Source organism: Aplidium turbinatum, chromosome 9 (assembly GCF_918807975.1).
Source record: "Aplidium turbinatum chromosome 9, kaAplTurb1.1, whole genome shotgun sequence".
In the NCBI taxonomy this organism is placed as follows: domain Eukaryota; kingdom Metazoa; phylum Chordata; class Ascidiacea; order Aplousobranchia; family Polyclinidae; genus Aplidium; species Aplidium turbinatum.
In genome coordinates, this window is record NC_137480.1 from 11,534,288 (window position 1) to 11,667,620 (window position 133,333).

Sequence of the window (133,333 nt, forward strand, 5' to 3'; positions counted from 1 at the left end):
TGTTAATTGACATAATAAGTTAACAAGCGTTAATTGAAGCTGTAGGCCCAAATTGTAGGCCTACCGTCGGCTTTCCTTTTCTAGTTTTGCTCGATATGACTGATACAATCTTTCGATGCTTTCTGTCTGTTGTGAAATGGTCGGTTGGTTTTGAATTTTCATCCTCGGACTGACAAAGCCTTGATTGGTTTGTTTTGAATCTTTATCCTCGGACTGACAAAGCCTTGATAGGTTATTCCTGGTAAATTTGCATACTTGTAGAGGCTCTTGACCCAAGGTCGGTTACCGAGATTGACAAAGTGAAGTTTTGTGATTGTTGAAGTCTTTGTTACCGGGTAATTATTCCATTCACTAGATGCCACTGAATGGAGAGCAGTCCTGAAATGCGTTGCTCAAGCGCACACCCCGAGAATTATTGGTTAGCCTACTCCTGGTAGTTTCGCATACTTGTAGCGGCTCTTGGCACAGGGCCGATTACCGAGATTGGCAGAGTGAAGTTTTCCGATTGTTGAAGTGTTGTTGATGGGGACAAAGCTGAGCGTATAAGATCTTTTTGCGAAATGACTCTAAATATTGACGGTAGGTGAGCGACATGTCCAAGGCTACCCCAGGAATTTGAGGTTAGGTAGGCTACGACAGAAACACAAGTTTTTTTCCTTTGGTAGTGACCTTGAGCTCACGTTTCGTTTCCAAGTTGTTTAAATGAAAGGCTATGATTACTTAGGCCAGGGGTCCACAGGCTAATCCTTTCTTGTCAAAAGGGTAACAGAGTCAGACATTGCTTTATCCGGTATCCGAACTCAAAAATGAATGCAGTTTACTTTTAAGATATTGAAGTAGATTTGCACAAGCTATTGTTTGTCATGGTGTTGGCCTACCTGTTTTTTCTGTCCACATGGATCCCAACAGGAAAATAATCATGGGTGACGTCAGGAAGCCTTTATAAACATCTCTTTGAAAAACACGACAAAAATTTAAGAAATTTTTTTCGGTCTGTACGTGATTGTTTCCACGTTTGTCGTTTGTCCACTTCAAATACAACCTCGCATGCGTTATGACGTCATGATTTGTGAAACCACTGATGCAGTAACTTTGCCATTTTTCCGACCTCCGTGATGTAAAATAAGCAAGATTGGAGTAAAGCTTCATTTGACTTCTACTGCAGTCGTTATCTCCAAGCGTGGTGGATATCCACTGATTTCTAAACCAAGTTGATGCTACCGTGGTAGAAATCACATTATTGCATCATTTGCTTTAGATTTAAAGGCAAGGAGCATTTATGCCATCATGTTTAAACATTTTTATCATTTATATATATATTATATATAGTAATGGATGAGCAATTGAGCGATTGCGTGGCCAATGGCCATTTAGGCAAATGCTCTGAAACAGCCATGCGTTAGAATCCAGAATCTGCAATTGGTAAATAGCCTCCTGCATTACTTGATTTTTGTGTACTGTACAATATTCACAGCGTTTTCAGTTTATTCTTGGAAATTTACTTCACAATCACATCCTTAAGCCCTAATTTAAAGTTTGTTTTAAGTGCCTTTTGTAGTGTTTTTGTTCATTTTTTTAATTTTCTAATAAAAACTGGACAAATATGATGCTCTGGGTTTTTTATGTTTTTTTTGGGTCTTTTTAAGTGGGTTTTTTTGGGTCGGGTAAAATACCGACAACACTGTTCGAGGCCCACTTTGTCTAGTCTAGGGTAAAACGCGTGATGTTTCTTTGGCGTATTCGGGGGGCGTATTGCACACCATACAGCACTTTAGTGCAGAATTGGACTTCGAAAACGTTGGATTTAGTGTTTTTTTCCATTTGTTTAATAAAAAATGTTAATTCTGTTAACGTTAGCCTACTAAGTGTTATATGTATTTGGTACAACAAGTCAAGCTCTGTACTAAGGCTCAAACATAGCCTAACATCTTGTTAAAAGATAATCAAATTAATTAGGGGTCACCAACCTTTTTTGCATGCGGGCCACTTTGGCACAAAAGAGAGCTGTGGCGGGCGCACTAATAAAATTTTAGGTAGGTTGACTCTTATGCTAGAAAAGAACGCATTTCGTATCCAGTATCCTGGGCGGACCATAAATAAAGTTCTGAATGGAAGTCAACTGCCACCAGACTCTATTCGTTCATCCCCGACGCCGACACACGCCCCATCGGTCTAACACAGGGGGTGGCCAACCAGTGAAAGACTAGGAGCCTCATTTCTTACTGTGTTAACCGCAAAGAGCCACATCATACACATTGGCAGTAGCGTAACCAGGAATTTAGAAAGGGGGGGGGGGTTGACGGCCGGCGGGCGAAGCCCGACGGCGTCTTTGTCAAAGGCGACATCCAGCGGCGGGGGGTCTGGGGGGCCTCTCCCAGAAATTTTTGAAAAATTACTTTGCATTTGGTGCATTCTGAGAAAATTTTCAACAAAAATGTAGGTAGGCTATAAATATTCCTGTAAAATGGTGCTGTCTGGTGGCATAGCAAAAGAATAAGATCATGCTTTCTTGGGCATTTTTCGGTAATAAAGCTAAGTCTCTATGTTTTCTTGTTGCTAATTCCTAAAAAACACAAATACAATATGAACGAAAGAGCCGCATGCGGCTCGCGAGCCGCAGGTTGGCCAGGCCTGGTCTAACACTACCAAGACAGGCATGGGTGCGCCTCAACCGTCTCCGTACGGGCGTCGGGCTTTTCCGCTCAACCATGCACCAATGAGGAATGGCCTCTTCCTCCTCCTGTGAATGTGGTGCCGAGGAACAGACTGCAGACCACATCATCAATGACTGCTCCATCTTCAAGCCACCTAACGGAGTGGAACGTCTGCGTGTCATGGATGATGAAACCAAAGACTGGCTGCTCTTCAGTAGCCTTCCAGTGTAGTCCGGGAACATCGTGAATCTGGGGTGGTAAAAGGACAGACCTTCGGCCCCAGACGCTCACACGACGACGACCTAGTATCCTGCAGCGTTACATGTTGTTAATATTTATCTTAGAATACCGCAGCAACAAAATTAGTCGAACAACACTACTGCCAGGCCAAGCTCCTTTAACAACACTTTTGACTTCTTCAATGCCTAATAAACGAGGCCAGTTGTATTGCGCACTTGTAGCGAGGCGAACGGTTTCATCAGAATATTCATGGCCAAGCAAGGTGATGTTGTCACTTCGCTTCACAAAATATATCTTGCAATTAACAGTTTCAGTAACCAAAGAAATGTTTGACACATCGCAATAGCCTACAGGCAACAACAGTGACCTGCTATGCTGCTAACATATCAGCGAAAAATAGGCTCCAATAAAAGGGAGAAAGAAACTAGGCACCATGAAACAAACGCTTGTAGAAATCACCGAAAAAAAAAACCGTTTGTATCGTAACTCATGAACAGTGTTCCCTCTAAAAATGCAATGAGTTGGTTTTTCATCCTTTTTGTGAGAGTTTATAAAACCGCCTGTCTTTGATTATATCAGACAACTGTCACTTGCGGTGCTTATCAGTATGGCAAGAATTATTGATTTACAACATTTTGCAGTACCAAACTAAGCATTTTCATAATACAACCAGAAGTTGTCTTATGAAAATACAACCAGAAGTAATACAACCACCACCTGTCAGAAGATATTTCATTTTCTTGATACAACCAGAAAATGTCTTTGAATTTATATAAGTTATAATATTTTGCCAATTTATTATAAATTGAGTTGGCACACCGACCTATTTTGCTAACAAAATCTTGCATAAAGGAACACTGCTCGTGAAACACAATAACGGTGAAACGCACACTAGTGTTTACATGACATTTATAAACTTAAAATAAGCAACCCTATGCTCACAGACAATTTCGAAATTCGAAAATAGACGTTTTAATCAACCACTGGAACAGTGTGGCTGGACATCGCATTGAAATAACTTTAGGCGACCCCCACCTAAAACTACAATCTGATTGGTCGGTCGGTGGAATCGTATGCAAAGCAAAAATATGCTTCCTGGAAAGTATTTTTTACCTTCATGCTCATTAACTCCTCAAGAAAAGTATTTTTGGTTATACTTGTACGCTGATACATTCCGCGGGCCGCACATAACAGCTTGGCGGGCCGCACGCGGCCGCGATTTGGTGACCCCTGAAATTAATCATCTGACCAATAACCTTTCTTTACTAACTTTTGCATTCACCACATGCCTAACAAAGGTGAACGAAGTCACTTTTTTTTGACTCCGGATTCGCTCCTCCTCCGAAAGTATTGACTCCGGCTCATGCTCCAACTCTAAAATTTATTTTGAAGTGGAATAAGCTTGAAACCACCTTTTTCAAATAGTTTTTAAAAAACAAAAAAGCCTAAAAACCCAAGGACTTTTTGAAAAAAGCCCGGGTTTTTCTCAACCCTGCTTTTGCTACACTATGCCCCCCCCCCCCCCCCCCCGGACAGGAGAATAACCAACATTTATGATTTAATTTAAGGTGCTTTTAACAGAACATTTTTGCACATAAAGCATTAAATCACCACTTTGGGCTTTTTTGCTAAATTACGGACCCCACATAGACTAACGAATAACAACTTTTATGCTGGAATTTAGTTCTTTAAGATGGTTTTAACCAAACATTTTTGCGCGCAAACTATAAAATCACAGTTTCGGGCCCCCCAAAATCCCAGGCCTGGGCCCTCAAGGGTACGCCGTACCCCTCTCTCATAGGCCTTGTTAATAGGTCCACCGGTTTATTAAGCCCAATTTGGTCCACTCCCGAATTACTGAAGGTAGCCTATAGGAGAGGCAGTGAATTGTTCCCCACTTAACAAGCCCAAAATTGTCCGGTCCCGATGTGGACTTAATAAGCGGGACGACCGTATTGAAATTGACATTAAATTGTAAAGTATTTTGCAAAGAATTATGTTTCTGAAACACGCCAACATGCATTTGCGGACTCCTGATTCGGGCTACTTGGTTTGGCTGAACTCCAATTTCCATTTCTGGAAGTATGCCGAGAGTGTTGACATCACCTGGTTTACGATCCCATCTAATATCTCGACGGGTCAAGAATGACCAAATCATCGGCATGGGCTTGCATCGCAGATACTGTGTTTGGCAGGTCGAAGGTGTAGACTGTAGAATCTAGATGTTCAAACAAAAGAGGAGACAGGACAAATCCCTAAAGAACGTCATTTGAATTGGCATATCTTGTGATTACAATGGTGGGGTAACTGCTTGCGATTACATACAGGCTGCATTGAACTTCAACATGAGTTAATCGACAATAACTAGCTACCTCTGAGACACCTTTCAAAATGATCGATGTCAACTGATCAACTTGGCTAGTGACCACAATTTCACAGTCATCATCTGTGGACAGTTTGGCTACTCATTCTGCAAGTAGGCAACAAGTTGGTACCATTAGTCTAAATTTCAAACACTCGATCATGATTATCTACAAACTATGAAATGAATATTGTAGGGTTTACTCAGGGATATCAAAAGAAGGGGATACGAAGGCTTTTATTACGTCTGACAATAGAAGGGCTTTTGTTTATCGTAAATAATCTGTGTTTATCGTAAAATGACAATTGGCACCAATAGTAGTTTAATAAATCTTGTTATGATAACTTGCACTGCGCTATTAGCATCAGGCCTGGATATTCACAGCATGATCATGGTTGCTTGTTAATTCAACTACCCATATACTTGCTTTGCATCTAGCCTACTGCAAAGACTTTGTTAAAAAAAACAACAACTTACTGGTAACTTTTCAACTGTCTTTGTAAACAAGTATTCTTTAAATACGCTCTACGTAACATTTGCTAACTGTCTTCTGTAGCTCATTGTACCAGCTGCACTACAAAGCTTTCTACGATTTAAAAAAGAACCACATGTTTAAAGCACTACAAACTACAGCCCTGGTAGTGTCATAAGAATAAGGCAATCGCTGCGAGCCTTCATACCCCCTTCTCTAGATATCCCTGGGTTTACTGTACAATTGTACATGCTGCAGCAATGAGCTTAAATACAGCACAGGAAGCGACTATTTTGTGTTGCATATTGATCATGGTAGCTTCTAATGTTACAATAGTAATTAAAAGACTTAAATGAAAGCCATACACTGCGGTCGGCAAGTAATGCGGACATGGTAGATTTGTTGGTTTGTATATTGCACGACATATCAACAAAGTACGAGTTATGAATGTTAGATTGCTTAAGCATATCAAAATATTTTCAAGTCATCGAAAGTTTAGGCGATTCTAGACCAAAACAAGTTGTAGCCCAGTAACGCGAAGATAATTCAAAATTTTGGATCATGACAGCGATACAGCCACAAAACATGTCACTTGGTCATGAAATAATAGCACATAATGGAATACTTGAAATGGGAATCGCTTTGCTACGATGCTCAAAATCAAAAGCCCTTAAAATACAGCAGTGGCGATAAAATTATTAGTCATTGTTACATTGATTCAACGTTTGCAGAAGTTAGTTCAACAACAAAAAAGATATTTCCCGTATTGTCAAAAGTCTAGGTACGCCGTACGTTTAATTGATTTTCTTAAACGCTGAATGATATCCTGTATTTGCACAGCGACATATCAAATATTGTTCGGCTCAACTCGAATTGTTGTGGCTCATCTTAAACCAGTAATTAGACGTTGCAAAACGATGCTGGTCGATCAAAAAAACATGATAGAGCAACTAGAGCAAGACCAGTCCAGCAAGACCAGAAGCAAGATAGAGTCAATAGAGCAACTTAGTAGGCTATATAAGAAACAAAGCACATTAAAAAAGTCCGTTTCAAAAATTAAATTAACGAACCCTGAAACTGTGATGCTATTGCTATAGAGTTAAAAAAAAAACTAACACAGGGATACGTTTTGTTTGGAAATGATGATCCAATGCCTTGATATAGTCTGGGTTGAAATCATTAAATTGGAAGCTTGCTTAAGAAATCCAGTGAAAAAAAACACCCTGATAATAAGCACCAAACCGAATGTGTTACTTAGTCTATTCTAAGTACGGTAGCATGGATATTGAACAAATTACTACTGATAACGTCAGTAATGATTAACCTTACTAATACTTTATCTTGTTGCACTGAAGTTCGCGATTTTATCGTTACGACTTGTTCGAAACCAAAAGCTTCTAAAACGGTCTGCATCATATTTGATACAGGAATAAATGAAGCACGATAACGTGAAAAGTGTTGTTTTTATCAATTCTCACGATTATGTCAAAGATCAACTTTCGGGACCAATAATATGAAGAATGGAAACTGCTCCATGTCATTATAATATCCGTAACATCCATATTGAACCTAACGAAGATCATTATTGTTGGGTTTGGATGAAGGATATGCTGGTACCTGTACCAAAATTATTACCGTTTCGCTGCAGCATGCATCTGCTTTTCAATAAGATAAAGGGTGGACAATTTAGCCGTCACACTTTGCGCAGAAGTAGATAAGAGGAAATGGTTAGTCTTTATTAAGCGGCTCGTAATGATAAATTGTGGACTGTGGTCTATTGACGATCGACGATAAACATTTGGGTGAAGCCTGGTGTTTAGAGACGGTAGAGCTCGGAAAAATAGACGATGCGATCTTACAAACACAAAGCAATGATACCAATAACTGCAGACTACTTGACGTTAGAAAAGTTGAAATGAAACAGTCACCCTGCACAAGGCACAACCAAAAGTAAATCTCCCTCGTCGATCTTGCAACATGCAAAACTTATTCTAACTAAGAAATCACTTGTATGCCCATCACCTGCTGTAGCAAGGTACCACAATCTGATTTATAGACAACAAAATAATTAGGTTGAATGAGACGTTTCATACCGATTACTTTATTGTCCATGATATGTTTAAAATGTTAAGTCAATTGCTTCTTCCCAAAACTTATACTAATGGCGATGACTAAACTAAAACTAAGCTCCACCTATCAAGCAGTAAAATAATGAAAATAATTGGAAAGTACTTTCACGGGAGAACGTGCAGTTAACCCTCAGCTAAACAACACACGAAAAATGCATACTTGCATATAGAAAGTACACTTTACGCAAATGTGAAATTATTGGAAGCATGCATGGCATAGCATTATCCTGAAATCATAAAGTTTCCAAGCACTTTTGTTGAGGAATTTATAATGTAAAGAAAGTTGCAGTAAATTCAATTCAAATGAGATCACTGTAAATGTTGCGTAAAATTAACCATGGATTTAAACGACATACTTTTTGTATTGACAAAAATATCATATAATTGCGTATGATCATAAACATCACTGAGTTGTGAATATCTTATCCAAGTGTTCAATACACAGTGAAATGTAGCTGTAAAGAAAAAGTATTAGCATGCCCTTTTGAAGTCAATTGCTAGTGTCAAACAAGCAACAGTGAAAAAATGAAATGAAATAAAATACAATTAACTTGTGAAAAAAAAAGTCACAAATCGAAACGGTTACTCACCAAATGGTATGCATTTGAAGCTTCGAGTATAGTTTTTAACAATAAATTATGTATTATAAGTATATCTTTGTATGAAATTTTCATTTCATCCTTTGAAAGAAAATCTTACTAGTGAAAGACATCACTCAGAAGGTTGATGGTCTAATACAGCATCAAAAACAGATTTGAATTTTGACCAAAGAGCAGATCCTTCTTTATGCAATTTCATTTGCAAGACAGCATAACTGATCAAGATCTCTTTAAGATCTGAGGTTTTCCTTTTCTTAAAAGCCTCAATTTCAATCAAAGCTTCCTCCAAAAATTCATTAGCAACAGAGTGATGAGATTCATATTTTTCCTTCAAGTTAGCGATGGTTTTATCGCACTGTTCAATCTTTTGTTCCACTTGTTCAGGCGTGTCTGCCCCCAAAAGACGGGCTTTCATTCCACTAAAGGAAAAACTTTTGACAGTGCCAGATTGTAATCGCTTCTTCTCAGCTCTTGCAAGCATCAATTGATTTTCAGAGAATTCCACATCATATTGCATAGCTTCATGCTTTTTGCAAAGAACCTTGTAAAAAGATACATATGTATGATTTTTAATTTGCAACGTAAGTTTAATGATGAAAATAGAATAGCTAACATCAATAAACTGTAGATATACAGCAAAATCTGTCATTTTTACATTGATTCAAGGTCTGCAGACTTTGACTTTTAAGTGGCTTTGTTGGTGTCTGGTGAAACGCCTGAGCCAAAATACTCTAGTCACTGGTCTCAAGGAAGAAAACCAAACGCTAGTGTCCTGGGTTTTTTTTTATCACTGAGACTTTTCGGTCATTTGTTCGAAATGGCTTGAAAAAATTCGGTCATTTTTTATTTATTTCGGTCATTTTTAGTCATTTTTGGTCATATTTTTTTTTTCACATTTTTTGGTTATTTTCACATTTTCTGGTCACATTTTTTCGGACATTTTGCTAAAAAATCGGTCAATGACTGATAAATGACCGAAAAAAAACCCCCAGCTAGTGTCTATTACTGTCCATTGGAGCTACACTTGGCTTTTAAACACATTGTGCCTAGGTTGTAAAAATTAGTAATATGACATATGGCGGAATGGCCCGTTTCGGCGAGGCCGATTCGGCGAGTCCGATTCGACTAGTCCGATTCGGCGAGTTCCCTATTCGGCGAGAGCCTTTTTCGGCGAGTTTTTGAAATTTTTAAAAGGAAATTATCGGGTACCGTAGCCTAATTACAATTGCCGTTTTTACATCGTTTTAACGTCGCTAAACGTTGCAATCGTGCAGAAAGGAATAAAAATAAAATGTTTGAACTATTAAATTAAAATTCGTCATGTCAGTTCAGTTATTTTTATTTTTGACCATCATATCAAAAACAATACACGTCAACATAGCAAAGGTAGAAGCGACAAAACGCGAACGTTAAAACGTGCTTGAATTCGTCATGTCAGTTCAGTTATTTTTATTTTTGACCATTATATCAAAAACAATTCACGTCAACATAGCAAAGGTAGAAGCGACAAAACGCGAACGTTAAAACGTGCTTGAATTCGTCATGTCAGTTCAGTTGTTTTTATTTCTGATCATGATATCAAAAACAATTCACGTCAACATAGCAAAGGTGTAGAAAAAGGTAGAAGCGACAAAACGCGAACGTTAAAACGTGCTTGTGACCGAAGTAAGTTATTGAGTTGAAAGAAATTTGGCAAGGTTGCATCACCTTCAGAAAAATTTAAGATATGAAGGAAAAATAAAACAAAGAAAATGTTAGAAAAAAAATAATGTTTATGTCTATAAGTTAGTACTTTTGAATAGTTAAAATCATAGGCGCCTAACTATTTTTTTGGCCGTGGGGGCGAAAGCGTGTTTCATCAGCAGCAACGTAAATTCAGCGAAATGTCACGCAGATGGATGACGTAATTATGTCGTCACACTAGGATTGCTTTTATTGCCACACTCGGAGTTATCGCTACGTTCGACCTGCCGTTAATTATTATAAACAAAGCTCGACCAAAACACATGCTATGCGTCTGCGTTGGCTAGCGGTTGATGGACTGCGACTCTTTAAGCTAAGCACAAGATAAAGTTTAGCAACGAACTAGATTTATTAGCATGAAACAAGAGACGAAAAGGTTTACTAAAAGGTATACTGTAAATGGAATGAAAATACTAACTTGATCATATGCTTGAAAATATACCTGTTGAAAGCAAAATCATTCATGTTTACATCAATTCAACAGCACGTCACCTTTAATAAATTTAAAAGTTGCTGACATCAGTAAACAGTCCTTGAAAAACAGTTACAGAGAGACGTTTGATTAAGTTTTCGACTTGACATTGCTCCCTTTTCACTACAATATCGCAACTTATGGCTGATCAGCTTTCAAGTTTCAATTCGCTGTAATACGCCCGTTTTCCCGTTTTCGTGTTGCAGATGAAACAAAAGATGCGCATATTCCCCGCCTTTGATCGGGTTTCCATGGCAACGGACGTGTGTGCGCCATGCAGTTTGCGCGAGTCCGTTGTTGTGTTGATTATGCGGCGTGTGCGCAATGCGGTTTGTACCAGCCCTTGTTGCGTTGGTTGGTGGTAACCTCGGGCCGAGACTTCAAGTTCATTTTCACAGCAACCGATTCACTGCCGCGACAATTCTCTGCAGAGGTTTCGACTTTCGAAAGCGACAGCGAGGCTGTTTGCAAGCGCAAGTTAAACGCACGCTGCGTCAACGTAGCAAATTATGTTGTTTTTGGGTGCATTCAACATCTGATGACATTGAATCGACGCAAAATGGTAAATTTTGCTATGTCACAGGCAGCAAAATCAGTCATTTTTTTGTCTGGGGTGGGATTGTAGCATCGCTACTGGTTCTAGTGATTATTTACTGCGAAGCTGTTGCGGTTTGCATTTAAAAATGTTTTCCTGCTGCCGATCGCTAGTTCATCTATTGTTTTACGTATCAATGCCGCATAAAAAGTTGCTCCCACGCGGAAATATGCGTGGGGGCCTGGTCCCCACGGCTTAGGCGCCTATGGTTAAAATGATTAGTTTGGATCAACAAATGTGTGACCTACACTCCTACAGCTTAGATTGAAAGGAAATTATCGGTTAGGCTACCGTAGCCTAGTTATCCCTACAGGTACCAGCAAAAATTTGTTCCAAGAACCCAGTTAGCCTAACAGTTCATTTTTACATTGTAGTAACAGAATGAAAAGGTTAACCAAGTGTGTGGCCTATCGTTTTAACGTCGCTAAACGTTGAAATCGTGTAGAAAAGGGTGCTTAGGATACGTTGAAACTGAGAAACATTCACAGAAGCCCTACGATACGTTGCATTTTTAAGATAATGTATTCAGACGTTGAATCAATGTACAAATGAAATGTTATGCTAAATGGGTTCTTGGAACAAATCGTAGGGCTTCTGTGAATGTTTCTCAGTTTCAAAGTATCCTAGTCAGCAAAAGCTCCCTTTTCTACACGATTTCAACGTTTAGCGACGTTAACACGATAGGCCACACATTTGATTAGCCTTTTCATTCTGTTACTACAATGTAAAAATGAACTGTGTTCTTGGAACAAATTTTTGCTGGTCGGGATAACTAGGCTACGGTACCCGATAACTTCCTTTCAATCCAAGCTGTAGGCCACACATTTGTTGGTCCAAACTAATCATTTTAACTATTCAAAAGTACTAACTTATAGACATAAACATGATCTTTTTTTTTTGTAACAATTTCTTTGTTTCATTTTCCCTTCATATCTTAAATTTTTCTGAAAGTGTTGCGACCGTGCCAAATTTCTTTCAACTCAATAACTTACTTCGGTCACAAGCACGTTTTAACGTTCGCGTTTTGTCGCTTCTACCTTTTTCTACACCTTTGCTATGTTGACGTGTATTGTTTTTGATATCATGATCAGAAATAAAAACAACTGAACTGACATGACGAATTCAAGCACGTTTAAACGATCGCGTTTTGTCGCTTCTACCTTTGCTATGTTGACGTGTATTGTTTTTCATATGATGGTCAGAAATAAAAACAACTAAACTGACATGAAGAATTTTAATTTAATAGTTCAAACATTTTCTTTTTATTCCTTTCTGCACGATTTCAACGTTTAGCGACGTTAAAACGATGTAAAAACGGCAATTATAATTAGGCTACGGTACCCGATAATTTCCTTTCAAAAACTCGCCGAATAGGGCACTCGCCGAAAAGGGCTCTCGCCGAATAGGGAACTCGCCGAATCGGACTAGTCGAATCGGACTCGCCGAATCGGACTCGCCGAATAGTAGCAGACCCGACATATGGAGCATAGGTTGCATAGGACATATGGAGCATGTCTGTCTGATTTATGAAAACAGAGGTTCGTCATATTTTTGTAGTTTTTGTACTGCCCACCACAACCACCAGAGAAATACTAGAAAACTGTAATTTTGTTTCAAAATCGAGTAGCAACATAGTTATGCTGCTAATTTTTTGGTAATCAGTAGTAATCATTTTTAGTAATGTTGTATACAGTTTTACATGTCCGTGTGATTCGGCATTGACGTGTATGTCCACCAGACATTTCACCACGAGAGTACGGGAGCATCGGAACTTTAGATATTTAAAGGAAAGTGCCATAAAAGACCATATCATGGGTTGTTCGTTTTGCACAGATCAAAAATTCTCCAGAGACTCATTTAAAATTTTATGCAAAGGCAAATCCCAATTTGACACAAAAATTCAGGAAGCGTTAACCAAACGTTACAACCCAAATTTAAATACACAATTACTCGCGGGAGACGCCTCCATTCTCCTCAACATTTACTAGATGCATGGATGCATCACATACCCTGTGGCGCAAATTCTTTCGTAGTTATGTACCGTAATTGCCTTTTTCTAATGTAATTTGTTTTCTGTCTATCTGTCTGTTTTCCACACTATTACTTTTAATCAATGCATATTTCTTGATGCTAGCTAGCTTGATATACTGTACATACATAGTCAGTTAGCTAGTTAGGCTACCTTCAAAAAGTTTAAATTTATTGCATTTTATAAATATTTTCAGATTCCTGATGAGGGCTTAAGTTAAGCCAAAAACGTTCGACTGTTAAAACTATTTGTAAATATATAAAATATATTGTTACAATGCTCAACCCTGTTGTATTGTTGTGTCTTGCCTGTCTTTGGTACAAGCAAGCAAACTCTCTCCCACAACTATTATATGTATCTGTTTCTCCAGATCACTGCTTATACTTTGCGTTGGTTGTTTGTTTCAGGATTATTAATTGTATATATTAATAAACAAGACTTACAGCGCTGGTGATCGCACCTGGATATATTCTATACAACAGTAGTGAGTAGTGACTATGATGCGCTGACCTAATTCTTCGTCACTCTTTGATACTACTGTACATATTTTCGACATTTAATCCACGATCATTCTATTGCGAAAGCAAATAATTGGCTAGAAGAAACCGGCGGCCAAACTTGGCCGACGGAGGAGGTAGCACAGGCGGTCATTCAAGCACTACTTAGCGGCCATGGCCGCCGGCTGCTTTAAGGCTTGCAACGTATACTAGTCATCAAAGTTCTCTTTTCTACATGATTTCAACGTTTAGCGACGTTAAAACGATAGGCCACACATTTGATTAGCCTTTTCATTCTGTTACTACAATGTAAAATGTAATAGTGTACAGTGTAAAAATGAACTGTTAGGCTAACTGGGTTCTTGGAACAAATTTTTGCTGGTAGGGATAACTAGGCTACGGTACCCGATAATTTCCTTTCAATCCAAGTTGTAGGCCACACATTTGTTGATCCAAACTAATTATTTTAACTATTCAAAAGTACTAACTTATAGATATAAACATAACTTTTTTTTGTAACATTTTCCTTTTTTGATTTTTCCTTCACATCTTAAATTTTTCTGAAGGTGTTGCAACCGTGCCAAATTTCTTTTAACTCAATAACTTACTTCGGTCACAAGCACGTTTTAACGTTCGCATTTTGTCGCTTCTACCTTAAAAACAACTGAACTGACATGACGAATTCAAGCACGTTTTAGCGTTTTGTCGCTTCTACCTTTGCTACTGTTGACGTGTATTGTTTTTGATATGATGGTCAGAAATAAAAACAACTGAACTGACATGACGAATTTTAATTTAATAGTTCAAACATTTTATTTTTATTCCTTTCTGCACGTTCAGCGACGTTAAAACGATGTGAAAACAGTTAGGCTACGGTACCCGATAATTCCCTTTCAAAAATAAAATTTCAAAGACTCGCTGAAAAAGGCTCTCGCCGAATCGGACTCGCCGAAACGGGCCATTCTGACATTTTATAGTAGAATGGAAATTGTGGATTACAATTAAAAAAATGGGCTCCAGACGTTTGCCATGCAAAAAGCATAGAAATTGGTTTTGAAATGCTATTTAGACCCATTTGGGTTTCTTGACCCTTAAAATAGGGGAACAAGTCTTTTAGGCGCAGACAGTTAGGCGTCGGTCAGATAGGCGCACACACTGTGGCGTCAGGATATTTAGGTGCGGAGCACTGTGGCGCCCGTTCGTTTAGATGTTATTCTTAGTTAAGTCTGCAGATTGTATCAGCTTGGCAGGTAGGGCAATGCTTTTCACACAAAATGTTATATTGAACAGAAAAATTTTTTTTTTGTTATGCGCGTGCACCATGCACTTATTTGTTGTTAGTCATGGCTTCAGTGAGTGAAGCTGCTGTATCCCGCAGTGCTTTTAAGGCAAAATTTTATATTGAACACAAAAATACATCATGGCTTCAGTGAGTCAAGCTGCACCGGCAATGGTTTTCACACAAAATGTTATATTAATGTGTCTAATATAACATTTTGTGTGAAAAACATTGTTCTACCTGCCAAGCTGATACAATCTGCAGTTTTCTAGGAATAGCACCCAAACGAACGAGCGCCACAGTGCTCTGCACCTAAATTTCCTGACGCCACAGTGTGCGCACCTATTTGACCGGCGCCTAACTGTCTGTGCCTGAAAGACGTGGGTCGTGGACCCTAAAATAGAGGATACATCACACTTAACAATGTATTATTTATAAAAAACAAGCCTGCTTGGCAACTTCGCTCAGGCATAAAATCGTCACCGAGTAGTGAATAGTTCAAACTGCTGTATCTTAAGAATCACATTACCAACTTTTTTTATTTTTTATTATTTATTTTTTCTCATACTGATTAACATATACAACAATAAAGATATTGGAGAACTCTGTGGAAAAAATCATCAATTCTAATAAAATCACAATGATATGACCCATAAACTACTCTGCACTAAATTTGCAAACCACATGTAACAAACAAATTGGTGTCCACTTTTGTACGAAACACACCCCTTACCTTTAGTGAGTCAGCAAAGTAAAGATACTCTTTCACTTGTTCAGCAATTAAATCTTCTTCATCTACCAATATGTCAATTGAGTTAGCCCAAGCATCAGTTTCATTGCTGGCTTTTTGTAAAGCTTCACGAAGAGGTGGGTCTTCAATCAGAGCCCATTCTTTGAAGACACGAGAGAAATTGCCATGAATTTTGTAAATTCCAAAGAGACGTTCGGCCAATTTAGCTCTGGCTTTGAGAAGAGATGACGAACCACTTTGCAAACTATTTGCATATGATTTAAGTTGGTCAAACCTGTCAACAAACATGAATCTTTGTCAGGAAAAAATACTTTGTCCTTCCCAATAACCAATGCTTAGTTTATTAAATAAAGTGTAACGACATAATCAAGCAACGATAGCTTAACTCTTGAAGTGTTGAACACTTAATTCAAGATAGCTTTTTACAAACTAGCAAATTGAGTGACCAACATGCAAAACCTGTCACAAATATGAGAACAGCTAACTCAACTTTAATCAACAAACTTTCAATAGCAATTAAGAGCCTTTAAAACATACAGCACAAAACTGTCAGGGCATATATAAAGGACAAAAAAATATTTTGAGTATTATAACTAATTATTATTCTAAAATCAAGCAATCAACAATAGAAAGAAACAGGCATCATAATTGGGGTTTCTAAAAATTAATAAAGGGTTTGCGTCCGCAAACTCTCCAGCCTTATTCAAATAGAACTATTTGAATAAGGCACTAATGATGCTCTACACTAGTAGAGCAAAATGCATATGCTATAAATAGGGCTCTGCTGATTCTCCATCCATTTTTAATAAAAAGAACTGAACTCTGAACTGATACTTGATGGAGAATCGCTGGCCTGCTGCTTCGTAGTCAGGAGATCCCCTATCCTTAATGGAACTCAATATATGCATCCCTAGTTAATAGTTATACATTTAAATAATTTTACAAAAGTTAGCATACAAAGTACAGCAAACACTGTATACCTGATATCAGGGTTTTTCACTCGCAAAGATGCATTTGTCTTTTTTAACCAAGAGTCTTGCTTTGCTTGGTAATCTGTAGCCAGTATTTCACTTCGCCAGTTCTCTTGCTTACAAATGAAATCTTTAACAAATTTATCTTTTGTCAACTTAGCATGGCCAGCAATCCGATGAAGAAATGACTCCAACCCTGCTCTTCGTCTTTCAAGAAACTCAACATCATAAGTATCAGCAGCAGAAACCTTGGTCCAGATAAAATTTGCTCGTTTTTCAGGAAGCGGAGGAATAACAACAGAAGGATAAGTCACCACGAGGAAGTTACGTAACAACTCAAATTCACTGTATCTCCGCCAAAGTGATGTTACATCTTCCTTATCTGAAGACTCTTCATGCTTTGGCGTACATTCAATCAAATACACAACAAAGGTTTCTTGCATTTTAAGGCCTGTATGTTTGGTCTTTTTTTCTGGATTACTGACTGTTATTTTAAGTCGATCAAGCAATGAGATAACATTTTCTTCAACAGGTTTCTTTTTTTCAACAACAGGCTCAGGTTGAATTGCTACACCTTCCTCTTCAAAAATATCACTGTCATCTCCTGATCCTTCCATCTTTTAATATGATAACGTTGCTTTTACAAATAAAGTGTCTGATGGCTATCACTATCTATAAATACCAGTACACAACAGCAGATGTTGTTAAAGCTTTAAAAAGAAGCCTACACACAAAATAAGTTTATTTAACTACTGGTAGACTATTTTTAAAACCTTCAGCCCAGACTCAGCGTAACAGTTCACCCTATTACTTTGTTTTGGATTGGAGTGTAGATCAGAGAATATGAATCCAAGATTTTTAGGATCCCAATCCGATCTTGTTTTTGTTTTTAGAGATCCGATCCAGAAGTTACTGGTACTGTGATCCAGAAGTTACAATAACTTTATGCATAATTTTTTAGTTAAGATTATTCAATGCTTCAAATTTTCACTATGGCTTCTTGAGGAGTTAGAAATTAAATTACGGTATATAATTTTCAAAAAAACATAATAATGAAATAAACATTTAGTAACCCTGGTCACTCCTAGACTGCAGTAACTTTTGGATGTTACACTGGATCTAGCAATTTTTAAATATCTTAGATCTAAAGTAATTTTATTATAAACGTCGGCTGCGTAGCCGAGTGGTGAGAACGTCTGCGCGACGTTCGAAAGGACGTGGGTTCGACACCGCTCTAGAGCACGCGGCTGTGTCTCGGCGAAAGACACTTAAAGGCAAGCCAAAATAAGGGGAGCAGCTGACTCGAAGACTATATGTCACTTCGCTGCTTCCTGTCGTCTGTTGTATTGCATCTGTGATCGCAGTGTAGGCTACTACAGACGAAATCGGTTAATCGAATCACCCATTTGCCAGACGTTTTGATACGATTATACGATTGATTCGTTTAACCAATTTACTAAAAAAAAAAGGTTTATTGTGAATGGGCGTAATTGTTGGGAAGATGTCTGTGCTGACTAGGCTGCAACGCACATTACAACTGATGCTTCCTACAACTGTTTACAATTCTGGTTAAACTTTAAAGAGTTCACTAGCTCTGTGTTACATAACACTATGCTGTATGTTCCAGCCAGCAAAACTGGTCCTTTTTACATTGATTTATCATCTGCAGACGTTGAAACAATGTAAAAAAGACCAGCTTTGCTGACTTGGCTGAGCAGGTATGATCAAAGCATTTTTCTGCAAACTGCTGCAATCGGACTTCTTTTAATCTCACCGATCTCTGTGACGTCACAACGTGAACTTTGACGTTGACGTTTTTGATTCAAGCGTGCTATTTTTAGCTCGTACCAGCTGTGTAGTTTTGAGTATGGAACGTGGCCTACGAAAATAGTGGTATGGTAGAAAAACAAGGCTCACACTCATTGTTTTGAAATCGCAAAGTTTTTTTTTCAAGTCTTTTGCGCTGCCTGGTAAAATAATTAATTTGCAATGTTCTTCAACTGAACGAAACTGCACAAATAAAATTATGCACTGCATTTCACAACAGTAGGCTACTTTTTTTCAGCAATTTAAAAAAAATTCTCCAAAGTTTTCTGGTAAAAACTTTTGGACATGCTTTCCAACACTTCCCTCTTAAGCCGAAATAATTTGTCCATGTCCATTCCTTGGAAGGCCAGTCGCCGACGGATGACATCAAAAGCATTTAAACTTCTTTAGTGTGATTATTCCTTTTGTGTGCTTTTCTGTTGTAATGAAGCCCAGCTGTGCGAAATTTGGTTCTTTGTAGTGCGATGTCTAGCACATAAGATTATGGCCTGGGATTACAGACACTTGTCTTTGTTTTGAGCGCATGCGTCTGTCTCACCTTTGCTTCATTTCGCCTTTGAACATTGCAGACAATAATGCGAAGCAAAAAAGAGACATTCTATTTTCGCTAAGGGGTATAATTATACGATTAAATGAATGAAGTATGCAAACTAGAAGCAAATCCTGATGCTTTTATCCGACTTATTCTTTTAAGCGGTATGCGCTTAACCGATGTTTTTACTTAACATCAGATTGGATTTGGTTTGGGATTTCAGGTTTTGATTCAAATAAACGATTGATACGTTTAAACAGTATACTTTTAACCGATTTCATCTGTATATGTTATCGCAATGGGCGCAAATAAAAGCATGATTATTATTATTATAAAAGTATTTCACTATACGACAGATTCACACTTTTATGAAATTCATCAACTTACTACTTAGTAGGTATACTATGATGCTTGTCCGCCCCATTAGCTCAGTGGTTACGCGCCCAGCTCAAGATCACGCGGTGCAAGTTGGACTCTCGGGGTGTGCGCTTGAGCAACATACACAGTGTTGTACGCGTCATTGAAATAAATTGACGACGTCAGCGCGAATTGCCTAAAAACTTTACGGCGTAAAGTACTGCGTAAGCTCTTAAAGAAATTGACGGCGTCAGCGCTAATTTCTAGCGCTATTTTTTGCCAGCGTCTCGTAAAAAGAAAATACTTCAACCAAGCTTAGGCTAACAATTTAGCTATAAATAGAGAGCAGGTATTATGTTTTGAGACTGTATTGTAATTAGCTGCTTAGCCTATTAGTTATTTCCTTGCAGAAAAACAAGCATTTCAAAACGTTTGTCTGACAATCTGCTGCGTTTGTAACGCATATTGTCTTTTCCAAGTGAAAACATGCGTTCCACAGCAGCGCTGGTTGGTATTGGTGTGTTGTATTTAAAAAACAAGTTGAAAACCTTTACTCGGAAAGGTATTACTGTTCCAAGCGTGCTGTGATAGTCTGGCATGTATAAATCTTTTTAACGAGGTCCACTGCATCAACATCGCTCTTTTCAGGGGCATAGAGCTCTTGAAATAAAGTATCTTCAACGTCCGCGATGCCATTGATGGATTTTTCGCTTTCAGTCTCTGATCCCTCGTTCTCAATACATGGGTGATCACCATTTGGCGAATTTCTTCCGCTTGTATTCCAGGAAACCATTCCAACCAACGCAAAAGCCGGTAATTCGAATGAGTCGCGCTGGCCAGAATAGATTGTGAAACTCTTATCGTGAAACGAGATTTTCCATGAAAATAAAAAATGACACATACTGGTAGCGCTTGACGCTTAAAATCGGCAAAATAGTTGACGGCGCTATCACTTCCGTCAACTGAAAAATAAATTGACGGCGCTAGCCTCAGCGTCAACGTACAACACTGAACATACGGTATGTCAGGACAGCTCTCCATTCAGCGGCACCTGGTGACTTCAATCACTCTGCCAATCTCGGTAACTGGCCCTGCGTCAAGTGCCTCTACAAGTATGCAAAACTACCAGAAATAACCTATCAAGGTTTTGTCAGTCCGAGGATAAAGATTCAAAACCAAACCAGCCTACGCCCTACTACAGACGAAATCGGTTTATTATATCACCTACCAGTAGGTACATTTTTAACACATACTGCAGTAAGCATGCAACGGTGAAGAACAGTAAGATCCGAGGTAACGGTCAAGACTCTCAAGAGGTTACTGCGGTCCAGGGACCAAAAGCTACCATAACTTATAGACCCTGCGTATGCTGGTGGAGAAGTTACTAAGTTACTTATGGTCAGTCTGTCAGTGTCAGACCAGAGTGCAGAGTCACCAGACCAGAGCCAGAGGTTACCAAACGGAAGTTGCCAGATTTTACAGTTGCTGCAGCTTCAACAAAAATGAGATGAAAGGGAAAACAAAAGTTTGCAGCAAAAATCATTGTTGTGTTTGAATAAAAAATATGTTGTAAACAAAGCAATAAGCATTGCTTAGACTACTTAAACCATGGCGAAGTTCAATACAGGCCTTTACAATACTTCGTGCAAGCTTTTGTTTAACTATATTTTACGTAATTTGTGCTCCCTTTTTGCTTCTGCCAACATCATCAACATACAAAAAACTAACTATAATTAGATCTTTTATAAATAGATCAAACACAGAATTTGGCAAAAAGTCCATGCAGGTATTAAGACCAATGGTCTGGTCAAAGGTTCCAAGTAGGCTAAAAAAACTTATTATTTCATCGTTTTGAAAAAGAGATCAAAATGTTAATTTTACAAAGCTACAGTGCATCGTAAGTGATATGTTATGGAAACTAACTTGTCAGTTTCATATGCAATTGTACGGTATATAATATACCGTACGGTAACATGTTCAGTCGGAAACTTAATTGATTAATCTCTGCTTGCTTCTTGGAATTTTGTGTTTAGGCCTACGTTATCTTAAATACGTTTTTTTTTGGTGCGTATGTTGAAGCGCGGGAACGTTTTATTTTATTTTTAAAGCTTATTTTAAATGGCAAAATCGTCATTTCCGTAAGGTGGCAATTGACTAGTAGACCGTATGGTCGTCTCGTTGTCTCCCTGTCGCTATGGTTTGTTTGTTTGTTTGTTTGTTTGTTTATTGGCCGCTGCGAAAAAATATGTACAATAAATCAAAACACAATGTACAGTAAAACTGTTGAAAAGTTTACAATAAAAAAAAAACGAGTAAAAAAATGATGGTAGCATCACAGCAGCGGGAGGCTGCGAAGTGACCGTTCAAGGTCTTCAAGTCAAGCAGCCACCCTTAACTCATCAATGATAATTATAATTGAATAATTGAGACAAAGAGATAATAGTACATAAATAACGGTGAAGCTGTCCAAGATGATAAGAAGTCAAAAAACTGATTAGTAGGTTAATTTAGCATTTGTTTAAAGGGGACCTGAAATGAAAAATTAAAATTTTTTTGGTGATTCTTTAGTGTTTAAGTATTATATTTTTCAAAAAAAAATTTTGACATGCCTTTTTGTTTGGGAGATATAACCAAATAAAAATCGGCCACCTGATGGCGCTATGTGTCTTGTGACGTCATCGGCTGGCAACCAAGTAAACAGCTTCATGCATTTGCCTTAGAAACGTCGCATAGGTCATTGTATATTGAGCATAACCAAGATGTCTGAAACAAGACAAGGATTTCTCTTTGAACCAAAAAGACGGCGACTTGACAGCGAAGAACATCATTCTGATTCGTGCTCTGACAACACCAGTTCAGACAGCAGTCGAATGGAAAATTTACATTGAAAAAAATGCAGGAAAATAATTTGCTTGAACCAAGTGGTTTATATCAACTAAAAGTAGCCTATGTATTCAGAGTTGCCTAATATGCCTTTGCCTACCCTGCCAATGTTTTACTGTTCTACTGACCTGTTTCAAAGTCTTGTTGTTTTCTTGCTTTGCTATTCGATCCAAACGCCCGATCGTACTCACAGACCTGTACCTAGGTCGATCGGGTTTTGTGGGTACTGTACTGTATTGACAGTGGCTTTCACATATCTTGAAAAATCAAAGACAGAAGAAACAGCTTCAGGGATGAGCAGGTGTTTCGACTTGGTGCCTTGTAGCTCTGCCTGTAGATCGCGTTGGTAATCGCTGGCCAGAAAATGATTGGTGCACACACGGCAGTGCTTGTTTATAGGTGGGTTTTTGAGTTTCATTGCTGAGATCCATTTCTTCAGCTTGTCGTCATTATTCAGAGGTAAACGATGAAAGATTTGACGATTTCCCGGTTAGTACAACCGGGAGCCATACAAGTAGCCACCATTTTAAGGGTGTAAAAACTTCCTTAGCACAAAATTGTTCGCTGTTTCGGTAGCCTACGCGATTTGTTCCTTGTGTTTGTACGCAAAACAATAGACCTTGGATGCCGCTTTGCCAGCCAATGACGTCATCAAAAATTTTGACCAATCAGAATCATTCAATTCAAAAAAGGTTTTTTTAGGTTTTTTAATTAATGGTAACACAAAAAATAAAAAAATTGTTGAAAAACGTTTTATTTCAGAAAGATCTACAAATACAAAAGCTATGTATTTTCGTTGCAGTGCACCTTTAATATGAGTCAATAATTTTCTTTTTGTACATTCTTTTAAAAGTTGTGAATGAGGATTTGCGAATTTCATCTGATATATTATTCCAAATTTTTGCGCCAGAGTATTTTATTGAGCGTTGTAGTTTTGTGGTTGTGTATCGATAATAATAGTAATCTAGGTTGGTCGAGTTTCGAGTAGAAATGGGAACTTGTATGGGAACTTGTATAACTTTTGCATTGTGTATAGCCTATTACTGTACTTGCATTTTTCAAACATGTAGGTACCTATGTTCTTGTTACTGACAAATAAAACATTGATTGATTGATTGAAACTATAGTTATTGGTAATCGTGCTGCTAAAGCCTAATTTTATGAAACTATCTGGCAACACTGATGCAAATACAAGCTTTTTTTTAATTTCATGAAAGGTAAAATAAAGTTATACGATAAACTCGCTTAACTTTGCCCATCAGCGTGTACATAGACAAGGTACTTATCGACAAAGTATGAAAACATAACTCAATTAACTTTTTTAAAGTTTTTTGAAAAAAAGGTCTCCATAAAATCTTTAAACTTTTCCTGCCATTCGGCCAGGCGCGGATTTATGGGGGGGGCCCGGGCCCCCCCCGAAATTTTGTGAAAAATTGTAGAAATTGTATGTTTCCGCATCAAATGGTTTGATATGCTTCTAAACAGCTGATATTAGTCCCTCGGCACCACAATTGATGAAAATGGTTGTTTTAATGTCTATTTTCTAGCATATTGTATATGTCGTAGTATCATTGTTCATATCTGTTTAGCTTTTTCTTTCTTTTTAATTGATTTTCAAATTTTCTGCCCCCCCCCCCCCCCCCCCCCGAAAAAAACTCTTAGATTCGCGCCTGCATTCGGCCATATCTTTACAGTTTTCACTGTAATCTAGTTCTAAAATATGCAAAAAAAGTTTCAGTCTGCACCTGAGGAAGTATTCTTTCATTCTCATATCTTTATCGACTAATCGGGTCTTAATTTAATGTAGCAGTTTCTATACTGACCAAAGCAAACTCTGCTTTCGGAAGGCTTCACAAACGTGTTTGGAACAGTCAATCACGACTTACAAAAGAGAACAAAAATCATGGTAGCCTATAGCCTAATGTAGAACTAGAAGTTGTTTTAACATCTCACCTCCATGGATCAAAATGCTGAGTGCTGTATTGCCAGCATGTACGACTCCTGAAACGTTTGCACCATTGTTGCCTCAGATTTATTTAGAGAAAACATGTCCCAGACATAGAAGTCCTTCAACAGGCATCTATCTCTACCATTGAGTATTGACTATTAAGACATTTTAGACTATTATTAAGACTATTTAGACATAAGACATATATTAGCATTGACTTTTTCGTCCCGGACGCGTTAATCACGAAAAATAAAAAGATGATGAATTGAAGCATCTTTATTGAAAGTCAACTACGTTGGGTCGGCCATGTTTCCAGGGTGGACAATCACAGACTCCTCAAGATCACCTTATTTGCATAGCTTTCCATAGCTAAGCCACCGCACTGTTGGTGTCCCCAGGAAGCGCTTCAAAGACACTCTGAAAAAATCACTGAAATTATGCAACACACTCGACATTGGATACACCTTGCTGAAGATAAAGATTGGTGAAGATACACAGTGCATGGAGCCGTCTCCAAGCATGAGGAAACGCGTATCACCAATCATGAACAAAAGCGTCGCAACTCGCAATAGACAAAACCGTCGGAACTGTCCACCATCACCGGTAGCAGGCTTTACATGTTCAGTTCAGTTCAGTTGTTTTTATTTCTGACCATCATATCAAAACAATACACGTCAGCATAGCAAAGGTCGAGAAAAGGGTAGAAGTGACAAAACGCGAACGTTAAAACGTGCTTGTGACCGAAGTAAGTTATTGAGTTGAAAAAAATTTGGCACGGTCACAACACCTTCAGAAAAATTTAAGATATAAAGGGAAAATCAAAAAAAGAAAATGTTACAAAACAAAAACAACATATATTTAGGCTATAGCTTTATTAGCCTGTAGGGTTTTTAGCTATTCTATGTCCCCTTTAGTGTAGGGTTCTGCCTAACTTAAGTCCCCAGCGTAGGGTTTGGCTCATATTGTCGTATTTTTTGTTTATAAAAAAGAAATAAAAGGATAATTTAGGCTTCTGGCTGTCTAGTCTAGGGGTATGACTTCCTACAAAAAAGCAAACGAATTAAACAGGATTAAACATTTTTTATTAATCATTGTTACAAATTTGCTATTCGGGAATTGAAAAATATCTCTAATCAATAGCCTATAATTTATTGCGACCGGTGTCAGAAGAGCGACATTCCCCAGTCGTGAATTTAACCTTCTTTTTCTAAAGTTCAGTCCGTTCGCTTGCAAGTCTATTTTCGAATGCCTGTCTTTTTCAATTCCCCGCTTACTTCATAATATAACGGTAGAGCCTTTTCATCAATAATAGCTATCGTAAGAATCAAGGGAAAAGCTATACCGGTTTCATAGTTATGTCGCATTAGAAATACAGATGTGTTAAGCTAGATTCTGTGTGAGTGGCGTTTGTTAACAGGAAGCGTGACTTATGTTCTGTGAGAACGTTAGGTTTTGAATTTGCAGCATTGAAATGCATTTTGCAATAATGATAAATTTCGGTTAAATGTTAAAATATAAATTTGTTAGTTAAAAACATGGTACATGTTACAAGCCCACATAGCTTTAGCTGATATATTTAAGTTTTGTATGGACAGTTGCTATGAAGATCGGCCATGGTGCGTTATCAAGAGTGCTGATGGTCGTAAGGGGAACACGTCTTGATGCGTTTAGCTCATAGCAAAGAAGAGCAAGGCAGGCAAAGAAAACCCCACAAAGAAATCTTACCACGGGCAAAGCCATTTCAAGCGCAACGCACCATAGGCCTTGCACGACTCACAAAATAGATAGGCTATAACTTGACGACATGAAAACAATGACAAAAACAAACAAAACAAACTAGCAAAAACAACATCATCATCTTGCGGAAATTCAATTATACCCAGGGAAGTTATGTCTTGAAGATATCAAGCGTGTTTTGATAAAAGTTGCGTTGATAAAGCGATAATTTTAGACACCAGTCAGCTAAACTCGTCACCTCCACACTGATCCAACGTTAGCAAACGTTGAATTAATGCAAAGACGACAGGCATCGCCAGCTGGGATGTAATAGTGGCATGTCCCAGTGATATGAGAAATTTGGGTTACCGTATGTTTTACACGTTACACCAAAAAAAAATCCAGTTTGGCATGTTAGAAAAATAGATAAACAATCAGACAATAGCATGACGATCCAGTCCAAGATATTGATATAAAACAACTGGTTGGAGCACATGGCCACCGCTTCACCGAAAGATGGCGATTGGTCGAAGAGGATGGAAAAACTTCTGCAGACTCTGTAGAACTTCTGTGGACAAAAAAACACAAGAACCAGAAGGCCAGTAGGAGTAGCCTACTTACAACCTTACTATTTTGCTAATAAATCTACACACATTGGCCTATCATTTCTGGCAGTAGCGTAGCCAGGAATTTTGAAAGGGGGGGGTTGACTTCAGACCGGCGGGGGGTCTGGGGGCCCTCCCCCTGAAAATTTTGAAAAATTACTTTGAATTTGGTGCATTCTGAGAGCATTTTCAACAAAAATGTGGGTACGAATATTCCTGTAAAATGGTGCTGTCCGGTAGCATAGCAAAAGGATAAGATCATGTTTTCTTCGGCATTTTTTCGGAAAAAAAAGCTAAGTCTCTGTGTTTTCTTGTTGCTAATTCCTGGCTGAGATGTTTGAATGTTTGGTATTGGCAAAACTCGCTCTTTTAATGCAATTTTGTTTAAAATTAGGCAATTTTTTTTTAGACTGAAAGCATCATTCTCAATATCGTGACGTCACACGCGTGCCAAAGGGGGGGTTGTAACCCCCAAAACCCCCCCTTGGCTACGCCACTGATTTCTGGGCAAAAAAAATATTAGTAAGTTTGGTGCATGTAATACTTAGATAGGATTATTTCAAGGAAGATTTAGCTTGTTCATTTTTGATTTAAAGTTAAAGTTATCGATTTAATGTTATCGTTGCGACCACGCTTGCCACTCACGCATTGGACTTTTTAGCTTTTTAGCCATAGGAGGGCTTGTAAATGACGTGATTTTTAAAGTATTATCTTCGTTCCAAAGTAGGCTACTGTCATATAAGTTATGTAGTAGGCTAGTAGCCCAAGTGAATTGCAAGCTATTAAATAAGATATCAAGAAACAACCAGAGGTGGGCAATAGAGCGCTACTTTTGTAGCGCCGCTACTTTTTTGGTAAAAGTAGCGGTAGCAGCGCTACTTTTTAGTTGGAGTAACGTCTGCAGTAGCGGCGCACTCAGTCAGAGAGTTGATCCGTGTTTTGAACTTTGTTTGGTAATTACAGAAAAAGAGTTATGACAGGAGTGATAATGGAACCCACGTCATCGAAATATATTCTCCAGCCCTCTGAGCCACGCTGGCTACAGACTACAGTAGAACGTTCACTTAATTTATTTTCTATTAGAACTCTTTGCGTTTTTTTCTCTTTTCTACCTCTAACTTCTGATTGCTATTTGAAACGCTGCTTTACCTGTAGGCTACAGTACATGCTGTAGACTACTTCTGATTGGTTGATGACTTCGAAGCTTTACTGGCTCTTACAAAATTTGTTATGTTAAAGTGACTACCTTCCATATTAGACTAAAAAGTTACCAGACCTTCAAACTTTTACAACAAACATAGGTTATAAATAAGCCCAAAAAGTATCAAATTTTTTCATTAGTACCGGTTCCCAAAAAGCGCCAAGAACAAACACAATTTTAAACATCAGCCTACGGTATTAAAATAAGCTATAACCTACTTGTGGTGCAGTAATTTAAGTGCATTTCTATAAATAAAGCACTATTAAATAACATGAAAATAACCTACGTTTTTCTGGTGTAAACTAAGTTAAACTATCACAAGCTGTGAAACTTGATAATTTGCTTTTATTTCGACTTTTCATCAATTAGACACAACTGACTTCTTCAAGGGACTAGTGTAGAATTTTGACGCGAATTCTAGGTTAAAGAATATCTTTCTCACTGGCGCCAAACAGTGGATTGGATTATTATATGCGTCGCTTAGTTAATACGGTTATGCGCCTACAACAGACAGAGAAACAAGCCAAGTAGATTGAACCTGAACACGGTCTTGAATTCTGTTAGTTTATTGTGGCAGAAAGGTTGCAAGATCACAAGGTCAGAAGGTCACAGGATCACAAGTTGCAGATGTCAAGTTCACGGGGTTGCAGGTCGCAAGTTCAGCCACAAGTTTTGCAGGTCGCAAGTTTGTTTAACAAATTTAGTCCGCAGATATGGGCTACTTCAATCCTATACAGAGCTGGTTGGGAACAGTTTAGTTGACTCACCGATGCAGCAGAAGCAGGGCTTGAAGTGATAATCCGTACAAACAATAATTCAAATAATAATAGTCGTAACAGTCATACAGCAATTGATTCTACTAGTGCATCTTATTCAAATAGAATAGAACACAAAATTTACAATTAGTAAATGGTCAAGAAATATTTAACATAAAGTTTCTCAATTTATGCTTAAGAATTAACATTAAACAGCTCGTTTACAGAATGCAGCTAGTACAAACTCAAAGAGAATTGCTCGTCTATGCTTTCACAAGTAAACAGACTTCGCTTTGCTAAGCTTTTATGCTGATTGCAGCAAAACACAGAGGAACTGTGTTATTTAAAGACAACGAAAGAATTCTATCAACACGAAGCCGCGATTGACGTTTCAAAGGTTTTCTTAAAACAACAAGACTTGCTTGTTCGGCTGGTACTTGAGATGATATTCAAGTCGATTATAAAATTAACAACTAGATCAGGTAATGACTACCTGTTAGCATGGCAAAGCACAGGACCAAAACACAAAGCACCGTTGTTTAAGAAATTGCATCTTCAAAACTCCGTTCAGTTTGTTTCTATTTCTGACCAACGCAACAAAACTAGACCAACTAATGGCAAAAGACGATCAAAGGAGCCCGATTTGACGGAAACTCTCCAATCTCACAATCTTGATTATCTGGTCTCCTCACTCTTTCTTCGCGTTTTGTCGTTTATACTTTTTTCTAGACCTATTGGCTGCATTTTCCACTTACTTATCCGTCAACCGGGGCTACTTTGATACCCGGGGTAACTTTGATCACCTGGGGCTACTTTGATCATTGCTCAAAATCGCCTGAATTTTTTTTTTTTACTTAGATAGATTCTTCATGGATATATAAATCATATTTTTGTGGTGGTGGATCCCATGAGGTTTGTGCGAGGGAGGTCGGAAAAGGAACTATATATTCAACTATAGTATACATGAATATACTAAAGTATAATGGACTTAATGGTGATCCTGACGGATTACATGCTTTGATTATTATGTAGTAATTAATTATTGTTTAAAAATTCCAATTGTTTTGTATTTCTTCAGGTAGTTACATACATAAATCTATAATCCACTGACTTAGAAAATGGTAAGACATTATAAGCGAAAAGCTGGAGCAAGAAAATATAGAGACTACAGTGATGATGTGCTCGAAGATGCGATAAAACAACTTTACACAGGTAAATCAGTACGAGAGGTTGCTCGAAACTCGGGAATCTGCTATGGAACGTTATGGAACAAGTGGAACAAACGGCACACTAGTACTCCAGGCCATCCAACTGAACTTACACGTACCGAGGAAGAAAACATATTTAAGGTCATAAACCAATTAACGAAATGGAGGTTTCCGTTAACGCCCGAAGAAATCAAAGGAATCGTTAAAGGATATCTCGATCGAGCAGATGTTCGTCGTTTTGACAAGAGGCAAGATGGAACGATAAATTATCCAGGAGACGACTGGATAAAACTCTTCATGTCCCGTTGGAACCTAACAAAGCGGCTTGCAGACAATGTGAAACCGGTGCGTGCTGAAGTTTGCGCAGACGACATAAACGATTTTTTCGATAACTTTGAGAAAGAAGCGGATGGTGTGCTGAACGAAAACATTTGTAACTTTGATGAAACGAACGTAACGAACGAACCCGGTCAAGATAAAGTGATTTGTCAGCGCGGCCTAAAACGTGTAGAAAAGAAACGCGACCATTCGAAACAAAGTTTTTCGATAATGTACAGTGGTTTTGCAAATGGAGAGTTGCTGCCAATAATGGTCGTATACAAGGCAAAGCATGTATATGAGGAGTGGAAGCGAGCCGGCCCCCCTGGGGCAATATACCACGCAACCGAATCCGGGTGGTTCGACAGCCGCATGTTCGAAGTCTGGTTTTTTGAGCTGTACCTGCCAATCGCACGAAGTAAAGAAGGAAAGAAAATTATCATTGGTGACAACCTCGGTTCGCATTTTTCTGCTGAAGTCATCACAGCTTGCAATGAATTCAATATCTCGTTTATTTGTTTACCACCAAATGCGACAGATAAGATGCAGCCTCTCGATGTGGCATTCTTTGGCCCAGCAAAGCGGATTTGGCGATCGGTGCTGAAGAATTGGCGCAAGGAAACACGCTGTCGCTCGACAATCCCCAAAACAATAGTGCCAGGCCTTCTGGCTCGTTTGAATAGCCAACTGGTGTCAAATGGCATCAGTAAGAACTTGCAAAGCGGCTTTGCAGCATGTGGACTTGCTCCAGTCGACAGGAGAAGGGTGCTGAAACACGTACCAATCGACAAGCCAGCACAGACATCCATTTTAAATGAAGCCGTTATGGAGTTCCTGCAAGGTGAAAATTCTCCAACGCCAGGAGCTTTGACCCGTAAACGTGGCAAGAAAATTACACCAGGTAAATAAAACGATTTTTTAAATACACTTCAAAGTTATATTTGTTTCGTCTATATTTGATTCCTTTGTTGAAATGTTGTGACTAGTTTCACATAATGGTAGTGTATGCTGTTTACTTATGAGCCTGTATATGTATTGTGTGTTACAGGTAAGAAAGTAACACTGGCACACTTCAAGAAGACAGAGAAAGCTGCCACTAGTGTAACTCCTGACGCTGACAGTGATCCAGATGACCCTTCTCCAGAGATTCAACCAGCTAAGAAACCCAAACTGAAGCCAACCGAAGCTGAACAGACTGAACCCGATCGCTCCAACATCGAGTTGACTGAATATACTTCACTTGCTGACGTAAAGAAGGATGACTGGGTTGCTGCCATGTACGGAGCCCATTGGTACTTGGGGGTGATCCAGTCCATCAATGAGGAGGAGGATGATGCCAGTGTATCGTTCATGGTACCACCAGGACCCATTACGAAGTTCAAATGGCCAGCAAAGCCAGACGTGTGTAATGTGACGTACGGAAATATACTGGGCAAACTGAAGAATGGTGCGACTCCTGAAGTCACACTCAGGTTTTGGAGTATCACAGCCGAAATGATGGACGATATTGAGGACTAGGCTGTTGCCATATTACTCAAACGAGCCTCATAGGTGTACTAGTCTTGTAATAGTCTATTTCGGACACTGTATCTTTGAAATTAAAATGTCTGCAGACTAATGTTCTAGAAATTGAAATTTTTTTAAAATTTGCCAGGCAATCAAAGAAACCCCACTGAGGGGTTACATTGTTATTTTACTTGATTTGGGCCTATGATCAAAGTAACCCCAACCCGGGGCTACTTTGATCACATTTTGATTTTTAAAAAAAACACAGGTAACATAGTGATTTCGAAAATCACTATGCATACATCCATAGCCAGGATATATAATGTTATGATAAAACACTGACCCATCAAATTCTCTTTGGTTATGGCCCTGATATGATCCGAAAACGCTCAAAATTGATCAAAGTAGCCCCAGTTGACGTTAGCTATGCCGAAAGCAATTCGTTGATATTGGCAAAAAAGAAAGTCGAAAACAAATATGTTTAAATTTGTTTACTGTCCAGTGGAGCCTGATGTGCTCTTGACAAATGTGAGATTTTCTGTTTCCACTGCCATTGAATTACAGTCATTATGCCAACTTTAAACAATTCCAAGATTGCGCTTGCTTGTCAGTCAGATTCACAAGTGATTTGCTGAGTCTGAAATTAAAATTGCAAAAACTGTTAATGTTTTGCAACAGAAAGATTTTCTTATTTATAACCTACTTCAATAATTACATAAATTTGTAAACTGTATGATACTTACTGTAACTCTTCCAAAACAGCATGCTGTTGGCAAGTCTCAAGAAAACGTATTAAATCCACATAAGATATTTCAAGATGCCTCAACATTACACGCTTGATGTTATTGTGGTCACGTATAGCTTTGATAAAAGTGTCAACGGACTGAGAACTGACCAGGACGCTAAGGTTGTCGTTGATACCTAAAATACAAAACCACATTTTACAAAATCCCATATGTGTCTTCCAAAAAACTTATTAGCGTGTAGAAGGAGCATGACCAGTTGCAGTTTACATGTTAGAGAATATCCAGCGTTACATGTTGCAAATAGTTATTTTAGAATACTGCAGCAACAAATGGGCATAAAAATTTCATCAGAATGTTTAGGCCTATTGCCAAGCAAAACTGTTGTTGTCTCTTCGCTTCACAAATTACATCTTGCAATTAAGAGTTTTAGTAAACAAGGTAATTTTTGACAGATTTATTCCCATAGTTGCAATGGACACAAGGTTTGTAGACCACTCTCTCCCAGGGTCTGAGATGTTTTTTTTTTAAAAGAACGATTATCACACAACAAGAAGTTTGCTTCCATGCTTTCTAACTGCCGGGAAGCATGTTTCCATTTTGCACAATGCACTTGCTCCATTGCTCCAACCCACTGGGATAATGTGGGATGGATATCGCATTTGAATGACTACAAGCGAGCTCACCTAGCAATAAAATCTGATGTGACAGTAGTCTATGCTTTCCATAAAGTATTTTTATACCTTCATGTCCTTTAACCTTAACTTATCAAGAGAAATAATTTTGTTATATTTATATGCTGAAGCCTTTAGCGAGCCGACTCCTGTACCATATTGGACGATGTTGGGCTACGGCAAATCTCCATATATACATAGTCTATAGCCTACAAACTTTTAGCTCATAACAATTACAGCACAGTAGGCTATTTGTATTGGGTATTATGGACTAACAAATCATTTACAGTACCAGATAAATCGAGTGTTTCAATTTTCGAAGGTTCTGTTTCCACTTGATGGCGCCCTTGTTGATAAGAAAAAGCAAAGAATTATTAATACTAAAAATAATAGATCTACGGTAAGTATGAAATTAACATTACGAGCCACATAAATCTAACAAAATCGACGAAACATTTCGATCATGAATCACGATTAGAACTTATGTTTTATAATTTGGGTTTTTACCAATATTTTCTGAGCGTTCTTGGGATCCAAAGACGTAAATGTTTAACCTTGTATGCTTTCTGTGATAAACACTGAGGGGACAATTTAGTGTATGAAGTTAAATTGAACAACCGTCGTTTTTCACATAAAGTCAAACAACAAGAAAATCTCAAAACTGAAATATTTTTTATTTGCATAAACTGTAGCCTGTAGACTACCTGAAGCTGTCCGAAGAATATCACAAAATTGCAAGACTTCTGAATCAAAAAAGTTTCCAGCAAGACTTAAGAATTTAAGCTTTGAGCATTTCCTCAAATAATGATTCAGTGAAGATAATGCCAGTGGGCCAATCTGCACAGAGTTCAGTCGAAGATTTTCAATGCTGCCATGTTTGCTGAGGGATTTGGAAAGAACGCATACCCCATTATCTCCAATGTAATTATTGCTCATATCTAAAAACTGAAGCTGCACCAACAATTCAACGGCTCTTGCAACACCCAACATAGCTTCTGGATCATGAACTTGGTTGTTGCTTAAATCTAAATGTTCTAGCGTTGCGTAGGTTGCAGGGTGGCGCAACGCGCTGGCAATTCCCAACACACTTCCATTGCAGAGACAGGCGGACGATACGTCAATTACCTGAAAAATATAAGGATGTTTCCCACAAGACTTCAGCGTAGTCTAGTTTTACAAGGATTATAAAGACGGCTGCGGAAACAATATGCTACAATAAGTTATGATGGTGGTTGGTTTGGTTTTGAATCTTTATCCTTAAGTCACGCGCTAACCAATTGAGCTGGGGCGGACATGTAAGAGCCCCACTAATAAAAAAAAATTACGATGTTTTGCGTAGACCATGTGATATTGACTAAATTTTTATAAGCGTAGCTACAAACGTTTAAGGACATACATTCAAATCACGAAAGCGATGAAGGTTGCTGCATATAGAAGCAAATCCATCTTCCAGTTTGTTGTTTGATAAAATTAATTTCCGGACAAAGATAAGACGTGGTAACAATGCCGTTAAGTGATGACATTGCTCTGTGTCAAACCCTGATTTTGACAAATCGATCGCAGTGAGCGGCACAACTGTTTGTGAGTTGAAGCTGAACAAGGAAAAAAATAGCTGCGATGAGAATATTGTTAATCTTAATGTATCCAAGTAAGGCAGGTATTCCAAAAGTTCTCCAATGTTTTTGTAAGTGGAAACAGTGCACATGTGATAAGGGGAAGCCGAACGAAGAGTGAATTCGAGTGTATGCAAGGCTGCTGGAGAACTCTCGGTACAACAACATTTCAAGCCATTGCATAAAGCCGTGATATCGTTGTCTTTTACATCGGAGACTTCCTCTAATATCGCTTCTTCTAAGAATGGAAGATTACGAAATAAACTTGCTACAAACGTCATTTGCTTCCCACGAAGATGCAGCAACTGCAGACTTCGTATCCAAAACGTCGAGATATCAAGAAATGGGAAAACTGTTCCAGATCTTGTCAAAGCAGGCTGGCACTGCGAAGTAATAAATAAAATAGCTTGTTTGCTTTGATTAGATAGCGAATTGCAATGTCTGAGTCGCAGTTCACTTCCACCATTCAAATGTTCATTGGTTGAGATAGATCTACCGTCTACACTCGATTTAGTCAGAAATGATGTCGATGTCACTCCTTTTATTTCATAGAAAGTTTGCAATGTCAAATGCTTAACAGCTTCTCGAAGGTGAACGGTGTGGGCGTCTGCAAAGTTGAACATAAAGTAAGTCACTTCACAGTGTAGATTCTAACGATTTGTTTTAGCCTGATGCTGCGAGTACGTTGTTGCAATATCGAATTACACTAGCTTTCGGAACACAGTTCCCTAGTCATGTGCTATATCGTCATAGCACATGACTAGGGAACAGCTAGGAAACTGTGTTCCGAAAGCCAGTGTAATTCGATATTGCCACAACGTACTCGCAGCATCAGGCTAAAACAGATCGTTAGAATCTACACTGTGAAGTAAGCAACAATCATGCTGCTAAAAGCGAAACTCAATCAATTGCATATGGTAAGTCAACTGACAATAGCAAAGTTAGTTTTAAAAACTAACACTTTTCAATTTTTCGCTCACATGTAGGCTACCAACCGCATTAGGCTATGAATCCGACTGTCACTGTCTAAGCCAGAAACAACAAAAGTAATAACAACAAAAGTAATATATTTTGTAATATTTTTGGCATGAATCGAACCAAGGCTTATGTGGAACAAAGGCGAAAGGAGACAAAGCATTGACCGCCACTGAGCAATTAGGCAATGCTAGTTCTAGAATAAGAGAAACAGGAATTATGAAAAAAGCAGTAGCCTACAAACAAGCCAAGACTAGCTATGTAAAGTAGCAACTCATTTTTCTGAATTGTAGGCATCTATCGCCTTCATGTGAACCATGGTCACTTGGTCAGGGCGGTTGAGACGAGAGGATGATTTGGGCCTGGTAAAAATGAGACTCTCAGATCCCAAATTTAAACACTTCTAAGAAAAATGCACTATGTCCAACAAATACTAGGCGGTTTATGCAAGATCCCGGACCCCTTAGAATGGTTACGGGCCCTTAAAATCATCCTAGGCCGGGTCCAAAAATATGTTCTGGACCCCTGTGTCAACCCTACTGGTTGGTTTGGTTTTTGCATCTTTATCCTCGGACTGACAAAGGTTAGGTTGGGCTATTCCTGGTAGTTTCGCATGCTTGTATAGAGGCTTTTGAGGAAGGGCCGGTTACCGAGATTGACAGAGTAAAGTTTCCGATTGTTGAAGTGTTGTTGCCGGGAATTATTCCATCCATTAGGTGCCGCTGAATGGAGAGCAGTCCTTCGAATGCGCTGCTCAAGCGCACACCCCGAGAGTCGAACCAGCGCCGCTAGATCTTGAAGCTTCTTCGTTCACGAAGTCACGCGCTAACCAACTGGGCTATCGGGGAGAACTAATCACAACCATATACTGACCATGATCCATGGTAAAACAACTCAACACAAGCATTTTAACAAAATAGTTACTAACCTGCGGCATTGCTTTGTTGTATTAACGTCGAAATGACGCATGTTATTTGTTCTGCCACTTCACTGTTCAGTGAACAACAAAACAAGAAAAAGTAGCGCAAGCGTACAGCGCTTTGCAATGACGATGCGTGTTCACTCACAGTGTCAATTAAATCCTTTTTATCCAAACATTTTAAGCAGAACCAACTGAAAAAGAAATTCTCATGAGTGGCGTGTCTGTTGTTGTCCTATCACCATTCATTTCAAAAAGTTTACTTTTCAGAAGGCAGTCAGTCGCAGTCGCAGATGCAATAAAGTTTTAATCGATTGATTGAATCGCAGGCCCGGTTAACGAGATTGGCAGAGTGGAGTTTCTGATTGTTGAAGTTTCGTTATCGGAGAATTATTCCATCCATTAGGTGCGCTGAATGGAAAGCAGTCCTTATAATGCGTTGCTCAAGCGCACACCCAGTGACCCAGAAGCTTCTTCGTTCACGAAGCCACGCGCTAACCAATTGAGCTATCTCGGGCGCATAGATAAGATAAACTATTAGATAAATAAGTCTTATTTTGTAAAAATACCGTGAGTCGTCATCATTTTTTTATGTGCGTAAACAATCTTAATCTAATACTTGTGATAGCTATCAGCTCGAACAATTTTCATAACCAGAAAGATTGGTCAAAAATGAAAAGTTTGCCGATAGGTTTCCATGGCACTCCTACTGAAAATGACACATTTCAAACTAAAGCTTTACATTAACTCGCACTTTAGATAAATTCTGGCAGTTTTGTAGTGGTTTCGAACCACTGATGTAGGCCCGGTCACCAAGACGAACAAAGTAAGGTTTCTGCTTGCTAAACTGTTGTTGTTTGTAAGTTATTATATTCATTAGGTGCTACTGAATGAGGAGCAGTCCTCAAAATGCGTTGTTTCGTTAATAAGTCCCTCAAAAAGCTAAATGGTCAAAAAGCGCCAATATGAGTAGCCTAGGGCCAATTTCACTTAAGTTAAGATGAAACAGCTGCGGACTGTTGCTATTGTATTCTTATTTTAGTTTCATTTTAAATGTGAAACGTTATTTTACACTTACAAAGCAGCAGCGTAATCTTCAAAGAGAACATGAGAAAATTTCGTCAATGAAGGTTCTCTTTGTAGTTGAAGCAGCACACCTCGTCGTATTAAGTCATTGGCTGTTGTTGGGGATGGCGGGTTATAAAAATTTCCGCTTTTTCCATTCATCGTTCGTTGAACAATTTCTTCCCAAAAGACTGAGTCATCGTCATTGAATCTAAATCCCTCAAAGAAGTGTTTAATCAAATCACCCAAAGTTTCCGCAGTTGCCGGCTGTCGCTGTTCTGCATGTAGAAAGTTATGATTTAAAAACCTGGGATAGCCTACCAGATTATAGGATGCAGTATGAAGAAGCCACAGTACTTTCCTTGCATATATTGCTTTTATCTTATAAATGTCCTGATTTAGGGCTCAAAGATCTCATTGGTACCGGGCAAAAAATATCCTCTCAGCGGCCTTGATGAGATATCTAACTCCATAGAACTTGACAAAAAATATGTATTAGAGCTTACCAATGTTTCATCAAAAAATGTTAGTACGAAAACTTAATGAGTAGCCAATAAATGGTTAATTTAATATAAATAATATTTTGCTTGATAGTAAGCCTAACGTTTCGTAAGATCTTTTTCTTTGAAATAGGCTAATCCTTTCTTGTCAAAAGGGTAACAGAGTCAGACATTGCTTTATCCGGTATCCGAACTAAGACGTTGCTTTATCCGGTATCCGAACTCAAATATGAATGCAGTTTACTTTTAAGATATTGAAGTAGATTTGCACAAGCTATTGTTTGTCATGGTGTTGGCCTACCTGTTTTTTCTGTCCACATGGATCCCAACAGGAAAATAATCATGGGTGACGTCAGGAAGCCTTTATAAACATCTCTTTGAAAAACACGACAAAAATTTAAGAAGTTTTTTTCGGTCTGTACGTGATTGTTTCCACGTTTGTCGTTTGTCCACTTCAAATACAACCTCGCATGCGTTATGACGTCATGAGTTGTGAAACCACTGATGCAGTAACTTTGCCATTTTTCCGACCTCCGTGATGTAAAATAAGCAAGATTGGAGTAAAGCTTCATTTGACTTCTACTGCAGTCGTTATCTCCAAGCGTGGTGGATATGATCACGGAACATGCAGACCATCTCAACCCACAAATAACATCACTCAGCTCTGACATCCCATCCGTTTTAGCATCCTGCATCCGCTCTACGCCGTCAAAGATGAGCAGAACGTTCCTCCCGTCTGATTGTTTGAATATAAATTCCACTTCATCGACAGTAAACTGCTCACCTAGATTACAGATAATACTTACAGTTAAAGTTTTTAGAAGTATTGGAAATATATTAGCTATTTGGTCAGTTCAGTTTAACAAATTATAGCCCTATAGGCCGTAGACATTTCTCTCTAGAGCAGCGTACTGTTCATAATCATGAGAGAACTCAAGAGCAATAGTCGAAGGGGCGTCACTCCGAAATCGACGGCATGCTTGTGTCTTGCCACAAACACAGTTGTAGCGATCCATTATTTCAACATATAAGTTTTCCTGCCTTTTACTAAAGTTTCTGTAATTTTCCATGTAAACTGCTCCCGAAGTAAATAGAAAAAAGGGAACAGAAAATAAAAGTGTTTGTTCGTCCTTTGACGAGAGCTCTAGCTCTATCAAATCGGACGAGCTCACACGAGACGAACTCTATCACATCAAACCAGCTCAATTAGACAAAAAGCTCTATCAAATCGGACCAGCTCACATCAAACCAGCCCAGTTAGACCAGTTCAGCTCTCAGAAAACATTAAATTGATTGTTTAGTTAAAAATGTAATGATTTGTAATAATGTTTCCCTGTTCCGTAATTTCAATAATGTTTCCCTGTTCTGTAATTTCACTATTCTGTAATGTATAAATTCAAATTGTGGTAGAGAACTACAATATTATATGAACACCTTCTGATAACTTAAAATTATAATTCGAATAACAATTGTGTTAACGTTTTAACTCCTTAAATTTGAGCTAAACTTGGTACCCATGGTTCCAATTTAGCCCAAATTTGGGGGGGGCCTCTGTAGCGATCCATTATTTCAACATATAAGTTTTCCTGCCTTTTACTAAAGTTTCTGTAATTTTCCATGTAAACTGCTCCCGAAGTAAATAGAAAAAAGGGAACAGAAAATAAAAGTGTTTGTTCGTCCTTTGACGAGAGCTCTAGCTCTATCAAATCGGACGAGCTCACACGAGACGAACTCTATCACATCAAACCAGCTCAATTAGACAAAAAGCTCTATCAAATCGACCAGCTCACATCAAACCAGCCCAGTTAGACCAGTTCAGCTCTCAGAAAACATTAAATTGATTGTTTAGTTAAAAATGTAATGATTTGTAATAATGTTTCCCTGTTCCGTAATTTCAATAATGTTTCCCTGTTCTGTAATTTCACTATTCTGTAATGTATAAATTCAAATTGTGGTAGAGAACTACAATATTATATGAACACCTTCTGATAACTTAAAATTATAATTCGAATAACAATTGTGTGGAAATTAGTTCATGGAGTCAGATAGCCAAACTAGATAAATTAGACAGATAGAAATTTCGTCAGGCAGTTAGACAGCCTTCATCTTAATTTAACTTATAAACAAACCATTCTCATACTTATATATAACCTAAATAAAATATAACCACACAGTCACATGGTCTTGAGCGGTATTGAGTCATAGCCCTATCGAGCGTTGAATCAGGACTCTCACCACCAGGCTATGTAATTGACAATTAGGTCACCAGTTAATTACTGTATTATGGCAGTAGATAATAGTCCTATACTTCCTGCTTGTAATTATTAGGCGCTTTGACAGCATTAATGTGGTGTGATAATGCTGCTTCATTCATAAATGTGATTGTTTAAAACAAGTTTTACTTTTTGACATGATTTTCCAAGCTTTTTATCGTCAAAATATCAAAAACTGGGATGACATAAACTATTAACATCAAAGTTCCAAGAGATGTCGGTCAAACAAAAATTAATTGGAAATGCTTTGACACTCACAGCACTGTTCAATAACACATTCACTTAGACTGGTATAGGGTGCTCTTGACTTGATCAAAGCCAAGTCGATGTAAAATACAAATCGGTGCGAAAGGACGTCTTGAATGGAATTTTGAGTTGCCCAATCGTAGCAAATCTTTTTTAACAAAGTCGTCTTTCCACAAGACCATTCCCCTTTAACTATCAAATGAAACGGTTTGTGGGCTTTGAACATGTCTCGCCACGAAGGAAGTGGAGTTTTCTGTGAAAAACCAAAGATAGAACTATGAAAAGTTAAACAATAACAAGAAATTCGATTTCTTGTGAAGTTTCGATAATGAAATAGACCTTGGCTACTTGAAGCAAACAAGTAGGCTATTAATTACGAATATTAGCTCAGACTACTCAACACACTGCCTAATTGAAAAAATCGTAAAACAAGCTATTGAAGTCTACGTTTCAACCCTTGCCATTGAATACGGCCAAGAAAGATTAATTTGTTTGTTTAAGAAGCATTTACTGCCGTTCATAGGCCTATTAGCGAAACTTACATACGGTACCACAAAAGCTTTCTTTTTGAGTGAAAACGCTTACGAAGTCTCGATCCCACATGTAAAATATCAGAATCATCTATGCGTAGAATAGGCTTTTTCATTCCGAAAAGGATTATTCCTCGTAAGTGAACGTGTTATAAATCATCCTAACTTTGGAAAGATTAGATGTAACACTGAGAGAAATATTGTAGCAGAGACCTCTTCCGACGAATCTAGCTTGTTTATGTTAAACATGACGTTGTCCATGTGAATCCGAAACTGGAAGTCAGCTTGAAGAGGAGTGATCTCAAAATACTTGGTGATGTATAGCTCTCTTAATCGTTCTTCAATCAGTGATGCAGATGTTTCCAAATCAGAATTCTGAAAATCTTTCAACAAAAAATGTATTTTTTTATCATAAATTTTGTTTATCTGGCAGTTGATGCAAGACAGCCAGGCTATACAGTACAGTAGGCTACATCTTTCGCTCTGTTAATATGCTGCAGAAAAATTACCTTTTATGAAAACATCATTGTTGATTCTTTGTAAAATTTGTGATTCTTCAAGAGTCAGATTGTGTTCCAATTTAGCGCCAGTGACTGCTTCATTCATGTCTCGTTTGTTTGAATCCACACCTTGTTCAAAATCATAAAATCAAAATTGATACAAGATAGGATCAGAAAAATCAACCGCACACCTGACACGCCATACCATTAACGATTGTACCACTTTCTGTCCATATCAAAATGTACCCTAGTCCCTATTGAACATTGAACGGAAGAACTAAAACTTGGCTACTTTATAACATCATCTACATGTAGTCAGAGAAAAACATGGTCAATCTGCAGTGGTAAAGGATCAAGGATGGGCTCTCAAACTCAGTCACAAAGGCTCAAACGACAATAATTTACTTTATAGGCTATGTTAGTGCAAAGGGAAAGAAACTTACGAACCTGATGTTTGCTGTTTTTTCAAGTGATGTTCGTTGAGCTCAATAGCAGGAGTCGTGGTCATTTGGTTGTATTTTGTTATCAATAGACTTTCAACCTTTCTACCGCTTTTAGCAGATTTTGGACAATCCATATGAAGCAATCCGATGATCCTTTTCTGACCAAAATTAGACATAAAATCTTCCCACGATTCAGTCTTCTTTTGGCTCTAAATTTGATAGATTAACACGCCAGCGCTTTATAAAATATACATGACACATCTTGTGCTGCATGTAGCCTAGGACAGCAGTTTAAATTAAGCCAAGTGATATGGGCTACTGATAAGTTTTCATTGTTATGGTAGAGGTAGAGAAAAGAAATGATCCCAACTTACAGTATGATCAACAAAAGGTGAACTTTAACAAATCAGGTTAACAACTACTCAAGGTTTTTATGTTTGAAGCAAATTGAAAAATATTTTTTTATCCAGGCAGTAACTTAGATAGAAATTGAATCTGAATGAAAAAATTTTTATCAGCAAAGCGAGCATTTAAAAAATTAACAACTAATTAAGCCTACAGTCTGTTGTTTAAGGCTTCTGCTTAGTTCCTTGTTTTATAATGTGAAAAGCAACACATTAATCCTTTTTAAGGCATTGTTGTACCTTTGCAAGTGCTCTGCTATCTTTCAGTAGTAAATACATTTCATCTCTTTCATCCAGGGTCAAAGTTTGCCATCTCATTGCATCAATTAGTTTGACGTAAGCAGTTTCGTCATAATCTTCAACGTGATTTTTGATGACGTCGTCTTGCCATTTTCGAGCTGACACTTTGTAGCACTGAAGGCGGTCGAGCACTGAGGCAATGTATTTATATATTTTCCCAAAAGATTCCTCAGTGATTTTGTAATCGTGAACGACATCTGTGATTACAAGATATAGGCTTTGTCATAAAAGTTCAAAGGCTTGTGTTTTAACATCTGATTTCGAACCAGTACGCCCGTCGCCCCTCCGCGTCGTACAAGATTGTTTCTTTAAGGCAGTGGTCGGGAACCTTTTTGAGTAAGAGAGCCATTGAAATTACATTTTTGGGAGTACATTTTCGTGATAACCATAGGTAATACTGTAATGCTTCAAAACTTAATACAATTAACAGGTGGTGGCACTGGTGAAGTTTTGAAAGTGGGAACGTGTCTTAGCAAGAGGAGAAAAACAGCGGGGTTTGGGGGTCTCCCCCACCAAAAAGAAAAATTACAATTAATTTGGTGCATTCTGAGCGAATTTTCAGCTCTTACATTGTAATGAAAAGTTAAGGTAAAACTTTTGCAGTTTTCACTTTAGAAGATTGTTTTTTTTTTCGCAAGCCAAATGCCGTCTTCAAAAGAGCCATATAGGCCTATGGCTCTCGAGCCATAGGTTCCCAACCCCTGCTTTAAGGTGTCATGCTTGGATCAGGCTTCAGTAGCCGGAAACAATGACTTGCTTTTTTGGGTGAGGCCAGGGATTCATAGCATATGAATATCCCTGTGGGTGAGGCTATAATTGCATCACGTAACTTAACAATAGACAGAGACTTATTTTCATTGCGAAACAGGACATTTCCCTTCAGCGTTTGATAATCACCTACAGTAGCCCACCTCAATCATTGTAATTAGTCAACGGTAACACTCAGAAACATGCACAGGGTAGGCTATCACATAAAAATTGCCTCCTGCAAATTTTTGTCACAAAATTAATCCCCGATGCTGAATTTAAATTGATATATGTGCTTGATTTTTATAGGTGTATAACTACTTCATTTGACAGATTTTACTAAACATATTTCATGAATAACGAAATAACCTTTACAACAAAAACTAGCTCACAGGAAACATATCGAAATAGCTATTTCACCTTTCATTTGCTGCTTAAATTTGTGCAGACGAATCACATCGAAAAGAGGAGTAGCTTGATGATTTAAAGGCTCTTCATTCCACCATTTCCAAGAAGGATGTTTGAGTTTGCATAAAAATCTGTAAAAAGATTTTAGGAGCGCTGTATTCAGAGATGCAGCTGATTTTAGGGTAAAATAGCAAATGCCTCTTTTTTTACAAAGAATTTAAGAAACTGGGCCATCTTTGTTTACATTTGACATCGAAATTAACGCCACGGGTCTCACAATTTCATTGTTGATGCGTCGTAAAGCCTTATAAAAATTTCTATACTAAGTGCGTCGCATTGAAAATCGTTTGAGAACCACGGGCCTATACGCTACGTTTTAAAACAACATTTATTTGGTCTTTTACATTTCTTAGGAACAAAACTACCTGAGATAAGTTTTTTAATACTGCACAAGAAAAAGTGCTTGATTTTAACACAGTACTATTTTCATGACAAGTTAAATCCTTTATTTTCATTGTGCATTATGTAATTCAACAATCTTTTTTTTGTAAATGTGGGACGAAAAAGAACTTTGTAAGTTGTTGGAGCTTGATTCTTCTTTTGTCTACTACAAACTCTAGAAATGACTTGGTAAATTATTAACAAAAGTAGGGTGTCCGTAAATGCTATTGCCATACATATCAAAAACGTGCTTATCCACAAATCCTATTAAATTTGACATGAGTTTTTAACTTCCCGATTCATATTGAAACTATCAAGTAGGGTAGCCTACAGCTTCATTTCCATGTCTGATATAATTATTGCTCAAAAAAAGTTGCTGAATCCATCATTGGTTTGCAAAACGCTGAAGACAATTCAACTTATTTGGCAACATGACAAGGAGACTGCAATATAGTTTGTGATATTATTTAAAGTACCATAAATGATATTTTTTAACTGATATCGAAAACATTTTAACTATATGGCAACATAAGCAATAAGCAATTAAGCATACCGTATCAGAATAAAAATTAAATCAATTTCAAGATCTGCCATGCCAACATCTTTTCCATCTTCCCTGAAGAGAATGTCAAACATTTCTTCATTTATGGATCTGGAAGGTCCTTGGCATAAGTTTTCAAAAAGTTTCTTGTTTCGATTCAAAATCTGCGAGTCAAGTCTTTTTAAATAGCGTGCACTGTAATCAATCTGGAGCATAACTGACATGGAGCGAACCCCTTCAAGTTGAATGTGAACACTGCGTCTCTTTTGGGCTTTGGCTATTGTTTGTAAAAGTACAAAACAAAACTTGTTATTTTTTTGCTTGTGGGTATTTTTATTCTCGGACCGAGAAAGCTTCAGTGAAATCTGGAAGTTTTCTATACTTGTAAAGATTTTGAATCAATGACGCAGATCCAGCCAATGAGGTTGATAAAGCTTTTGGATTAGCATTGAAGTCTTAGAGTCTGTAATTTAACGACTAATTGCCGTTAAATAGAGATACAGTATCGTTGCCAGCGAGGTTCATGGGATGCTTTTGAACCCTGAATGGTATTGGCGGCAGTAACCTTTTCCTAGGGGTCCATGAACTTGAAGAAACCATTTAGTATTCTTTAGATATAATGCATTTTTCTTAGAAGTATCTTGATTTAGGACCCAAAGATCTCATTGGTACCGGGCCCAAATTATTCTCTCAACGGCCCTGTGGAGAGCTGTTCTTGAAACACGTTTTTTAAGCTCACACTCCAACAGCTGAAGTTTTATTGCTTGCCTTGCATCTGGCCACGCACTAAACTGTGACCAATGAGACCTTTGGAGAGCTATGTTTACCCCTCTAGTACAAACTCCTAGTCATGCCACTGATGATTATTGTTATTAGCAAGTAGGCTGCGGCGGTTAGAATAGAAGCAATTTTTTTGGTAGAAACAAAATTCATAACAATAAATTCAATTCGAAACGAAATTAAAGGAAGACTTTTTGTTGAGTTGTAATATTTTGTTGTAATATCTTGTCAAGTCACAGGCACTGACCTTTTGCAGTTGTGGCTCGCACTGATGTTTTCTTGGTAAATTTTCAAGCAAAAACCAACGCATTACGTCTGTTCCATCATTTAGCAGCAGAGCGCAAAGCCTTCCTGACCACTCTAACTTCTGGTGGTCTGTTGCCAAAGTGTTAGCTGTCATGACTTCAGGAAAAACTCACAAACAAAAGTTTTCGTTTACGGATAATCTATTTGATTAAATGTTACTAGTTTGTACTATCTATTTGATAATCCAGTGCTTTCATTCTGCCCAAAGTTTCCAAACAAAACACCCTAACAGTTACAGTAGGTCTATGTCAAGTGGGTTTGTCTTGTAAAAATCCTTGACTGGTAATAGCTGTACTTCACCAAACAAAAGAATTTCGTGTTCTTACGCTTTAATCTTGTTCAAATGCTCAAAGACGTTTCTGATCGTAGTTGTATAATGAACAATGCCTGTCAAACACAATAGCGTACCAGTTTCCATGGATGCTCTGTTCTTTTGTAGCCGAGTGCGCACAAACTATGACGTTTCAACATTACGCTCAAGCCAGTTTGGATTTGTCTGGTGACGTAAAGCGGCGCAGTTGCTCTTCACTAAATCAGTTCTTTTCTACATTAATTTAACATCAGCACACGTTGAATCAATGTAAAAACTTACTGTCAAACTTCCCACCGGAGATTTCCGAATTTCTTGTGGGTTAATCTGCCCCTGCGCAGTATTGTACACCGTAGTGATAGACTTAGGCGTACACAGTGGCCTCATTACTCCTTTTTTTACCTTCCCTAGTTACTTTACTGATTTACTTTTTTTGATTTTACATTTATGTAGGTTATGCAATCGAAAAAAATCATTTGGATAGAAAATAACGTTTCTAACAGTAATACGTCATTGGGTTTCGAGATAAAGTGATCTGTTTAAATTAGTGATTCTTGAACTCTTTGCAGTCACAAACTCCTTGTTAGTTGGTTTTGAATCTTTATCCTTGGACTGACAAAGCCTTGATAGGTTATTTCTGGTAGTTTCGCATACTTGATTGATTGATTGATTGAATCTTTATCCTCGAACTGGGAAAGCTTCTTGCAGACCTTAATCCTGGCAGTTTCGCATACTTGTAGAGGCTTTGAATCACTGACGCAGGCCCGGTCACCGAGATTGACAGAGTGAAGTTTCCAATTGTTGAAGTCTTGTTGCCGGGGAATTATTCCATCCATTAGATGCCGCTGAATGGAGAGCAGTCCTTAACGTGCGTTGCTCAAGCGCACACCCTGAGAGCCATTTGATGCCATTTGAGCCATTTGATGCAGAGCCGTTACAGAGATTGGCAGAGTGAAGTTTCTGATTATTGAAATGTTGTTGCCGGGCAATTATACCATTCACTAAGTGCAGCTGTCTGGAAAGCAGTGCTAAAATGCGTTGCTAAAGCGCACACTTCGAAAGCCAAACCAACACCGCTTGATCTTGAGTCGAGCGACTGACCACTGAGCTAACGGGGCAGCCAACACTGACATATACACATGACTTGACGCTGACATGACGGCACTGACATCACACATTTATAAATAACTGACAAGCCGACGAACCACTAAACTTCTAAGAGTAACTTTTTGATAAGTTTTCAAAATTACTCTTAAAATATGTGATGTGTAGTGCCAGAATTTTAATGTGGTACTTTGTCTAAAAAAATGTCTTCTGTTTTTCTTGACTTCAAGTTCAAAATAGCTGATTTTAAATCGCTATGCTGCTCCATGACTCACATTATGTAATCAACATATGGTAGGATAAGCATCACACATATTTTCACAGATGCAAAGTGTATTTATAAAGTTAAAGCTTAGCCCAACTTGTGTTACAAATTATTCTTCCAGGTAGCTTTAACATGTTTATTATTTGTAGCAATGTGTAAGTTTCAGGACAATTTGAAAAAAAATGATCGCTTTGCTATACTGCACCAACTCAATTCAAGCTTTGATGAAAACGCAATGCAAAAGTGATGATATTTTAGTTTTAACACTCCCCAACGAATGCCGATTACAAGTTTAGATGGTTCCCACAAAACGCTCGCACAAAATTCCATTGTTGGATCCCTCGCAAGGAACGTCATCCCATCGGTAGTTCTTGTCACGTGATATGACGGCACAATCGGCGTTGTTGATATTGTCTGGTTGCCCGCTGTCCCAGGCGGTCGAAGCACCACGCAATCTCTCACCATCATTCCACACGAAGGTGCCTTCTCTTCGTACGTCTCTGTATCCAAACCAAAAAGCGTGGATATTTCCGCACCGTTTCAAGATTTCTTCAACAATGTAGCTGCAAAAATGAGTTTATTATAAATGGATAGCGTTTGACTTCTTAATCACAATTCATAAGTAGGCTACATCAAACATATTTTGTCTATCAGATCCACAATACTATCAGGAATATGACTAATTTAAATGGCCTTCTTGGTTGAAAACTTCCAAAACAATCGCACCATTTGTAACGACATCCGGATCCAAAACTTGCGATCATTTTATAATATCAGAAGTCCAGCTCCGGTGTGCTCCGGATAACATTACACCGTGGTCGTTTACACATATAACAATACTGGACCAGAATTTAAACTTAGACTGAGGATACATTTACAGCAGACGAATCAATTGTCTGGAGTCCTTTGAGCTTTTATAAAACTGAGTATAGAGTATAGACCCAACACAATAATATTAGTAATCTGGATGCCGGCTCAGCCGTTTTCGTACGGGCGTCGATCGAGCTTTTCTGCTTAACCATGCACCAATGGGGAATGACCTCTTCCTTTTATTGTAAATGTGGTGCTGAGGAACAAATCGTAGACCACATCATCAACGATTATACCATTTTCAAGCCACATAACGAAGTGAAAAGTCTGTGTGGTTTGGATGATGAAACCAAAGACTGGTTGCTCTACGGTAGCCTTCCAATGTAGTTCGGAAACATCGTAAATTTAGAGATAAACCCTCGAGCATAGAAGCTTATACGACGAACAATAATGTCAGCGTTAGCTTACGGTAATGACTTTTATGCAATTTGCAGTTAGTTAAAAAAATTAACATAAACAAAGATGATGGTTTTAACTTACTTTCTAGATGTGTCGTTCCTTATCCCTACAGTGGCTATGCGGGAACTCATGTCTCGACATGTGGTTCGAGCTTGGGAGTAGGGAACTGCTACGCCTGGTTTCGAGACAAAGTATTGGTAGCCATTGTTGCCAAGAAACCAACCGGGCTGACCGAGAACTGAAATAAAAACATTAATAAATTTTATCTGCATCTGGTTTTCTTTGTGTTTTGAAGATATGAAACAAAGCAATTTACAGGTTTTAAATCAAATATGTAACACATCTTAATTCATTCAAGTGTACATAATTTTAATATCTAGGCTTAATTATCCTACCAATCACATTAATCATTAATCTTTTTCTCTGTTGAATTAACGTAAAATAATTGTTGTAAATATAAACATATTGAAATAATACAATAGCAGTTAAACTGAAATAAATTAATGAAGTTGCTAGATTCAGTTTTCCATAGGCCATGGTCCCAAGAAGGGCCGTAGGAGTTTCTCTCTAGACCAGCGTTTTGTTCATAAATGAAAGAAATCAAGGGCTATAGTCGAAAAGGCACCACTCTGCAATCGATCTTTAAGTGTCTTGCCAAAGACACATGCTCTTGAGCGGTGTCGAACCGGCGGCCTTACTTAAATCAGGGTTCTCACCACTCGACTATGCAGCTATCTGCTAGATTCAGAAAACAGAAATAAAAGGGGGCATAGAGTTTCTTTTTATTGCATTCACAAAATTGACCCTACAGCAGTATAAATTTTATTTCGTAAGATTATAATTTTTGTCTATATCAATGAAAACTGTTTTTAATTCCACAACACTACAATTTACACAATATTATTTGGTGCAGTGCTCATGAGTTGGATCATTATCTTCCACTACGGACTACAAATAATCAAAAGTGGGAAAAACTAACTGGAAAAGGTGATCTGGTACTATGACACTTCCTCAAATGGGCGATCTACCTGACACAGAAAGCAATTACTAAGAAAACAAATCAATATCCTATTGGAAGAAAACCGGTTCCACAACATAAATTATATTAAAAAAAATTTTGAAATACTATTGTGAGTGTTAACCTGGTCAAATGGTTTAAGGTTTAGACTTGAGAAAAAGCTATTGATCTGTTTTCTATCGGACTACAAATATTATCTTGCAACTTACATTCCAATCTTGCTGTGAGCCGGCGAACTTTTTCTGAAATAGAAATTTTCAGTAAACAATTATGAATCTGAGAAAAATTGTTCGACCTTTTTATCAACTTGAATATATCGGACAGTAGCCTACAAAGCCCAAGATGTAAATGGCGCATCGAAAATTAAAGTTTTAATCTTGAGTGAGTGCAGACGTTATTTATAAAGTCAAAAAAAATTACTTATATAAGTAATGGCGTGTTCTTCATGAATCTAAGACATGCACTGCGTCTGCAGACGTTGAATCAAAGTAACAAGAAAGCAATTTGTCTGAATGTGTAGTTTCATGAATATATTTTTTATGTTTTTTGTGCAGCTGTTGCCGCTGTCAATATTTTAGAAATCGCAAGTTTTGTAAATTAGAAAAAAGACGTTTCTTTAAATCATCTTGATACATTTGGCCTTGCTTTTCAAAGATTAATTAACAACATTCGAAGAAATTGTAGGAAAACCTGTTTCATAGCTCTTGAGCTAGAAGCCAGGCTCATAGCGATCAAGTGCTAAATAATGGTTAAAAAACTCTCGCATCATGGAAAATGAAGTTTTATCTTACGAGCATCGGTTAAATCCTGGCCTTCAAATGGGTCGGGGAATTCTGTGCCTGGAGTTGTACGCGGTGGTCGAGTTGTACGAGGGCGGCTGGTTCTTGGTGTAGTCTGAAATATTTGTAAAGATCACGTTGCGTAGACAATGAAATGCCAATGTTTGCTAGGATGCAAATGTTGGCCAAACCTGACGTTTTCTATGCGAGTCACCATCCATCGATTTCACGCCGCTACCGTGATGGTTCACAGTGCGGTGTGCCCTATCTGTGGCTCTCTGCAGAAGCTGAGTTAACGTACTTTGGCAAGCGTACGTTTTGATGATATTTTACTTCATTAATCAATTATGTAGACGCATGCACAGTGCTTATTTTCAACATTTGCAGAGTTATTTTCATTGCTTGAAAGAAATCAAACGATTCGCGCCTGTAGCCTAATATTTCAAAATTTGGATATCCTTCAAACTAAAATAAAAGCTAAGTACCTAAGTACACAAGAAACTACTGTTGGGTTTAAACTAATCGGCCATTGAACCAGTTCGTACAACTGTTCGAAACAAAATTTCAACATTTTGAAATTTCAATGCAATACTTTTTGTAATACTTTTATGCGTTGTGTTTTGGATTAAAGTTTTGTGAAAAATTTGCTTTCGACCCAAAAATTCGTTTCGAACAACTCTACTAGTTCGCATCGGCAGTGGCGAAATTAAAACTTAAAAAAACTAATGACGTCATGAAAACAGTGATTACCCGTGGCCGAGAAGTAGTTGGCGGAAGAACCACATTGCCTCGCAAATCAGTCCAAATTTCCTCTGGTCTGCCATTGGGTGTGCGCCTACAGTAAGTGGGAACTCTACAGTCTTGAAACTGTGCGCCAATTTGAGAAACAGAAAATATTACAAAAACAAGTAAGCCGTATTTTTGCATGACGCAGCCGTCTGAAAGGTTTCTGCAAAGAGGTCAATTAGTAATATTTTTGCAAATAAGATTCTCTAATAGCTCACAAAGGCCCTTTTGAAACTGATTTGCAAGAGTTGTAGCTTTCTGAGCACATCACAACTAAATCATTTGTTGTTAGCTTAAAATTGCAAAACGTGTTGTTAATAGTGAGATTTTACCGCTGGTGTAACTGGATCTTTAGGATTGCGAATTCTTCTCCATACAGGCAAAAGTAGTGAATCTTTTGTTCTTGTACAGACTGCTGGAACTCTGCAAGCTCTGTACATTTGCCCGTAGCAGAAGGGGGCAATGATGGCAAGCACAATCAACACATTCATGATGCTCTTTATTGGGCTAATTTAAATGAAAACGCATGAACAAATTTAAGGCAGTGCAATGTCTCGATATATGTGTTAGTTCGATTGTTTTTGCAAGTTTTAATTTGAACTATTCATTTTTATTTTGTGATCAAAAACTACACCTTTCGTGGGGGCTGATTTTGCAAACACGTTTTTATTCTAGCATACAAAGAAAGGAGTTATAATATCGGAAGCTGCAGTATTGCAAATAAATAAATTGAGCCATAAAAGCAGCTTCAAACATCAAGAAGCAATAGCTTTGTCCGTGTAAAACATTGAGAATAAATTTTGTTTTTCTGTTTTTTCTCTGAAAAAGAAACTAAAGAAAAAAGTGAACACAATTACTAACGTTGATGTTACCTTTCAACTAAAAAACGTCCCCCAGCACAACAGTGTGCTGTCGGGCAACGCTAAACTCGACACATCGACTTCCGCGCTTGTGTGCCTCATGAACGTCCTCCATGAGCTTTTATACTCACTTTGTAAGAAAAACATTGCTGTATTACATTGAAAACAGCTTTTAAAAATTATTATCTTACTAAAACGCTTACGAGTATGATTGGTTTTCCGAAAATTACCATTTGTGGCGACACAGTATTTAAAAAAAAATCCGATTAAGCCTCTTGAGTTTTCTCTCTCATGTTTGTCAAGCTAAAAGTTTTATGCACCAAACGTGGTTTCCAGTTTTGCTGTCTTATTAAAACAAGCTCAAAAAGCATGTTATTTTGGAAATATAATCGGATAAAGTTTTATTTACAGCTCAGAAAATGCTAAGTTTTGTTGGCTTATGACAGCAAGTCATTACAACGCTTTCTCGCAATTAACCTGCCGACAAGAAAGTGATAGAAAAAAATAGGCATGATGAACGACACGAAAAAAATTCTTTCTGTCAGGTTGCACCTGTACTCTAATGTAGGCGTAGTAATAACCCACCAAGCTAATGAAACTTATTTTTTAACATTAATTTAACATCTCTAGATGTGTCAATGTTTTTAAGCTTGTAGTCCTACCACTGCAACATAAAGTTGTATTTCAAGTTTTGTACTTTTGTACAGGTGGTTTTTGGTAGCCTATGCGTGTCTGACTTACTTGTCTTACTTACAACAATACGTGTCTGTTGCCGATTGATTGCATCTGCAGAAATTTTTGCATTTGGGTTCAGAAACTTTGTGAGTGGACGTAGGCAAAGCTATGAAGTCGGAAGGATTTGAGGTGTCTCGAATCTTGGTGAAAAACGACTGGTAATACTTGTCAATGTTCAACGTGTCCATGTTTTTGAGCTTGTCCTACCACTGCAGCATAAAGTTGTATTTCAAGTTTTGTATTTGCGTGCAAGTGGTTTTAGTAGCACATACGTGTTTGTTGCCGACTGCTTGCACCAGCAGAAGTCTTTGCATTTGGCTTCAGAAATTGTGTTAGTGGACGTAGGCAGAGCTGTGAAGTCGAAAGGATTTGAGGTGTATGGAATCTTAATTGGTGAAAAACGACTGCTAATACTTTTTCTTATTGATCTTGTTCACTTCAATTTGTTTTAGTGTTGAAGATTATGTTTTTCTTCATTTATTTCGGACTGAGTAGGAGCAGGTCCAACAGTGAGGTAGGACTTGGCATGGACTTGGCCACGCGTGAAAATGTTGAAACAAAATGTTTTGAAGTGGGTCACACTTTGTTGTCTTTATTTGAATTTTTGTTTACACAAAGTCATCTGTCGATAAAAAGTAGCCCTCGTCACATGACAAACCAAACATGCAACTTTTTAAAACTAAATCAAGCAAACAAAATTGTCAACTATATCGGATGAGTTTATTATAGTCCAATGAGTTTATTATGTCCAATAATCTATAAAAAAATATAAACACTGAAGCTAACCGGGCGGAAGTGGAGTCTGGAGGGCTTGCGTCACAGAAGATTTTGGTAAATTTTATTTTTCTTTGTTGTTTTTGAGTAGTTTGTTGTCTAAGAATGTTTGTCTGTTGAAGACTCATATTTTGTATTTGACCAGGTTCATTAAATTAAAACTACGGTAGCTTTCTAAAGAAGTTGAAATTACAAGGTTCGGCTAAAATTTGAAGAAAAGCTTCATACATAATGAGTTGAACGCTCTGTTAGCTCTGTGGTTAAACGCATGAATCAAGACCAACCGGTGCTGGTTCGGCTCTCGGAGTATGTGCTTGAGCAGCGCATTTTAGGACAGCTCTCCATTTAGCAGCACTCAATGGATAGAATAATTGCACTTCAATCATCGGAAATTTCACTCTATCGATCTCGGTAACTGGCCCTGCGTCAGTGGTTGAAAGCCTCTACCACAGGGGTTTTCAACCTTTTTTGCACCGCGGCCCACTCAGAGCAATCAACGTAAGCCTCGTGATCCCCCATAAACATATGGAAAAATTGCATATTTAATGTAAAATTTAACCAAATTTAGTTGACGACGACATCCAGTTGTATCTCGTTTCGCTGTTTTAAAGCAAACTTCTGAAACCAAAAACGTCTTTTCATGATGTTATTACAGCTTTTTTACATTTTCTCCAATTATTATTTTCATTTTCTATCAAGCTTGGCTACATTATAAAAGAAAAAATAATGAGATTATTGAAATCAGCTTCAGTGAGATGGTTGGTGCTGCGTTTTTTTAACAAGCTTGTCAATGCATGGAAGTGTTGCTGAAAGACGTTTTAAACAAAATAGCCTATATACTGAATTTTTTCAATGCCATTGGAAACAATACTGACAAGTCCATATTTGACATAAGATACCAAATACGGTAACCTTGCTTTTTTGCCATGGAGTGGTCATTGGTTAACTAGTTTGCACAAAGCAACGTACAAAAACTAGGTGAAAAGCATTAAATGCTTTTCTATTTTATACCTTTGCAACGTCTGAAAGTAAACCATAAAATAACCTCAGGTCGATGAAGGATCGATTGCGAAAAAACACAGTTTTTAATCTTTTCAGGCAAAAAAGAATTTAAAACGATTCATGGATTTTCATCATCTCACGACCTACCGAAAAATGGTTCGCGACCTCCATCAGCAGTGTGAAAAAACTCTGCTTTACAAACTGCCAGAAACAACCTCTAAGAGACTTTCAAGGATAAACATTCAACACCAAACCAACACCACTTTTTTTCACGATTACAATAAAAATTTAGTCTTTAACTCAACATAGACGATAATAAATGTGCTTTGTAATTCTTGAGCAGTTTTTGGTATGCGGTAATGTCCAACCATCAGTAGGTGAACAAAGTAAAGTAACCGTATCATTATCAGACTATTGAGTACCGTACTAAATTAAACAGGGTGTAAGCACGCCAATTTAAGGCTGGATGAAAAACCGAATGGCAAAAAATAAGACAAATAACAAACTTGCACACCAATAAATCAATCAAAATAAGCTCATGCTGGTCGCAGTTAGAGAAGCTCTCGACTGTGAGAACTAAAGTAAGAAACTGCACGATTGAGCAACGCTGGTTCAATTTTAGAGGTAAGCACTTGAGCTACAAAATTCAAGGACAGCTTTTCATTCAGAAGCAAGTGCTTTAAAGCTTCTGCAAGTACGATAATCTGCCATCACAATTAGTCTTCTTCAGTCGAAGAATAAAGATTCCCATGAACTCCTACAAAAATTCGTCCCGATAGCTCGTGGTTACGCGCACAACTCAAGATCAAGTGGAGCTGGTTCTCTTCTCGGTGTGTGCGCTTGAGCAACGCATTTCAGGACAGCTTTCCATTCAGTGGTACATAGTAGCCTAGATTGAATAATTTCCCGGCAACAACAACTTAAGAACAATCTGAAACTTCATTCTCTGTCAATCTCGGCGACCGCGCCTGCGTCAGTGGTTCAAAGCCTCTACAAGTAGGCAAAACCTGCCAGACTTAAGCTCTCAAAATAAACTTTTTCGGTCCGAAAATAAAAATCAAATCAATCAGTCAGACTTTGATAACCAGTGAACTGTACTTTAACAATAGACCCAACCATGACCCAACCTTTGTCCAATCAATGAGAAGACCATCTGCTGGCAGCTCGTTTGTTGTACTGAATGACAATAAAAACACATTTAGTCGAAGTTATAAACAATATAAAGAACAGGGCTGTGGAGCGGAAGGGTTTTGGCGTGTCCAGGGTCAGAGTCGTTATAAAAAGGCCGACTCCGACTTGAAACAAACAATAAATGATAAAAGTTTTGCTTGCAGTCATTTTTCAAAACATTATTTCTTGTTCTTTGTATATAGTATATTTTTTGCCCGATTCCACAGTAAGAATAACATCAATTTACTGTACAATACTGTATTTACCACAGACATAAAAAGGTAGTTCTTTATGTTTTTTTGTATAACAAAGAGAGCAATACTCCCATTCTCGCACATCGAGTTCAAAAACAAAAAGGAAATTGTGAGTGTGAGTGTGCAACTTGCAATTTCTTAACAAAATCACCAAAAACAATTTATTTGATGAAGAAACTAAATCTAAAAAAAACGCTTTTTCTGTAGTGGGTATGAGAAGTGAAAGCCGTGTGATTATGCTTTTACACTTTGCAGAGCAAATTATTTCTTTAGCGGGTCACTTGATGTGTCGACCTTTCATGATTGTAGATAAATCGGTTTTTACAGAAGCAGGTGGAATTATAGGATGTGTCTTTCTCAGTCGAGCATTTCGTTCCCTGCTCTGTAATGGCCTGGAATTTAAGGAACGGGTCATTCCTTGGTTCACACTGTTTTGTTGGCATTCAATTTGACGTTTGCTGTCAATGTGCAAATTTCGAACGCTTATGATTGGCATGAAACTTTGAGAAGGACTGGGGATGTCAGAAGATGTAGAAGTAGTTGGACTTTTGATAGATCGACTGCTCAATTGTCCTGATTTTTTGCTACGGTAAGAGACAAAAGTATCCCCACTGCTAACACTCGTTTTTGACTTTGGTGTTTGTGGAGCCTGTGGAGTTTTTGGCAACAATTTTTGCTCTACTGACTCGGATTTATAGCTTAGCAATGACAATGATTGTAGATTGTTTGGACTTAAAACACATTCAGATGAATCGTCACACCGTCGGATGTTTAAGGAAACACACTGAGGAGCGGAGCTGTTTTCTCTGCAATAGCTTCCGTCTTCTTGCTTGTAGGGATGTCTTGCATGAAGATCATTACCTTTGTTTCTGTCTAAAGCTTTGATTTTAATTTGCTCGCTTTCTTCCCGGTTTGCCACTTTATGGTCTGGCAAAGGCTTCGTTCTGGCAGAAAAACTTAAAGTATCTTTCTGCAAGTGTCTGCGTGCAATATGTGGCAGCATACGACTTGTTGATGCTGGTCTTGTAGGTGTTGAAAAGTTCGTGCCGAGATCGGACAATCCAAAAATAACCGGATCGTTTGCTTGACTTCTGTCTTTAGAAGGAAATTTGACCTTTGCAGATTGTGCTCCAGCATCTGCAAAACATACCTTTGATAACTTTTGTTCATAGCAAACAGCCAGCCCCAGTATATGTCGTGAGTTTTCAAGTGGGGCTAAAGTTACTTCTGTGGCCTAGGACGGTTTAAGTTATGTATTTTATTTAAATAATTACGCGTTGCGCATTTGTGACGTATTCTTTGGCACTTACTTTTTAAATTTTATTTTAATGTAATAGGCCTATAAAGCATTGTTTCAAATCCCCAAGGATGGTTTGATATGCAGCCAAAAACGCTCACAGCTTTTTTCTTTTATAATAAGTTATGATAAACGAAGCAGTTGAAATAAATTCCGTGTTGTTGATTGGTTTCGTGTATTCATGGTTTAATAAAGTAACCTCTTCTCTGTTTACATAACGCAAAATGGATTTTTATAGGCTACGCTTGAAAAATTTTTCAATACATTTTCTCACCCACCTTCAGATCGAAATTTGCTCATGACGCCCTTTGATGTAAGTTGTGAGTTTGGCAAAACACTTCTCTTCTGCAAAACAATGGAAGTTTAATTGAAAAAATATATTTCCAAGCAACGGTAAAAATCAGAGCAATAGTTTTGAAAACATATTTTGACTATTATAAAATTACAACAGTTGTCCCCAATTGGCCTACTGAGCCCAAGGTTAATAGGCCCGCCCGCTTATTAAGCCTAATTTGGTCCGATCTGGAAATGATAATTCTATAAGAGTGACAGAGAATCACCCGCTTGATAAGCTCAAAATTGCTTGGTCCCAAGGTTGGCATTTATTATGGAAGGCAGTGCTTCTTTTTGACAACGTTCCGTTTTTTTTGCAATTGAAAGATTTCACACTAAACAGAAAACCTTGTCACAAAGTTCTACTTTTTGCATGAAAATATATTGCAAAAGAATATTAAACATTTATATCACTTTGAATTATCTATGTGCAACAAGCTAAATTAGTTGCAGAGTAGACTACGCAGCTGCGAGGCTGCAGATATTGATTGGAAAGGTCTTCTGAGTTTATTCAGCCCCATAATGAGCAGCAAGAACATGCAGAAAAGATTGAAAATTTCTTTTGCCAGTCGGTCTCATCAATATTCCGCCACCAGTAAACCTGCAAAAAATATTCCCTTTCTTGCAGAAGTATTTACGACCATACTGGCATTGATGTTGCCTACAAATTAGTTTTGAAAGAAATCTAGAAAAATAGCTTAAGTCTGGAACATAAACGTCTCAGTCTGGAACAGACATGGCAGACAAAGAAGAAAAAGCTTAATCCATTTTGAAAGATTATTGCAGCATTTTATATTTGTTTTGTGTGATAGCTGAAGATCCTGAAGCACAAGAAGATGCAGATGCGTTAGTTGTGAAAATTCCAATTTTAATATTTGATCTTTTAGCATTTTAAGATCCGACTAATTTGTTTTCATAAGACCTTTATTGAACCAATCGTTGAAAGCGTCGACATTTATGAATAAAACATGAACTGAAAACGTAGAACTGTGCGAGACCCTACAGTGAATGAGACAAAAAACCTACAAGGTTATCGATATTTTGAAAATTGGGATGGGCTAGAATTATTCCACCATTGCAAACAAACATCTGTAGTGGGCATTTTAATGTCATTCAAACACGAGAAGTAAAGAAAATAATTTTTGAGTCTGGGTTCAATAAAGTGATTTTCTAGGCAGTAAAAATCTGTCATCTTTACATAGATTTAACGTCTGCAGACATCAGGATGGTTAAATAAATCCACTCGTAACATGGGCACAATAGCCACATTTTCATCCAAAGGTCGCATTTTTAACAACACTATAACTAAGGACAGGAGCCGTTTATACCCACCTAGCCCTTATCAATTACAGCACAGCGTTGCATATAAAGTATATGCATTTAAAAATATAATACTAGTTTTTTTGTTTCCACCTAAAACTTGGTCACATTTTTTAAGCATCGAATACGTAAGCGGACATTTCACATTATTTTCAATTGTCCTTTGAAGTTGCTTATAAATAATCTCAAAAAGAAATTATTGTATTTACAGTAAGTCTTGTATAGGTTGATATAAGTCTAAATATTGTGAGTCTATCAAATCCTAATCCAATCATCGTTATTATCAAGGTAACCCTATCTGTTTAACACTTTAACCCTTGATAAGATCTTCAGAAGATTCTTATTCTTATATGCCAATGTATCACACTTGCGAATTTGAAATGTAAGTTTGGTGCGTACATTCAACTTACTGCATTAATATCTCCAATGCTTGTGATTTCATAAGCTGTATTTTCCTCTTGGTGGTGAGCAGCAGGGAGTGTCCTATATCCTTCCGCGGGCGTATCTTGTTTCAGTGTTGACCGCTTCAACTTTCGTTCCATGAGCACAGGTGTGGAAGGCATTGTTAAAATTTCAGTTCCAATTTATTTTTAAGTAGCTTTCACTGGATAAAACTTAGAATTGTTGAAAAGTAAACTTTAAAGTTAAAACTTGCACGATTAAAGCTTGATCAGATTCATGTAGAGTAGACTGGATTTTTGCATTAACTTTCAGTAAACTAGCAAAAAATACCAAGCTGTTTCAAAATAAATTTAATTTATGCATAAATGTGCATTCTGATATAGGTTGAATATATTTCTTGTTAGATAAAAGCGTGTAGCAAGCCGACAGTAAATCATTTCATGGCCGCTGTTCATTGCTAGCAGCTCAACCTCTTTGCTATTTCTCTGCGTTGCTTCACACTGAAACTAAGCGACAAATAAAGCTCTGTTTCACTCTGGATAGACCGATACTATTGTATTTTTCTCTTTTTTTACTGAAAGCCGACGAGTGGCACTCCACTGGCAACTTGATTGGGTTCTATATTGATTACTTGGCGTTTGAACACACGATTCCGATGAAACTATGGCAGAAATTAATTTGAAGCGGACTTGTGTTTTCAAGACTTCATAAAATTCATCATTCTGAAATCCTGCATGATCAAGGTCATTGTAAGCTGAGCCTACCTTCAAATTTCAACGCAACCAACATTCGAAAAAACAATAACTACTTGCGACTAACAGCTTTGTTAACAACAAGAGACTTCTCTATTCGTTTGAATTCGTTACTATTTGTGAATTGGTACTTAGTAACCAATCAAATGAAAGGTAGAAATGTTTTAGACAAGTTTGTTTGGATTGTTTTTCAGCGAAACATCTAAGAATCATTATTGCAATAAAATGACGTAGTAGACCGCATTATTGCTCACAAGCCTACATTTTTAGTAGTAACAAAAAGAGTTGATGCACTATGCAACACTTAACGTATACCTAGATGAAAGCTGACTGGAAATTATCTAGATATCTCAAACATTAACTTGGTGGTTAAGCGCCCGACTCATAATCACGCGGCGCTGGTTCATCTGTCGGATGTGTGCTTGAACAACGCATTTCAGGACTGCTCTTCATTCAGCGGCACTTAGTGGATGGAATAATTCGCAGCAACAACATTTCAACAAGAGAAAACTGCTCTCTGCCAATCTTGGTAACCGGCCCTGCGTCAAAAGCCTCTACAAGTATGCGAAACAAACAGGAACAACCTATGTCAAGGCTTTGCCAGCCCAAGGATAAAGATTCAAAACCAACCAACATCTTCAAAACACATGACCCAATGCTTGCGTGATTCGCAAGATTGACCGCTTGCGACATCTAACGGGTGTTCACATTGACAGGTTATCGATGTGCTTTTTCACTTTTTGCGGATAGATGCGCATATTTATTTTTAACCTCAACATAGCTTTTAGACACTTCTACCTGCCATTTTTCTACGTATAGTGGTATCTAACAAATGACACCGGCTTGATCACGGAGGGTCAAAAGTTTGAAATTTTGCGATGAGCTAACAAAATGGCTGCTTGTGAATTTTTTCATCCGCTGTGTGTTTGCCGGACTGTGTCTTGACTGTTGATCGTGTTAAGTTATGATTTCAACTAAGTTACGATATACATTTTAGTTCTTTAGCTTTGTGAACAACGAAATAGTCATAATAATCAGGTAGACTAACGATGATCCCATTCTGAAGCAATACACTTCTCCATCACAAACACTTGGTGAATGGAAATGTTACAGACAACAGTACTTCTGCATTAAAAGAAAACACGATCTATCTTGATATACTGTACAGGCATGTGTTAGCAGTTTAATGTCCCTACAATCTGCAAGTATGCGAAACAACTAAGATTATGTCAAGCTTTAAATTGTCTCCTTTTAATTGCACTTAAAATTTCTGTGTTTTCATTGAAGTGTTGCCTTTTGTGAATTTTTGGCATCACTCAAGTGTGTTTAACATGTATAAAACTTATTCTTTTGATGCACAATTTAGTGGCAACGCCATCAAACGTTCTACACAACCTACCTTGGCAAGCTTACTAAAGCTAACCAGCTAATGGTTGTTTTTTATCGTAGTAGTTTTGTTAAGAGTTTCAGTGTCCTAAATCATTTATTATGTAGTCCCGACGCAATTCCACAAATTTTATGTTTATAGGCTACTGTTCAAAATTGTATTTCAACCTTGTAGGCCAGGGTTACTCAACTAATGTTAATATAGGTCCAGTGTAACAAATTGAATGCTTTTAGCGGTCCGGTAAATAAATTATTTTATACGTAACCACAAAAGTTAAAGTATCAATGCTGGTACCGAACCTTTTTTTAGGTAAAATGCAACTCGACTGGGATTTTTGACAAATTGTTGGGGGCTCTGGGGGTTTCGCCCTCAGCTACTAGGATAACCACAGAAAAAAATGCTTCCTCCAGGTAGAAATCTGTTTAAATAGGCCCTGAAACATAGCAATGAGGTTATTCTTCCGGAAGCCCGAGGTCCACCATCAACACTCAGAAAGTCCGGATTCGGACCGCGGTCCGCTAGTTGAGTAGCCCTGTTGTAGGCTTTCAAACTGTAAAAAGCACGTGTTGGTTGTTACTTGTTATACAGCTGTACAAATTAATCTGCTGCATTGCTTTCAATTTTCGCAAAAAAAAATTTGTACTCAACAATGCAGTTTTAAAAATATCATAGTTTCCATTAGCAATTTACAGTAAGTGGGCTACGTATGTGATCAGAACGCTGATGAAACGTCAAGTAACGTTGAAATACAACCTCAAATGCATAATTTTTTTGTACTTGGAATATTAATAATGCATCTCTTTTAAGTCCTTTTTCCAACTGCGTGTGAAACACAGCTGCTGTTTGGTGATGCCAAATCTTTGTCGATCCATAATTCTGCAGTCAGTGAGAAATTTGTAAAATCGCTCACTGTGCCAACAACTTCACTTGCTGCTGCAACGATTTAATTCCTTGGATCGCATGTCTCCAGGAAAATTTGCTGGTTGAGTTTAAGCAGACCAAAGGCATGTAGCTACTAACAAATTGCATATTTTCAACCGGGGCCCTGATACACTCTCTTTGAATTGAATTACAAATCGGCATGAAAAATTTCCGGTTATAAACAATTGCTTTTGCTTTAGTTTAGAAAGTTGGCCATAGCATTATTAAGTAGAATGGTTGCTGCAGTGTAGATGGTAAAAATAAAACCATAATGCTTAAGGTAGGCAATTCGCTAAGATTTAGAAACACTGATAGAAATAGCATGGAAAACACAAATTCTATTTTAATAATACTGTATTTGACTATTTGACCACAGTGCGATACCATACAATGGCATTTTATCTACAATAGCATAATTTGCTATCTTAAACGTACTTGTACAAATGCACAATAGCGTGAAAAAGCAATGAGAGAAAATTATCGTTTCTAGCACTAGTTGCTACGTTCATCTGATGAAATTTAAAGTAAAATTAACAACAAACAAGATGATTTATTGCTTCACTGACGTTTCGCGCACCATGACAATGCGCATCCTCAGAGCGAATAACATAAAAAATAAAATTTCACCAGGTTATACACTGCAGTGCGATTGAAGGCAAGAAAAAATGAAACACACAATATTTTAAAATATTGTGTGTTTTATTTTTTCTTGCCTTCAATCGCACTGCAGTATATAACCTGGTGAAATTTTGTTTTTTATGTTATTCGCTCTGAGGATGCGCATTGTCATGGTGCGCGAAACGTCAGTGAAGCAATAAACCATCTTGTTTGTTGTTAATTTTACTTTCAATTTCATCAGATGAACGTAGCAACTAGTGCTAGAAACGATAATTGTCCTGATGAACACCCAAACTTTTCAGTATTCAGAGAACATTATGACAAGAAGGGTTTCCAAAAACTTGATTTGTTACCTTTCTTGTGTGCCAGCTAAACCCTAAGCAGTACAAGAACTGGAACTGCTTGAACAGCAACTGCCAATGTGGTACACTGATCCCATCTAATTCAGGGATGACAACTAGATCGATTTTTTTCCTAAGTCCAAGCTTGAGTTGTTTACTTTCACCTCTTTTTAATTCGAGCTTGACCATTTTTTATCAATATCAGCCTATAACTTTATGTTCAGCAAAATGTGAAGTCTTCGAATAGAGCTTGGAAATGTATAGCATTCGTACACACAGCAAATCAAATTCAAGCGCAAAAGGATGTTTGAAATATATTTATTCCCCTAAATTTTGGACGGATTTTTTTTGTGTGTCTAAGGTCAACGTTTGATGCTTTTGAATTCAAGTTACAGTTGAAGTTTGCAAAAATACAGAGTTTGAACTCGAATTCGCGTTTTCGACTTGGCTTGCATGCATTGTGAAGTAGCTGCTGTATGTGTATTATAATTAAAGCATATGATAAATAATTAAACATTTATTGAAGTAATGATTCGTTTTCAATTTCAGAAAAAGTGAATTTCATAAATGCATAGCCTAATGGAAAGAGCCTTGGTGCCACGCTTGAAAGGGTACTGCTCAAGAACATGCGTCTGTTTCTTTGGCAGGACTCTAAATGACAGGCCTAAAAGTGGATACGATGATTTGCCTTCTTACTTTACTCTCACTTAAATCTATATCGTCAACTAACAAGCGTAAATTAAAAACAATTGAAATATACTGTATATAGTGTATAATACTGTAGATGAGAAACAAATTAAGAGTGGAATAAACAAACAAGACAATAATTTTCAATGTTTGGCTTTGAATCAATGTAGGAATAGGTTTTCAGCTCATTGAATTCTTTGATTTTGCATTAAATGGTGCAATTGGAAGGAAATGATAGGCCATTAAGACAACTTTTGTTTCAACGAAGTCCACTTTTCAGAAAGAATGGTAAACAGCTTGATCTGGCAAACGCCGTTAAAAGCAATGAGTATTGTGGCCGACTGCAAAGCATAAATTTTAGTGATTTATTGACAAAGCCCTGTTATAGAGTGTAGTTTATTTATTGTTCAATTTGAATTACTGTACTGTAGCCTACCTTTTCTGGAGTGAAAATAGGAAAATAAGTTTAACTAAAACACAGAAAATAAAACTCAAGCAAAAAAGTGCACGCTGTGAGTCGTAGATAAAATGTAACAATCATAACTTAGTTTATTACCTGTCTGTAGGTATAACTTACCTGAGCAAGTAATGACCAAATAACTACGATATAAAAGATATTTTTAATTGCTTGTACGCATCCTAAAACGTAACCGGCACACGGAGCATTAGAAAATCCTGCCTCAATCCAGTCTGATGGTCCATTTGCTCCACAACACTGCATCTAAAAATATAATTAACGTCTAACTGTGCTACAAATTTTTAAGCTTGGCATACGTAATGACATTGGTCTAGTCAACTTCCTCTAATCAGCCAAGATTTTAAATGGACTAAAGGTTTTAATATGTCAGAAATGCATGGGCTTTATCCAAGGGGGGGGTGAGGGGGGTGATCACCCCCCCACTAATTGGAGTGGGGGGGGGGTGATCAATGCAAAATCACCCCCCCACTCATTTGGCTTTGAAAAGCTTTGTGATATTTTATTGATCAAATTTTGAAAAAAATTATTTTCGCTGTTAGCACATTTTGAATTTTTTTCAATATGAATATATATTTCATTTCAATATGATTTTTTGGTTTGGCAACCCTGAACTACGAGCCAGGCGTTTACTCTGTGTTTTAAATTATAGTTTGCTTGGTAGTTACTTTAACAAGAAAAAATTCTGCCACTGCAAATGACTAGAATGACACCGCCAACCAATCAGAACATGTTATAAGAGGCTCCCGTCCAATTGTGACCTTTCTCGCACTCAGCCAGAGAGTTAATCCTTGTTTTGAAGTTTATTTGGTAATTACAGAAGAAAAAAGAGCAATAGCAGTTGTGAGAATCAAACCCACGTCAATGAAATGACTATTTTCTAGCCCAAACCCCTTAAGCCAACCAGCTGATAGAAAATCCAGCACTTGATTTGCTTTGTATCATCTTCTTTTCGCCCTTTTTCACATTACGGAACACGTAGTTTATGATTGGTTCAAGTTTTCATTTGCAGTGGCAGAATTATTTCTTGTTAAGTGACTACCAGTTTGCTTACCCAAAAATACCCTTTCCGAAACATACTTTGTGAAACGACTTGGAAACCCTATGCTTCCAACAGAAAGAAGCTGATGCTGCAATGGGGGGTCTGGGGGGCGCAGCCCCCAGAAGTTGAAATGACTATGACGATTTTAGCCCACTGTCCAAAAATCACTCCCCCGAATTCTAAAAGTGGATAGAGCCCCTGCAGAAATGTATAGTCTCATGCTGACTCGAAGACTAATATGTCACTTCGCTGCTTCCTGTTGTCCGTTGTGTTGCATTTGTAATTGCAGTGTAGGCTACCGGTAGCCTACGTTGTCGCAATGGGCGCAAAATAAAACATGATAGATGGTCATTTATTTTTGTTTGCATGCAAAGCAAACGTAGGCTACATAAATGATTATCATTATTATTATGTCTTGCCTTAGGCTAGTAGGCTATTATTTAAGATTCAAAAAAATGTTTAGCATGGTCTCCATCGGTTAGGCTGCTTACTGTAGATTCAACCAAACCAATTTATTCGAAATTGCTAGCGATGGTCTTCTTTGTGTTTTCCACAAACGACTGTGTCCAAAAAAGGAAACACGCCTCTTGCTGCCGACATTCTAACAAAAGAAGTATTGATGTCAGAAATAGCGAGTCTACTTACCAAGCTTGTAGCTCTGTTCCAAGACAGTTGTACTGCTGTACTTTGATTGTACATGGGAATGTTGGCGATGATGCCAGAAGGTAATACAGGATCAATTAAGATAGCGAAAAGGATCATGTTGATGATGCCGACAGTTAAAAGTAACACAGATACTCCAACCAACTGCAAAAAATATTTTCTGTTAATGACAATTCTTGAGGCTGTAAGCTTATATACAGATAGCTTGTTGCACCATCAGCAAATCAGCTAAAAAAGGAATATGGCATAAATCTCAACAAAACTCATAAATTACGCTTGGTGCTTACTTTAAGAATGCTGCGAGTTTGCAGGAGGCCATTGTCTTCAAATTTGATTGTAAGGCAAACGAATCAATAAACAAAAGTAGGCTAATTATTGTAAACAGCTATAACTTAACCTCTTACGCTCACAATAGCTTCTTTGATATGGGGCATTTTGGATTTTTAACTCATCCAAGTTTCTTAATCAAAGATCGATTAGGTCTACCAGTTTTTATGCAAGAAAAGTTTAACTCTTTCGCGCCCAGCGATTTTGCACGGTTTGACCGCAAAACCCAGACATTTTTGCTATTATTTCTCTGACTTTAACGAGTTGACACGCGTGACACCGATTGTGTATTTTGACATGGAATATCTCATTGGAAAGATAATTTCAAGTTCTGACTATGAATGTTAGAACCTACTTTCCTAATACAACATATTTGAAGATGCAGTATTTTCAAAATGTGTACTTTTTTAACTTTTTTTTTTGTTAAAAATTTTGTGAAAATGAAGCATCTTACAAAAAAAATACTCCCACCTTTTGTGTAGAACCTAAAAACATTTTTTTTCTTCAGTGGACTTCCTAATGATATAAAGTGTCAAGGAAAAATCAAACATGCCTTGTTCCTTTAGTACACACTTTTCTTTTAACTGTTGGCTAAAGTAACCACACTTTGTCAAATTTGAGCGAATTTTTTTTTTTTGAAAAACACGAGAATATCAATAAAATAAGCATTTTACAAGTGACCAGTAAATTTATAGATATTTTGCTTCAAAGACAAAGTTTTATATCACGCATCAAACAGCATCATTTTAAAATGATGCTGGGCCTTTCGCATTAAACCTCAAATCATTTTAAAATGATGCTGGGCGTTTAGCATTAAACCGCAAATCATTTTAAAATGATGCTGGGCGCGAAAGAGTTAATCACAGATTATGGATCCATAAACACAAAACGTTTTCTTACAAAAGATTTTCAAACAAAGACACTTTTCAGACGACACATATTTATGAAATTTTGTTAAACTGTAACAATACTGAACAGCGTGTGAAAAGACTGCCTGTCAATAAAATAAAAAAGAAGAGTGTCATGGACTCTCATGGGTCTGCAGATTACTTGGGCAGTCAATATACAAAACCCAGAAAAACGGTTATCTTTAAGATAGCCTATTTAATAATGGTTTAAACTCTAAACAAATGCAGAGAAGAGCGCGAAAGTTGGTGAACTCTAGATACTCAATCATCACACACACACACCCCACACACACAATTGTACTTACTGCTTTGGCAAAAAATATTTTAGAGAAAGGCAACTCCTCCTTTTTCAACATTTGTGCAATGGATGCAAAACCAACAGTCCAAGATACTGGCATGAGAACTAAATTTAAAATTATATTGGCTCTTGCGTACGTGGGTATAAAAGGTAACAATGTAGACATGGCATCATATTCGGAATATGCATAGTACAATTGTGGCACCTCCAAAGCTCCCTAAAAAAGATTACAAAATTTGTTAAATGACTAGCCACAAAAGCTGCATATAGCCTACAGTATGTTCAGTTTGTCGTTTATATTGTTTTAATCCTTTGTGGAGAATATCGAAGTACAAGTATTACCAAAAATCCTTTTCTTGAGGAGTTAAGAGCATGAATGCGAAAAATACTTTCCGGGAAGCATATTTTCGCTTTGCATACAATTCCACCGACCGACCAATCAGATTATAGTTCTAGGTGGGGGTCGCTTAAAGTTATTCCAATGCGATGTCCAGCTACACTGTTTCAGTGGTTCATTGTTTTTAATCAACAATTCTTGCCATGCTGATAAGCACCGCAAGTGACAGTTGTCTAATAATAATCAAAGACGGTTTTATAGACTCTCACAAAAAGGATGAAAAACCAACTCATTGCTTTTTTAGAGGGAACACTGCTCATGAGTTACGATAGAAACGTTTTTTCGGTGACTTCCACAAGCGTTTGTTTCATGGTGCCTGGTTTCTTTCTCCTTGTTATTGGAGCCTATTTTCTCTGATAGGCTATGTTTGCAGATCACTATTGTTGCCTGTATTGCGATGTGTCAAATATTTCCTTGTTTACTGAAACTGTTAATTGCAAGATATCATTTGTAAAACAAAGTGACAACAACACTCTTGCTTGGCGATGAATATTCTGATGAAACCGTTCGCCTCGTTCTATAAGTGCGCAAAACAAGTGGCCTCGTTTATTAGACATTGTTAAAGAAGTCAAAAGTGTTGTTAAAGGAGCTTGGCATGGCAGTAGCGTTGTTCGACTAATTTTGTTGCTGCGGTATTCTAAGATAAATATTAACAACATGTAACGCTAGATACTGGGTACGAAATGCGTTCTTTTCTAGCATAAGTGTCAACCTACCTAAAATTTTATTATTGCGAACCGCCACAGCTATCCTTAGTGCCAAAGTGGCCCGCATGCAAAAAAGGTTGGTGACCCCTCGCATACTGTGCTTTTATATCTTTAGATATTATATCCAGACTATTTCACAGATTTAAATTTTGCCATTAGAATGTCAATAAATATATATTTTTTAAATGCTTCGGTTGAGCACTCTAACATTTGTTGTAGGCCTAATGTTGTTGTTGTTGATTCTGAGCTTGTTGCATATGTCACACAAGATTAAAAGACATCAAGTAGTTTCAAGATTATCGCATTATCCTATGACTAAAGTAATCTAAGGGTTGGGTATAGGCTACGCCGATTCAATGCTTGCTTGACACGCTGGAGCATAAGGGACTCTGCTGCGTGTCAGTGTACTGCGACGGAGCAAACAGCCAACCAACCACATCATCTTTGGGTGTCCCATCTTTTCCCCTCCCAATGGAATAACAGGCCTCCGCACACTTGACAATCTGACGAAAAGTTGGCTCCAAGTCCTTCCATTCGGCTGACCACAAACTTTCTGCTTCATACGAACGACGACGACGAGGGTTGGGTGTGTCAGCAGAGATTATCCACCGATTAAGCAGCTTAATCTGTGTACTATTTTTTTACCCACCAACAGTCCTTCTTGATTAGAATCGCCGATTAATGATCCACTGATAAACCTTGCACGAGCGGACCTTAGATTAACTCATAGGATTGGCTTAATTACTTTTGTGTGTCTACTCAATAAACCTTGAAACGATTTGAAAACAACAACTTTTTTGATTGGGATAGGCTTGAGAAGCGTTTGTCTTGTCAGTCGTGGTTACTGCGTAGCCTAGATTAAACATAAAACTGTTGAAAACTTCTAGTTTAATTGCACGCTAACCTACTTGCTTTAGGTTTTGGATGATGGCAAAACTACAGTATGATATTAGTCAGACATAACTTGAGTTGAATAAGAAAACACTAACAGCCGGAAGCTGATCACAACTTCCTAAATCTTCAGTAAAATGATCTCGGACTTTTGGAGCGGAAGGAATTCTATCGCTTTTTGAAAGTAAACTTTGATGAATAAAATAAACAGGAGGCTGCTGAAGTAGTAATACAGTAAGACAACCGCTTTAGTCAACGAGCTTATATATTTCACTTACCAAAACTATAAGAACAATTCCCACATAGCCCAACCAAACTCCAATTTTATTCCACAAACCCCCTTTCATAGCACACTTTACGGAGACTATGACATCAGAGTATCCTACTTAACCCTTTAACTGTAACTATAGGTCTGGGAGATCCGGTGACAGAGATAATTTACTTTTTTGTTTCTTGATCTTTCGAGCTGTTGCCCCGGAAATGCCTAAAATAATTTCTTCTGCAAAATGTAAAGGCAGAGTTTAAAGGGTTAATCAAACACAAAAGTTGATACGCTAAAACAATAGGTCCCCTCAAACTGTATTTACGAGCCTCCGAGGCCAAGTTGTAGTTCAAAGTTAATATAGAATTAAAGTTAACAACTAGGCTATAGCCTATCTTAGGGACAATTAAGAAGGACAATGAAAAGTCGTCAAGAAATGAATACGTGCGTGCCTCTTGATGCTGCTGATTCTGGAGCAGATGTACTAACTAGGAAGAAAATTAAAAAAAAGAAAAATAGAACAGAAAAAGCAGGTGATTTTGATAAAAAAAGATCAGTAGCCTACAGGTTTTGGTAATACAAGAGTAAACTTCATTGCACGGGATGGAATTGTATGGCAATCCACACCTCTTAAAAGAACAAGATGGCAGTAACACACCATTCGTGTACGTTCAAAGCCAACTAATAGGCTATAGCTTACCAGGAGTAATAACTGACATGTTTTAGGCTTTCTTACTGTAGCCTACATATCTGATAAAGCTGTACACATCATTGTAACTCATACAAATAGGGGAAAGGTGGGGCTTTTAAACTAAAAATAAGTTTTTCAAGTTTAAAAATTTTGTTTCTTAAACAATTTCTAAAAAAAAAATTCACACAATTTATATAACAATAGCCTACTAAACATTACTTTGATTTTTTTCTACTTTTATTTTTGGTTAATTTGCAATGGTTTTAATCTAATAATAATCAGGCTAGGCCTACTGTTTATGTCATAGAGCAGTGCTTACAGCTAGGGTTAAATTCCGAAAAATTAGTTATCGGTGCTGACTTCCTACATTCTCAAAGCTTTTAATAACTTTATCTCGACATTACCTATCAAAAAAGCCGAAACAAACATGAAATTGAACAAGCCATTTCAAACTTGCTAAAGCTTTTGCATACGCTTATCCTTTACTCAACTGCAATTTCAGCCAAAGCCATTGTCAAAACTCTTGAAGACAAAAGCTTGCTTGATGGAAACTAGATTTCTTTGAATGTGCAGTAGCCTGCTGCTTTCAATAGAATTATGTCGTCTTTTTTGACAAAAATCTCTGCTAGAATTGGAAATCGGCGTTGGCTACCATAATACACAAGGTATTGATTTCTTTTTCAAGTCGCTGTGTTCAGTGGAGATTAAAAAGGAAGACAAAAGCGCGGTGTAGAATTACAACTCGTACCACGGCACAGTATTTTAGCAGGTAGGCTGCTTTAATTATTCAACAGAATAAACAGTGTTTTTTACAAGATCTTTTAATTGATTTTGCATCATTAAAGAAAATTTTACAACATCAGCATTTCGATACTTGAGGTCAAAATTAATCATCAAGGTTAATTTTTTTACATTTGTTTATTGCAATTAGTGGGAATAACTTAGAAACTCAACTGTCATATGGACGTACTCGGCGGTGTTCGTTTGAGGTTGTGAACTTGGTTGGTATTGAATCTTCATCCTCGGACTGACAAAGCATTTCTTTGTTCCTGACTTCTTATTCCACGCAGTTTCGCATACTTGTAGAGGCTTTGGACCACCGACGCAAGGCCGGTCACCGAAATTGACAGAGTGGAGTTTCCCCTCGTGTTAAACTGTTGTTGTCTGTGAGCTATTCTATCCACTTGGTGCCAAGGCCTATGAGAGGGGGGTACGGAGGGTACGGCGTACCCTTGAGAGCCCAGGCCTGTGTTTTTTGGGGGGCCCGAAATTGTGGTTTTATAGTTTACGCGCAAAAATGTTTGGTTAAAAGCATCCTAAACGACTGATTTCAAGCATAAAAGTTGTTATTGTTTAGTTCTGGGGGGCCCGTAATCTAACAAAAGGGCCCAGAAAGGTAATCGAGTGTTTTGCGAGCAAATTAGGGACCCAAAGTGGTAATTTAATGCTTTACATGCAAAAATGTTCTGTTAAAAGCACCCTAAATTAAATCACAAAAGTTAGTTATTCTCCTGTCCGGGGGAGGGGAGGGGCATAGTGTAGCAAAAGCAGGTTTGAGAAAAACCCGGGCAAAAAGCCCGGGTGTTTTTTTAAAACTATTTGACAAAAGTAGTTTCACGCTTATTTCACTTCAAAATGAATTTCGAAGTTAGAGCGGGAGCCGGAGAATACTTTCGGAGCAGGAGTCAAAAAAAGTGACTTCTCTCGTTCACCTCTGCTAGTGCTGGGCATCAGGGGCGCCGGAAGCGGGGGGGCAGGGGGGGGCGAATGCCCCCCCTGCTCTCAAATTTTCTGCAGATGGAGGGGCAGGGGGGGCAATGGTGCCCTTTTAAAGTTATGTAAGCTACTGCACATTTTGCAATATAACAATTTTTGTTATTCGCTTTTAGCTTAATTAAAATCTTTCATTTTTGCCTCAAAATAATATTTACGGCACAAAATTTTGCAACACAGTAGCCTACAGGCCTTAAAACTCGTTTTTTTTTTCGGCAGCCATCGTGGCCTACCGGGAGCTCCTTCTTGGCGGCCAAACCTGCGTGCTTGGAGGTCAAAATAACGTTAGCACAAGTAAATAGAATTAAACTTGCAACAATGCTAAAATGATCACTTAGCGTTGTTGAAGTCTGGGCCTGGGCGACGTCCTACAATAGAATCGTTGCACCACGCAATAACTGCTTTATCGGGATTGTAATCCAGTACTATTCCAACGACACTCGCACGAGTGTCTCCAATGTGGCTGATTTTATAGAAGTTCGCCACTCCCCTAGAATTCTTTTTAGCAACGAAAAACAACGTTCGACATGATTGTGTTGACGATGACTGCAAAGTAATAAAATAAGTATTTCAATGATTAAAACATTACTTGTAGGCTTAAACTGTGCTTAAACTGCCCTTTATCAGAACTGACGATGCACTAGCAAGTGCAAAATATTTTTTATGTTACATCTACTGACATCTGATCCCTGTTGCCTTAGCAATTGAGGTTTTAGCTATTTCAATGATGTACATTACTAAAAGAAGCATAATTTTTGCAAAATATGATCAAAAAATGTTTTCCCCATTGATGTCAACTAACTTAGTTCTCCTTTTTAACAACGGTTCAATGTCCGACAACATCGAATCGACATAAAAACGACACTATTGCCAGCCGATGTAAATTAGCACTTCGGATTAAGACTTTGTTAAAATAAACGTCGGAAATTACAAACAAGACTTACAGCGCTTGCGATCGCAGCTGGATACATTCCATCAACAACAAGTAGGCTATTCCCCGCACAATGCAACAGTGGCGATTATGACGCGCTGACCTAATTTTGCATCACTCTTCAGTTAATCCACGATCATTCTATTGCGAAATTAAATAATTGGCTAGAAGAGACCGGCGGCCAAGCTTGGCCGATTGAGGAGGTAGCACCGGCGGTTTATTCAAGCACTACTTAGCGGCCATGGCCGCAGGCTGCTTTAAGGCTTGACAGTAGGTTACATCATTATAACATAGCATGGCGCCCTTCTTTGTATACCGAATTATCATTATCGCTATATTTTATCTTAAAACTTGAAAAAAAATTGGCCTTTTAGTAAACAAAAGTGCCCTTTTTTCGTAATCTTGCCCCCCCAGTGAAAAATCGTTCCGGCGCCCCTGCTGGGCATGTGGTGAATGCAAAAGTTAATGAAGAAAGGTTAGGCTTGGTCAGATGATTAACTTGATTATGTTTTAACAAGATGTTATGTTTGAGCCTTGGTAGAGAACTTGGCTTGTACCAGATAGCCTACATATAACACTCAGTAACGTTATCGGATTTAACATTAAACACACAAAAAAAGCATGAAAAAACTACTAAATCCAACGTTTTCGACACCACATAGTGTCCTCTTCAGAAATAATTATAAGCTACATCTAAGAGAATTTAAAAATTTGGGAAATAAAAAAATAAATTTAAAAATTTTACATTAAAGATGTACAAGCGACACCTCTCAACAGCAACAACTGACACACAAATTCAATGCAGGAATTGACGAGGGACAGATCACATGATATGCACAACACAAAATAATAGTTTTATTGCAGCCTGATACTATTATTGCGCACAGATGTCTAATTCTGCAGTAAAATGTTGTATGGTGTGCAATACGCCTAAGTAAACATCACACTTTTTGCCCAAGACAAAAGACTTCGTACCCCTAGTGAAAATTTCTCATCTTAAGTCAGATCTTTGAAAATTGAACTTTGTGTAGATCTTGAGGCTTGTTGGGCCTATATTGTTTATGTGCTCAAGGTCAAGGCAATCACAAAAAGAATAATCAGTGAACCATAGGCAACCATCGTATAAATTGGGGTCGATATCAAGCGAATACACTGTCCCTGAAGCCTATAAGAAAGAATGTAGCTTCTAGACAAGCTACGCACAAAACCCAATGCTGTTTAAAAAAGTCTTTCCAAGAAAGATGGACAGTGGACACCTCTCCTTGGGAAGAACAAGAACAGCGTTTTCATTCAATCCCGAGTCTCACAAAAAGTTTCTGGTCCCTATAAAAAGTCTCGCATCAAAAACACACCCATCAATGATCAGTAGCATTGACAACTCAGCTTTGACAAGAGAACGCTGTTTTTACAGAATTTGCTTAAATGTATCTGAGCTTTATAATAATCAAACTTAGGATGAACAATTTGAACAGTCCGAAATTACCATGCTGCACAGTAACGTGCTTCACGCATTCATGCGCAGTCGCATGCCAGCATCCTCGCTGTTACGCAAGATCATTGGATTCCATTCCGAGTCCAGTGTATTTTGTTGGGTGCATGTACAGTACACTTGTACAGCATGGTGCAGTTTATTGATACAGTTTAGCTTCGTCTGACTAATGGCTTGTGTGATCCGTTCAGTCTCCAGGATAGCTAGTAGAATCTTGTACACTGGCGCAGGCCCAGTCACTGAGTTTGACAGAGTGAAGTTTCAAATTGTTGTCTGTGAATTATTCCATCCAAAAGATTCCTCTGAATGGAGAGCAGTCTTTGAAATACTTTGCTCAAGCGCACACCCAGAGAGCCGAACCCAGTGCCACTTGATCTTGAGGTTTCTCGAAACACATAGTCGGTTAACCAACTGAGCTATTGGGGCGGACACTGACTAGCAAATTGACTTTTCAGCGTCTTCAAAACCGATGCCTTAACAAACTTGCGCAGGCTACTTGCAACAAAAAGTTGATGGCCAAGTCGTGCTGTGTCAAAACGATAAAAATGGCAACTTTTAAGAAATGGCGTTTGGTACTACAAAAGACCACACGAGCAATATTCAAGCGCTGTAATAGTATGTTGCTTTCGAGTATACACAATCATCAACGGCTACAAACGAAAGAGTTGTTCTGAAACAAAAATAGTTTTTCCTGAATCAACGTAAAAACAAATCCATCACGTGTGTAACCCAGCTTGGAAAACAACGTATAGCGACGTCAAAGCAATGTGAAAAGTCAACTTTCCAAGCTAGATAGACAAGTGGCTTTACTCAATCACAAAAATTGGGTTTGTGTTGTGCAATTACTGTTTGTTTTCACGTTGATGTAATGTTGAAAAAAAAACTAAGTTAAATCTGAAAAGATAAAGTTGCAACGAATCACTTGAAACCAACGAAAAAACAATGTGTTTTGACAAACAAAGATACAGCTGGTTAAACATTACAATACATCAAATTAACAAAAAACGCGACCGGTTTTCTGGCGAGGGAATGAGAATGCAAAAAATGTATTTTTCCAAAACGGTGAGAGTTTTACCTCAAGCAGCATCGCCCCCCTGCATCATTTCAACCTAAATTCAACGTCGCCAGACTGTGCAGTGACGCAAACAGAAAGTTGGCTTGAATGTTACAAACAATTATGAAAATGAACTGCTTTTCCAGCTAGCAAATAAGTCCTTCTCTTACATTCATTGTCTGCAGGCGTTGAATCCAAATAAAAAAAGGATTTATTTGCTGGCAAAGTTTCGTATTAGTCATTAAGCAGACAAGAGTTGCTTACATTTAATTTTCAACTATTACCGTCTGCAGACGTTGAACCAATGTAAAAAACGACTGATTTTCTGTTTGGGGCGGTGTCAGTGCCAGCACAGCGAATATTTTTCGACATCCAGTTGGCGTTGGGCAACGTAGATGTGACAGAAAGTGACAGGTTTATTGGTTTGGATTAATGCGATTATTGCTGTCAATACATAAAAATGATCTCGATTATTCTGATTCGTTAATAAAGATATAAGCGCGACATCTGGGTCCAGCTGAATAACCACGCAGATTCTGTTGGTTCGACGTTTGAACACGTAAAACCGAGGAATAATAATTGTCAGTTCACAACTGTCCAGCCAGCAAATCAATTCTTTTTAACATTGCTCCAACGGCTGCATCAAATCAATGGAAAATAGAAACCGATTATTATCTACCTGGGTTAATATCAGCAACGAAAGGAATACAATCTCAGTCGTATCTAGGCTTACGCCCGGTGATTGAAGATTTAGATTAAGTGGACGGGAAGGCAAGGAAGCCAATCTTCGTGTCCACCTTCACGCATGCCTTTTAAGTGTCTTGCCAAAGACACAGTCGCGTGCTCATGAGCGGTGTCGAACCGGCGCCCTTTCGAACGTCGTTCCAGGGCTCTCACCACTCGGCAATGTAAACACGTCATTGACAAAAGAAGTTTGATCACACAAGATTTAAAACAAAACAGAGCTGATATAAATCTGACGACTTTGAACGTCAAATGCACAATGCACATACAGCAGCTCGGTCCGTTTCCATGGCAAAGATTAGGCGCATGCAAGAGTTGAACTTCACAATGTTGCAAGCCAAGGCTTCATGGAATTAGAAGGTTACTTAAAAATCACCATTGGTTTTCCTCAACGTGTTTTTTACGTAAATGAACGTGGGATGTAACTACTTAACAGAAGGGGCCCAGACAGGAAATTAGTCGTTTTTACATTAATTCAACGTCTGCAGACGTTGAATCAATGTAAAGACGACTGATTTGCTGTATGGGGTACCTGCTCTTTTATCTGATATTCACTCACGTATCAGCATGGACGTTGGACAATGCTTCACTTTGCAAGGTAGATATAACATCAGTGGCCGTTAAATCAATGCAACAATGGAAGGTTTTTAAGACACAACAGGTTAAATTGAACGTCCGAGCTGACACCTGCTTTGTTTAAAAATAAAATAAAGAATAATTTGATAAATTCTAACAAATTGCGAATCTCCCCGTTTGTGAACGGAAACTTTCAGTCAGAATTGAGCAGCAGCGGCAATTGACAAAGCCTTTTGATGTTTACGCATTCAATGGTTTCCATATTGCGCAAAATATTCGCAAAAAATTTCCATATTGCGCATTCAATGGTTTCCACGTTAGCTTCATATCATTCTTCAGATGCCACATGCAAGCGATAACCAAAAGCATTTACTCAGAGGGAAATGTAACCTACTGGAATGACGTCAAAATATTTTCCACAACCATGATCTTTTTGATCGTCAAAAAATAGACCAACAAGTGAATCTGCCGCTGGTAATCAGTTCAAGGCAAATACCGAAAAATATTGCATAATGCAATCGTCTGCAGACGTTGAATCAATGTAAGGGGCCAGTTTGCTGGCTGGGGTTGTCTCCGGAAAACAAAATTGTTTTTTTCACATTTACTTAAGGTTTGATTATTATCGCTGTGTAAACTGAAAAGTGAAAACCCAATCAGCAAATCTGCACTTTTGTACATTGATTCAACGTCTTCAGACGACTGTATAATGTATAATTTCAGACGTTGAATCAATGTAAAAAGGGGAAATTTTCTGACTGGGAAGCCACAACCTGAGAGGATGTGATTACGAATAATTCGTGTACAGCTCTGTTGGTTGCTACAATTTCCCTTTCGAAGAGTGATACCAAAACCCAAGTTTACAACAAGAAATCTGTCACTCCACAACTACTTGCATCATCAACTGTTTAATAAACGCAAAAACATGGTGTTTAGCTCATGGGTGTCAACAATTTGGCAATGCACAACTTTCAGAGTAAATGCAAAGATACTTGTTGGGGTATATAATATATATTATCTGGTGGGACAGATGAACTACACAATGAGAATCTAAAATGTTAGGAAATTGTAATTAAAGAGGTGGTTAAAAAGGTACAATATCTGCGATAAAACGAATACAAGTAGCAGTCTTGTTATATCAGGCAAGTAAAATCGGTCCTTTTTACATTGACTCACCATCCGCATACGTTGCATCAATGCAAAAATGTCAACTTTGCCAGCAAAGTACAAAGCTACTGTAAGGCCGATCCAATAAATTTGACGCGCAGAATAAAACATTGCTACAACGTCTTCAGACGTTGAATCAATGTAAAAAGGGCAGATTTGCTGATGTGGAAACAAGCCCAGTCAAGTCAAATCGTTTGCATTAAAACGATCATTGATGACGTCGCAGCAACGCATGAAAAGTTAAAGGTTGAAACATAAATCAGTCGCACAAAAGCTCTTCCTGACCAAGATTTATTCATGGACATTTCTTGTGATTTTGATCCAGTAAAAAAAATCGTTATTGTCACGATTAACGCTTTTAATGATGAAACAATGCAAAAATGTTTTTTTTGTTTTATGGCTTTGTTCGATGGACCGTTTGAAAAACATGATGACAAATTTCTGAAAACAAATAAGGATAGGTTGCGCCACCACGCGGTGGAGTAAAAAACGTCATCTGGCGACTACTAACGGCCAAAGTAACATTTAATTTTAAATGGTTCTTGATGACATACAAAGTTAAATGACACACCCAGGCAGCGTCAAATACTTCATCATTTAAACTTCTGCTTAATTATAATACGTCTTTCAAAAGACATTGATTTTACACATACGAACCAACAAGCTAAAAAAATGAAGCAATGAAACCTACACAATGACTACAACGTGTGGGCGGTTGGAGCAAAACTATACGTCATGGCCGTGTGGAAACTGCACGGGGCAATATGGCGTTTAAACATGATACAATTTCCACAAAGGTTAAGTACAGAGGGATGTCACAAGGAACGTTGCGCTTGGAATGCTACGTTGCTGCTGGTGGTTTTTAATTGAGCAGAAAAACAAAGTTTGCAAATTGAGCACACGCTTTCTAGTGTGAAGAAGTTCGATGAACCGTTTGCAAAATCCCATTTTCCTGTCTGGGAAGACATGCTCGTGATTACCACAATGAGAATACTTGGTTTACTACTCGACAAATTTGAACAAAAACAAAAAAGCACAAGTCCACATATGATATTGTCGTACACAAGATTGTAAATTCAGGTTGAGTCATTCTAAAAACAATGAACATAATTACAATTGAATTGCAGTGTGGCAGCCAAAAGTCGACACGAAGTAGAAATACCTTCGTGCTCTGAATGGCGATAGATGGACACACCACCCGCGGGTGTTATCGGAGAATTACTAGCCTCAACGCAGACTTGATACACCGGCATGGCGTCGCATACTTTTTTGAAAATCTACGGCATAGAATTAGTTTCAGACAGCAATGAATGGCACGCCGTATTTTTGGTGAGAAATCACGATTTAAGTGCGATGGTTGTGTACTTTTGGGCTCCACAAATAGTCAGTTACTCAGACAGCAAAATCCGTCATTTTCACATTGATGCAACGTCTACAGACGTTGAATCAATGTGAAAATGACGGGTTTTGCTGTCTGGGTAACAACTGAATATAGTACCAAGGCACGTGTATATATGCGGCTGATGTGACCACTTTCCACATACTCAGCTCATCCGATCTGCTTGCGAAGCTTTGCTACTTCGGCCTGGAAAAGAAGATAGTTATTTAAAAATCGCCTGGCCAATACAACTATGAGAATTATCGTATTTAGGGGAAAAACGTTATTTTATCTTAATTCGCATCTTACAAGTTGAAGTTTTCCTTTTTACGTCAAATATTACTGTAGTTTGGAGTGTAGAGACTAATTTAAAGCATGAACACCAAACTTTTGAAACGAAGAGCCAGAAAGAAGTTTCTGTGGACCAAATTCCTCTTTTCAACAGATTTAGAACTACCACGCAAAACCTGTGAGCTGCGGTGAGTCAACAGAATGCGTGGAAAGTATGTAGTGGTGTGCGTCAATTGACACAAGAAGAGCAGTAATAGATTGTAAAAAAATCAGCATTTACCAACCTCTGCAAGTCACATGCATTAATCTTTCCAAACTAAACTAATCAAAAAGTTTCAAACTAAACAGATGAAAAGCAACTCTTAGCGCTTCTGTCTTTGTCGATCGGTAGACTTATGAATTATGATTTAGTGTCAAATGTTTTCGTATTGTGGTCATGACACTCCTTGCACAGTGCGGCGGACGGTAAGAACTAGCACCGCCGGCCCGAGAGCCATAACTTGGTAAACTCTAGATAAGAGGGTTATTTCCGTTACCGTCCAGCTGAGGCAAAAATTCACAAAAGTGACTAACTTTTCACCGGGGCTAAGCACACTTTTATAAGAATGAAAAATCGCTGTTTTTAGCTTCAGCGAATTGCTAGTGTGGGCTTGAAACGAAAAAGTGTCAGAGACGAAAAAGACACAAAAATAGCTAGAGAAACTATCATCCAACCTGCAGGCTGATGCGGTGCCTCTTTTCGTCATCAAGCTCCTTGGTTAAGCGGCTAATCTCTTTCCTGTTGAAGAAAGCAGCACAGAGTAACTCAACTTCATGTCATGTGTTTTGTTGCAACAAACAATTTTTTTTTATTTGATATAGAGTGTTGTATGTACCAAGCCAGCTAAAGTTCCTATAGGTACGTCGTTTTAACGCCAAATAACGTTAGAAAAATGGCAACTTTCGGTAGCTTGGTAGATGTTTTCATTAACAGCTAGACAATACTGAATGTCGTTGAGTTTGAGATGAGGCGATTGGAAGAGTAACAAAACTTGTGTAAGCGACAGTCCTCACTCACTTGCTTTCCAACTGAAAGTTGGCAAACTGCTCTTTAAGGATCTTCACGTCATCCTTAAGTTCATCCACAGAGGAGGATGACGGGAACGGCTTTGCACCTGGAAGAATCGGTTTGGATTTGGGCGGAGGTGGCTTCGGCTTAGCAGCGGCAACAGGTTTCTTCGGTAAATCCACATGCGGCTTTGTCGGAGGCTGAAAAGAACTTTTTGTCAAAACACCTAGAATTGTCAATCTCGGAAAAGATTTTTCTAAAAGTGCACGCAGAAAGTAATCCATGAATAATATTAGCTCAAAAATGTTTTTCTTTGAGTTGAATTGTGTAAAAATTACCTGGAGAGCTACCGGTGGCTTCATTGCTGGTTTCTTAACCTCTGGTGGGTGCTTGGCTTCAGTTGGGCTTTCAATTGGAGCGTTAGCCTACAAATAGAACTGCTTCATTTAGAAAAGTGGTAGTTGATATGTAAGGTAGCACAAGTTGCCATTTACATCGTTTCAACGTTTGGCGACGTTGAAACGATGTAAAATGGAAAAAATGTGCTATTTACCTGGGTTCCGGATAAAACGTGAAGCGTAGATCATAAGCTCAAACAAAGGAATAATCCAGACACCAAATAAACCATTTTTAACATTGATAGAACGTCTACAATGAAAATACGGTTGATTTGCTCTCTGGGAAAAAGTTAATGTTTTTTAAACCATAAACAGACATGACTCAGTTAACAACACTACATTTAACATTATAAAAACAATAAGCGAACGTTTTCGGCTAGTCATACAGCCCTTTTCAAGCCTAGAAGAAAAGTAATTCTTTAAAAAAAAATACTTTTCTTATAGGCTTGAAGAGCTGTATGACTAGCCGAAAACGTTCGCTTATTGTTCTTTGTTTTATAATGTTAAATATAGTGTTGTTACTGAGTTATGTCTGTTTATGGTTTAAAAAAGTTACGGTACCTCTCTACCCGAATTGTATGAAGTTAATCTTATTTTACACTAAGTCAACATCCATAGATGCTATTGAGACATCCATTTAAGTTCTGTAATTTAGTTGATTGACAAAGACAATAATAGTTCTTCAAAACTTTTGTTCCAAAAATGATCAAGATAAGTTTCATGCAAATTTTTTTGACAAAACCTTAGCTTGTCTGCGTGTAATGTTTCAATGTCGCACCCTCACAAGGCCATGATGACGTCAAACGTAATAATCAACTGTGAAATGACAAATTTAGTGTTCTTGGGTCATATACAAGGATTTGATTTTTCAACTAGCTTTCACACAAACTGCTCTTCATGAATGAAAATATGATTTGGAAGATGAAAACTCGATTCAACACAAACTTCACATCACGAAATCAATCAGCCAACTTGTGAGCGACATAAAGCCATGTAAGTTCAACTGAACTGCGAAGGTGCGTGATGCACGTCACGCATCAGTGCTATCACATTGAAAAGCATTGTATTGAAAATGCTAAAACCACAGAGCGGTTTTAATGAAATCATGAGAACCCAGGATCGATAAAGATTCAAAGAAATGTAGAAAACCTTCTCGAAACCGAAAAAGAGGTCCAAAGATTAAAGACCCATCAACAACTGCTTGAGCAAAGAGAATGTCCTTATTTGTGTTAAGTTACCACTGAATGATAAAACATCTCTGATTTCGCAACAGACGCTGGAGCAATAAAACGGGTAAATTGTTGATAGTCGGGACGCGAATTTTTTCCCCCACTTTCTGTCTCATTTGCATATTTTTGTAAGTGTAGCCATTACTGGTTACCGCGCGGCGCGCGTAACTGTTTTTACCGATTCATTTTTTCGCGCGGTTTTCAAAGTCAGCAGCCAATTTTCACCCTCCAAGTCCAAATCTAAACATGGAACTTGACAAAAAAAGTGGCCTGGAGACACACCTAGTCTAGTGAAGTTTAAAAACAGTTGAGAAAATAAATTGATTCTGGTCACTCTAACAGCAAGATTTTCCGAATTGATTAAGAATTAACCCTAACCCTACTTTTTTTGAAAAGCTTTTTTGCACCGCAAAATTTAATCTAAAAAAAAAAAAATTGACTTTGATGGGCGTCGAACCATTGTCCTAAAGAATAAGGCACAAGATGAAACCACTGAACTAAACACACCAACGAAAAAATGTTTGCATTCACACGGTATTAATACAAACTCTATGCGAAATAACAGAAAGCTCGTGGGAAAAAAAATTCGCAGCCGGGACATGGTGATATATGGGTCAAAGTGAACAGAACCCGTACATCCTCAGCCAGATAATCATTTTACATCGTTTCAAGGTCAGACGTTGAATCAATGACAAAAAAGACCGACTAGTTGGCTTGTAGGAACAAATTCAGGAAACGAAGTTTTCAGACGCTTTAAATGCAGAAAGAACAGGACTTAAGCCTTCTGTTAACTGCAGAGCATGCAACAGTTTGACTGGTTGCTCCATGTATAACTCTTGCGTTTGTTGCGCTGTTTCAGTCAAGTATTACAAGGTCATAGGTAGGGGTGTTCAATTTCGATTTTCGATTCGATTTCGATTAAGGTGATATTCGAAATTCGTTTTTCGTATCGGACATATTCGAAATTATAGCAGCCCTTTCGGCTGAACGCGGTTGAAAGTAACGCGAGTGGCGCGATATCTGTCTTGTCGCATTTTGCAAGCGAAAAAAGACTTCGACGCATGCGCATCGTCGATCACGTGACTACCACACGCTCTCGCGGGTCCAACGGGCAGTCCTGCACCAGGGATGCCAGGTTGGCATTTTTAATGCCAAATTTCACAAATTTCTCTCAAGAATGAAGATAGCTAGGTTGTGCAATAGCAGAAAGTGCAGGCTGAGCTTTGTCGCAGTTTTATCCATTTTTTACCGAATCCATAGGCGCCTAAGCCGTGGGGGCAGGGCCGTAGCCAGACCGCAGAGCAAGGGGGGGGGGGCAACTTTTTTTTAGGGGGAAGAGGGCGAAAAAATTTAAATGGGCAAAATCATTAAAATTGTAGCTGTTGCTCGAGAATGTTGAGATTCTGCCAAGAGGGGGCAAAATTTTTTTCAGGGGGGCGAGGTCCCCCAGGCCCCTGGTTGGCTACGGGCCTGCGTGGGTGCCAGGCCCCCACGCATATTTCTGTGTGTGGGCAACTTTTTGTGCTGTATTGAATATTGATACATAAAACAATAGATGAACTAGCGATCGGCAGCAGGAAAACACTTTTTGAATGCAAACCGCAACAGCTTCGCGATAAATAATCACTATGGACGAGTTGCGATGCTACAATCCAACACCAGACAACAAAATCTGTCATTTTTACATTGATTTAATGTCTGCAGACGTTGAATCAATGTAAAAATGACTGATTTTGTTGCCTGGGACCATAGACTTTACATGCTGGGACATAGCAAAAATCTACCATTTTGCGTCGATTCAATGTCTATCAGATGTTGAATGCACCCAAAAACAACATAATTTACTACGTAGACGGAGCGTGCGTTTAGCTTTATGCGCTTGCAAACGTACTCGATGTCGCTTTTGAGTCGAAACCTCTGCACTCTGCAGTGAAATGTCGCGGCAGTGAATCGCTCGCTGTGAAAATGAACTTGAAGTGTTTGGGATCCCAGCGACCTCGGCTCCAGTGGAGCGATCGTTTTCAAAAGCTGGCCTGACCGTCATGAAGCTGAGATCCCGACTAGAGATGAAAAAAACGGTTTTTTTTGTTTTAAAAAAAAACGAGCTCGTTTTTTTTGTTTTTTATCGTTTTTTTTGTTTTTTATTCGTTTTTTTTTTTGTTTTTTTTACCTATTTTGACATTAAATGTCACAATATGCAGCAATTAGAGTAAACTCATTGCTATAGCATCTCTTTCAACAAAGAAACAGTCTCATAACTCGTATAACTTACTTTAAATCAGACTATATGTCTGGTATAGGCCTATTTTTTCATTGCAATTTTGTAGGTCCCAAGTCTCAACACACGAGCCATAAAGATTTCTCACTGTCTCAAATAGTAGTAACAGTGTCCTATGGTTGGCACATCTCAAGTATTGTCTGTACTTTGGTCGAGCCAGTTGTTAAATGCAGTACCACACTCGTGTACAGTTTCGAAGCCACCTGGGATTTTGGTTAATGGGCATGTTAGGACCAGGTGGTCACTGGTCAGTGTCCTGTTTTTCTACTTAACAAAGGCACTTTTGAGCAGCACTCCACACCTTTTCCAGTACAACGTCAAGAGGTTGTTCCAGTTGATGTGCATTTGGTGCAAACTTGATGAAAATCACACAAGCGGTTCTCGAGTTATAAGTGAAGTAAAGTTGGCCACTAAGTGGCTTCATAGATAAGGAGCAATAGAAAATGGCAATATCTCAAGAACCGCTCAACATATTTGGATAATTTTTAGCTCTACCCCATGTTTTCTGGGGTGGGCTATCTGTTTATGAACATTAAAACAAGTTTTGGCGACTACTTTTTGAGATAAAAAGAAATTAACCTCTTGTCGTTACGCACCAATAAAACCATGATGCGTAACTTAAAAAAAAAATTTTTTTTAATCGGGTAGAGGAAAGATTGATGAAAAGTTTGGCAAAAGCAGTGTAGTGCTAAAGCGCCAACTTTTAGCCCAAATCACATTTAAATGAAGTGAAAGATGGAAACATTTTGTTGTTTTTTATTTTCCCTGAAGAGTTTAATAAATACTCCTTTGTGATGTCATAGTCATGTTTGTTTTCCCTTAATCACACCATTGTGCTGTCATAGACATTTTTAAAAGAAGTATGGTTGCACTTATCCATCCAAGTTGAACCACTGTAGTTTTCAGGACTTTGAGACTTTAGCACTTTTCTGTTTTTGCCAAACTTTTCATCAATCTTTCCTCTACACAATTAAAAAAAAAAAAAATTGATTTTACGCATCATGGTTTTATTGGTGTGTAACGACAAGAGGTCAATTCTCACTCCTTTTCACTCCAGCGTAGTTCCCAAATAAAATAAGTTTTCATCTTTGAAGTTTGTTTTGTATCTTTATCCTGCATTGCGGTAGCCTAATATGGGTAAAACTTTATACTTGTCAGGAAAAGTATTATGAAGCATTTATTCATTATGTGAACACTGAGCAGTGCTGAAAAACTCCACTTTAAAGGGAAATTTTTTTCATTCAGGGTTGGTAGTTATTAGCAATAGGTAACATGGGTGATGGGCATTTGAAAGGAACATTAACCTAAACCTTTTCTGACAAATACACTTACTTTTGACAGCTAAAAATATCAGTGATAAGATCTCTTGCATTATGTCACAAATGATCTGCAGGAAGCATCAATGACAAAGTGTCTAAGACCTTTTACAACACACGAAAAGAATACTTCTGTTTCAACATTTATAAAGCATATAGGCTACATCGTTGTTAAGCTATCAGTTAAAAAACATGTTTAAACAAACTATTGGCAATAGCTTGCATTAGTAAATTACCACAAACAAGGTAATGTGTGTTCTGAATACTGCCATCTTGTTTTTGCCAAAATTTCGTCAACCCATTGAGTGTGTACAAGACTAACCAGTAGGCCTACCGGTACACTACCATCGTAGGCTACCTTCCATAAAGGGCACTTCCATAAAAGGAAAAAGAAATTAACTCATCTACATTATGTCATGTATCAAATTGCATTAATTCAATGTTTGTTAGGTCTACTGCCACAAACATGCCTGAGAATGAAAAAGAAAGTGAAACAACGTAGGCTATAGGGCTATGCAAAAACATATGCTGCTGCCAAGCACACACACTTAGGAATTTCAGCACACCAATAAAAGTAATTTTACTAGTTTAATGTTTTTCAAGAGCACTATAATGAAACTAAGCTGCAAATTGTAAAAAATTTGCAAATTTTCCAGAAAAATATGAAAAAAAACAAAAAAAAACAAAAAAACGCGTGTTTTTTTTTGGCCCAAGTTTTTTTTGAAAAAAAACACGTTTTTTAAAAAAAAAAAAACGGTTCGTTTTTTTTGCATTTACAACTCTAATCCCGACTGACGGGTGACCATGTCGATCAGCTTGTGTTCATAAACACCAACATGGACCTGGACCCTGGAGCTGTAGACGTTATTTTGTGTTCTTTTTTCGCAAATTTTCATGGCCTTTTTTCGCGTTTTCTAGCGAATTTTCATGTCATTTCTTTCAATAAAATCACATTTTGCAGTTTGGTGAATAGTTGTGATATTCGAAATCGAAATTCGAAAATCGAAAACAAATTGAATTTCGAATATTCAAATAATCGAAATTGAACACCCCTAGTCATAGGTGAATTAGTCAACAGCCCTATTGCAGGTCATACAGCGCACGCAGCAAATGAGATCAATATATTTCATGGCATCGCACACCAGTGCAGTCAAATAGTGCTACAACAATGGTGGTGATGTTGTCTGTAATTTATGCTGTCAAGCTGTATCTATCTGAAACAGACAAAGAATTTTTGGCAACAGCAGAAACAAAAACTGGAGAAAAGTTGTCTCGATTGGTTAAAACAAATCAATATTCATTGTGGAAAAAAGCAAACACACCAAAAGCAATTGAATCCAAACAAATTGATTCTAGAAGTACCACCACAATGATACAAGCAAAAATAACTCAAAAAGCATGCAAAGTGAAACCGCATTTTGTTGTTTTCACGTCAATCCAACGCTATTCATCGTTGAAATCACACATTTCATGCTTTCAGATGCAAATTGGCAGCAAAGATGTGACGCAATTTGATCATGAACTTCAAACGTAAAATAACAGAAAAAAAAATCTTAAAGCTTTAGAACTCTTGCGGCTGCTGTTATTATGGGAAACCTATGCAGAGAAAAAAAGTTGCATTCGATTGAACAACCCACTTTGTGTTTTCTTAGTCAATATCTTTCGCTTAACGTAGGCTCGACCTTCCACACAAAGTGGCCATACTGAGCGTAACCCTCAGGGCTTCTACATTGTCTTTCAGATGCAATAGCTAGGTTGCATTCAGTGTGCTGTTGCCGCTTAAACCATTAACACGCATTTCAATGATTCGGTTCACTCGGTAAAGCCTCTTCAATAAATGCAAAGTTGAAAGCATACGTTTCATTGGTGCCAAGTAAGTTTTTGGTGTTGGCCAGAAAATCAGTGCTTTTTACGTCTGCAAACGTTGAATCAGTGTCAAAAAATAATGATTTGCTGCCTGGATTCAGACGAAAAATGTCATAATGAACGGAAAATTTGAAATTATCTCAAATAGAAATTGGTAAAATAGCCCATAGGGATATACTGCATAGAAATTGTCTTCGAATTAAAAATGGTCTGATTTCGTACGAAAAAAAACGATAATTTCCATTCTGACACGTTGTAAATTACACACGGTAAGTTGAGACAGACTGTTTCCTCGGTTTAGTACGAAAAAACAACATCAGTTTAGTAAAAATTAAAGTCACACCGACCAGCGACAAATTATTTCTTTCTACTTACAGGCATTCGAAAAGACTTCTGTAAATCAAAAGTTTTGCAAGATTAATTAGATATTTAAAACATATTGGCAACATTTGAATGCTGATCCACCAGATGAGATGCATGAAGTTTAAAAATGAATCCAAACATTTTCAAATATGGAAGCTTACCTACTTGCAATCACAACTATTGCTTCAGCCTTTTCCTTAGTTTCAAGTGAAGAAAAAATATATGGTCAGACACACGCAATTTTCGTTTTCTTGACTTGAGCTTTTATCACATCCGTGAAGTGGAAAAGTTATAGTCAACGTCAGCTGCGCTCATGCTCTGAGGTGAGTTGGCTATTAAAAAATGCTGTCTAGATTTTGCGAAAAAACGCTTGCAATACCTGTGTCACGAGAGCAGAGCCTAGAATAGATGTGACATCCATATTCATACGCAAACGCTTTAAATGTTGAAATCTCAAACGCGAAGAAGAAGATCCATGTTCAATTGTTCATAAAGTTGCTTAGACTTTATAGGTAAGTTGCAGTCATCAAGTCATGCCAGCGCTTAACATTTTCTCAATGTGAACACACATCACTGATCAGTCAAATATCAAGTAAAATATCAGTCATGCACATCTTCGAAAGGCGTTCAGTGAACATCTTTTACAATGTCCTTTATAACAAAACAAAGTACGTACTGTACATAATATGTTGGTTTTAAGCGTTTATTTGGGTCAACTTTTTGTGACGGAAACTAGCTTTTCTGTGTCATGCTGCAAACAATTCCAGTACAATATACAATTGTACATGGCATGGACTACATTCTAGGAGTTGGGTTTAAATTGCTACACAAACAGAACAAACAAAATCCATCGTTTTTATTGCTTCCTATCTGCTGAAGGGTAGTTGCTGCGTTTGTTATTTTAACACCAAGCCAGGTTAGAGTGTAGCGTATTTCCTCATGGTTACTTCTCAATGTAGACTACGTCATGTGCGTCACACACAACGTGCAGCTAATCACTTTAATTCCTCGTTAAATTAAGGGAAAACATACTATTTGTGATTAAACAAAGTAGGAAAACTTATGTCCCAGAATTTTATCAGATTGGCTGTTGACAAAATTTTCAGTTGGTTTTCAGAAAAGTGATCAAGGATTCAACGAGATCAGCTTATAAAAAGTTACCTTAGCCAGCAAAACCGTCCATTTCACATTGATTCAATGTCTTATGACCTTGAGTCAACTGCAAAAACAAACATTTTTTCCGGCAGAGCAGGAATGGCAAAGTTTGTTACATGAAGCATTTTTGCTACAACGTAAAACTCTTACACGAGTTTTTGTTTTTGTTTGCGCAATTCTCATCACAGTGATAACTATATGTTTCAAAAATAAAGCGATGTTGGCTAAATGAAATGTCTTGATTGGATAACAGAATTAAGTTTCAAAAAGTAGTAAGGTCTGTTGCAATTTACGAAAGAGTGTAGCTGTTGGTTTGTGTAAAATTAAGCCTTCAAGTGAACGTGTAAAACCTATGCAGCAATGACACTTTGCTCTGTCTGCATTGCTTTCAGATGCATGACTAGAATACGTTGAATTGACCAAACGGTTTGAAAATCGAAGGAACAAAACTACAATTCGTCAATTTCTACTAGGTATTCTGCGCTAAAAATACGGTGCCACTTGCACAGGTTTATGCAGGTTTTGCGACAATACACCCACTCAATGGCAAATCAAGTGCTGTAAGATAAGCTCACAAAATCTTACCAAGACATCGTTTTCGCTTTTACTTTTCATGTTTTTCTTGAACGACCACGCCTTGTCAGCCTTCTCTTCAGCAGCAGGTTTGTCTGGACTTGGAGGTCGAACCGGAGGAGCATGGTTTGTTGACGGAGGAGTTGTGTGAGAGGATGGAAGTTTCGTAGATTGAGAATGATTAAAAGGTTTAGGAGAGGTTACGCCTGGGGCGGGTTTAGGTGCACCGGGGGAGACCAAGCCCTTTTCTCCAGCTTTGGGCTTTTTGCGTAGATTCGATAACCAGTCGGGTTTTTCGTTGGTGGTTTCTTCAGGCTTGGTAGGGGAGACAGCAAAACCACCACCAGCCTTTTTTTGAGAACTTCTGCTTTTCAAATCCTTCATCCAAGATGGTTTATCACCGCTATCAGGCACTCCACTAGGAGAGGGCATAACTTGAATGCCTCTAACAGTATCACGTTTCGGTGTCGTCACCGGAGTTGGCTCTTCTTCAGGTTGTGGTTCAGGCTCTGTTGTGTCATCTGCAACCTCAAAGACAGCTTCCTCTTCTTCTGCAACTTCCTTCGCCTGATCAGATGTGGATGGAATAATTTTATTGAAACTGAAGAATTAAATACCCAATCAGCTTACAGGCTGCTATCCAGTGAGAAGTTGCAACATTTCAACCGTAAACCTGCATCACAAGAATTTGACAATGTCTTAAAACCTTGCAAGCATCTCACTGGATTGTGTTCAAGGTCATCATATCATTGATTCGCTACCATACGGATAATGCAAGAACTCAAACTCTACCCAAGCACACATCTCAGAAAAAATGATGAAATTCTTTTTTCATGCGGCATACCAACATCACATCTTACCCGCTCACGGCGACCGGCGCTATCTGGTTTTCTCCGGTTTTTAGGGCCTCCAGCCCGTTTGTAATGCGTTAACTGTTGTTGTTCCTCGGACACGGAATTTGTGATAGCCGCTAAGTCAGCAGCTACAAGATTAATCAAACAATTACGTCATCTTTTCAAGGCTGCTTACAGATGTTGAGTGAATGATCATTCTCATCACTATGTTGTTCTAGTTTACATGGCTACCTGGTCAAAGGCCATTTCATTTCAAGCAAAGGATTAACTTGTAGCAGTAAAAGTAAAAATAACTAGATTCAACATTAGAGTATTTATAACATTCGAATGATCTGTCCACATTAATTTAACGCAATGTGGAAACGAAATCTTTTAGAACTTTATCTCCAGCAATTATGTTTCAATGTTTATACAATACATAGCACAAAGGTTCGGTATTACCATAAAAGCTTTCCCACTTTATTTGCCCAGAGACTTAACTGTTGTTGTCGTACATGATTCTTGCAAGCACAAATCTAATAGCTTACATACATTCAAGGTTAGGAAACGCAAACCCTCCGCAAAAGTGACATGAAGTTATTTTCCCAAAACTGATATTAGTATTTCTACCTTCTTACTGAACTGGAGTGAAGCATGTGACACAGTGCCAAGAACTTACACACTTTGCACTTCATATGCTTTAACGAACTCGCATTACACCAGTACAGCTTACCTTCAGCGTCGTTTGTAGTTTCTTCTTGGTGAGGTTTTGCAGCTGGTGGTGGGATCTAAAATGACAGATTTTATATCAAGACAACAGTGTAAACTGATAATGACTGATACTTCGTTATTCCTTACAGCTGACAACGTGTGAATGACCAAACTCGTAGAAACGAAAACAAGAAATTCAATATTCTAATCAAAGTGATATTATTGCACAAATTGTACATGCCACCGTAAAGAGTGAAATGACTTTTCAAACGTTGTATCTACGATAATAGACATCGTTGCTGTTAGCTGTCTTGGCTGATAGTAGAAAGTGAAACTAACTTGCGGGATTGACGCAATGAAAACATAACTTACAGTCAAACTTTAACCACACAGCTGCAAATAAGCTTTAAGGGAGTATTCGCCAACCAACTGCATATAGAGTGAAAGCAAGACATGCAAAGACATCCCAGACAGCAGAACTCGTCATTTTTACATTGATTTAGCGTCTGCATACGTTGAAGTAATGTAAAAATAACGGATTTTGTTGTTTGGGTACAGAGGCTGAAATCCTCAGGCTAACCTGCGGAGCAACTCTTTTGAGCGAATTGGAAATTTTAACAGCACTTGGACTTGGCTTTCCTTTAGCACTGGGCAAGTCTGAAATAAAAAAAGCATCAACTAGAACCTGAATTTAATAAAAAATAAAAGTAAACTGCATAGGCCTTAGGTGCGGTTATATACAACCTTTTTACATGTCACATTAAACCGCATAGACTACTGCTTCAATTGAGTTGGTCCTAGACCGGAACAGAAGATTGTTTACACAGTAGAAAGGCGTTTGTGAATCTTTAAATAAACAATGAGCTTATCAAAATAATCTTCAAAGTATAGCAGAAGCTTACATACAGCATCAGCTTTAGCGGTAAAATTTTACAGCAAATTGGCAACATTGCAATGGCACAGCATGTAAATTTGTGATCACCTAATGTGGTGACAACGATGCGGGGTATTGAACTAAGTTCGAACGCACAAACAAGCGACGCTTCAATTTTGTAACTTAGGAATGCATCACCCAGCTGCTATTATTAGACAGTTTTGCACTGGTTCAGTAAGACAAGATTACTTTAAAAATATTGCGTGAGGAATCCAGCAACGGTACAATTACTACTTAAAACTTTTCAGCACAGATTTAATACAATCATTTGCAAATTGGTGGAAACTTCAGTACCTGGTTCGGTATGTTTGGTTTTTGGCTTGTCCGATCCTTTCACCTCCGCAGCATCCTTCAAATAATTTTTATTTTACTAAAAGTGTTATCAAAAACACTGCCTAAAACGCACACTCTATTTAATCTCTTTATAGTAATTGTTGCATGTAACTAAGCACAAGCACTGTCAGTCAAGTAATTTGCACAACTAAAGACGCACCTGTTCCTCAAATAAAACAGAATACTAACCTCTACTGCATTTTATAAACATCACGATATAGGTTTATCATGATGAAGCTACTGTTCTAAAACAATGCGTTTTTGTCAGTCTCTGTCACAAAAGTACTTTGACCTTGGCAGGGGCAGAAGAAACGCTGAAAACGTGATGTAAGTTCTACACAAGCTATAAAACTGCTCTCAACAACTCTTTACAGAGATAAGTACAGCAAACAAAAGACAACCCTTGAAAGACCTGACAGTAGCAGTTATAAAAAGAAAATAATGATCTTTGTCATGCTTCGTTAATTGGGAATCTTTTAAAGTCACAAAGCGATACAGACAAAACAACTAAGTTATTTCAATCACACAATCAAGCATTCAAAACAAGCCACTGGCACTTGAAGTGAGGGAAACTCAGCTGTAAAAAATTTCATCAACTATCTCTCATACTTGCTTACTTTCACATGTTGAGCTAGTAAAATCTAAGCAAGCCTTGTTTGAAAGTCAGCTTTGTAAAACTGCAGACCAGATAAAAATTCCAAGGAAATACATAAACAGCTAATCATGTACCTAACTAGTACAGAAAACAAAACAATTTTAACTCCGCAGAAAACGCTGCATTCAGTCGTCGAATATGCCAGAAATAACAGCTTTCTCACAAGCTAACATACTATCAGCCATAGATGCTATCAGCACAAAATAAGCAGCTGAAAGTCACATTGCTACAACTTAAAGTATTTTATAAAGTTGTTTATAGACGATCATATAAAAACATTTCCGACATCCCAGCCAAGCTATAAATAGCTAATAGCCCACACTAAGCCAGTGCAGCAATTCCAAACCTATCACGGAAACAAGAGTATTCTGGGAAGTCAAAACAGCAGTCGGTACATATATACACGGATTGTTTAAACCAAAAAAATTAACGATATATTATACTGATCAAAAGTGAGTAAAACCTCCTAATGGAAGTTGGCGTCATGAGATGAAAAAACTGTACAGTAAAATGAACACTCTATGCTTGAACGGAAGGTAACTTAATTATTAAGATACTTGTCTGATGCATATAAATAATAATAATAATAACGATCGAAAACATGTGATTCTATTCGAATAAGTTGGTTACAGATGCTATTTACTGACTGTAAGAAATGGATTCTTAATAAATAAAGTTTGGGAAAAATTGTTGAGCAAGGGGCAAACTAGAACAAAACTGATCAATTCCGATCAGTGGTGAGGAACAAATAGCAAATATCGCTTAGTGCCACATTTGAAATAATACATTGCAAAACATACCTCATTCGAAAGGTATTGCAACTTAAGTTGTGGGGTGTGATATGTATCAAAAATTATTGCTTTTCAAAACGTGCTTCAAAATCATTTTGAGAACTTTAGCAAAAAACAAACAGTTGATGAGCATATAGCGAGTGTGACTCACCTCAGTTACTTCATCATTGGCTGGCAAAACTTCAACAAAATTATCCGGGAACACACCATGTCGCTTCCTAGAAGAACATATACACTACAAACAGTTTCACTTCTCGATACCAATGTTAGTTATTTGAAAGAAATTGTACTGCAGCACACAGACAGCAAAATCCATCATTTTTTACATTGTAAACATCGCAGATTTTACTGTCGGGACAGTTGCGAATTTAAAACAGTGCATTGTAGCAAAGTTCAACCTTATTATGAATGCACTTTACTCAGATAGCAAATCAATTGTTTTTTTGCAAACGTTGATTCTATGTAAAAAAGGATTGATTGCAGGCTGAAAAGTTGCTTCATAAATACAGGTCAAAAATTTGAGCTACGACTTTCAAGACCTGGTGTTCCTTGGAGTTTGGGACTAATAACGCTCCAGTCCAAGGATGCCGTCTAATAATTGAGAAACAGAAATCTTTTTCGTTGTTTTAACTCTAACAGTCAATAGGTTCTCCAGAAAACTGCACACAAAATGAACTGCATGTTGGCATAACCATGGAAAAATAATACGCCTTCTTTTAAGCAGACTTTCACTTGGAAGCTGAGTGAATGGAGCAAACGTTCCATACTGAATAGTAACAACACTACCCTTGACTAATGATTATGCTGCAGCCAACCTAACAAACACTTTTATATCCTTTCGATGTTTGGATTGCAGTAAGCAGTACAAATAAAGGGCTTTGCAAGCACGGTCACAACACCATTAAAATCGCCAGTGAGTATGAAATATCATCCATCTTCAAATATGTCATCCACGACACCCATAAATTATACATAGTCAAACACCAAATATGTAAAGTAATGCGGTGCGTAAAAACTTTCCTCAAACATACATTGATTGTTTTAACATTGAAATTAAGCATGTTGTTGAATTAGCCACCCATCTGATGTGAGCCAGTATCACAGTATAATATGATAAGTAGGATTTTCCATGCAGCTGAGCTATGAAACAGCAAGCAAATTAGTCCTTATTATATCGTTGCGAACGTAGAAGCAATATAAAAAAGGTCCGATTTGCAGTTGGAGCATCACAGATTCAAGTCAGAAAAGCAGCAGGTATAAGTTTGATAATAAAATGTCGAGCGAAATATCGATGACAGAACTTTCGGCAGGACAAAAGTATAAAAAAAACGAATCCATTCCGACGAAAACAATGGGATGGCACAACGTCACATATCCAGACAGAAAATCGGTCGTTTTTTTACGTCTGCAGACGTTGAATCAATGTAAAGCATGATAGCAAACCATACCTTCCATCACTATCGGTAATCTCGCCTTCCCACCAACCAGGATCGGAGCAGTTCTTGTTGGTGATGGTGATGATGTCTCCCTTCACAAGCGTAAGTTCGTCTTTCGTCGCAGCACTGTACTCGAATGATGCCCGGCACTTTTCAACAGGGGGCTTTTGTTTCTTAACAGAGGAGCTAACTTTCTCTGTTTTATCTTTTACTGGTGCCTGCATGACAAAAGCCTTGTTAAATAACCTTGGTTAAGATCTAAAAGTAATTTATCTTGCGAGACAAATTGACAAGCAATTGTGTACAGAGAATGGTTGTGAAACTACAAGATCATGTGTGCAGACAGGTTAAAGTAAATGTCATCATAGCACACAACAAAGCACAGCAATCCTGTCTATACTGAAGCGTGAAGTCGCATAGTCGTAACTCATAATTAACACAGTGATAACTTAAAAATGAAATGAGTATTTCTATTACTCTGTTTGATCACCAAATCTTGCTTTTGACAAACGCATGTTTGTGAACTGAAAAACTTCAAGATGTGTACCGGCTTGTATCAACGTCAACCCACTACTGAATTACAATAATAACCGATGATGGTTCAACATCAAGGATAGAGATAATTTCAACAATTGTCGTGAGATTAGCGGCAAATGCAATTTACACCTCAACTGTTTGTAATTTGATTTTACACCGCAGGCTTACGACCTGTGAGCATACTACAATACGATCGAGTTGATTGGAGAAAGCATATTCTTAAAAGTATGACCAATGATAAACAGACCTACAAGAAAACATAATCGCAATATGGCCCCAAGAAGTTTCAGTTTCGCGGTAATTTATCCCGGTTTGCCGAAAACTGAATTAACCAGTCATGAAGGTTTTGACACAAACCCAACATTACGCAAGTGTAGCAACAAAACTTAGGAACACGACACTCAAGGTGTATCAAACAAGCAGGACAATGCATTCGACACTCACTGATCGGTAACATCGAACAGGGAAGCAGAGCACAGTGTGTGAACTACAGTGAAATAACGAAAGTAGACTACTGCATAAGACAAACCATGCAAAACTTCGATTACTCATAGTTAGTTTAATGACATCTACCACAACGTGATGTTATTATGCTAAATTACAAAGATGGAGTATCGCAAGCGCAAGAATACTGAATACTTTAGCTTATGTGGCAGAAAAAGACTAGAGATTTCGAGAAACTGTGAACTAGCAACAACAAGAACTAAAGCGCAAATTGAGTGGTGATTTTTTTAGTCGGACAACAAAAAATCCGAAACCTACACCTACTTTTGTGTTGCGTCTCGCTGTTGGCTTCACTGCCATCTATAAATAATAAATGTATTACAATGCTCATAAGCATTAGATAATTTCATGGGTTTAATAGTGCAATGAATCATTTGCGATAGGCAACAACTAAACAAAGCACATTACCTTTAGCTGACAGCCAGTATTAAAGATCACAAAGTTGTCTTTAAATAACTACAATTACTAATGCTCAGCATAAACTTGTGCAAATGTTACACCTGTGCTTTGGCTCCTGGTGTCTTTTTTCCAGCAGATCTGTCAGTCTCCTCTCTATGAGTAGACTGCTTCAATTTGACTGGTCCTTCACCAAATATATTTCCAAATCCCATTCCTTTTACCTAAAGAAGATGATCGAAAACGGTCAACGGAATATGGAAAAAGGTCCAAAAAGATTCCATCACAAGCGGAGAAACGAAATAACAATAAAGCCAGGCAAATATAAACAAAATAGCAATTAACATTCTCCAATGATGACAAACCTTTGGCCAACTTGCTAATGCTAAGGTCAACTAAAATATCAGTTTCTGTTGTAGAGCGATGAAGAATGCCATCAAACTACGCTAATAAAACGTTTAAAAACATCGCTTTCGCCATTCACAATGATACGTTGGCAGAATAGGAAGTCTATGGTGATCTAACTATACAAACATAGTAACCGATCGGCGTAAGAAAAACGCAGACTACTACAATTCTTGTTTATTGTTTACACTTACGGTATGAAACGGTATAAAGATTTTAAAGAAAAATAACCTTTTTGGGAGCTGCTTGACTGTGGGGTTCCTCACTTTCGGCGCTATCTGCCACCACTGGCGCTGGTGAGGGACTTTTGGTGTAAGGGACACAGAAGTTGGTGGGAAATACTCCTTCTTTGTCATTAAAGCGACCTCGAGCCCACCCAACCTCTTCCTAATGATCGATGCGAAACACAATTAATTCCAAAGAGTAATAAAAAAACAAAAAGTTACATGGAAAGACTCACAGTAAGACCGTTTATTACACAACACACATGTTAATTGTAAAAAAATAAAATAAAACTACACCTCTAAACGAACAGCTGCTCCCAATTTATCTCTAAACAAGGTCCGATGGTAAGTACATGGACCCACAACTTATCTTACAAGAGAAACAATAAAAGTAAATTCGGTTTAGACCGGATTAATCTTTGCAGTTGTAGTCCACAATCCAACAAACGTCACAGAATTATGCATGACATATAAAAAATATTACATCTTTTAACTTATACTGTAACAGTGTAGCCTAACACACACATATATATTATTTCATGCATAACATTACATATTACATACAAGTCGGTTGTGACAACGTTGGCGGAATTGAAACACCACAACAAATAAAATGACATATTAATCCCTTACATCTTGCAAAACTTCCACAATGTCACCAATCCCCAGTTTTAGTTCATCTTGATTTTGGGGGTCGTAGTCAAAAGTAGCTTTCATAAGCCGCTGTGCTTCTGTACAACAATGTAGTTTTGAGGCAGTATATATACAATTTGTGTAATCAACCATAATATAAACTAAAAATATCACATAAAAATGAAAAAAAAATCCGCTTTGTCGTGTGGGCCTCTGGGGCCGAGGGTCTATTCTTTTACCATTCCAAATTCACGATGTTCCAGGACTATCCTGGAAGGCTACTAGAGCAGTCAGTCTTTGGCTTCATCATCCAAGACGCGCAGACTTTCCACTCCATTAGGTGACTTGAAGATGATACAGTCATTGATGACGTGGTCTGCGGTATGTTCCTCGGCACCACACTCACAGGAGGAGAAAGAGGCCATTCCCCATTGGTGCATGGTTTAGTTAACATTTAATCAAAATTTTTCAAAAGTTATATGTGATGCTGTCAACATACTGTACACTGTACAGTACAATAGTAACATTGGTTATAACGGAATGAAAAATATGTGTTCAAAAACATTGATTGGTCAAATATGCACTATGCAGGTCCTTTTACAACAAAAAGCATAACTTTGTGGAAACCACCTTACAATTTCCTTTCAACTTCAATCGGTCAGAAAGTTAATATACACAAAAATCACATGACTAATGTTTTAATGAACTAAGCTTGTCTTATTAACTTGGTTAGATATTGAAAGATTTAAGTTCTTGCATGTATAACCAAAAGCAAGTATTAGCTACAATTGCTACAGGTCTCATAACATATTGCAGCAGTCATTGAAGCCAAACGTTGAAATAAGTTCGCATGACGGTAAAGTGGTGTCAAATCATAAAAGCGTCACAATATACAGCATGACTCTGCGGTTACATATGTTAAATCAAAGCCCACCAGGAAGCATGAAAAATTAACCAAGCATTAAAAAAGCGAAAGTAATCAGGGCATGTTCCGTTGACAATGACTCTGAAAGCATAGCCATAGACCAATAGATACTTGTCAAAACAAGCCTTCTACAAACCTTTCTTTGTTTTGGTTTGAGTGGGTTTTGGTGGAGCTGGCTTGTCTTCTTCAATCTACAACAAGAACATGCATGCTTTTGGTTATGTATTTGTGAAACTAATATTTTATTTTAATGTAGGGGTGAATGTTTCTTTATTTCTTTCAGCATTGATTATTTTCTGAGGAGTCAATGGTCATGCGTGATTGGAATTTTTTTTTGAGAACATAAAAGTTTGGATGGAGTAATAAAATAAGTGACAACATTGTGATAAAATAAAACTAAGCCCTTTACGCTGCTTTTGACAGTTTCTAAAGATAAGCCACCCTTGTACGATAGCTACCAACTACGCCAAACATAAATACGGTAAGTGTTTTACTAGGTTAAAATCACTAATAACACAAGTTAGTGGTGTATGTCGCCTAAAATCGTTTCAAAAACAAATGCCTAAGATTGATTCAGTAATCGGTTACATCAAGCCAACAACTGATTCAGTGATTCACTGTCATATAGTTCCAACGATTTGTCGCAGTACAATTGAGGTTTTGTTGATGCAAAATATTTTAACCGAATATAGACTTCTCTGTTTTCTAGTCTTAAAATTTTTTACTTTATTCATAATTTATAAATAAATTTTCACATCTACAATGGTTAGAGTGAAGTAGTTTTTATTCACTTTCACACCGGCAAACTCTTATCTTTAAATTGCTAACAATCACATTCCAAATGCAGGACAAACTTACAAGTTTGATGCTCAACTCATTCATGGTAACACAGCATTCCAACTTAACATTCAATGCTATTTGAGAAACATGTTGAACGTCCTCACTAGGACTTCGTGACAATTGATTGAACACTTACGAACTTTGTGGCTACTAAACACATTTTGTGACACTGTGGATTATTTTTTCACTGAAGGATTTAATTAGCAGCTTTTTCAGAGCCTAAAGCAAGAAGTTAAGTTAAAAAGAAACCAGCAATGACACAGTACGTGATTTACTAGAATATAGTATAGTTTGCAATAGTAAATATTTGGGTATATTTGTATTATTCTCATCTGAAGTTGTGTAATAAATTCAGAATTAATCATAACTACAGTAATAGGCCTACAAGAGTTTGAAAAATCATACTTTGAAAGTCCTCTGAAGAAATTGGTGGTCATTGCAGATACTCAATTCAAAGTATTAGCATTACAATATGGGTATTGGTAACCTGTCACCCATAAGAAACTGCATAAACTTTATCGGTCCTTTTTCTCTTTGTCATTACCGATATTTATTAGAAGCTTCTCCAAACTTTACTTCATCCATTTATCCAATACTATAGCTTCTTGCTGTCTTTTCTACTTGACATGTATCTTTTGTAGCAATCCTCTTCTCAAAACATGGCCAGTCTATTTCACTTCCCTTCTCCAAATGGTTTACAACAACACCTAGTCCTAGCTTTCTTTCACTCTTACCAATGGTTTCTCACTAGCTACTTCTTCTGTCTAGTCCAGCTGGTTTTTCTTAAAGTGGCCCAAGCAAAGTGTGAACAAATAACAGTTAGGTTTTTTATGTTATTATACAGTATATGAAGGCTAATAAAAACAACTCATATATCAAAATATCAAATAAAAAAGAAATTTATTGTCTTTAATAACATCCAAGAATTTTTCAACATATCCATCTTTCATAACTTGGCGAAGACAAAGGATCAACTGATCAGTGATCACATGTGGCATTGTGGCACGCGCACTTTCAGGGTCAATTTCTGCTCGACATTTGGTTAGTCTTTGCTTCAGAACCTCAACACTTGAGTGGGATACAGCGCACTCAGCGGAGGACTTCTGCTCCAAAAAAAAAATCTCAGTCCACTGGATTTAAATCAGGAGAAGATGGAGTCCATAACTTTCTTCACCCAAGGAACAACCTCACCCTTTAACATGTTCAAATACACATTAAACATGTTCAGTTTGACACCAGCCTCGACAAAAACCGAAGGGGGTTTTGAGACCTGTGGACGTAACCACTGCCCACTCAGTACCAATGCTGGTTTTGCTTCCTGAATGAAGTTCGACGTTCAACAGGCACTGAATCTTCAGTTCAGAGAATTTGTGGCTGTGTGCCATCAAGGGGCTTATTCAAATCTTTGATCTTTTGAACCTCTTTTTCTTTGTATCAGAAAGAAGCTGTCATTAAGTAATTTTGTAGGGCTTGACCTGAAGATTCCTTACCAGCACCCTCTGGACGGTTGAATGGCTGGACGGGTGAACTTTGTTGCAACTTTTCTCTAATGTTCTCAATCAGTTTTTTGGTTCTTACAGACCTCTCTGGGGTGCTTCTGACCTTTGGTGAGCAGCTACCGGTCTCTTTGAACCTTTTTACTGCCTTGTATACACCAGAACGACGCATAATCTCTTTCTAAACCTTAACAATCTTAGGTGATATCCCCTTATGACAGTGTGTTTCAATAATCTCATTTAAAGTCTTCACCATAGGTGTAACTTTAATTTCCAGAAAATTTATAGAATATTAGTAATCTAGAATGATTATGGTTATTCCCCTAAGCACGATTTTTTTTTCTGAAACACAAAATATTTTTCATCACCCACTCTTTAATTCGGAAGATATATTTTTTTGGTGGTAATCCACTTCTAGCTACTTGCGTCTACCTTACAAAACAATTTATTTCAGGCGAAAACTCCATCAACTTTGGAAATACGGAAGAAGATCGTGAATTGGGAGCAGGATTTTCGTGGATGGGGAAAAATCCCTAAAATGCGTAAATGGGCAATTGGGGAAATTCATGGATACAACAAATCTTTCAATTGCACATTTATTTTGGAATAAATTTGCATCCATTTGCAGGCCTCGAAATTCGTTTTTGTTGACGGCGGACAAACGTGTCCGGTCTGAGCAGCTATCTCGGCGGACAAATTAAGTCTCATGGCGGACACACCAGTTTTAGCGTTGATCGTCATGTCATCAGACCAACGATGTGCGCTCGAAGAGTCAAAGCGCCGTGTAGATGCTTAATATGACGCATAACTGACTAACTTTCACCGAACGAGGTCGTGTGGCTTCTTGCGTCACAATGCTCTGGGCACGAGTCGGAAAACTTCTACACTAATGTCACTATTTTCTGCTTTGCAAAGTTTCATTGGGATTTTTTCTTTAGGTTTATTTTTGCGTGTCTTGTGAGCGAAATTTACTTTTCCTTGGGCGTTTTCTTTGTTACTGTAATACCAAAACTTAACAAATTTTGCTGCATCTTGCTGTAATATAGCCTACTCGTATAATCTAATTTTGTAACCAACCTTGCGTGTTATCAATATTACTCGATCAAAGCCAGACATTGTGACGTAAGACTTGAACTAAGTTGCATGTGATTGGTGTAGTGTAGAAGTACTGGTATTCCCATCGATTCTTAGCGAAGAATTCGCCTTTGTTACGCTGATTCAATGTTATCAATCGTTGAAGCAAAGTAAAACTCGAAAGTTTTCCTTCTTGAATGGAAGCTAGGAGATACAGTATTCACATTTTCTAGATGCGCGGGAAATTATATTCTTGCAACAATTGTTTGTGCTATGCAATGACGATTTGTATCCGTAGTTCCTGTGTTATTTCTCGGCGGAAAAATATGACCGATCTAGATGGTACTTCCCGCGGACATCACATGCTGTGACGGCGGACATGTCCGCCGTGAATTTCGAGGCCTGCATTTGACATGGCTAGCTCCTGCATACCTACTGATTATTTTCACATAGTTTCATCCGAAAAAAAAAAACAAACCTTGGCGTAATGGATCCCGAAAACGATGTTGGTTTGTAGGAAAATATGTATAAATTACTGCGGATCCGCAATTTTCCTAATTCTTATTTATTTAGTGAAAAAATATCAATCCAAACATTTTAAAGACTTGAGAACACAATAGCAGTGATGACATTACTCATAAATTGATTGATTGAATCTTTATCCTCGGACTGGGAAAGCTTAGAACTTGCAGAGCTTAATCCTGGCAGTAGGCAAAATGATTTAACAAAGTCTACAAATATTTTGACTCGCTCTGCGTGACTAGACGTACTATGGCATCATAGTTAGTGCATTGCCATTTGTTGCCTGTAAGAGGCAGCATGGATGCAACAGATATTACGTCACATGCTGGAAAAATGGAGATGTCCGGATTTAAATCATCCGGGACATTTTACATATTTCAAACATGTACTATGTTCCTGTTACTGACGAATAAACCATTGATTGATTGACATTTGTAAATTTGCCTCCGGCTCTGAACACCCCCACACTAGCCTGTATAATATACATGTTTAAAGAAGTTTCTACATTCTCTAATGCATATATCTGAATTATATCTCATCCTAGGCAAAGGCTAACTCTTCATTACACTTCCTTACCTTTTCCATGACCAGATCAAAACGGATATAATGAAACCGTGGACGCTCTTGCGCAATGGTAAAATTGCTTGAATACACGATATTTACTATCGCCATCTAGCGGTTGCTGTTTTGAACTTTTATTTGCCACATGGCGCTAGAGTAATATTTTCTGATTTTATTGATGTTTCAATGGCAATTCTAGGTTCACCAGTTCACCAAGAGATTAACAGCAAAGTTAGTGCAGACGGTCAGAAAGTTTTCAACTTTATTAGGGACAGGGTTTTGGGCCTAGGTGAAATATTTGCTGATTGCTGAAATCTGAAAAGCGGTTTTGGTCTAATTTTTAGTGCAGAAATAGGGATAGCAATCTTCTTACCTGTGCCATTTCAGTTTTTGAGTTTAAACAAACATTAGCCTGTTTTATTTGAAATTCGTGTTTCGAGTTATTTTACCAAAAATTTGTGTTGAGGGGAATCACTATATTAGTTATATACTCTGCAAAAATGTCATAAACACAAATATTTTAGTAGTCGGGAAGTGTGTTCAAATGTAGTATGAAATTAAATGCCCACTTCGCGGAACCACCCTGTACAGTGTACATACTCACATTCTCACCATGAGAAACATATCAGAAATGTTTGAAACAATAACTTTATGTATAACAGTGGTCAGTGAGTGTGTAAAAATGTAAATGCTAACACAATGTGATGCTTAATATGTAGCTTTTTTGAGACATAGTGATTTTACCTTGACAAAGTTGTCAGGAAACATCCCAGTTTTTCCATTGAGTATTCCTTGGCACCAACCTTCTTCAATTTTTTGAATACCAGTTAAAGTATCACCCACTCGCAGAGTTAACTCGTCGGCAGCCTCCGCATCATAATCAAACAAAACAGTTGCTAAAAGGAAAAAAAATATTGCTATATGGTACTTACATTAGCTTAGATAAAAAATACTTTTGACACAGCTAGTAGTAAATATAATTATGTTGATATAAATCTCATTACACCACAAATATAAGTCCTCCAAGACTCGTATCATAGCCTACTTGTCCATCCACATGTTAAAGTAGTATATACTTCTTAATTGGGAGGTGTGCCCACCTAGGGGGACGTCAACCATTTGTCATGGAGGGAAAAAGCGCTACAACAATATGTAGTCGTTTTTCAGTGTGCAGTGGTTTCAATATCCTGTTCCTGTATATACTATTTTTGCAATTCACTATCACATGTTTGTTTTGCAGAACTGGGAATCGCTGGTAGGGTTATATGCAGAGCTTTTGTTGCACTTACTCTGCAACCTGACTTTGTTGTATGTGAAAAAGAATAAAACCCAGTTAATGCTGGCATTTATTGCACTGTTTATCACAAAGGCTTGGCAGTTGGCACCCAAACCTTTGCCTTTGATAAACCAATTAAGAGTGACCTAAACTTAGCTATCAAAGCGCTCAACTTTACCAAAGCTGGAGCTCTTTACAGTAATCTTTTCACTTGTCATATTGAGGATTCTGTTGGTTGAAAATAAAAGTCTTTGAAACTGAACGAAATTGTGCCAATACAATTTCTTTCTGTTTAAAGATTAGTTTGTTTTGAAAGTATACAAAATTTCACTTTGGGTATATTACAAAATTGATTTCATTGTATTCACTATTCATCACTTTTAAGGCTGCATAGCCGAGTGGTGAGAGCCCTGGAACAGTAATCAAATGAGGGCCGGTTCGACACCACTCAAGAGCATGCGGCTGTGTCTTTGGCAGGACACTTAAAGGCATGCCTAAAGGTGGATACGAAGATTGGCTTCCTCGCCTTCCCGTCCACTTAATCTTCAACCTCCAGGTGTAAACCTGGTTACGACAAACAAAAAACTTTAAAGACCAGACTAGTTTAAAGCATTTTGGCGTGAGAGATTTAAGCCGGATTGGTTAGTGCGCATACTGCATAGTTATGATATTAGTTATGATTTAGTTTTTTTCTATTCAGTTTGTTTTCAATCTCTTTTTTTCATTACCGGTATCATTAAAATTAGCTCTCAAAATCTGTGTTTCTTGCCCATGGTGGATTTTAATTCAAATGCGTTTAAAACACTGCTTTTGCCAGTGAATTAATAAGGGCTAAGTGTGAACACTGAAACAATAAAGACGACAATAATTAGACCACAGTTGGGTTAGTTCACCGATCACTGGTTCTCTTCCACCGAGCAGCAAACGACAAATAAAACCCAACTTTCACTGGCTGCATTAATCTTCAATGAAAAGTTGAAGCATGTTTACAGAAAATATTTTATGAACGAAACCTGTTTTACTGAGTATTTTATTTATTTCAAGAATGCTAAAACTGTAGCTTGCTTTCAGGTTGGTTGAAAACCGGATTCTGGCAGAATGTTTTGAGGGTCTGGCAACCTTAGCTGATTGCCTGACTAGTACTATAGGGCTTACATTCCTTCAACAGCTTTTCAAAGCGAAATGTTGCAGAAAAAGAGTGTGGTTTGCAACCGACAAAGCCATTGAAAGGAAACCCATTATTTGTGTGAAACTTGCTAGTCAAAGCCTGTTTTTTACGTGGTTCCCTGCATCAGAAATTATACAATGCTTTTTTTACAGCAATAGTTATGGGGTCTATTATAACAGCGAGAATGACCACACATACCTGCCGTAAGCTAACCTTAAAGCACCACAACTATAGAAACTTTACAAAAAATACATACAACTCAAAAAAACATTAAAAAAAAAGCAAAATGATATGTCATCATCACTAGCCAATAGCCACTTTAGCACCATTTTTCTTTTTGAGATCAATTCAACCAATTTTAATTTTAAAGATTAATGTTTGAAATTAGCTGGAACATATAATATGCAATATGCAATTATGCATTGGCTTTCTCCATCCACAATATAAGCTAGGTATTGTATATGTTATTGCTAAACCAAAGTAATTTTTGTACCTTGAAGACTGTTGTAAAATAATATAAATTTTATAACACAATCCATAAAGACAATGCCAAAAAATATGAAAAGGCATTTCGAAAATAGTAATTTGAAAATATTTGTAATTTTAGTAATTTGAGAATTAGAAAATATAAATTTGAATAAGCTGAAGATGCTATTACTTATATATATATAGCGAAATCAATTTTCAATAAATTACACTAAGAGGTTAAATTGTTGTGCAAATGCCAGCATTTGATAAATGTAAAATAGCAGGGGTGCAACCTAGTTCGTACCCTGAACAGTTCGTACCCTGAAAAGATCAAGAGAAAAAATTAAAAAAAGCCGAAGTTGCTGATCGCAGTTTCCGCAAACATTTTAAAATTTTCCCCTGAAAAGATCGAGAGAAAAAATAGCACAAAACCGAAGTCGTTGATCGCAGTTTCCGCAAATAAATAAACAGAAAAGTTCGAGTGAAAAAATAGAACAAAGCCGAAGTCGCTGATTGGAGTTTCCGTTTTTCCGTAAACATTTTAAAATTTCTGGTAATGATCCTAAGAGTTTGCCGAAGTCGCTGATCGCAGTTTCAGAAAACATTTTCATTTCAGGTTAGGGTTAGGAAAAGATCGAGAAGAAACAATTAAAAATAGCCGAAGTCGCTAATCAGAGTTTCCGCAAACAAACAAACTGAAAAGATCGAGAGAAAAAAATAGAATAAAGCCGAAGTCGCGAATCGCAGTTTCCGTTTTTCCGCAGTTTCCGAAAACATTTCAAAATTTCTGGTAATGATCCTAAGAGTTTTTGTTTGTTTGCGGAAACTGCGATCAGCAACTTCGGCTTTTTTAATTTTTTCTCTCGATCTTTTCAGAGTACGAACTGAGGGTGTGAACTGTTCAGGGTACGAACTAGGTTGCATCCAAATAGCAGTAGGTACCCGAAAACAATAAGTAACTTTGTATATATATTTTATTTTATTTTGAAAATAATTACATTACAATTTAACCATAAGCCAAACCCTGCACAAGAAGCAAATTAATACGGAAGTTTTGTTTGTGCCTCAATGAGCAAGTAAGAAAATTGCCATAATTAATGTCGTTGAAAAAAAATACTGTACGATATAGGTTTAAATTTTCACACAAAAGATACAGTTAAATAAACCATGCAATAAATATTTCTTTAATCATAAAAATTATGTGGGTGGAATAGTCATAAGCAATCTAACAGAAATTAGAAACAGACCAGTTCATGTTTTGAAAATCATTAGTTGGGGCTGTTTTGAAACATAGACTAGCATAAAAGAACAGGTTACGGTACTTGTAGTATAGTGAGTTATATATATTAGGGTGGTCCTTATTTGTCAACTTTTGAATTTTTAAGCGGGCGCCCTCTCAAGCTGTTCCAATTTGGTTAAAATGGAAAACCTCAAATTTTAAAAAAAAATCATCGACGTTTAAGGTGTGCTCAAAGAGCTTAAACTTTCTACGTATAACGGCTTAAGTCGGTAATAGCATTGAGGCATGGGTGCACATGTGTTACTGCACTTTCATTCTACTGGGGGCTCGCATATATCAAATGAGAAGTTAATAACGATAGTTATTATAGGGGGATCCTTATTTCAAATCTTTCAAACTATAAAAAATTTTGGCATTTCTTTTCCACGCCGTGATCACAAGATAGACACGCCAAACACATGTGCACTTTGTGCAGCCAAATCGTACTGAGTGATGTCACAATGCTATGTCTGCACTCTGCGCCGTGTTTTGCCTGCTGAGTAGGCTTCTGAATATTGTAGCAGCCTGATTAATAATAATATAATAGTCTTGTTTTTTCAGGTACTGTAAGCGTTAATGGCAGAATCTACAAGAAAACAGTCTGAGATATACATAGTTGGGCCAATGAAGGATGAGTTTACTGGCTCAAAATTGCCATCTGTGCATGATGCTCTCGCCGTGTACTTTTACCAGCTAAAGATCATGAAGGAAACAAAAAGGGAGGCAGCCAAGCATACTATCCAGAAACTTTTCGCATACTGGAGCCGAACAAAGATTCCAGTACGGGATAAAAGAAGAGCGATGAAGAAGTTGGATGGTCTTATCACAGCATGGGAGAACCTAAAAACGAATAAGAATAGAAAGACCGACACGCAAAAAATAAATGAAGAAATCTTCACTGCAGAATATCCAAATTTGTTTGATGTTTCTCATGGCAATGCTCTCGAGATGATTGACATTCAAGAGGACATAGAATTTTTGGTTGCTCAACGGGAACCTGGCAGGAGAGGGTATATGGCAGGATTGGACAAGAAGCTGAAGAAAAGAGAGAATGAAAAGGCAACAAGAGTGAAACAAATGAAGAAACGGAAAATTGCTAGTGACGAAGCCAAGAAGGAACTGTTTGATAAAGTTGTTCTAGAGAGAAGCTCTTCTTCAAGTGAAGAGGATTCACAAGAAGACGAAGATTTCATACGACCTTTATCATCTGACTGCAGACCTTCACCTCTTCAAACACGTAGCAGAAAGAAAATTTTTAAACCAGATGTCCTTGCTTCTCTTGACATAGGTAGGATCAGCGATAGGCATGCAGTTCACACTGTAGCATCTGTGCTATCTGCAACAGGTTTGAATGTTTCAGAATTTGCTATTAACCGCTCTTCTCTTCGACGATATCGCAGAAAGTATCGTGAAGATAAGTCAAGGGACCTGAAAGCAGCGTTTCAGAGTTATGGAAAACCACTAACGATTCACTGGGATGGAAAGCTGATGCTTGATTTGACAGGAGATGAGAAAGTTGATAGACTGCAGCTTCTAGCAGTACCTAAACTTCCATTTAAAACAGGACAGGCCATATGTGATGCCATAATCCAGACTGTTGATGAGTGGAATATCAGGGAAGACATTAAGGCCTTCAGCTTTGACACCACAGCAGCCAACACTGGGCGACTTAAAGGAGCTTGTGCACTTCTTGAAGCAAAGCTTGAACATGATGCTCTGTATCTGGCATGCCGCCACCATATTCATGAAATTATATATACTTGAGGAGGTGTTTTCGTCTTGCTTTGGCCCTTCATCTGCCCCAGAAATACAGCTATTCAAGAGGTTTAAGCAGTTCTGGCCTAAAGTTAAGCATCATGACTACACTCCTGGAATTCAGGATGAAGTTGTACTGGCTGAATTGGATACTGAAACTCAGCAGAGGGTGCTGTCCTATGCCAAGGAGCAGCTAGACAGCAAACAACCCAGAGATGATTACAGAGAACTTCTCAAAATCACGATTATCTTCTTAGGGGGATTTCCACTTGAAGGGATAAGATTCATCAAGCCTGGAGCCATGCACCGAGCAAGATTTATGTCTCGTCTCATTTACACCATGAAGATATTCATCTTCCGAAACAGTGAATTTTGCCTGACTAAGCGTGAGCTGAAGGGTCTCAAAGACCTATGTATCTTTGCAGTGAAGTTCTATATTAAAAGCTGGTTTTCTTCTCTTCTTGGAATTTCAGCTCCAAAGAATGACCTCCAACTAGCTAAAGAATTGTTGGCATCTGGTGACCAAGTATCACTCGCTGCCCTAAAAAAACTGAAAGGACACTTTTGGTACCTGTCTGAAGAAACTATTGGATTTTCATTCTTTGATGCCTCCATTTCCTTAGAAGACAAGAGAAAGATGGTTCCGGCATTGGTTGAACAAGGAGCAGAACATCCAGCCAAGCAAGTAAATTTGTCAGACCAAGACATACGAACGAAGGAGATCCCTGACTTCGTCACAAAAAAACACGAAGAATTTCTTTGAGACTTTGAGTATTTCAACTTCATTTCTAGAAGATGCTAATTTATGGTCCAGTTTGCCAGCATTCATTGAGGCCCAGAAAACTGTTGGAACACTTCGTGTTACGAACGACACAGCAGAGAGGGGTGTAGCCCTCATGAGGGGTGTAGCCCTTTAGAGGGGTGTAGGCCTTTAGTTGCGGACAAAATCAGAGGAACAAACACAATTTATCCTCCAAGTAGTAGCTGAGCACCGAAAGAAACTGCCTCACATAACTAAAGCTGCTCTTGTTGAGAATCAGAAAGATAGACTATTGCAGAAGAGTAAAGAGACATTTGTCATATTGTTTTTTTGTAGAACATTTGATAACCGCTAACATTTTGTGTTATCATATTAATTGGATTCAGCCACGTGAAATTTTGTTTGCATTGAGCATACCTTAATTTTTGTTTAGAATAGAAAATATTTTACAGTATATAAGTGTTTTTACATCAAGTGGAATCAATGTAAAGGGCGCCCATACAATTTCCTCCAACTTAAATTTTTGACTACATATAAAGACCACTCTAATATATATATACTATTTTTTATGAAATTATGTGACATCCTTCAATCAATAACAATTTAAAACAATAGTTCTATTTAAATTGCTCACCTTTTAACTTTGCCATGTTTAACGCAAAATTGATAACAACACCCTATATTATTTCCAATAAACCATTGACTAACAATTTATAACAAAAACATAAACATTTTTTTGCTAAAATGTTCACACAATAAAACTCCTGTCAAGAATAGGATAAGCCTACCACAATACTAATTCAATTCAATGTGAATTTTTTAATTATTCAAACCTCATCAAAGTCAATCCCAAATACCTGACCCACTCCCAAATTTTATTAGGAAGTGTTGCCAAATGTCACCAATTAAATTTTCCTACCGCATTAGATAGCGTCTTAAGAAAGTTTATAATTCATTTCGGTAATGTTTTTCTTCCTATTTAGAGAGAGAAAACTTTTGTTTCGTTTGTTGCGAGAATACTACGGTACATTTATACACAATGCAAATAAAATAGCATCATAGCAACCTAGAAATCACAACAGACAAGAAGCAGCGAAAGACCATATCAGCCATCCAGTCAGGTGCTTCCCCGTTCTTAATGAGACAAACGTCAAGCATCAGCAAATTACGTTAAAACAAAATAGGCTGATGTTTGTTTTTGTTTTGTTTTGTTTATCTTTATCCTGCATTGCGGGAAAGCGGACTTGAGCGCTATGCATCGGTGTACGCCTTCCGACGTACACCTGATCCCCGCTGCAGCCGACTGCAATGTCTGTTTCCGGTTGTCTACTTTACTTATGACTTAAATTTGGTAGGCCTACTACCCATTACTCGAAATCGATCACTGGGTAGAGGCAATTATCGTAAAGTTTCTTGCCCAAAGAAACAACAGCAAGTGCGGGTGGCTGGAGTCGAACATGTGTGGTTATATCTATTTAAGGTTATATTTAACGTATAAGAATGTTTGTTTATAAGTTGAGTTGAATTTTACGGCTGTCTGACCATAAACTTTCCTACCTGATGAAATTTATATGATGAAATAATGGATCGCTACACATGCAGGCTCTCGACTGCAAGCCCAACCCGCTAACCACTCGGCCACGGCTGCCGACGTTGTTGAATAAAAATAAAATAAAATGTTGAATAAAAATAAAAGAAAAAAAAGAAGTCATGTGCTGCTGCGATACTCACGCAAAGTCCTGTAGTTTTATTTAAATATAAACTTTATATCGGCTGTTTAGAAATAATAGAGAAAACAGAAAACTTATCAATTTTTGCTCTCAAAAAGATGCTCTCAAACGTAAAAATAAAATAAAAAAGTTTTTGCCGTGTTCTTAAGTATCACTGTTCCTAAGTTTCGAAAACAAATTTTCCTTTGCTTTTTCTTATCTGGAATGCCAAAATATCTGTAGTCATAATCTTTGTCCTCAACCATCCCAGAAATTTTTTAAACCAGGGAACATAATTTTTTGTTTCGCAACACTGTTTTTAGTTTTAGTTAAATTCTCCATTAGATGGAGATCGAGAGAAGAAAGCGAGAAAACTTTTATTTCCTCTGATGCAAGAATAGTAGCCTACAGTACAGTTATAAATACTATGAATAAAATAACACCATAATAAACTAATTGCATAAATTATTTCATTCATTAGGTAGGCTACTTTTCTAGAAGTTAAACCTACGACTGAAAACTGTTCTTCAGCCTATAAATAATTTTCATTGGTGATGTAGGAGCTTAACTTAACGCATCAAGAGTGGTGTGGCTCATGTTACTTGTTAACACTTGATAACTCACCACGGCCGATCAATAGGCTATAACAATTTTTATGAAGTTATTTTGTATAGGCCTACTCAGTGGCAGCTGGTGAGTTCTAGAAATGGGGGTGCTGCGTGTTCGCCAATGACGAATTCAATAGCGAGGCCCAGTGTTGGGCGCGATAACTCATTTTTCAGGCGATAACGATAATCGATAAACGAAAAATGCCTAAAGCGATAACGATAAACGATAAATCAAAAAAAAGTTAAGCGATAACGATGAATGATAAATTATCGCCGATAATGTCCGATAACGATAATTTTTTTTTTCTTGTTTAACGCTGCCCCATCCCATGCAGCACGAACTGTTTTCATCAACATGCCGAAAAATCGAACGTAATATACTGTAAAGGGACAAAACCTTTTGTAAGTTATGCATAAATAGAATCGCAATAGCGGCAGTGGGTATCGAATCTTCAACCTCTTGATCCAGAATTAAAGCACTGAGGTAACCACCATGCTTATAATTATACCTTCAGATACCAGTTGGATGCTTTTACCAATTGAGTTACACTGCCGCTTACGTGCAGTAGGAAAAATAATTAAATCAAATGAAAATACCTTAAAAAATTCCAAACTTTGTATTTTGCTTTCTACGGGCTGTTTACACCAAAGTCAGCAATAATTAAAAAAATTCCAAAAAACGCAAAATGCTTGAAAATTTATCAGTAATCTTAAGCGTTATTGGTAGTAAAAATATGCATACTGTGAAATCCATCAAGCTTGTCAAATTAGTCGTGTTTGTTTAAGAACAATAACATAATTATCGTAATTTACTGATAATTTCAGATAATTTTTTTTGTTTTCTTTGTGAACACCATCATTAAAGCAATGGCAGAACGCTGAGTTGTTGAGATAAGAATTACAATGTAGGCACTTGGTCACAGCGGTAAACCATAATCTCTTCGTGGGAAAATTGTAACGTAAGATTCCCAAATCCGTTCGTCTGCATGCAATGACCCAAAAATAAACACACTTTCGAAACGTCTATTCAAACAGTGTATTCCAGTAAAATTAGCCCGAGGCTATCGAAAATAGGTGTAACGCCTACACCTCTAAAAAAAAACTGTCACTACAATACAGATTAATTGGATAAAAGACGGAACTTTTGTCCAGCTAGCAAGCACTAAGCCAACAGTTAAATGAGCGGCCAACTTTCAAGCAATCATTTTACGAATGACCAGAATAGATATCAATATCTCAAATTCACGTATGCAGTACTGTGACGCAATAATGAAAAACAATTATGAAGTCATTCAACAGGTGTTCGAGCTAGTGAACCAATGCATTCATGTTTAAACAGGCCCAAACAGGTCCAAACAGATTTAAACAGGTCTGACACAAGTCTTATTAACGCTGGTGCAATTTTGGCTCATGTTTTAGGAATTTCCATGACGTAATATTCAGTAGACTTGAACGGTTTTTATATGACGTTTGATTTGGTGAAAATTGTCGGGAACATAGCGGCCCCTAGTTATGACAGTCTGACATGGCATAACTAAAAAGAATTGACGACAATTGTGAGCCAATGAATAAAAACACATGATACACTAATTGTTTGAATCACTCACGTTTAAGTTAATACGTAAATACAAAGGGCATGCAAAGAATGAACAACAATACGGAATAATACACGACGATACATGAAATTGGTACCATAGGTACACGCTAAAATGACGCTATATACAATAGTTGCGATAATAACCGACTGTTCTGGGCTCAGACAAGTATCGGCCACCGCAGACAAAACCAGGCTCAAACCCTAACACTTAGGTGTTCTTTACGGGGGCGAGGCACGAAATATCCCTCAACACGTAGTCTACTTTCACTTTCCCCGTACTCTCATCATAGTTGCAGACGGCAACTTTGGCTCTACGAACCACAGGCTTCCCTTTCCTAATTTGTGGAACTACCTCATGCACCCTCCCAAGTTGATACTTCCCACGTTTACCAATGTCTTGGAGAGAACCTACCACTACAAGTTGACCAGGCTCCAAATTCTCGGCCATTTTTAGCCATTTTTTCCGGCCCTGAAGACCTGGCAAGTAAAAATCGATCCATTTACTCCAAAACTGCTGAGAAAGTGACAAATTGAACCGATAATCCCTTCTTTATTGGTCACGATCATGTGGTTGCCCAACAGCACAGTATGGGTCTAAGTATGGGGTCAAAAGTGAGGCAGGGGTGATGACAGTAAAATCCCTAGGGTCGTCACTCAAAGGTACCAAAGGGCGTTCGTTCACGATCCGAACGGCACTACCTGTGTACGTAAGCAGTTCAATAAAACTGGGCTTACGTATTGAAGAGTCCAAAATGTGAAAAAAGTATTTGGTCACATCAGCCATGAAACCAAATCTTTCAAGCCGAAATCTAGCCAAGACATCTGCCAGAGGGTTTAACAAGTCAGACAAGTCAGGGCAAGAAGACATTACATCATTTACACAAGTTCCTCGAAATTCAGATTGTTTTAAAGCCTTCTTCCTTAAAGCAGCAGCTCTATCTGACGCCAACACAAAATTGTTAGGTAAATCAATATCTTCCTTCAACGGAACAGGTATCTCAAATCGACCATCTTTCAACTCAATATTCGGTTCGACAAGTTCTCTAGCCAAAATATCATTGCGAGACAATTCACAGGTTTCATTTTGCAAAGTCAAATCCTGAATGACTTTATTCAGGTCTGCTATTTCCATATCACGAGACTGAATTTTACGCTGAAAGCCAGAGATGACATCCGACTCTGAAGACGTCTGCACTCTGCACGCTTTAGCAACGCTTTCAACTAAGGGTGACTTACCACCACAAGCCAACCAACCGAGAGGAGTGAGCAAAGCATGCGGTTCACTACGATTGTCACCAACACGCTCTTCTTTTGCACACATCAAATAAGCGTTGTCGTTGCCAATCAGTACATCTACAGTACTACAATCATTCAAATGAAACATATTCACGTCATGAAAATGACGGAAACTACTTAAATTCTGCTTATGTGGTAAAGTCTTAACATCGTCAGCCCAAGCTGGGTTAACCACCGAAGTTATATCACAAAACAGTTCATTCGTCTCTAACGACTGAATGTTGAGTTTAACAAGTTCAGCACAAGTAGGTTTCTGACCAGCCAGAGTATCCATTTTAAACGACGCTTTATCATACGGTTTAAGACCAAGTTCGCACACCAAGTCACTCGAAACAAAGGTCAACTGCGAACCAGGATCATGCTGACAATACACCAACTTCGATTTGCCAGTCATTGGATTCAAAACACGAGCAGCAGTAACGCGGTTAAAGGCTGCTTTAACATTTCCAATCTTAACATTACGCACAGGAACTCTGGCACCAGCATCATCTTTACCGACCGAATCCAGAGAATCACGTGACGTCACATAAAAATCATGCAGAAGAAAATAGTGTTTCCTATCGTTGTTAGGCCCACACTGACGACAGTTGTTTGCATGATTACAGTCCTTAACCATATGCTGGCGCAAACAGTTCAAGCATTTTCCAGCTTTCACAATGACATCTCTCCGATCTTTAGGTGTCAAGCGCAAAAATTCTTTACAATTAGACAAAAAATGATATTCAACTTGACCACGTGATGAACAACAAAAACATGCCGGCAGGTCTTTACGTCTAGCCTCACCACCGCGCGGTGCGCCAACAGCAGTCGAGTACTGCGAACTTCCTGACATGACAATATCATGGGGTTTTACAGACGTCTGCCTAACCGGACATGAAGGCAATTTTCCTTTGCCAAACTTTTTAAAATGCTGCGACTCACCAGAATCGCCCGTTAGCATAATGCTAAAATCAGTCGACTTGCGCGTTTCCTCCCGTACTACAAAATCAAACAAACTCTGAAAAGTAGGTTCCTCAGTGCTACCATACTGATCACCTAAAAAGTCAAGATAACGCTGCTTAGCGTCAAACGGGAGTCGCTTAGCCAAATCCAAAACAAAACGTCCTTCTAATTTATCACGCTGACCATAAGCTTTCGCGTAAAGCAAACACTGCGACAATTCATCTTTAAACTCTTTCAAATCACTGGAAGAGATAGAAGTCAATTTGCTACCATAGCGATACTTTCTAATTTCTGGTTCTGCGAAAAGACCTCCACGAACCCCAAAACGTTGGGACAAGCGAGCTAACGACATTTCTATCCTGTCTTCCTCTGACAAGCCAGGAGTGTCAGAAACCAAATTAGCAATCGTTTGTGCAGCTGTTCTAACACAAGCTGCTTGCAACAAAGTCAAACGAGTTCCCTTAAAGGGCGAAGCTGCCATCAAGGCCATAACACGATTTTTAAAGAAGATAAATGGCATATTATTACCATCGTAACCAATCAAGGCCGCCTTATCGAAGAACGTCCTACTATTTTGGTATTCAAAAAAGCAATCCTGCTGTTGAGAACTCGATTTAGCGGGAGAAGACAAGCTATATCCCTTAAGGGGCTGAGTGGGCTCAGTCACATGCACAGCCTGATCACGATCCTCAAACACGTTAAAATCAGGAGACACGATACGCCTCTCACAACCACCTAAATTACGTGTAGCTGGGCGATCAGCAACTAGCGGCGCAGAAAACTTTGAAGGGGGCAAAGCATTACTGCTAATGGCGGCCCCGTGACCTGTACGCTCTGGGGGAGGAGTTCGGTTGTAATTTGCAGACCTTGGCTCTACAGCCTTCGGAAGACCCTTAGCCGCGGCCCCGAGACCTCCTGAAACAGCTGGAAAACATGTGGATTGTACAGGTCCACTTACAGATTGAACAGGCGTCTGGAAAAGGTTAGGTAAATTAAACTGCGATTGATGTTCACTTCTGGAATGCCTAGAAGAGCCCTTCCTAGAGCTACGCCGGGAGCCCAACTCAGAACGATATTCAGCTAAAGCTACCTCCTTACGTTGTTCAGCCCTCAACTGTGCGTCTTTGAGTGCGAACTCAGCAGCTCTCGCTTCGGCTCTCGCGGCGGCCTCAGCAGCTCTCGCTTCGGCCTCAACTCGTATGGTCTCAGCTCTCGCGGCGGCCTCAGCAGCTCTCGCTTCGGCCTCAACTCGTATGGTCTCAGCTCTCGCGGCGGCCTCAGCAGCTCTCGCTTCGGCCTCAGCAGCTCTTGCTTCGGCCTCAGCTTGGATCTGGAGCTCCTCTCGTCTTAGCTGTAGGTTAATTTGTGCAACTATCCGTGACGAGCTCTCAGACATCCTAGTGCTTACATTTGAGGCGCTATCCTCAGGATGTATGTCAGCATCTAACCTATCTGAGAAATCACTTTCTTTTTGTTCGAAGTTATTTTTTAAGGAGTTAAATTCGGGATCTACCCTATCACGAAGTTCTGCCAAGATTGCAGAGTTAAAAATTTTACTCAAAAGAGCATGGAAATGCCGTAATTCCTCTTCTAAAGTAGATAACTTAGATCTAAAAATTAACAGTTCCTGCTTATCACTCAAAGAACCTAGGGCTACAGAAAGTTTCCCAATTTGAGTCAAAATATCCCGTCTAAGATGCCGGGCCTCTCGAACTGACTTAGCCTCATCGTTAATGGGTCCCTCCCCAGAATGGCCTGCCCGACCGCAAAGAACATCATCAGGCTTAAACTCAGTCGAGTCGACGGCGGTCGAGTCCCTGTCGCCACCGAGTGTAGACATATTAAATGTTAGGGCTAAATTTAACAATTAAAAAATTAAGTTACACAAACACACAAAATTACAGTAGTTATAAAAAACTTAACTGCAAAGACCGTAAAAATACAAAAAAGAATTTAAATGCACGATACCGTAGCTGTACGAGTATGTGAAGTCCAAACGTCCACAAAACTTGCTTGGATTCTTCCACTTGAATCTTCAAGCACAGATGGATTGCCTTTAATCTTCTTTCTTGCCAATGAATGTCAAAGTTATTTCTTCTTCTGTACCAAACTGAGAAGAAATGTCTTTACTTTTTAGCTTAAAGTTCTTCAGTTGCCTACCGAGAAGAAATGTCTTTAATTTTCTTTGCTTCTTTAGACTACCAACCAACAAGATCTTCTTTTATTATTTCTTTGCTTTTGTAGCCTACCAACCAACAACTTCGTCTTTTATTTTTTTTATGCTGCCTGTGCTTCCGTACAAACACTAGCCAGAGAATCGTCTTTTATTTTTTATGCTTCAATTTCTTGGCCCACCAGCTAACAAGAACTCGTCTTTTATTTTTTATGGTCACAGCGGTAAACCATAATCTCTTCGTGGGAAAATTGTAACGTAAGATTCCCAAATCCGTTCGTCTGCATGCAATGACCCAAAAATAAACACACTTTCGAAACGTCTATTCAAACAGTGTATTCCAGTAAAATTAGCCCGAGGCTATCGAAAATAGGTGTAACGCCTACACCTCTAAAAAAAAACTGTCACTACAATACAGATTAATTGGATAAAAGACGGAACTTTTGTCCAGCTAGCAAGCACTAAGCCAACAGTTAAATGAGCGGCCAACTTTCAAGCAATCATTTTACGAATGACCAGAATAGATATCAATATCTCAAATTCACGTATGCAGTACTGTGACGCAATAATGAAAAACAATTATGAAGTCATTCAACAGGTGTTCGAGCTAGTGAACCAATGCATTCATGTTTAAACAGGCCCAAACAGGTCCAAACAGATTTAAACAGGTCTGACACAAGTCTTATTAACGCTGGTGCAATTTTGGCTCATGTTTTAGGAATTTCCATGACGTAATATTCAGTAGACTTGAACGGTTTTTATATGACGTTTGATTTGGTGAAAATTGTCGGGAACAGCACTGTATTAGTGGGAATAAAAATATTTGATTGAGGTAGGCTATGTCGCATAGGTAGCCTACAGTAAATGAGAAAGGTTATACTGTATTTAGCATAATTTTACCACGCAACTCGATCCGCCTATTGTCATGCAAAAACTACTACAAGATGCAAAAAATGTGATGTCGGTCTGCATGTTAAATGCTTCAAGCAATATCATATTCCGCAATGACTTGTTTCAGTGATGTTGTGTTACTTTGCTAATTTTCATCTTCATATTTTTTGAACTTTCATTTCAATAAAATGTTTGATGACAATAATGACATGACAAGACATGAACAAGACATTTCCCATTTATCACTTTGAGCGATAAGTAAAATGTAATAACGCTTATGCATTACGCACAAAAACTTGTGAAATTTGATAACGGATTTGCCTAGCGTCTTATATATAGGACGGATTTTTTCTCAAAAAGTACAAACACAATTAGGAAAAAAATAATTGTGATATGTTTTTTAGGTCATAATTATGCAATATTTAAATTTTTCGAAATTTTTTTAAGTACTTTCACTTTCGGCACAAATGGGTTAACTGTTTAAGTTAAATGGCACTTATGCATTCGGTTATTATTTTTGGATTAAAGTTATATCGCCAAGCTAGAAAAAAATCGATCTTACAGTCTATAACCGATCTTGTGTTGTCATTGTGTGTGAATTTTGTCTTTTAATCTAAGTTTGTGACGTAACCGCACGTCTCAAGGCAAGTTCTTGCAATTTTAGTTAATCTAGCCTACTCATCTAAAGATTTAATGCGCTTAAAAGAGTAAGTTTCATGTTTTGACAAGAGAGATTTTATTTTTTTACGACAATTACTAAAAACTAACACTTCCAACGAAAAAAGAAAACACAAGAATAAAATAGTTGATCGTGAGGTGGCGCGAAAGACCATGTTTCCGATGTAAAAGCGGCCTCGTATTGCGACACTTTCACAAACCACTTGCCAATTTCTTTCGCTTCGCTTCAAAGGAAGTTGTGCCACCTGTGCGCTTACATTTTAATTGTAAAATTCACTCGCGATTGCCCATTGCAGCAAAACAACAAGAGACTTGTTGCATGCATTTCATTGCATTGCAATTTGCAACTCTAAAAATTATTGTGTTGTCAGAGCCGTCGCTGCAGGGAGGCGTGCCTCTTCCCCTGATAACAACCTGTGCACACACACTTCAGGCATTGAAGAAGAACTGGTTTTAATTTTAGTTTTACTGTATCAACTAGGTGGCTAGTAAAAATATTACTTTTCATGATCTTTCCACTTGTGTGTTGATCCAAAATAAAATTTATCGGCGATTAATTATCGGCGATAATCAAATATTGCCTTTGGCGATAACGATAAACGATAACTGAAAAATTAATTGAGCGATAACGATAAGCGATAAAAATTTATCGCCGATAATTATCGCCGATGAATTATCGCCGATAATGCCCATCACTGGCGAGGCCGAGGGGTCTGGGGGACCTCCCCCAGAAAATTTTGAAAATCACATTTGATTCGGTGCATTCTGAGCGTATCTTCAGCTCTAAATTGTGATAAAAGTTTAAGATAAAACTGGCTTATTTAAGAGTTTCACAAATGTGTAATATTTTGAAGGGGACGATCAACAAACAAATGTGAATAACACGTTCTAGCTATTGTGCTGTCACAGCATCTGAGCACGACAGGGTAATGTAACTCACATGGTAAAACAATGTTAGTATTAGTAAAATATTAATATTCATTACAGTAACAGGCGGCAGGCCTGACTAGGCAGTCATACACAACAGCTGCAAAGCTTAAAACCAAACAAGTGCTTAGGCATGTGAACAACGTTTAAAAGGCCAAATTAAAAAATGCCAAACACAATTTTTTGGGCAAAAAACAACAAAAAAAGCCAAAAAACTGCCAAATTTTGAAAAATGCCAAACAGGATGTTTTCATGCCGAACAACATAAAAAAATGCCAACCTGGCAACTTTGAATTGTGCTGTTTGTAACACAGCACAAGCTTTTGCTATTACTTTGTATAGGCAACTCAAGAAAACACGCGGCTCATTGACGTCACGATCGAGTGTTTCTTTTATTGTAACAATGCGAAAAACATTTCACAACACGCAGAGTTGCCAAATATAATTTACACAGTCAGCAACTCTGTGAACAGAAAACATAAACTACATTTTGGGCAGAAGAAACGCTAAGATATTTGATAAACTTTTCGTGAAAACTTTTGTGAGAGTGCTGCAGCACCGCAGCACACACTAGTGAGCCGCCCCTAGGCCTACTGTAACCTACGTACGGTATGTTAATTATAATGTGCAGGTAGCTGCAGCAGATTGAGTGTTTTGAAAGGTAGACGCCATGGCGCCCTCTAGTAGCTCGCCGTGGTAGACGCTTTAAACATTGGGCAATTTTTCCATGAGCCAGCTGATTGAGTGTTTTGAAAGGTAGACGCTTTAAACATTGGGTAATTTTTCCATGAGCCAGCTGACTGCAGTCATTGTAAGTAACCCTTACAGCACTCAGCCAGAGAGTTGATTCTAGTTGTGAACTTTGTTTGGTAATACAATAGATTGAGGTTTGGTTTTGTTTAGTAATTACACAGATAAAAAACTTGGGAATTTAGGCCTACGACGTGACGAGTAGCTCAATTTTGTTTGTTTGTTTTTCTTATCTTTATCCTGCATTGCGGGAAAGCGGACTTGAGCGCTATGCATCGGTGTACGCCTTTTGACGTACACCTGACCCACGCTGCAGCCGACGGCAATGTCTGTTTCCGGTTGTCTAGTCTACTTATGACTTAAATTTGGTACTACCTATTACTCGAAATCGATCACTGGGTAGAGGCAATTATCGAAAAGTTTCTTACCCAGAGAAACAACAGCAAGTGCGGGTGGCTGGAGTCGAACCTGCAGGCTCTTGACTGCGAGCCCATTGCGCTAACCACTAATTTTCCGCCCGGCATAAGCAGAGTTACCGATGTTTTGACTTAACTTGGCAAACAACTAAACAAAAATGAAGATCTGACGTCAAGGGCCAATAATTACGTTCCGATTGAAATTTTGGGGCGCGCGACGTTTGTGATGTCACAAAGTGAAGTGTCGAGATTAGCGTAGCCTACCAACAGCCCCAGCTGTCATCCATAAAACAAAAAAAAAATCGTCTGAATAACACTTTCTAGTGCGCACAGATACGTTTTAAACAATTGCAAGTATAATGGCGTTGCAGACCAGCAGCGTTATAGACGACCAATACCGGTATCAAAGTTCTATCTTTTGCAGGACGCTTTAGAACAGTGGTTCCCAACCTGGGAGTAAATTACCCCCGGGGGGTAATTTGCCTGTTTTTTGGGGGTAACAAGACCCGATTTAGAAACAGTGAAGCAAGTGAAGGTTGTGAACTGTAGCGGACGTCGAGTGGTTTGAACATCCGTCTATACCTAGTTGCAGCTGCTACAGCAACATCCCGGGTACTAGCGTGTAGTGGGGATGATCTTGAGAACAATACCTTGCTCCTTTTGCGAGTAGGCTATGAGTTTATTGCAAAGAAATGAATGAACTTCCACGTCGGAACGTTGTAGCCAAATAGGCTAATGCCTTGATTACAAATAGAACGAGTTAAACTAATTCGGAACATAAAAAACTACACTACAAGTACTACAACCATAATTAAACTAACACCGTGACTTCCAGAAAGAAATCCGTCGCAAACTAACTGAGAAAATAAGGCACCACACAATTGGCCGACAGAAACCACACTGCAAACTGACAAACTGACTGTGTTTCACGCTGAACGATTGATTTAAAGGATGCTTATTCCTTCAAGCAATGCAGCATGTGTCAAATGCGCAACGTAAAAATACGTATGTAAATCAAACCCTGATAAGTGGTGCAAATTCCGAGAAAACCCCCTAATTTTCAGCCAGCGTTTCAAATTCCTACCAAGCACAAATTTCACAACGGCAATTAGACTAAAGCAAACACGAAAAAAGCTGCAGTCGCTAAAGAACTTCATAAAAGCGAAGGAATTGAACAGCCGTCTTTCCAAGGAACTGTGCAAGAAGATGGGAGAACGATACGAAGCATTACTGTACCACACAGAAGTACGATGGCTGTCTCGTGGGCCGTGGCAAAGTGATAACCGCCTGGTCGAACTTCGTGAGGCTGTCCATGTTTTTCTGATAGAAAAGAAGTCCGATTTGGCTGAATACTTCTCTAACCAACAGTGGATTTCCCAGCTGTGCTTCAGTGCCGGATTAAAAGTCTGCTGGTCTGTAGGCACATTTTATAAGTGGCCCGAAAATCAGGGTTGCCAACTAAACAATTAGAATTATCAGTGTTGCCAAATCATTGTCACAAAAATCATTGTTGCAACTATAACACAGGATACCGTGCAAAAACTTGGTCATATGCCTAACTAAATAACAATATTGCGCGTTTTTGCAATTGAAAACGCGTCAACTAGTTTTTGGAGGTCAATCTTACGCAGTAGATCGCTTTGAATACACAAAAGTGCCAGTGTACCAAGACGTTGTTGATACATTATTGATCGTTTAACGTCTTTAATTCGTTTCAGTTGTGAAAACGAGCGTTCCCCCGAGCAATTCGTAGCCATTAGAGACAAGTACATTCTAAGTGCTACTTCAGTGTTCGGAAATGCATTATAAACGCCAGTAATGTGCAGCATTTTAAACATCTTCTGGGCACTTCCTGTTGCTGTTGTTTCATCGCATCTTTGCTCTTTATAGTCAAAAATTTATTTCTAATTTCTTAACATAACACAACGCCACGTTTGTTTCGTTGCTTCACCTAACGGAAATGCGAATTTTTAAAAACATTTTATCAAATATTTCTGGAAACTTCCTTGGTTTCGTATTATCAAAAAGGAAGTGGCAACATGTTTCAATTCTTCTTTTTTTAACGATTTTGCAACCTTTCATTCATCTGGAAAGACAGAGCTATTAAAATAAATACTTATTGGTTTAGAAAATAATTATTTTGAAAACATGACTAAATTTCTACTGATTTTAAAGTGGCCTGGATTTTTGACTGGCCTGTAGGCACGTGCCTACTTTGCCTAATGGTTAATCCGGCACTGGCTGAGCTATCTGGCTGATATCTTTGGTGAATTGAACAAAGGCAATCTTTTCGACACTAAAGTAGCCGTAGCAGCATTTATCGCGAAGGTTAACTTGTGGAACAAGCGGGTTGGAAGAGGCACAGTGGCGCTGGTTTCAGACGCTTGACATGTAGCAAAGAATTTATCACTCTCCGATGTGCGCTTGAGGTGCTTTTCGACTCTCGGGGTGTGCGCTTGAGCAACGCATTTCAGGACTGCTCTCCATTCAGTGACACCCAGTGAATGGAATAATTCCCCTGCAACAACACTTCAACAATCAGGAAACTTCTCTCCGCCATTTATTGGCAGAGAGAAGTTCATGTCAAGAGCCTCTACAAGCATGCGAAACTACCAGGAATAACCGAAGATGAAGATTCAAAACCCACCTACCATTGTGAATGACACCACAGGGTGCCGCGGCACCGCGGTTGGAAACACTGAGGTAGGCCTTATGCTAAAAATAAGCTTGGAAAAGCATATGGCTATGTAGCCGAGCTGCTGCTCTTTTGTTTAGGTTAAGCTTATAATCTGACTCCAGGAAAATCCCTTTGGATTTAACGTGACATCCGCCATCTTCAATCGAAAATTCTCAATGTTGGAGTCACTTGCTATAGTCGCTACTTTTATTGAGACAGGTTTACACAGTCTACAAAGTTGTCAGCTTTGTGGTGTCTCATTTACTATTAAGCTAGGCTACCTCTTTCTGGGAACTTAAACTAGCCTATTTGTATAAAGACAAGATCTTATAAATGCCATGCTGCATCAAAAATGAAGCTTTTAGCTGTGTAGGTTATATAGGGCCGTGTGAGAACCATCTCGGGCTCCCTCGAAATTCACTAGCCTACAGTGTTTAGTGATTGCTTTTGAAAATAGGACCAGAATGCGTTTTGAGCCTCAATGTCGTTTAGCCTAGGGCCGCAGCCCGCAATGTGTAGAAACAATTTACGTTTGTCATTTTAGCAAAGAGTAAACAACTTTTAAAATTTCATAGAAAAATTACTTAGTAGACCTATAGGCGATGCCGACAATGCAGTAGCCTAGCGGATCTAGAAAAAGGTTTTAGAGAAAGACCAGAGTTCAAAATAAAATTTATAAACATAAATGAACAATGCAAAACTTAGCTTATGTCTGAAAAAGTATAACGGAAAGAAGGTAGCCTATAAGGGACTTGCTCCACAGAAATGTTTAATAAATATAACCATGGCCACCTAAAGATACGGCCTGATGTGCCATATTTTGCAGAAATTTCCAGGTTTTTCTAACTTCGGGCGAACGTTTAAATATTTTTTTTTTTTAATTATATTTTTACGCCTTCTTTATTCTTTTTTCCAGATGACACAATAGGTTTTAACATCCTCACATGTTGAAAAACAAAGAAAATTTGATTTCGAAGATTTTAGTCAGACTGTTAATTTTCAATAACAGTGTGATTTTGCGTATTTCAACTTACTTTTTTTCATTTGCTACTGCTTCCCCAAGGCAACAAAAAAGTTTTATGTCATTAGGAAACCGCAAAAGTAAAAACATCTCAAAAAATGTCAGTCAAGCACTAGCTGTAGCTGTAATCAAAATCTGCAAAATGTGACAAATCAGGCCGCATCTCCAGGTGGCCATGATATAACTTAGCCTAATCTTGTTTTGATCACTTTTTATGCATTTTGATTTTTAAGAGCAATAATGTTTTTTATCAAGAATCCCACTTTGTGACATACTTTATTTACTTGATAAGATTACCATAACAAAGGCGCTTTATAAAACATAGCTAAACATAAAGTAAGCACCTAAACTTAACACAACCCTCACAACACAACTAATAATAATAATGCTATAGTTTTATTTATTGTCGCTCTACAACAGCTAAGGTCTTTTAGCGACAGGGCTCATTTTTAATTCATATCAGGTTTACGATGTTATCACATTGTTATCCGACTCATTCTCACCCCGCTCTGCAGGATAGAACACAATCGGTACCGTTTTAAAGTCTTCGGTTTGACCCGACCTGGAATCGATCTCAGATCTACCAGCACCAGAGCCGTAGGCGAAACCACTCGGCCACTGAGCTGGTTTCAAAAACATTGTATTCACAACCACAGAAGGATTTCAATAATTCATTTCTTGAAAGTTTGTATAGCCTAGTGCAGTGGTTCCCAACCTTTTTGTTGTCACGGACTCCTTTAGACAAATTATTAATTCTGCGGACCCCTACCTAAATTTCGCCTGAAACTCAATTAACATACCAGTAGCCTACTATTGACTATTGTAATAATTATGCTTCTCAACTACTGTACTGTGTCATATTGCATTGCCGCTATGACTCCTGCGGCAAATATCAGGTTAAACAGTTGCTCAAATAAGAAAATGAATGAATTGTTCAAGAAATGTCAGCAGTATTTGAATATTAAGGTGACCCAAAGTGCCATGCCGAAACTTTTTCAACGTAAGCAAATTTAATGAGAGGGCTGTTGTTACCTTTCCTGAACTAAACAACTGAACCGTGGTTGATTTTTTGACAATGCAACACGCATGTCATCTTCAACGTCCAGGCGATTTCGATGTTTAGTTTTTATTGTAATAAGAGCTGAGAATCCTGCCTGGCAAAGGTAAGTGGTTATGAATGGTAACAAAACAATAATCGCTTGCTTTGCCAAGAATGGGTAGGTTATAGGTTTGCAGTTGTGAGCACCAAAATTCTTTCACAGTTTTTGAATGAAATTCAATGCGTAATAACTCTTTTGATCTCACATCATGAGAATATAATCGACGTGAGTTGTGGTAGATGTAGTTTAAGGTCAATGTACACACTGTAGGCAGCAGCATAAATTTATTTTAATACATACCGGTACAGTTTATTCTCGTGGCTTGAGCATGACACATTTGCATTTAAAGAGAGAAATGAAAGTAAAAAGATCGCTTTTCACTTTTTTTTCCAAAATTCATCAAGGTAATCGCGGACCCCCTAATGCTTTCTCACGGATCCCCAAGGGGTCCGCGGACCCCAGGTTGAGAACCACTGCTAGTGTGATATAGCCTAGTCTTTCAGCAACCTAAAACTTCGGAAATTGATCTGAGGTGCCAGTGGCTCCTAGAAAGGGGGGAAGTCGGGCCAGTTTCCCCCCTAGCAAAACATTGTATTTTTGTTTTTGCACTTTTGAGGGGGGCCCATTTTTAGAACTAAAGTAAAAATGTAAGTTACCAACTAAATAATCAACAAATTCTTAAATGAAGTGCGTAGTTCCAAGTATTTCTCGATCATTGTAAATGTCACTCTCGATGCTTCTCATCAAGAAGAACAAATCATTTTTGTGTTAAGGTAGGCGATGTTGAACAGCTTCAAGACGTAAAATCTGAAGCTGAAATGATTTCTGTATCACTGAACGGTTTCGATTGTATTGATAGTTTCAACTTGAACAGCTTCAAGACGTAAAATCTGAAGCTGAAATGATTTCTGTATCACTGAACGGTTTCGATTGTATTGATAGTTTCAACTTGAAAACTGGTGCTGTTTGAGGTAAGCGGGAACTATTTTTGCTTGGCAACTGAACCTAAACTTCAAAATCTGCGTTGGCCAGGCATAGGATGTTGTATCCAACACAAGTTATCTGGGAAAGTTAAAGGTATCAGTTCAAGCACGATTAAAGAAAGTAAATCCGGTATATTTTTTGTTAATGGATCATCATCATCATTAGTCATTATCTCCGCCTGCAGCAGATTGCGCATCAACATGAGTTATTTGCTTCCAAGAGTGGCGATTTTGAGCCAGCTCGCCCAGTGTCGCCAAGTTGAGTCCGGTCCATGATTGGATGTTGTCTTGCCATCGTTTTGGTTGTTTGCCACGTTTTCTTTTTCCTTCTACTTTTCCTTCTGTGCAAACTTTGCTGATTCCGAATTGTGATCTTTTAGTGTGGCCGAACAGTTTTAAAACTTTTGATTTTATTAACATATTGCTGCAATATTGGATGTAATTTTTTCATAGTTAAAAGATCTTCTGTTTTCGTGTGGCCAAGTAGCCTTTTGTTGGTCATGCTTCTCATGATGTGATTTTGGAAGGTAGTGAGTTTTTTTCTTTATTTGAGTTTTTTGTTTATGGATGTTGTTGCTTAAATCTAGTTGGAATTCATAATGTTGCCTACAGACAGCGTTGTTCAAATGTCTTATCATTTTTGGAGTAATTGATTATCTGTAAGCTTGTGGCATCTTTAAAGTTATAGCCCAGTCAGTGGAAACTTTCTGAAAAATCTAAAGAAAGCTGTCCTATCATCTTGCAAAGAAAATTGACTTCGAGAAAGTAATCAAGGCGTGGTGCAGTCAAACCCAATGCTTTACATTACCCTTTTGCAATTGGAGCTCTAAAGACATTTCTTAAATGGATCAAGTTGGAACCAACAAGAGCTTGATCGGAAGCTGAGTCAATGCTAAAGTAGCCTACAACTAGCAGTTTTAAATTTGTGACTGCTTTGCATTATGTGGATTACGATCCTAAACAAGATTCACTGATGAATTTAATGAAATTAAAGGAAGATGTAATCTAAGTAAGAGAAAGCTGAGAAGAGTAGGCTACTACTCGCAAGCTAAAGTTGCAGTGGCAATTATAATAATAATTTAATAATAATTTATTTGCATCAGACAAAGCTGTCCATATCCAAAACAAAACAACAAAATAATACACAAACTGCAAATGCACAAAGAACGAACAACAACAACGAAATCCCATCAAAAAATAACAAAATAATACACAAACTGCAAATGCACAAAATCTCAATAAATAGGCTAGGCCTATCTACTGTTACAAGTTTACAGACAATGGTACAGTAGCGTTACAAGTTAGAAGAACTGAAAGTATTGAGAACGATAAAAACAATCAGATGACATGGCAGCCATCAAAACTAGCCATCAATAAATTTAAAAGAAAAGAACTTTGTTTTCCTGAGAACAGAACGCTTTTATAACTCCACTTAACTAGCTGAATGATTCGAAGGAAATGTATTCTACCGTACATTGCAAAGGATTCGATAGTTGTTGGAATTTACAAATGTATCAACAAACTCAAACATATCGTCGATGAGTTTGAAGTTCCATGAAAATTTCATCGTATGTCTGTTGTGCAGTTGCGGGCATGTGGGACAAACTTAAACCATTTGTAGGCTACAACAATGACATTTTTCAAGACATTTTGGATGAGTTGGTACTTTTGACAGAAAGCCACACAACAAACTTCAGCTGCAAACCAGAACGAACCACCCCATAATCTCTACACAAGGAATCATTGATTGTAACTTTCGAAAGGTTTTTCCAAATAGTTTTGTTATGATTTTTTTTTTGTGTTCCGGTAGCTACCTCCAACGGTTGTGCTTTGAGAACGTGGTTTTAGCAATTACTGAAATTTATAAAGAATTGTTTGCGCTCCAGTTGTAGGCCTATGACTAAAAACCGATTGAAAAGCATAACTATACATGTTGTGCATCAATTCAAACGTCGCAAAATTTTATCATTTGATGCTGTGATCCGTAACTTTGCATTGCAAAAAGTCCGGAAAGGGTTGAATTAAATCAGGGATTGTCCAAAGTCCGGCCCACAGGCCAACTCCGGCCCACGAGACGTTTTTGTATGGCTCGCGCCTGTTGTTGTACAATGTGTTATTTTTGGCCTGCAGACACACAAAAATCATATAAATTCAACTTGCAGTTTTCAGAAAAATTATTGTGGCTGTTGGCCTGCGAACACTTATTATCAAATCTGGCTCGCGTGGGAAAAAGTTTGGTCACTCCTGAATTAAATGCTAGGTTGAACTATTTTCGTTGCCTGTCGGCCTATTGTGTGCTTACAAAGCTTTCCAGACAAAATAGTTTGCCTCAATGGCATTTTTGCTGCAAGTATAATCCAGTGATTATATATTGATGATTTTTACATTGAACGAAGTTCTTTTCATGCTGAGGAAAGTCGGCTAATTTCAGCTTAACACAAACATGCAATGCAATATTTGCTAAAAAATATTATGGGGCCCATTTTTCGTGTTGTTTCCCGACCTGTGCTGATTTCTCTCGGAGGCCCTGTGAGGTGCCCCCCCTTCACCGGGGCGGACATTCTTTAGAACCATAAACAATAAGAATTTGAACAAGCAAAACAAAGTAACCTCAGCGGGTTTAACATAATGTATTACACACAAAACAAAATATATAACATAATGACTCCAACGTTTTAGACACTTAGGCTATGTATGTCTTCATCAGGAATTAAATTTGTAATTTACATAAAATGAAAAATTGTAAGATAAATTTGACTTTGCATTATAGGCTAACTGTAACGACACTCTAGACTGAAAAGCACAAACTGAACATATAATACGAAAATGATTACGAGTAAATTAAACGGTGGGAAACAGATCACATGAGGTGTAAACTACAGACATTGGACAAACAATTAGAACACATGTGACGTTTGGCTTCGATCACCGCAAGCCCGCGCGAGAAACTAAATTAGTCTCGCGCTTGCCTTCAGATGATCTCACATTTTTTGTAAGTTACACGTTTCATTTTTTGACTAGGTTGAGAAAAATGCATCAGTTTTTTAAGTTGGTTGAGTTACAGGACGGTTATTCATTTTTTGCTTATCACTAGAGAGAAGAAACTGAATTAATAAAACAAAAGTGCACAATTATTGTTTCTCTTCATTTTGCAAGGCGTTGAAAACTGAGACCGAAGAAAGAAAAGTGAACAAGTAGCCCGTTTCGCGCACACACACACAAAAGGAACTATTTGAAGACTAAAAGGGTAACTATTACTAAAAAAAACGAAAAAAAAACCGAATATAATACTAAAAAAAACGAATATAATGGCTCGCAGCACACAACAGTAGGTTATTGTCCGCCCGTTAGCTCCGGCGCTGGCTCGACTCTCGGGGTGTGCGCTTGAGCAACGCATTTCAGGACTGCTCTCCATTCAGCGGCACCTAGTGAATGGAATAATTCCCCTGCAACAACACTTCAACAATCAGAAAACTTCTCTCTGCCATTTATTGGCAGAGAGAAGTTCAAGTCAAGAGCCTCTACAAGTATGCGAAACTACCAGGAATACCGAGGATGAAGATTCAAAACCAATCTACCATTGTGAATGGCACCACAGGGTGCCGCGGCACCGCGGTTGGAAACACTGAGATGGGCCTTATGCTAAAAATAAGTTAGGAAAAGCATATGGCTATGTAGCCGAGCTGCTGCTCTTTTGTTTAGGTTAAGCTTATAACTTAAGCAAACTCCAGGGAAATCCCTTTGGATTTAACGTGACATCCGCCATCTTCAATCCAAAATTCTCAATGTTGGAGTCACTTGCTACAGACGCTACTTTTATTAAGACATGTTAGCACAGTCTACGAAGTTGTCAGCTTTGTGGTGTCTCGCTTACTATTAGGCTACCTCTTTCTGGGAACTTAAATTAGCCTATTTGTAACTTATAAAGAGAAATCTTATAAATGCCATGATGCATCAAAAATGAAGCTTTTAACTGTGTAGTGTAGGTTAATATAATCATATATGTGTTATTGTGTTATATAGGGCCGTGTGAGAACCATCTCGGGCTCCTTCGAAGTCCACTAGCCTATAGTGTTTAGTGATTGCTCTTGAAAATAGGACCAGAATGCGTTTTGAGCCTCAAACTCTTTTAGGGCCGCAATGTGTAGAAACAATTTACGTTTATCATTTTAGCGAAGAGTAAATAACTTTTAAAATTTCATAGAAAAAATACTTAGTAGGCGATGCCGACAATGCAGTTGCGGATCTAGAAAAAAGTTTTAGAGAAGGACCAGAGTTCAAAATAAAATTTATAAACATAAATAAACAATGCAAAACTTAG

At 38.0% G+C, this 133,333-nt stretch overlaps 6 protein-coding genes across 9 annotated transcripts; all 6 read right to left on the minus strand.

Moving 5' to 3' along the window:
• Positions 1-6,106: 6,106 nt before the first annotated feature.
• LOC145777092 (sorting nexin-4-like) lies at positions 6,107-17,466 on the minus strand. The gene is made up of 3 exons (XM_082588381.1): positions 16,803-17,466; positions 15,805-16,096; positions 6,107-8,997 (listed from the first exon to the last, which is right to left on the minus strand). The coding sequence occupies exons 1-3, from the start codon at positions 17,408-17,410 to the stop codon at positions 8,569-8,571; spliced, it is 1,329 nt and encodes a 442-aa protein (XP_082444507.1). The 5' UTR covers positions 17,411-17,466; the 3' UTR covers positions 6,107-8,568.
• A 13,516-nt stretch (positions 17,467-30,982) lies between these two features.
• LOC145776682 (uncharacterized) lies at positions 30,983-46,151 on the minus strand. Its single transcript, XM_082587913.1, has 16 exons — positions 45,999-46,151; positions 44,984-45,135; positions 44,002-44,120; positions 42,775-43,031; positions 42,135-42,339; positions 41,697-41,816; positions 41,401-41,570; positions 40,670-40,910; positions 38,440-38,922; positions 37,652-37,916; positions 36,583-36,767; positions 34,463-35,286; positions 33,771-34,191; positions 33,359-33,412; positions 32,393-32,570; positions 30,983-32,286 (listed from the first exon to the last, which is right to left on the minus strand). The coding sequence occupies exons 1-16, from the start codon at positions 46,149-46,151 to the stop codon at positions 32,217-32,219; spliced, it is 3,897 nt and encodes a 1,298-aa protein (XP_082444039.1). The 3' UTR covers positions 30,983-32,216.
• Positions 46,152-47,792: 1,641 nt separating this feature from the next.
• LOC145777612 (perlucin-like) lies at positions 47,793-52,095 on the minus strand. Of its 2 annotated transcripts, none has more exons than XM_082589044.1 (5): positions 51,921-52,095; positions 50,815-50,917; positions 50,233-50,265; positions 49,087-49,243; positions 47,793-48,299 (listed from the first exon to the last, which is right to left on the minus strand). In XM_082589044.1, the coding sequence occupies exons 1-5, from the start codon at positions 52,077-52,079 to the stop codon at positions 48,029-48,031; spliced, it is 723 nt and encodes a 240-aa protein (XP_082445170.1). In that variant the 5' UTR covers positions 52,080-52,095; the 3' UTR covers positions 47,793-48,028. The 2 variants fall into 2 exon arrangements, with proteins under 2 accessions (XP_082445170.1, XP_082445169.1); XM_082589043.1 differs by lacking the exon at positions 51,921-52,095 and adding an exon at positions 51,553-51,747.
• Positions 52,096-56,448: 4,353 nt separating this feature from the next.
• LOC145776684 (uncharacterized) lies at positions 56,449-59,896 on the minus strand. The gene is made up of 3 exons (XM_082587915.1): positions 59,744-59,896; positions 57,959-58,025; positions 56,449-57,520 (listed from the first exon to the last, which is right to left on the minus strand). Exons 1-3 carry the CDS (start codon positions 59,894-59,896, stop codon positions 56,661-56,663), a joined length of 1,080 nt encoding a protein of 359 aa, XP_082444041.1. The 3' UTR covers positions 56,449-56,660.
• A 3,712-nt stretch (positions 59,897-63,608) lies between these two features.
• On the minus strand, positions 63,609-70,644 carry LOC145777651 (leukocyte surface antigen CD53-like). Its single transcript, XM_082589081.1, has 5 exons — positions 70,428-70,644; positions 68,162-68,371; positions 66,604-66,765; positions 65,019-65,162; positions 63,609-64,782 (listed from the first exon to the last, which is right to left on the minus strand). Exons 1-5 carry the CDS (start codon positions 70,494-70,496, stop codon positions 64,684-64,686), a joined length of 684 nt encoding a protein of 227 aa, XP_082445207.1. The 5' UTR covers positions 70,497-70,644; the 3' UTR covers positions 63,609-64,683.
• Positions 70,645-75,889: 5,245 nt separating this feature from the next.
• On the minus strand, positions 75,890-112,006 carry LOC145776949 (uncharacterized). Of its 3 annotated transcripts, XM_082588195.1 has the most exons (19): positions 111,879-112,006; positions 105,283-105,434; positions 100,182-100,236; positions 99,121-99,218; positions 98,495-98,650; positions 97,963-98,082; positions 97,727-97,762; positions 96,434-96,639; positions 95,137-95,203; positions 93,501-93,555; positions 92,853-92,929; positions 92,295-92,349; positions 91,589-91,710; positions 90,741-91,295; positions 89,013-89,030; positions 81,889-81,975; positions 81,560-81,750; positions 81,217-81,280; positions 75,890-80,418 (listed from the first exon to the last, which is right to left on the minus strand). In XM_082588195.1, the coding sequence occupies exons 1-19, from the start codon at positions 111,892-111,894 to the stop codon at positions 80,383-80,385; spliced, it is 2,166 nt and encodes a 721-aa protein (XP_082444321.1). In that variant the 5' UTR covers positions 111,895-112,006; the 3' UTR covers positions 75,890-80,382. The 3 variants fall into 3 exon arrangements, with proteins under 3 accessions (XP_082444321.1, XP_082444323.1, XP_082444322.1); XM_082588197.1 differs by lacking the exon at positions 97,727-97,762; XM_082588196.1 differs by lacking the exon at positions 89,013-89,030.
• Positions 112,007-133,333: the final 21,327 nt, after the last annotated feature.

Excerpts from the sequence above, each read along its gene's own strand:
- LOC145777092 (XM_082588381.1), bottom strand. The coding sequence starts at position 17,410 with ATGGAAGGATCAGGAGATGACAGTGATATTTTTGAAGAGGAAGGTGTA. Across the intron at positions 16,097-16,802 it reads GTGAAAAACCCTGATATCAG|GTTTGACCAACTTAAATCAT; the intron begins GTATACAGTGTT and ends GTTTGTTGACAG. Across the intron at positions 8,998-15,804 it reads ACTTTGCTGACTCACTAAAG|GTTCTTTGCAAAAAGCATGA; the intron begins GTAAGGGGTGTG and ends TCTTTTTACAAG.
- LOC145776682 (XM_082587913.1), bottom strand. The coding sequence starts at position 46,151 with ATGACAGCTAACACTTTGGCAACAGACCACCAGAAGTTAGAGTGGTCA. Across the intron at positions 38,923-40,669 it reads ATGTGTTATTGAACAGTGCT|GTGAGCAGTTTACTGTCGAT; the intron begins GTGAGTGTCAAA and ends TCTGTAATCTAG. Across the intron at positions 34,192-34,462 it reads ATCGCTTTCGTGATTTGAAT|GTAATTGACGTATCGTCCGC; the intron begins GTATGTCCTTAA and ends TATATTTTTCAG.
- LOC145777612 (XM_082589043.1), bottom strand. The coding sequence starts at position 51,729 with ATGCAAAAATACGGCTTACTTGTTTTTGTAATATTTTCTGTTTCTCAA. Across the intron at positions 50,918-51,552 it reads CAACTACTTCTCGGCCACGG|ACTACACCAAGAACCAGCCG; the intron begins GTAATCACTGTT and ends CAAATATTTCAG. Across the intron at positions 48,300-49,086 it reads AGGAACGACACATCTAGAAA|CTACATTGTTGAAGAAATCT; the intron begins GTAAGTTAAAAC and ends TCATTTTTGCAG.
- LOC145776684 (XM_082587915.1), bottom strand. The coding sequence starts at position 59,896 with ATGCCTTCCACACCTGTGCTCATGGAACGAAAGTTGAAGCGGTCAACA. Across the intron at positions 58,026-59,743 it reads GCATTGGAGATATTAATGCA|AAGAGAAGTGTTTTGCCAAA; the intron begins GTAAGTTGAATG and ends ATTGTTTTGCAG. Across the intron at positions 57,521-57,958 it reads GAGCAAATTTCGATCTGAAG|ATGCTGGAGCACAATCTGCA; the intron begins GTGGGTGAGAAA and ends TATGTTTTGCAG.
- LOC145777651 (XM_082589081.1), bottom strand. The coding sequence starts at position 70,496 with ATGAAAGGGGGTTTGTGGAATAAAATTGGAGTTTGGTTGGGCTATGTG. Across the intron at positions 66,766-68,161 it reads AAATATTTTTTGCCAAAGCA|TTGGTTGGAGTATCTGTGTT; the intron begins GTAAGTACAATT and ends TATTTTTTGCAG. Across the intron at positions 65,163-66,603 it reads GGAACAGAGCTACAAGCTTG|ATGCAGTGTTGTGGAGCAAA; the intron begins GTAAGTAGACTC and ends TTATATTTTTAG.
- LOC145776949 (XM_082588195.1), bottom strand. Across the intron at positions 92,930-93,500 it reads AACCAAACATACCGAACCAG|ACTTGCCCAGTGCTAAAGGA; the intron begins GTACTGAAGTTT and ends TTTTTATTTCAG. Across the intron at positions 91,296-91,588 it reads GCGCCGGTCGCCGTGAGCGG|GCGAAGGAAGTTGCAGAAGA; the intron begins GTAAGATGTGAT and ends ACATCTGATCAG.